The 144,179-nt window shown below is 38.1% G+C and overlaps 2 protein-coding genes and 1 non-coding gene across 5 annotated transcripts; 1 reads left to right on the top strand and 2 right to left on the bottom strand.

Annotated features, from left to right (window-relative positions):
- Positions 1 to 28,767: 28,767 nt before the first annotated feature.
- Positions 28,768 to 28,869, bottom strand: LOC123776560 (U6 spliceosomal RNA). Its single transcript, XR_006775391.2, has one exon. It is a non-coding gene; the product is annotated as a U6 spliceosomal RNA (small nuclear RNA).
- Positions 28,870 to 34,595: 5,726 nt separating this feature from the next.
- On the bottom strand, positions 34,596 to 95,537 carry C34H9orf85 (chromosome 34 C9orf85 homolog). Its single transcript, XM_045772484.2, has 4 exons — positions 95,322 to 95,537; positions 61,297 to 61,403; positions 36,813 to 36,926; positions 34,596 to 36,293 (listed from the first exon to the last, which is right to left on the bottom strand). Exons 1-4 carry the CDS (start codon positions 95,421 to 95,423, stop codon positions 36,146 to 36,148), a joined length of 471 nt encoding a protein of 156 aa, XP_045628440.1. The 5' UTR covers positions 95,424 to 95,537; the 3' UTR covers positions 34,596 to 36,145.
- Positions 95,538 to 95,902: 365 nt separating this feature from the next.
- ABHD17B (abhydrolase domain containing 17B, depalmitoylase) lies at positions 95,903 to 143,976 on the top strand. 3 transcript variants are annotated; one of them, XM_045772416.2, is made up of 5 exons: positions 95,903 to 96,511; positions 133,984 to 134,453; positions 137,787 to 137,966; positions 140,635 to 140,842; positions 143,556 to 143,976. In XM_045772416.2, exons 2-5 carry the CDS (start codon positions 133,987 to 133,989, stop codon positions 143,712 to 143,714), a joined length of 1,014 nt encoding a protein of 337 aa, XP_045628372.1. In that variant the 5' UTR covers positions 95,903 to 96,511; positions 133,984 to 133,986; the 3' UTR covers positions 143,715 to 143,976. The 3 variants fall into 3 exon arrangements, with proteins under 3 accessions (XP_045628372.1, XP_087714988.1, XP_087714987.1); XM_087858861.1 differs by lacking the exon at positions 95,903 to 96,511 and adding an exon at positions 96,592 to 96,730; XM_087858862.1 differs by lacking the exon at positions 143,556 to 143,976 and having other exon boundaries at positions 95,904 to 96,511; positions 140,635 to 142,184.
- The last annotated feature ends 203 nt before the right edge of the window (positions 143,977 to 144,179 follow it).

The following is a 144,179-nucleotide window of genomic DNA, read 5'->3' as shown; positions in this document are numbered from 1 at the left end:
CTTTAATTTCCTCTCAAACTCCCTTCACAGAATGTGCTATTTGTTATGAATCAAGGGTAGACAGACATTTGTTGAAAGCTTCAAGCAGGAAAAATAGAAGCCCAAAACAAAGATACAGAAAAGGAATCCACAGAAAACAGGTATAATGTACAAAGCAGAATAATATACTTTTTAGATATTATCATTATTTTCAGCAAGACAAGAGAATATATTTCATCCATAAAAACTAAACAGGGTGCTATGAAAAAGGAATCAAAAAATTTTAAAGTTCTTGAAAAATCAGAGTTCTTAAAAATTCAATAGAAGGGCTGGACTCAAAATTAAGTAAATCTCCCGGAGTGTAGAACTATAAAAGATAAAGAGACAGAATAAGGGAGAAAAGACAAAAGACCAAGAGAAAAAAATCAAAAATACCTATCAAGTAACTCACAGCAGTCACAGAAAAAGTGAACAGATAAAACAAAAGGAATAAAATAATCAAAAAACTGATATCCAAAAAAAAAAAAAAATACAGAACATAGTTTTCAGGTTGAAAGGGCTCACCTGATTTAAATAAATGAAAAGACCTCCAGCATATCGTAGTAAAATTTTGGAGGAACAACGTTAATTAAGGATTCTAACCATATTCAGAGAGGAAAAACAAAGGACGGGGAATCAAAAGGACACTGATTTCTCAACAGCTATAGTGAAAGGTATTAGGACAATTACTTAAAATGTTCAAGGAACTATGACTGCCAAATTTTATATCAAGTTACCAATCACGTGAGAGGGTAAAATAAAGGCACTTATAGACATGCAAGGGCTCCAAAACTTTACCTCACATGCCCCTCATTTAAGATGCCACTGTGGAGTGCACTTCACGAAGCAGAGGAGTTATAACAAAAATAATCACAACAGAGAAAGCAGCATGGGACACACAAAAGAGGGACCCTACCGAAGGAAGTCGCACAATGAGTGTCAGGCTGGATACCATCACTCTGGAATGCAATACTCAACCACAACCATATACTCCGTAAAACTCTTCCTCCTTAGAGAAATGAAGACTAAGATTGCTTACCACGAGGGGCGCCTGGGTGGCTTAGTCGTTAAGCATCTGCCTTCGGCTCAGGGCATGATCCGGGCATTCTGGGATCAAGCCCCACATCAGGCTCCTCCGCTGGGAGCCTGCTTCTTCCTCTCCCACTCCCCCTGCTTGTGTGCCTTCTCTCGCTGGCTGTCTCTCTCTCTCTGTCAAATAAATAAATAAAATCTTTAAAAAAAAAAAAAAAGATTGCTTACCATCAGAAGACTCCCTCACTAGGGAAATGTTAAAAGACATAAAAGACATTCTTAAAGATGGAAGATAATCACAAGAGACAGAAGTTAATAGGGGGAGGGATAAAGAAATTGGCTAACATGCTGGGGGGGGCATGCAACTCAGTTGGGGGGGCATGCAACTCTTGATCTAGGCATCCTGAGTTCAAGCCCCACAATGGGTCTAGGGATTACTTAAAAATATATTCTATCTCTCTCTCTCTATAAACACACACACACACACACACACACAAACATATATAATATACATATAAACATATAGAGACTGACTATATAAATCAGTAATAATGAAGTCTAATTTGAAGGCAAAACAAAAAAAGATAGAATTAAAACCCTGATAAAAATAGTATGTCAGGCAAAGTCCAAGGTCTTTGAATTTGGGAGAAAAGAGTAGAGATTTTTTTTTTTTAAGATTTTATTTATTTACTTGTCAGAGAGAGACAGAGAGCACAAGCAGGGGGAGCAGCAGGCAGAGGGAGAAGCAGGCTCCCTGCTGAGCAGGGAGCCCGATATGGGACTTGATTCCAGGACCCTGGGATCATGACCTGAGCCGAAGGCAGACACTTCACTGACTCTACCCAAGAGCAGAGATACTAACTTAGATTTTGTTAAGTATGAATATTAAGATTTTAAGGGTTAAAAGGAAATAATTAAACCTTCATACTATCTCGAAGAAAGAACTGCAATTAAGAGTAACCAAACAGCCCTAACCAGAAAGAATATTAACTGGGTACTAAGTGATATTAGCAAATAACAGTTAATGTTCTTAAGTATGATAATGGTTTGGGGCGCCGGAGTGGCTCAGTCAGTTAAGCGTCCAACTCTTGATTTTGGCTCAGGTCATGATCTCAGGGTCCTAAGACGGAGCCCCACACCAGACTCCACGCTCAACACAGAATCTGCTTGTCCCTCTCTCTTTGCTCCTCCCTGTGCTCACACGTGCACTCTATCTCATTCTCTAAAATAAATAAATAAATTTTTAAAAATCTTTAAAAAAGAAGTATGATGATGGTTTTATGAATATGTAGAAATGTCCTTATTTTAAGAGCTCTCTATTAAATTAATCAAAGTATAAATGTCATACTTTCTGCAATTTACTTTAAAATACATAAGAAAATATAAATATATGAAGCAATTATGGCAAAATATTAATATATGTTAAATATAGGAGATAGGTATTCATTAAACCAGTGCTTCTCACACTTAATATACAAATGAATCAACCAGAGATCTTGTTCAAATGCAGATTCTGATTCAGTAGGTCAGGGGTAGGGCCCTGCATTTCTAACAAGCTCTCAAGGGATGCCTGATGCTACTGGCTCATGAACCATATTTTGAGTAGTAAGATATTACAAAATTTTCTCTGCATATCTGACTGTTTGAAAAAATAATTAAGTCTACTCATTAAAGAAAAAGAAATGAGGGGTGCCTGGCTAGCTCAGTTGGTAGAGCATGCAATTCTTGATCTGGGGGTTGTGAGTTCAAGCCCCCACATTGAATGTGGAGATTACTTAAGAATAAAGTATTTTTTAAAAAAAGAAAAGAAACGAAAAAGAAATGAGTATGTAAATTGCAAAACAAAAGAAAGTAAGTTTTATTAAAAATTGTTTTAAACTATTTTTTTAAAAAGTAAAGTTATTTATTAAAAATAAATTCAGAAATGGGACACTGGGTGGCTCAGTTGGTTAAGCATCTAACTCTTGATTTTGGCTCAGGTCATGATCTCAGGGTCATGAGATCAAGCTCCGCATTGGGCTCCTTGCTGGGTGTGGAGCCTCCTTAAGATTCTCTCTCTTCTTCTTCCTCTGCCACCCCCCCCCCCCCCGCCCCGTGCACGTTCTCTCTTGCTCTCACTCTCTCAAAAAAAAAGTTCAAAAAATAAAATAAGTAAATTTGGAAGAAAGCAATAACGGAAAAAAGAGGGAATATAGAAAAATCAGGATGAGAAAGCAAAGGAAAAGGTAGAAATAAATCGAATATATCAGAAGTCACAAAAAGATATAAATGAATCCAATTTACCAGTTAAAAAACTGAGATTGGGGTGCCTGTGTGACTCAGTCAGTTAAGTATCCGATCTTGATCTCAGCTCAGGTCTTGATCTCAGGGTCATGAGTTCAAGCCCTGCACTGGGCGCCATGCTGGGTGTGGAGCCTACCAAATAAATAAATAAATAAATAAATAAATAAATAAATAAAACAAAACGAAAAACTGAGATTGTCAGACTGAAAAATTCAAAAATCCAATCCTATCCTTTACAGAAGAGAAAAACCTAAGACATAAGAACATAGAAAACTGATAGCAATAAAATTGAAAACTAGATATATGGATATATGGGCAAACACAAACAAAAATAAAACCTGTTGTAGCTACAGTAATATCCAAAAAATAGAATTTAAGGCAAAAAAAGTTATTAGGTTACAGAAGTTACTAGGTTGATAAAATTTTGAAGCATTGAATTGTGGTATTCTCATAAAATGGAATACCCTGAAAGCAGTGAAAAGGAATGAAACCAGGAAAAACACTAAGTTACGTAAAGACGTGTACAATATTATACCATTTTTATATAGTATAAAACCAGGCAAAATGATAATATATATGTTATTCATAATATAATAATGTAATATATAATATAATATATTTATACTTATGTATTATATTATACACACGCATGCATACTCTATATGCACACGTGTGTGTGTGTGCATGTGTGTATAATTTAAGGATGTGTCGACATAGGAAACAATTATAAAGAAGCATGAGGATGACAGAACATGAATTCAGAAAGTGGCTCCTTCTGGGTTGGGGTGTACCCAGCAACATCAACGGTACTAGAAGCATTTCATGTGTTAAACCACTTTGTGTATATTGCTGTTCATTATATTTTTAACATTTCATAATATTTTTTTCCAAAGATGACATCCTGTCTGAAATCCCGTTATAACTGTAGAAAGGAATATTTTTAAAAGAACCAATTTCTAACAGCTCCCAAGATAAAAGAAAAGGGGATACAGATAGTCAGACTAAAAACACTGGGGGGACCCAGAGTAATGAGAGGAGAGAAACCACAGCCCAAAACACAGCAGGCCAAGAAAAGAGCAGTCCTCTCTAAAGAAACTCGAAACTCACAATCATGACTTAAAGTACAGCGCAGTTACTAACACCCAGAAAATTCTCCTAAGGCAACTGTTGACCGGCTGATTTAATCAGTCAATTATGGGATCCAGTTGCTGTGATCATCACAGAATAACTGGACCAAACTGACCCTTCTCCCTTCCTCCCCCATTCCCTGAGCCCCTCCTCCCCACACTAAGCAGTGGCCAGCAATGGTTTTTAAGCCCAGCAGAAAAACCCACTGCTTTCTAACCCAAAGATATGCAAAATACTGGCTAAATCAAGCTTAGAGACATATTTTGTTTTTCGGGGTTTTGTTTTTTGTTCTGTTTAAGATTTCATTTCTTTATTTGAGAGAGTGTGTGTGAGAGAGAGAGCACAAGCAGGGGGAGCTGCAGAGGGAGAGGGAGAGGCAGACCCCCGCTGAGCAGGGAGCAAGGTGGGCTTGATTCCAGGACCCTAGGAACATGACCTGAGCCGAAGGTAGAGGCTTAACTGACTGAGCCACCCACGTGCCCCTAGAGACACATTTTGTTTGAACTCCAGAGCACTGAACTTACAGAAAACTTCTAAATAAAAATCAAGGTTTTCAGCTTTTTGTAAAAAACAAAGAACATTAAGGACCAGGCATGCTGCACTCCTCAGTCCTGTGACATCTGCTGGGCCTGAGTTTATGCTCTTCAGGGTCTGAGTTTCGAATAGTTTTGGTTCTTAGCCCACCTGGCTCCTGCTAGCATTTTCAGTGTTTTCTTTTGTCCTACGCCCACATTTCCCAGATTTTCCTGACTGCCGAACAGGTTTCCCAGGCCTTCCCTTGGAGATTTTGATTTGATGGGTGTTATGGGTTGAACTGTGTTCCCCAACACCTCCACAAATTCCTATGTTGGAGTCCTAACCCCTAGTCCCCCAGGATGTGACTTTATTTGGAGATAGGGTCCCTATAGAGGTAACCAAGTTAAAATGAAGTGATTAGGGTGGGCCCTAACCCAATAACTAGTATCCTTATGCAAAGGGAAATTTGGATACAGACACATGCATGGAGGGGAGATGATGTGAAGACTCAGAACACAATCATCTACAAGCAAAGGAGAAAGGCCTGGAACACATCCTCCCCCTACAGCTCTCGGAAGGAACCAATCCTGCCAACACCTTGACTTTGGACTTCTAGATGCCAGAACTATGAGACAATGCATTTCTGTTTAAGCCACCCAATCGTGGTACTTGTCCCGAGAGCCCTACAAATTAATATATTCAGCGGGTTTGGTACTGAGTCTGGAAATTCATATATTAAATGAATACAACAAACACAGCCACACATTGCAATTACGGGTGAAGCTTAAAAAGAACACTGATTCCTGGATCCCAACTCCAGAGATTCTGACCTAATTACTCTGCATTGGGGCATCAGCATCAGGGTTTGCTAAGTTTCCCTAGGTGCCGCAGTTGAGAACCATTAGTTAGGGAACACTGCTCTGTGATACCTGACTTAATATGAATATACCAGTCACATTCTATTTAACTTTTGTTTTTCATTTCTTAGTTTTCTCATCTGTAAATAATGTTGATTAGCTGCCATTTACTGTGGCCCTCTGATGTGCTAAACACTTTATCATTTACCTCATTTAACCAATAAACAGTCTATAAATTTGATCCCTGTTTACAGTTGAGCTAAATGATCCTAAGATTAAATGATCTAAAGTGGGGGCGCCTGGATAGCTCAGTCGGTTAAGTGTCCAACTCTTGATTTCAGCTCAGGTCATGATCTCAGGGTCGTGAGATTGAGCTCATGTTGGGCTCACGCTCAGTGGAGAGTCTGCTTGAGATTCTCTCTCTCCCCCTTCCTCTATTCCTCCCCACCCCACTCTGTTTCTAAAACAAATAAATAAATCTTTAAAAAGAATGATCTAAAGTGAACCCTTGGGGCACCTGGCTGGCTCAGTTAGGACAGCATGTGACTCTCAATCTTGAGGTCAAGAGTTTAAGTCCCATATTGGGTGTAGAAAGAAGAAGAAGAAAGGAAGGAAAGAAGGAAGGAAGGAAGGAAGGAAGGAAGGAAGGAAGGAAGGAAGGAAGGAAGGAAGGAAGGAAAAAGTAAAAACACAACTTGAAAAAAATTTAAAAATAAACCGATCCATTAGATTAAATTATCTGCTGATGGTCACACGGGCTCCTGAGGGGCAGTCTATGACCCAGTGTCTCTTTCCACTCTACTATTTAGCCTCCCAATAAAAGAGTTAAACGAAATGATCTCTAAGAATGCATCCAGTTCAAAAACTCTTTAATTTTAAGATTCTCGAAATTGTTTTACTAATACCTTTGTCGAAAGTGCCTGCAAGCCCCAGAACCTTCTAACTATAAATTAGTGAATAAGTTGGATTCTCTCTTTTTTAATTTTAATTTAAAAAAAATTTTTTTTAGGATTTTATTTTTTAAGTTATCCCTACACTCAATGTGGAGCTCAAACTCAGAATTCCCAGATCAAGAGTCACATGTTCTACTGATTAACCCAGCCAGACACCCCTCACTTTTTTCTTTTTAAGGCAGGAAATCATTACCAATTCACTTAAATCTATTTCAAAGATCATGAAAGGTGGGGTGCCAGAGTGGTTCGTTCAGTTAAGCATCTGACTCTTGATTTCAGCTCAGGTCATGGTCTCAGGGTTGTTAGATCAAGCCCCGTGTTGGGCTCCAGGTTGCCTGTGGAGCCTGTTTAGGATTCTCTCTCTCCCTCTGCTCCTCCCCTCATACTCGCTCTCACCTGCTCATGCTCTCTCTCTCTTAAAAAAACAAAAATCATGAAAAGTAAAACAATATTATAATATATAAAAGAGAGCCCTGGTCAGGTGAGATGACTAAGTGGAATCTCACGATGAGTTCCTCTTTTCCACATGTTTCATGAGACTCCATTTCCCCCACTGGCCTGAGATAAATTGCTTCCTGCCTCGTACACTGGTATTACCAAACTAATCTGCTTAAAGATGTTTTAAATTAAAACACGAATCATATGCCCTATCTTCCTCATAATTGCTACCATTCAGTTTCCAAAAGGATCATAGTACGTCTTTGCTGGTGAGTTCATCCATTCACTTTATTTCTCATTTATTGAGGGCCCACCACACGCCAGACACCATGCCAGGGACCTGCGGTACCATGGGGAACTGGACTCCTGCCCTCATGGAGCCTACAGTAAGTGGGAGACTATGGTCAACGATTAAGTCAGTAAATGAGTGAATTACAGATTTTGAAGAATGCTAGAAAAAGAAAGAAAACAGGATGATGAATGTAGGGTTTGTGGGGAAGGACATTTGATAAGGCGGTCAGGGAAGACCTCTCTGAGGAAGGGATATTTAAGCCGAAACCTGAAGATGAAGAGGGGGCTGGGTAGGCAAAGAGCTAGAGCACCGCGTCCTGTGCTGTCCCACGGCACGAGAGTCGTTAATACAAAGTTCCTAAAGTGGGGATGAGTTTAATGTGTTTGAGGGACAGCAAAGGCTGGTGTGGCTGAAACACCAGGAGTAAAGAGAGGGACCCTATCAGATGAGGTTGGGTTAACAACAGTAAGTAGGTTAAGTAGACAAGTCTTTCTTTGTCCCTTGTCAGACATCTACCCCATTTTCTCAAGTAGCCATCTGCCAGGAGGGCCAGACTGGGAGCTGTAAGATCGAGGCATCTGGGCCTTTGAGCTACCGGTGATCCTGACCCCCCCCCAGTTACAACGCATGGCTCTAGGAGACCACAAGCTCACAGAGACAACACTTTCCAGTATTTGGTTCTCCTATGGCCACTGTTTCTGAGCTCAAAAATATAATAATCTAATAAATCATTATACTATTTATAATGGGGATAAGCAATGAATGTTATTAGCACACCAACTTCTAGAGAAGATGAACCAAAAAATGGATACAACTACCAGGGGTTGGTTGTAAAACCTGCTTCTAAATTCCTTCTGGTTAAGTAGGCAGCTAGAAAACACTTGGCTGAATCATCCCTCTGGCTCACCTTTAAAATGCCCATGAAGACACAATTACAAAAAGACAGAAAGTCCCGACAGGACCTCAAAATAAAAACATCCATCATCAGGTAGGGCAGATCCCAATTTTCAGTAAATATCATGTGATTGAGAAACCATCCCTGGCTGGTTCAAGTTATGACCTCTGAAACTAAACTCCAGAGCCAAGAGAAGTAGAACAAAGACTCTACTGGAGATGGAGGGGTTGGCGGATATTAAAAATATTTAACAACCGGTAGCAAATGGTCACAGATCAATCAGCACAGGGGCCAGTGGCAAACCCCTGCTTTGTGTACAGGGGTATGAGCAGGAAGGAGGTAAATGTCAGACCAGCTTCCTCTATTCACACTTTCCCATCCACCATGGAGAGTCAGAGACCAACCAAGAGGTCACCCAAAACTATGGAACCTCTTCTGAGGCAGTTAGGGCCACTGCCACACCCCTAAACCCAACTATGACTCTCTCAATCTACATTCTCAATCTACAAATCCTAGAAATGCTACTTGGCCAGTGATGATATCTGATGCTGCTTGCAAGCTCAAGAGAGCTCAGGAAGCAAGTGTTGCTCCCTAGGCATTGTAATTTTTCAGGTTCTGGTCAAAACAAAATAAAACAAACAAACAACAAAAAAAAAAATCACAAGCTGATTCAGATTATCCGGGAAAAAAATTCTCCGTAAGTTAAGGGATGAGGTATTGGGTCCAAAAGAAGAGCCAGCCAGGGCGCCTGCCTGGCTCAGTTGGTAGATCCTGAGACTCTTGATCTGGGGATTGTAAATTTGAGCCTGGCATTGGGCGTAGAGATTTCTTTTTTTTTTTTTTAAAGATTTTATTTATTTATTTGACAGAGAGACAGCAAGAGAGGGAACACAAGCAGGGGGAGTGGGAGAGGGAGCCTGATGAGGGGCTTGATCCCAGGAACCTGGGATCATGACCTGAGCCGAAGGCAGACCCTTAACGGCTGAGCCACCCAGGCACCCCTGGAGGTAGAGATTTCTTAAAAATAAAATCTTTCGGGGGCGCCTGGGTGGCACAGCGGTTAAGCGTCTGCCTTCGGCTCAGGGCGTGATCCCGGCGTTACGGGATCGAGCCCCACATCAGGCTCCTCCGCTATGAGCCTGCTTCTTCCTCTCCCACTCCCCCTGCTTGTGTTCCCTCTCTCGCTGGCTATCTCTATCCTGTCGAATAAATAAATAAAATCTTTAAAAAAATAAAATAAAATAAAATAAAATCTTTCGAGGCACCTGGGTGGCTCAGTCACTAAGCGTCTGCCTTTGGCTCGGGTCATGATCCCACGGTCCTGGGATCAAGCCCTGCATCACGGTCCCCACTCAGCAGGGAGTCTGCTTCTCCCTCTGCCTGCTGCTCCCTCTGCCTGGTGCTCCCCCTACTTGAGTTCTCTCTCTGTCAAGTAAATAAATAAAATCTTCAAAAATAAAATAAAATAAAATCTTTCTTAAAAATAAGATCTTTTATTATAAAACAAGAACAAAAAATAAAAAAGAGCCAACCTTAATCTAAGAGGACTGAACTTGACCACCTGAGAAATACGTCTGGCTAAAGCTGAAACCAGACCCTGATGATGATCAGAGAGAAGTTCAAAGGCCCCCAAGTGTGGAGGAAAGATTGGAATCTGGAAATTAAGTTGGAACCATATCTTACACCTTACTCTAAGAAAATTTCAAGCGGATCAAAGATTTAAATGTAAAATAAGTTCTAAAAAGAAAACACATGGGAACTTTTTTATACCTTTGAAGCGAAGAAAACCTTACTAGCTATGTTTAGTAATCATTAAAAAAAATTGGCTAATTGGTAAACTTCACTACATTAAAAAAGCAAAGAAAAGCTTCTGCATGTGTGTGTGGTGGGTGGGGAGAGATTATAAGTAAAGTCAAAAAAACAAATGACACCGTCAACCATATTAGAAATAGATAAATGATAAATTACATCCTGAAAAAATCTTTACAATTAATATCACAGAAACAGAGCTAATCTCCCTAATATTTACAGAGCTCCTAGAAATTAAAAAAAAAAAAAAGCCCACTAACACACAGGTTTAAAAAAAAAAGGCAAAGAATACAAACAAACTATTCATAGAAAAGGAAGTACAAAAGACTGTAAATTAATGAAGAGTTGTGTAACCTCACTCATACTGAAAGAATTGCAAATTAAAACTATCCTGAGATACTATTTTTTTCCTCTATTAGGTTGGCAAAAATGCAAAAAAGTAACAGTAAGGCTATAGGAAGATGAACACTTAGATTGCTGGTAAGAGTTTAAATGGACACAACCCCAGGGGAGAGCTGCTTGTCACTATCAAGATTACTAATGCCAATTCCTTTCATCTAGCAATTCCATTTCTGGGCATTTATCCTGCACCTACAAGTACATACCTTTAAAATGACGTATGTATACAGAGCTATTCATTGTATTATTGTGACAGCAAAAGACTGGACCCAAACATCAATCACAGGAGACTATTATGATACATACAACTGCATATAATAGAATACTATGCAATTGCAAAGATCAATGGGGAATTATTCTTGAAGCCATTTGAAAATATCTCTAAGATAAACTGAGTGGGGGAGAAAGCATGATGCAGAACAATGTGTATTATATAATAATATATGATTACATATATGTTATGTATAATAATAATACAGTATCTCTTGTATATAAAAGGGAAAAGAACAAGAATCTACTACCTTTGTGGGCAAATAAAAAAGTTCTAGAAGAATGCCATGCTGGATATTCTTGATTTTGTTCCCCCACCTCTAATCTTCAACCTTCCCCCCAACTCTTGCCCAGCAGGCTGAATGTTACGCTTTAGGGATGCCCTGGGCTGGATTTGGCAAAAGGGAGGTGAAGCAGGAGAACGGAGGGCAGAAGAGTATGATGGATGCTATCTATTTTCCAGCCAAAGATACTGGTGGGCAGCACTTTGCTAAAATCCTTTCTAGTTCCAGTAACTGTTCCCTACTTTTGCACCTTGAGCCCTAGCAATCACATGTTTCCCCCACAATCTGCTTCTGCTAGTCCTGGCATGCCTGATCATTACTGGTTGGTCTTCCTTAACCATGCACAAAACTCTATACATAGTCCCTCCATCAGAACTTTCTCGGCTATCCCACTTGAGCTTGCCATCTATTTCGTGATGGATCCAAGACTGACACACATAATAAGCTGATGGATTTTAGAGATAAAATGGAGATTTTTTTTTCATTGTACATTGCTTTATACTTTTTGGTTTCTGAAACATACGAATCAATTGCATATTTAAAATTTTTAACATATGCCGTTTTAAACTTTTATTTTCAAATAATTATAGATTCACAGCAACTTGCAAAAATAGTAGAAACAACGGAGTCAAGGTCTCCTGTAGCCTTCATCCAGTCTTCCCTAGTAATTACATCTTATGTAACTATAGTATAATATAAGCAATAACAAAGTCAGGAAACGGACATTGGTACTATATAATGGCATAGTTCTTTTTTAAAAAAAGATTTATTTATCTGAGAGAGAGAGAGAACGCATGCGAGTGGGAGGGCAGAGGGACAGAGGGAGAAAATCTTTCAAGTACACTCCACACTGAGCGCAGAGCCCAAAGCAGGGCTCAGTCCCACGCCCCTGAGATCCATGACCTAAGCCAAAATCAAGTCGGCCACTCAACTGACTGAGCAACCCAGGTACCCCTACACTATACAATGGCACAGTTTTATGCCATTTTATCACGTGTGGATTCATGTAACCCTACTGTAATCAGGATACAAAGAGCGGAAACAGAGCAAGGGCAAAGAGATCAGCATAGACAGAACAGAAAGAATGAAGAAGGGGGAGAAGCAAGAGGATACTGAAATCAGGATACGAAGCTCTCCCTTATGCTACTCCTTCACCATCTCACCCACCATCTCCCCCCACAACATCCCTAACCCCTGATAGTCACTACTCTGTTTTCCATCTCTATAATTTTGTCATTTTAAGAATGTCATATCAATGGAATTGTATAACATGTGGCCTTTTAAGATTCACTTTTTTTCATTTAGCACAATGCCCCTGAGATCCATTAAGTTGTTGTACAAACAGTATGTTCCTTTTTTACTGTGGAGTAGTGTTTCATGGTATCAATGTACCACATGTTTATTTAATCATTCCCTTATCAAGGGACGTTTTGATTGTTTGCAGTTTGAGGCTATGACAAATAAAACTTCTAGGGATGTTTGTGTACAGAGTTTTGTGTGGACATGAATTTTCATTTCTCTGGGATAAATGCCCAGGTATATGATTATAACTCATACACTAAGTGAGTGTTTAGTACTTTAAGAAACTATTTTCCAGAGTGGGTATCATTTACCTTCCCACCAGCAATGTGTGAAAGATCCAGTTTCTCCTAAGCATTGCCAGCATTTAGTATTGTCACTACGTTCTATTTTAGCTGTTATAACAGATGCATGGTGGTATCCTACTGGGGTTTTCATTTGCATTTCCCTAATGGCTAATGATGTTGAACGTCCTTTCCTGTGCTTATTTGCCATCCAAATATCCTCTTCAGTGAAATGTCTCTCCATGTCCTTTGCCCATTTTTTAAAAGATTTTATTTTTAAGTAATCTCTCCACCCAATGTGGGGCTTGAACTAACAACCCAGAGATCAAGAGTCACAGGCTCTACCAACTGAGCCAGCCAGGCATCCCCCCCTTTGCCCATTTTCTAACTAGATTGTTTGAACATATACTTGTAAAAAGTTTATGGATTTACACTGGACATGCAAGTTTATTTTGTAAGCATGAAAGAAGTATAGGAAGGCTATTTCATGACATTGTAGCTGTTAAAATGCAGATGCAGGAGACAGAATGATGATGAAGCTAAGACAAATACTGAAGAAGTAATGTCAAGGGTGAACACAAAAGGGAGGAAGGAAGAGGGGAAAGACGAGGGGAATGAGGGGCCATGGAGAGAGGAAGAAAGGAAGAGTGGAAACAGAGCAAGGGCAAAGAGATCAGGATAGACACAACAGAAAGAATCAAGAAGGGGGAGAAGCAAGAGATATTGTTGCTTCTAAGTACACTCTAGGGTAGACAGCAACTCCAAGACAAATGGGCAAGGTTGTCCAAAAAGAAATTTTTGGGGGGAGCCTGGCTGGCTCAGTCAGAACAGGATGCAACTTTTGATCTTGGGGTCATGAGGTTAAGCTCCACATTGGCTGTAGGGATTACCTAAATAAATAAATAAAAAGTTGTTGGTATACAATTGAATTGTAACCTACAAAGTGATGAAGACTTCAACTCCCTTTAAACTAAATCTAAGCTGACTGCTAGTGGTGGGGTTGAAAGAGAACTGAGAGTCAAGGGATATAATCTTTAAGATTTTATTTGTTTATTTATTTATTTATTTATTTATTTATTTATTTATTTATTTATTTATGAGAGAGCGAGCAAAGGGAGGAGCAGAGGGAGGGGGAGAGAAACTCAAGCAGACTCGGCACTGAGCATGGAGCCCGACACAGCCCTCGATCTCATGACCCCTAGATCATGACCCAAGCTGACAACAAGAGTTGGTCACTCAACTGACTGAGCCACCCAGGCACCCCGGGATATGATGTGACAAAGCTCTGACAAGCTCTTTCACCTGTGGATTGGAAAATCGTCTGCCTCTCCTATCTCTTGGGGCCTATATCCTATAAAACACTAACTAGAAAATACTTTTGCACCTGAAAGATCTTACAAATAAAAACTGTTATTGCTAACATTATTACGATTTTGTGTTCTTCACATTACAGTTAAATTCAAATACTCTATAAATGGAACTGTAACGTACATAAGCTGTAGGACCCCAGAGAACGAGGTGGGTTGAGGGACACAAGAGAGGCTCGAGTTAATGACCTGGGAGTCCATGAGGCAGTACTCCCTTCAGTGAGAGCCACCTCTCAACCTCTTTCTTCCTGTCACGGCAATAAGAGGAAGCCTGGGCTCATTCAGCAGTTGCCAGGATGGGAAATTCCCGAAGTGCTGTCTCATATTCAACTCTCTCTTGTCAATCCCAGTTAGACCGAAATTCAAAGGAACTCTCCTCTTCCCGAAGCCACCACCCTGATCAAAATCCTTATCAGTACATTCCGGAATTTCTGCATCAGCCTCTAACTCAGCAGAACATCAGTATTTCCCCTCAACTGCTCTTCCTGATCGCGCCATCTCAGTCAAGGACAAGGTTATCCTTTCGGTGTAAACTTTTCAGTTTCCAAACTTTGAGGTCATTCCTGAATCCTCCTACTCATATCCAGGACCACACTGTGACATCATGGGCCCCCAGGCACTTGGCCTTCGTAGGTCTCTTTCTCCATCAGAAAAAATAGATATAACTGTATTAAATATATACATACACTTTAAAACTGCATGATTACAAAGATATGTATGTAGTCCAACCTGGATTCACTTTATATATTCTTTTCTTTTCATTTTGAGATAAATTAAAACTAAAACGTTTTCGTGGACTCCTGAATGTATCATGGGTCCCAGGCACTGTGCCTAATGTGTAATGGCTAAGTCAGTCCTGCTATTCGCTAAGATCCCCAGTCTATGGGACGAAACCCTAACTTTCTGTTCTGGAGTTCAGGGCCTTCAAAAATCTGACTGCTCACCAGTCCGAGTCTTTTTGACTCTGCTTTCCCCCACGAATGCTTTTGCTTGGTCAAGCTGGCTTGCCCACTCTTTCTTGAACAAAGCTGTTCCTTTCACCATTGTTGGAGTTGCTTCTCTCCTTTTGCAATCTCCTTCCCCAAATCTTTACTTTGATTTATATCTGTCATAGGAGGCCCACTTAACTCTGGCTTGAGAGAGAGAGACACCATGGTATAGGCAGAAGAACATGAAGCAGATTTGGATGGCCTTAGGCTCCTTTTCCTCTCTGAACTCCAGTTTCCTTTCTTCTAGGGGCGTCTGGCTGGCTCCCTCTCCTGCTTCTCCCTCTCCTCCCCGCTCATGCTCTCTGTAACTCTTTCTGTCTCTGTCTCTCAAATAGATGAATAAAATCTTTAAAAATTAAAAAATTTAAAAAAATAAAAAAGGATAATATCACCTCTCTTTTAGGACTGACATGAGGCTTACGTGAGAGGAAGTACAAAACAAAAAACAGAAATCCCTATAAAGATACCTGGCACACAGCACCCTTCCTTCCTTTCCCTTCTCACTTCTTCCTAACTGTGCAAGCTTTCAGTGATCTGAAAGTCCTCTACCAGATGCTTAATCAAACCCAGCCAATCTTTCTTCCCGGATTGGGTTATAAGCAGAAATATACAAAAACAAATAAACTTCATTGAACTGTAATAGGCATACTACAAACTGCATATATTTAAAATGTACAATTTGGCAGGGGCGCCTCGGTGGCGCAGTCGTTAAGTGTCTGCCTTTGGCTCAGGGCATGATCCCAGCATTCTGGGATCGAGCCCCACATCAGGCTCTTCTGCTGGGAGCCTGCTTCTTCCTCTCCCACTCCCTCTGCTTGTGTTCCCTCTCTCACTGGCTGTCTCTGTCAAATAAATAAATAAAATCTTTAAAAAAAAATGTACAATTTGGTGAGTGTAGACTTATATACAAACTCATGAAACAATCACCATGATCAAGATAACAGGCATAGCCATCACCACCAGAACTTTCCTTGTGCTGCTTTGTGACTGGTCCTCCCAAACCTCCCAGGTCCCCTCCTGTTCCAGGCAATCACTGATCTGCTTTCTGTCACTGTAGATTAGTTTGCATTTTCTAAAAACTGTATATAAATGAAATCATACAGCATGTACATTTTTATGTCACTCCTTCCATTTTGAGATTCATCTGTATCATTACATGTATCAATAGTTCCTTCCTTTTTAATGCTGAGTAGTATTCAATTGCATGGGAATACCACAGTTTGTCCTTACGCCTGTTGACAGACATTTTGTTTTTTTTCCCAGTGTTAGGCTCTTATAAATAAGGTCACCATGAACAACTGCGTGTGGACATACGCTTTCATTTCTCTTGTAAAGACTAGGAATGAAAAGATTGAGCCGTAGAGTAAGTATACATTTACCTTTTCAAGAAATTGCCAACGTGTTTTCCAAAGTGGTTGTCCCATTTTACATTCCCACCAACATGCGTGAGCATTCTAGTACTCCTCATCGTTGCCAACACTTGGTATGGTTAGTCTTTCTAATTTTAGCCGTGCTAGTGGATGTTTAATAAATACGTTATTTTAAAAGTTTATGGGTCAGTCATTTAGAACACAAAGGCAAGCGGATAGACAAGCTGAATTAGTGCTCATATTAGCTCTATGCCCCGATTTTTTTTTTTAATAGAAATCCTAAGCCTGAGTCTCCTAAACCCTGAGCATCAACTTTTAGACTTCTGAAGCTAAGTACTGAACCCTCTAAGCTGTGACTCCCTCTAAGGCCTGGTCTGATCAATAGAAGTGAAAGAGAAAATGAGAAGGCTAAGCCATTTAATTACTTATTTACTATTGGTTTTTTGGGGGGTTTTTTTAGTTCCTTATGTTTATTTTTTAAATTTTTTTAAAGTTTTAATTTTAATTCCAGTTAGTTAACATACAGTGTTATATTAGCTTCAGGTGTACAATATAGTAAATCAACACTTCCATATATCACCCTGTGCTCACGTTGTTTTAATGTTTTTTTCTTGTTTTATACAAATGTCCATATCAAAGGCTCGTGTTGGCTTTTGCTGTGGGCAGGTGGGGGTCTTGGCAGTGATGGAGGTCAAATGAAGGCAAGTCCATCCTGTTCACGTTACACCCAGTTCTGTCCCTGCCACTCTGGCCACTTTGTATGTAGGCAGGCTCACTGAGAAAGCATCAGAGTAACTGAAGAAAGAAATCAACTGGTATCCACAGTACAGGTTATTGTCAACTCATCTATTAAGAGCATCCTCTATGTCTGTTCTGAAACATCCCTTAACATACTTCTTCATTGCCTTCATGATACCAGTTTTCCTATATCGTTTTCCCGAAGTCCCCAACAAGCTGGACAATCTGTTTACTACTGTTCATGAATTACCTGAGATCTGAAGTCTCTTCTTTCACACAAAGTGACAACCAGATGTACTGTTCAAAGTTCTGCCACTGGCAGGATTTCCTTCCCCCATGATCTTTCAGGGCCACCCTCGAATGAAGCTGTATGCCAGAGGCTACAGATGCTAGCATATTAGACAGTAAACTAGGCCCATATCAAGTGGTCATCGAAATCTTCCCCGAGGCCATGTATATGCAGTGAGGAAGAGCAGTGAAACAGGGGACCAGGCAAGGTGGGAGGCTGAGTCATCCACTTGGCAGTCCACTTGGCCCTTGGATCTGCATGGGACTGACTGCATAGATCTTATTTCCACTTATAGTGGAATGCTGCTGCACATACACGGTTTTATGGTTAGTGGAGGCTCCCATCCATGTTGGGTAGTTGGGTCACACACATATATGATGGCCCATGGTAAGGCTTTCAGGCTCTACCACGCCACAGGAGCAAGCCAGAGCTGCTTTCAAACGGTAATAATTGCAGGTCATGTGTTTCCTACTGGGGATTGCCAGAGGTTCCATAAGACATTCTACTGGTCACAGATATACTGGGTGTCATTGGGTCTGCTGGGCTAAGGCTCGAGTGGCAGGCAACTTGCACCACAGCCTGCACCTGCTTCAGAATGCTTTCTTGCTCTGGATCCTACTCAAAAGTATCAGCTTCACAGCTTACTAGGTAAATGGGTTGGAACATCATGCTCAAGTGTGGCATACGCTGCTTCCAAAATCCAGAGAGCCAACCTACATTGTGCTTTTTGTAGTGGTGAGTGCAATGCAGCACCTTGTCTCTCACTTTAAAGAGACATGCCTCAGACTATTGCACTCGTCAAACCATCACACATGCAGCAGGCCCCTGAACTTTCATAGACTTTATCTCTGACCTACAGGCATAAATGTGACTTACTAAGGCATGTAGGATACTTGCTACTTCCTGTTCCCCAGTTCCATCAATGCAGTGGATCAGACTGATGCTATTGACTCTCAGGTTGATCAAAGTCCCTTTGGACTGTTTTACAACAGACAGCAGCAGAGTTCACAAGGCCTAGAGGCAAATCAGTAAAGGTATGTTGTTGCCTTGCCTTGCAAAGGCAAACAGCTTCAAAATGCTTCTCATTGTTATTAATGATGAGGATGGGAAAAAAGCATTTGCCAGGTCAATAGCTATCAATGGATACATAGGCCTATACTGATTTGTTTTAGTAATGATTCCGCAGCCATGGTTATGATTGGCATTACCATCTGTTTAACTTTGCAATAATATATAAGCATCTCCACGATCCATGTGACACTTATACTAGCCAAAGCAGCAAGGGGAATGGGGATGTAACAGAATCGTACCACTGCAGCTTCTAAGTGTTTGATGGTGGCAACAACCTCTAGAATTCCTCCAGGCACAGGGAATTGCTTTTGGTTTACCATCTTGAAGGGGAGAGTTTTCGCTTGACTTTTTCTATAATAGTAACCACAGTGTCATCTGCTCTGTGACTATAGGAGATGTGCTCTTTTCCTCCAAAAGCTTCACCCAGGCTTTCTGATTATCCACTTAAGTTGGAAGCTCACAGTTTCATTTCTCCTTTATCCTTTGTACACACTCTGGGATTGTCAAAAGAAGCCAGGCGGCTCCATGATCTATATAATCATTATTACCACCATAATGACTGAATGCCACAACTCCTTTATCTGTCCTCCTCCTCGGCTTCATCTCATGCCCACATGGTGATAATCTGAATAATCATTATGCTGCGATATACCAGGGATTATGTGTCCCATTTTCCACTGGCAAATAAGTCTATGCTCTTCAACCAGATGGGCAAACCAAACTCAGAATCCCATTCTAAATGTCTATTTTTGGGGGCCACTTGCGATAGCAATTTTTAGGTCAGTCAAGATCCCAGAAAGAAAAAGATGACATGCTAAAATTGGATAGTTTAGGGGTGCCTAGCTGGCTCAGTCCACAGAGCACGTGACTCTTGATCTCGGGGTCAGGAGTTCAAGCCCCACATTGGGTGTAAAGTTTACTTATAAATAAATAAATAAATAAATAAATACATAAATAAATAAATAAATAAATTTGGATAGTTTAAGGAGTGTTTTAAAAAAAGACTATTTAAGGGGCAGTTGGGTGGCTGGTTCAGTTGATTGGGTGTCTGCCTTAGCTCAGGTCATGATCCCAGATCCCTGGGATCAAGCCTCACATCAGGCTCCCTGCTCTCTCTCAAATAAATAAATAAAATCTTAAAATAAATAAATAATAAATAAAATAGAAAGAGACTGTTTACAAGGAACTGAGCAGGGTATAGGGAATCCACAAAGCATGGTATCCTAAGGCTAGAAAGAGCATGACATCATTATTACCTCTAGACTTTGAAGGAGTGTTAACAATGTCCTTCTGGAACTGGAAGAAAGAAAGGTCTGTATGCACAGAATCATCAGACTATCTTCTACTTATCCTCAGCCTGCCCATGGTGACCCCACAGGAAGGGAGGAGCCAGGGGGATAATCTGGACTCGTTTCAGGGATTCCCATTACATGACTCCAACTGGAAGCCAAAAGGCAAGGACACCCATGGATATAACCCACACAGTCAGCCTCCCACGGCATGGAACGGGGCAGCAGGATGGAGAGTGAATCTAGAGGAACAAGCGGAAGATGTCCTATGGTTTTAAAAAACTAACTTATTTGTGTTTATGTTTGGTCCCCCCATGTAGATTGTAAACCTCTTGGGGCAAAGACGCCTTATCCTTCCATGGATCCTCCCATAGCACTTGGGACAGTTTGGCATGACTGAATCAATGAAAGTACTTCAGTGTTCATAGCCATGCCAGAATATGCCCATAAACCAAGTTACAAAGCATGATTTTTAAAAAATTATGTGAAGGAAAAATCTGCCCTATGTATAGTACCCAATTCCAAAGTGACTGGTACACTGGGGAACAGAGCACAGCATTACAAAATGACTGGATCAGGTGAAACTCTGACAGCATTTAATATGCTCCCAGCTGAACAAAGATTTCAGCTCTCCTTGAATGATTTCATAGGTAGGCGTCAGCCAGTCCAGCCCCTGCTTTTGATTAGCATGGCTTCAGATGAAATCAGATCACCCAGCTTGTGGCTTTAAAGTAATAGCTGAGAAACAGATGGTAATTTCCCATCTATTATGCTAAGGTTCCCTTTCAATGGGTTTTTGTGCATTCTGCTCAGTGACTCTGATTTTCATTTCCCCAACACATTTTTCTTCCCTGAATGCCCTTCCAATATGCCTTGTTTTGACAGTCAATGGCTTAGTACAATTTGCAAGGATTTGTTTTTCTCTGCTATAGATTGATTCTTTTTATCTCACTTTGATTTGTTAGGAAGCATTTGACCTCCTATCAGTGACAGGAGAGGTGTAGAGGTCTTTTTCTGCAGATAATAAAGAAGAGGGAATTTTATTACATTGTATTACAGAATTTGAAGAGTAAGAAAGAAAGAGCAGAGGGTTGCCATAAGAAAATCAATCACCCAAGTGTATTGCTACAGAATGTGTGCCTGGACACATACCAATAGTCAAAACAAAGAAAGGTTTAAATATAGAAAGCATGTCACTACCTTCTCAACTTGGGGCCATACAGATTGTTATACACATTTTAACTTAATATCAACATGAAATGAAAGTGCTATGTTCATCTCTCATGACCATACTGAGTGATACTGGGCTAGAATGACAATTATTCCCCTTGAGGATTACACTTCAATTTTGTTAAGTCGTTATTATTGAGGAATAATATATATAAAATGCAATCTTAAGAGTACAGCTCAATATACATATATGTGCATATATGTACATAACCGTTAACAGATCAAAAAGTAGAACACTTCCAGCACTCTAAAAGGTTCCCTTCTGCTCACTTTTAGTCCTAGGATATCCACTAGGACTCCAAGGATATCCACTATTCTAACCTCTATCAACACAGATTAATTTTGCCTGCTTTTTTTTTTTTCATTCAAATTGAACCACACGGTATTTGCATTTTGTGTCCAGTTTATTTTTTGCTCACCGCTGTGAGATTCAGCAGTATCGCTGTGCACATCACTAGATTATTTGCTTTCACAGCTGAGGAATATTCTATTGTATGTACACACCACAATTTATTTATTCATTTTATCACTGATGGGCATTTCATTCCTTTGAACAAAACTCAACAAACTGCAAATAAATATTTAACAAATTGTACTCAGATATAAATCACAGAATCACCTCTTCCCAGAAACTAAGAGATACACTTTCCTCCTCTGTGCATATCCAGAGGCAGATTTGAAAATGCCTTTCGTTCTCTACGATAGCAACACCTAGTGGCCTAAGAAGGCTACAGTTCTGGAAGTGTGCATTTAGATTTGGAAGCAGTGCCTTTTAGTTGTAATAGTCCCCAGATAGCATCTAGATGTCCATTAAAACCACATAACAGTGTCTGGGCCCCACTAGAAATCATTTAAATCAGAATCTTTGGAGGTGAGAGCCCAGGACTGGTAAGTTACAAGGCTGTCTGGGCGATTTTAATGTGCAGCCAGGGCTGAGAACTACCAATCTAGAACAGTTTTTGCTGAACATCGTAATTCCCTGGAGGGCTTGTTCAAACACAGATTGCTGGACCCCACCCCGAGTGCTTTTCAGTGTATCTGGGTGGTGCCCCAAAATTTGCATCTCTAACAAGTTCCCAGGTGATGCTGATGCCGCTGGTCCTGGGACCACATGATGAGAACCAATAATCTAGACCAACTCTGTTATTTCACACAAGAAGAAACGTCAGGCCGGGCATTTGAAGTAATTTGCTGGAGTCGTAGAGTCAGTTAGGGACAAAGTTATAATTAGAATGGAGCCTCACAGTCACTTTTCCTCTCATCTGATAGAGGTATAATTGGGTATCTCTGAATGTTACATCATCTGAAGCTATGTTAAAAGACAGGCTACTTCCCTCCAACAAAAAACAAAATAAGGAGACGTTTAAGGGGTGCGTGAGAGTACCTCTTTTCCATACACCTATTTGCAAGAACTAAGGCATTCCGAGGAAGTGAGCAGATCACATACTACAGAACCAGGACTTGAGAAGACCAGCAGGGATGGCAGAGTCAGCTTGAACTCTGACCCCTGATCGGGAAAGGATGCTTCTGTCCTCTCACTCCTCCCCTCCTTTAACTGCCCCCTAAAGGCTGAGCTGCTTCAACCCAGATGGGCCATGTGGTCACAAGTCACCCGGTCAGGAGTCAGGAGACCTCTTGGCCAACAGTTTGTCTCTCCCACATCTCTCTCAGAGCACAAGATTAATCCGTCTTGCTGTATTTCCCTATGGCTCCTAAATCTCCCCCATATTTGCCCCTTACAAAAGAATGTTTCCAAATATGGCTGGCTTGTCCCTGCCACACCTCAGGTTTAGACAGCTGTGTGCCTAAGGATCCGTAGTACCAAGCTGTCGAGAGGGGTGAGCCCATCCTCCCAGCTGTGCTAAACACACTGTAATGACACCATGCACCCACAGCTTGGACATTGGCCTGCTGAGCCATTTTGGACCACTTTTCTGGCTCCCCGAACTATCTCAACATGGCAGGAGAGCTTTGTCTAAGGCGCTAGAAGATCAGTATTTTGAATATACATCACAGGTGATTCTAATGTGACCCAGGTCTTATTGAGGAAACATTAATCCCAGTTGCTGTTGTTTTGGGGGGTGAGATTTAATGGCATTATACAGCAAGCTTCATTGTCTACACTTTTGGGCAGTGGAAAAAGTATTTTCAGCTCAAGAGTCAAACAGGAATGGGGATGACTGGATGGTTCAGTCGGTAAAGCATGCGACTCTTGATCTCAGGGTTGTGAGTTCGAGCCCCACATTGGGCATAGAGGTTACTTAAAATATAAATAAAATCTTAAAAGAGAAGATTCAAGCAGGAACGAATTCATGCTACCAAATGAGGAGAAAAGAAATACATCAGCTAGACCCTACAGGTATAAGGCATTTGCATATAAGATATTTAAAAATGTGTTCTATAAAAAATAACTGATGCACACTCATTTTTGAATAAAAGCGTAAGTAAAGATGTAAAGACTCTGATGTGGAGCAAACAGCAGCCAGTCCAGTGGTGGAAGAGAGCAACCTTAAAAAAAAACAACAAAACCACAAAGAGGATCTAGACTGAACCAAAATGATTCCTGCAACTGCAATGTTTATATCAGCATTTTCTTAGGGAAGAACCAGAGGCTGATACGAGAATCCACACTGGCCTTTATGTTTTGCTGCATCTACAAGTTTTCACTGCTGAAGGTGGATCCACTTATTTTTTTCTTTCCTTTGTGAGGTCCTTCATTGAACCAACCCCTTCAACCATGTTTACTTACACACATGCACACACACATGCTTACACTCACTGAAATCCCACTTTCACGTAATGATCACAAAAGCCATTTCCTCACATTCTCAGGGGATGCCGCTCCCCACCTCTCCCCAGTTGTTCGGGACACACCCACAGTATACCCGCCGAAGAAGAAGAAATTCCTAACATAAAATTTCATACTATGTTACCTATTGAGGCAATGTGCTGGACTACATGCTCTCCACATGTCTTCCAAATCTAAAATTTTACTCCAACAACACTGTGTGCACAAGGTGGCTCTAAGACTTTCACAAATGATGCAGCACATAGCTGGGAGGGACTGCAGACAGTTTGCCAGGCTTCAGGACTCCAAACCTCCAAGGCTACCAGAGGGATTATGTCTGCACACTATTAATTACTTAATGTGAAGGCTATTTTTTAATTGAGATATATTTATCATATTACATATATATATATCAATAAAACAAGCCACAGACTGACAATAATATTTCCAAGTTATATCTAATAAAGGATTTATATATAAAAGATATACAAAGAAATCTTACAACGGAATGAAAAATAAGAAAACAACCCAATTTTTTTTAAGTAGACTCCACACCCAATGTGGGGCTTGAACTCACGACCTTGAGATCAAGAGTCACATGCTCTACTGACTGAGCCAGCTACGTGCTCCAACCCAATTTTTAAAATAGGCAAAATAGGGGTGCTTGGCTAGTTCAGTCAGTGGGGCATACGTCTCTTGATCTTGGGATCTTTGGGTTCAAGTCCCACACTGGGTATAGAGATTACTTTAAAAATAATGAAAAGTTAAAAAATTTAAAAAACAGGCAAAATATATGAATAAACATTTCACCAAAGACAATATACAACTGGCAGATAAGCACATGAAAAGACACTGAATCAGTATCATTAGTCATTAGGAACACACAAATTAAAACCACAGTAAAACTCGACACCTACTAGAATGGCAACAATCAAATGGATTGACAATTACACACGTTGATGAGGATGTGGAACCTCCCCCATGTGGGACCCTCTGCATGGATGGTAGGATTGCACAATGGGGTAGCTGCTTTGGAAAACAGTTTGGTAGTTCCCCAAAAATTAAACATAAATTTACTGTATGATCCAGAAAGCTCTCTCCTAGGTATGCAGGTACCCAAGAGAAATGAAAATATATGTTCACACGAAGACACACAAATGCTCACAACAGAATTATTCATAACAGCTGTAAAGTAGAATCGAATGAGTAAACAAAATTAGTATGTCCATACAATGGGGTGCTATTCAACAAAAAAAGAAGAGACAGAGAGAATGATGAACTCCTGATACATGTTACAACGTGGATATATGTAAAAAATGTTATGTTAAATGAAAGAAGCCAGACTTAACGACTACCTATTTTATGATTTCACTTATATGGAAGGTTCATAACAGGCAATTTTATAGACACAGAAAGGAGATTAGTTGCCTGAGGCTGGGGGCGGGAATGGGGAATGACTAAAACTGACCATGACAGATCTTTTTGAGGTGATGGTAATGTACTGAAACTGGATTGTGGTGATAATTGCACAACGCTGTAAATTTACCAAAGCATAAATCTGACACTTAAAATGGGTGAATTTTATGGTATGTAAATTATACCTCAAAAAAGCATTTAAAAAGTACGGAGACAAAATTATCACCACGTAGAAAAAACTTCCATAGAATTTTACAGAATTTACAGCACAATGAGGCTGATCGTTTTATCAGTGCTTCCCAACCATTCCGAGGCCACGAATCCCTTTTTAACAGCCAAAAACAGTGACAGCCTTATATATTCTAATTGAACCTTTAGTATAAATCAAGGAAATACAAATTTCAAGGATACTGTGAACTCAGTAATTTCAAGAATGCCGTGAGTTTGCATTAACTAATCACATCCACTATATATAAAACTAGTAGACAGACACACAAGACACGTTGTTATTCAGTCTACTGACGTGCTAAGTATACGTGTGGATTCATGGGCTTCATACGTAACGGTGGGATCAGCGGCCCCAGAGTTGAAACTCCCTCAAAATCTTTTGCCACCCAATGCAGCATTGAACAAAAAAAGCAAAAATCCATGGTGTGTGTAGCCCTCCCTGCAGTTGGTTTACGGCTGGGAAGAACACGACTGACTTTTGCACTATAGGCTTGACCCATGTGTGGGCAAAATGTACTTGACAAGTGGCTCACAGGAAAAGAGGAAGGTCGTATGACTGGAAAAATACAGAAAAGTTGACTGGTTGGATGCTTGTCCAAACAAATAAGGGAGCCATTTTGTGGATTCCTGTTTTGTCTCCAATCTATAACCCCCAGGGCCCATTTCCGTTCATCCAATGTGTCCCAACAGTTCTACAGTGCAAGCCCTGTATTAAACGATCGTGACCATGCAGAGACAGCACACCCCCATGCAGCTTCTCCTCTGGGATTTTCATTTTCTGTAGGATAGCCTCTCAGCTTTACCGACAGTGGCATGGCGGCATTAAGTACTTCTGGAACTACTGACTGAGGACTTCCCGTGTATAAATCAATCACTTCATAGGATCTGAGACGTACTGTTTTCATTGCCAAGAAATGGGTTCCAAAACAGTTTCCAAGTTATTTATAAGAAACACTTGTTTGTTTCAGTAAGTCTTGTTTTTGTCAGTGTCCACTGGCAGCCACTCATGCTGCACCTGCCTTGTTCAGCTGGAAGTCACAAGGGTTGAAAAGGCAAGAAAAGGAGAAACTTCTTTTTGAACAGTGTATAACTGTTCAGTTGCACTTCCAAATAGTATGTTCGGTATGCTTTTGGGTGACACATAGTAAATACACTATTCTTCCTGTGTTACCAGATGTTCTGGACACTCTGTGGGGTATTAATTCTATTTTTTTTCCCCGAATAACAATTGGACCTCTTGCTTTAGAGTACTTCACCAGGACACATACTGAGTATACCGTGTGAAAGTGTAAATAACATGGTTTAAAGGTCAGTTTATCTTGTGTTTCCTGACTGCGGACATGCTGTAATATCCTCTACTAAGGGACGTCACTTTCGTCCTTTAGGGGACCGTCTTTCCTAACCTCACCTGGTCCTGGCAGTTCCCTCAGAGCCAATTCATTTCCTATATTGGTCATTTAGGTCATTGTTCCCCATGTCACCATGATTTTTCAAGGAAAAAACTTTGTTACAGATTAAGGAAAATATTTTCCACAAATAAATTTGTAACTAGATTAAAGTAAAACGTGGAATAAATAAGGTCACATTCAATTACACAAAAACTTGCATTTGTAATGTAAACATGCAAATTTATAATTTAAATAAAAGTTCAGTGTCATAGAATATGCTTTTCTAATTAACTTTCTCCTCTTAATTCATTATGTAATTTGAAAATGGAAATTTTTTGATCATTTGATTTACTGAAGTTTCTGCGTTTTTCTGTGTGTGGTATTAATTACAGTTAGCATTATGCCATTACTCAGTTTTAACAAAGGAATGAAAGGCAGTTTGTAAAGTTGTTACTGTCAGAAATATTGTTTTCTGGGACACCTGGGTGGCTCAGTTGGTTAACCGTCTGCCTTCAGCTCAGGTCATGATTCCAGGGTCCTGGGATCGAGTCCCACATCAGGCTCCTTGCTCAGTGGGAAGCCTGCTTCTCCCTCTCCCCCCCACCTGCCGCTCCCCCTTGTTCTCTCTCACTGTCAAATAACTAAATAAAACCTTAAAAAAAAAAGGAATATTGTTTCTAAAGGTTGTTTATTGCACTCACATTTGTATATGTTGCCACTGAAGGGTCTATTCCTAACAAGTACTAAAAATAGCCAATAGCAGTTCTGACATTTCTTGTATAAATGCTTTTATTGGAGGGGTCTGCTTCTCCTCTTTCAGTGTTAAGAGAATTCTGTATCAAGGTTTTTTTTTTTCTAACCCAAGAATTTCCAGTTTACCTACTGCTCACCCCAACAGAGCCTCTTAGGATAATTTGAAAGAAAATCTCAAAACCAAGATTTATAATATTTATAAACATCATGAATGGAGCACCTACTATAGCCAAGAGCTTCATAGGTACTATACGTAACACTTGCAGAAATCTTACACTGTAGAAGTCACTATCCTCATTTTACAAACAGGTAAGGTATACAGAAGGTAACTTCACAAAAGTAAGGAAACTGGTCCAGAGTCACACAATGAGTAAGAGGCAGGGTTAGGATTTAAACATCCTTCTGCCTGGAGGTCACTCTACCTCCTGCTCTCCTGAAGTGAATATTTATGTTGCTTTATTTCAAGGCATGGTTTTGACAACAGTATGCTGTTAAATGCATTTAATTCAGAGTTATAGTTATTTTCAAATTCAGGTAACATTTACGTACAATAAACTAAACAAATCCTAAGTGTTCAATTTTATATTTCTTTTTTTTTTTTTTAAGATTTTATTTACTTATTTGAAAGAGAGTGAGCACGAGCAGGAAAAGGGGCAGAGGGAGAGGGAGAAGCAGGCTCCCCACCGAGCAGAGAGCCCGATGCGGGGCTCTATCCATGGACCCTGAGATAATGACCTGAGCCGAAGGCAGACGCTTAACCAACTGAGCCACCCAGAAGTCCCTGAATTTTATTTCTCTATACCCTAGTGTAATCATCACCTAGATCAAGATCAGGAGACTACTGCATTCCAGAAGGTTCTCTCATGCCCCTTCCTTGTCAACATCACACCCCCAAAAATCACTATCTTGATGTCTATCACAATGAATTAGTTTTGATTATTTTTGAACTTGTAAACAGAATCCTAAAATATGTAATCTCATTGTGTTTGGATTCTTTTGCTCATCATATCTGTGAGGTTCATCAATGGACAATATATACCTTTTAAAATGTTAATTCCAACTTAATGCTAATGTTGAGTTCAAATACTTTTTTTTTAAAATACCAATGCTTCACAAATTTGCACGTCATCCTTGTGCAAGGGTCATGTTAATCTTGTCTGTATCACTCCAATTTTATGTGCTGCCAAAACGAGCACGAGTTCAAAGACATTTAATTTAAAACAATGAAAAAACTTGGGGTGCCTGGCTGGCCTAGTCAGTAGAACATGTCACATTGATTTCGGGGTTGTAAATTCAAGCCCCACATTGGGTTTAGAGATTACTTAACACTAAAAAACAACAACAACAACAACAACAACTTAAAAAAACCACAAAAAATTTAATTTTAAGTAGTATTTAATAATAATTAAACATTTAATAATAAAATTTAATTTATATACTTCAAATTAATATTTTTAGAGGTTACAGAAACTTCTAAGCCAAATTTTGATAAAATATTATATCGCTGGGGTGGCTCAGTCGGTTAAACATCTGCCTTCAGCTCAGTTCATGATCCCAGGATCCTGGGATCAAGCCCCACATTGGGCTCCCTCCTCCTTCTCCCTCTCCCATTGCCCGCCGCTCCCCCTGCTTGTGCTCTCTCTCTTTCTCTATCAAATAAATAAATAAACAAAATATTTTTAAAAAGTTTATCTTTAAAAAAAATTATTGTATCACTTAGTCAACTTCTGAGTCAACAAACTTTTTTGAGAGTGAGCGCACAAGTGGGGGGAGGGGCAGAGGGAAAGGGAGAGAGAATCTCAAGCTCTCCACCGAGCACGAAGCCAGACTTGGGGCTTAATCTCACAGGCCTGAGATCACGACCTGAGCCAAAACCAAGAGTCAGACGCTTAACCGACTGAGCCACCCAAGCACTCCTTAAATCTTCCGTATTAGTACAAGTACCAACTATATACTTTATCATAATGCACATTTTTCCTTTGAAAGGAACCATTTTTAAGATTATAAAAATTTTTCATTTTTAAGATTATATAAAAATAAAAGGTGCAACTTCATGTGTAATTTTATGTAGTAATATCTCTTGAAAGCCTGGTACTTTAATTCCTTAAAAAAGTCTTATGTAAGAGATTTGGGAATGCATAATTATTTCCATCTGTATAATTATTGATGGAATTGTGGGACTCATTAATATAGAGCTGAGTATGTAATCCCATCATAGTCCCATGACTCCAAAAGGGTTGCCAGTAAAAACTGTGGAAAATGGTCTTGCAACATTCAATATTACACACAAATCGGAACATCATGAGTGACAAAATTCTACACCACAAGTTATATGGAGGGTATCTACAAACTTTGTATAATAAAAAAAATATGTAGCTTTAGAACAGGGCAATCATTCAGTATACAACTAATGTTACAGGGAAGGAAAAGACCCAGAAAGAGGGAAACAGGAAGTGATAAAGTTGTGTTCAAGGTAATGTTGTTACAAACTTAACTTAAGGGAAGAAAACATTTAGGAACATGGAATATGGGTAATTTTGCATATATGTGATTGAAATAATGCAGGCTTTGGAGCCATATAGACTTGGTTTGAATCTTAGGTTTATTACTTTTTTTTTAAAGATTATTTATTTATTTGACAGAGAGAGGTGAGAGAGCGCACAAGCAGGCAAAGTGGCAGGCAGAGAGAGAGGGAGAAGCAGGCTCCCCGCTGAGCAGGGAACCTGACATGGGGGGATCCCAGGACCCTGAGATCATGAGCTGAGCCAACGGCAGACACATAACCGACTGAGCCACCCAGGCGTCCCAGGTCTACTACTTATTATCTTTCTGTCTCTGGCAAGTTACTTAACCTCTGAGCTTAGTGCAGTCACCTGAAAACTGAAAAACAGTTACTCAGAACACTGTTGTTTATCTTACGTGATAAAAGAAAAACATTCGTACCAAGTACATGTGACAACTTTCTTTTTCTTCTAATAATTATTACTGTATTAAAAGATAATCACTGCCATTTACCTTCCCAATACAACTTACTGGATATATTCGGAACTGCTTGCAAACACCTATCTTCTATCCATTATGCAAGTAGGGCTCACGATAAAGTGACATGACCCGCTTAGAAAGATTACAGGTATTACGACTCAAATGTGTAAATGAACAGTCATGGAAGACAGTATTAAAAAAGCGATTTGAATTCAAGGGCATCAGCAATGAGCACTCTCCCCTGATGCCTGAGACCCAACGGTTCTTCAGAAAAAAAGCTCTGAACTGTCTAAAATAACGGAAGATGAAAGAAAGCATGGCAGAGGACTGACAGGCAGCAGAGTCCCAGAACAGTAATAGTATGGAAAATAGTGTGAGTTACTCTGTCAGCAACTCACATACTATTCTCATGCATACTAACCCTAATATGCAGAACGGGTTCTGGGTTCAGATGATTGTACAGGTTCAAAACCTAGACCTACTACTTCTCTGTTGTATGTCAAATTACTTAGCTTCATTTCTCATATGTTAACATGGATAATGATCGTTATCACTACACAGAGTCATGATGAACATTTGATGAGCTTCTCATGGAGAGGGTGTAGTTTTGAACAGTATCAGGATATATTCAGCACTTAATCAAGTGCCCCTTGCCCCCCAACACACCCGTTCTTGGTTCTCCTTCTGCTTCTCTGGTCATTCCTTACTCTCCAAAGCCGCACAAGCCCAGGGCACAACTCAAGAAGTCCTAGCAGAGAACAGCTGCTGAGAGGCTTAGAGCCAGGCAGAGATGTCAGAGGTCACACAGTGCTGGAGTCTGGCCTTAAGACCACAGGAAATACATGCCCAGGAATAAAGACAATATCTGAGGAGTAAGAGACAGGAATAAGGAACTCTAGAAATAAATGTGAAACTGCAACAGACACCCCAGCAAAGCCTAAACCCAAGTTCTGATAGGATGAAGTTGATGTGCAGTAATTTGTTTTTTAGAGGAACCCTCTATAATGTACCATTTACAATTTATAGCATATAATAAAAATTATTAGATGTGCAAAACAGGAGAAAGTGTCCAATAATCACGATAAAATAAGCAATAAAAGCAAACAAAAGTGAAAAAGGACTTCAAAATAACTGTGATAAATATGTCAAAGAGAAAAAGACGCACGAGATAGATAACATGGAATATTTCAACAGTTATAATCAATAAAAAAAAGAATCAAATGGACATTGGAGAACTGCAAAATCCAGTATCTGAAATCAGCAATTTATTAGCTGAGTTTAAAAGCACACTCAACACCTAATCCTATTTATCTAGAAGACAGAATTAATGAAGGCAAAGAAAGACCAATAGAAAACATACAAACTGGGACACCTGGCTGGCTCAGTCAGGAGAGTATGTGACTCTTGATCTTGGGGTCATGAGTTCAATCCCCACATTGGGCATAGAGCTTACGTTAAAAAAAGTAAAACAGGGGCGCCTGGGTGGCTTAATCAGTTAAGTGTCCAACTCTTGATTTCAGCTCAGGTCATGATCTCAAGGTAGTGAGATTGAGCCCTGCATAGGGCTCTGCACTGGACATGGAGCCTGCTTAAGATTCTCTCTCCCTCTCCCTCTCCCTCTGCGCTTCCCAACCTCTAAAATAAGTAAAACAAAATTTTTAAAATTTTTAAAAATTAAAAAAACACACAAACTGAAGCCCATAAAGGGAAAACAAATGGAAAAAAGAAAGCAGAGCATGAGAAAGACAAGGGACACAGTTAAAAAAAAAAAAAAAATCTAACAGTATGTATGAAGTGCTAGAAGGAGAGGAGAAAAGCAGTTGTTGAAGAAACAATGGCCAGCAATTCTCCAAGTCTGTTTAAGGACAGTGACCAACAGATTTGAAGCACTCAGAAAACCTTAAGTCACAAACAAGAATATCATAGTCAAAACGGCTGAAAACCAAAGATAAAGAAGAAACCTCCTAAAAGCAAGTTTTACACGATCTGGCCATCCATTACCTCCCCTGATGTCTTAGGACTCTCCAATTTAATCGTCCCTTTCCTTCCTTGCTGTTCCTTGAACACATACGGCAAAATTTTACAATGGTTCCTCTGCCTGGAACATTCTTCCCCAATGTGTCTCTCTGCGCCCCTCACTTAAAAAATTATAGCCCATTCCTCACCCACTTGAATACCCTCATCCCTATGCCATCCAAGCCCTTAGACACCCAATCACCCAAACATTCCTTATTTTTTCCTATAGCACTTTACCTTTAATATAATTTACTTCTTATGTTCAATGCTTATTATCTGCCTCTACCCACTAAAAAGTTATCTCTGAAAGGATAAGGATCTTTGTTTTGCTCATTGTTGTACCCCACGTATCTTGAACAGTGAGTGCCCTTGCACACATAGGTGCTCAATGATTATTTGTTGAATGAATGAATGAATGCTATTATTATATTGTTGTCATTATTATTCCAAGCCTTTGTAGTCACCAAATAAGTTCATGCCGTGTCCTCTAATACAGTTTTCCCTATTTACTTCTGGAACTGCTTTTGATATGTGATAGAATGGTATTGTAGTATAGGAGTTAAACAGCAGACTCTGGCACCAGATAGCATGGATCTGCAAGTAACAGAACTCCATATGTATATATATATATATATATACGTTCTGCATTCCCTAAACACATATATGGAATTTATATACATAAATTAAGTTAGGGTTAGGGTATTTATATATATATATAAATTAGGTTAAGGTTAGGGTAACCTAAATATAAATTTATATATATAAATATATATTATATATATATTTATATATATATTATATATAGTATGTATTTTTTAGTACATTATATATTTTACATACAACTTGTAGAATGTAGGAAAACAACTAAATTGCTGTCTTCATTACTAATTATTAATTCATTACCAATTAATATATAATCAAATAGTAACAGTAATATCAATTGTATAGTGTTCTTATAGGTTCTAAGCACTTCACATATTAATGCATTTAATCCTTCTATCAACGTCATGGAAACCAAGGCACACAAAGATTAATTTGTACCAAGACACAGTTTGTAAGTGACATAGCAGGATTTAGATTCATGTTGAGTTCCAATGAAAAGGAATTTTTAGATTAGACAAAATAATTTCTTTAAAAAAAATGAACTAAACATAATTAAATTTATGTCTGCTTAAAAAAAAGTTTCTTAGCACTAAAGACAGAAATACAGATATTAGGGTATGTCACTAGGTGATGCTCTTTGTTAAATTTCTCTCCTGAGAAGGTAATCTGAGGAGTTATGATTCATTCAGTTGGGAAAGTACTTGTACTAGGACTAATGATTTAGTTGGCTCTTTAACCACAACAGTTAACCTTGTCCAGAAAATAAGTCTATATGCAAAAAGGTAAGCCAAATTTATGGGAAACTTTCTGTAAGATTATAAGCTTAGAATATTGAGACTTCCCCAGCATGAACACAGTATCTCTCTCCATGTATTTTATATTTCTCCATTTATGTGTCCATTTTCCTTAATGTCTTGATAAGATTCTATATTTTTAAACAAAAAAAAAAACTGATTAAAACCGGATAGAGGGTTTGAATAGACATTTTTCCAAAGACAACATACGGATGGCCAAGAGACACACAAAAAGATGCTGGACTTCACTAATCATCAGGAAAATGCAAATCAAAACCACAATAAGAAATCATCTCATACCTTGTCAGAATGGCTACTCTCAAAAAGACAAAGAAATAGCAAGTACTGGTGAGGATGTGGAGAAAAGGGAACCTGTCTGCCCTGTTCATGGGAATGTCAGTTGGTGCAACCACTATGAGAAACAGTATGGAGGTTCTTCAAAAAGTTAAAAGTAGAAATACTATATGATTCAGTAATTCCACCACTGGGTATTACCCAAAGAAAATAAAAACGCTAATTCGAAAAGATATATGCAGCCCTATGTTTATTGCAGCATTACTTACAGTAGTCAAGATATGGAAGCAATCTAAGTGTCCATCCATAGATGAATGGATAAAAAGACGTGGTACATATATGTGTGTGTGTGTGTATATATATACACACATACAATACATATCGATTACAAAATTAATAAGACAAAGACATACATTGCACACTTACCAAACTGACAGAAATTTAAAGATCAAGTGTTAGAGAGGATACAGACCACTGGAACTCTTAATATATTGCTGTGGGGAAAGGAAACAACAACTCCTCTGTAAAGACAGCTTGGCGTTATACAGGAATCCTGCAGATGCACATGCATATAACTGGATGGCCTGTACCACTACTAGCTATGTATCTAATAGCAATGTGCACCAAGAAACAAGACGTGTGTACCAAGAAACACATGTAACAGTGCTCACAGCAGTATTCTTTACATGAGGAAAATTTTAAAATAACTCACACATCCCTCATCATTAGAGAGGATAAATGAATCGTGATATAAAGACAATGGAATAAAACACAATAATGTAATGTGAACAAATCGGAGCTCTTACAACTAACCATGCATCAATCTCACAAATAATGAAATAAAGAAGAGATACAAAATAACATGCATAGTATAAGTCTGCTCACACAAAGCTCAAAACCAACGTCTGTCACTTATTTGCAAATGGTTCAGCAAATAAAATATGTATTTATATCAATCTATTGAGTATAATGAAAACATAACAAATCACCTGTGAATCTAGATGAAGAATATACAAAGTTTCATTGTACTATTTTGCTGTTTTGTTTAGGTTTGAGATATTTCAAGATAAAAAGAAAAAAAAGGATTAAAAATCAGGCAAAGCTAATTTATATTGTTTAAAAGTAGTTTCTTCATCTGGATGACAGATGTATGACTTTTCTTTATAATTATATATTAATGTATTTTATACATTTTTTCTGTATGTATATTTTGCAAAAGAAGAAATGTAAAAAATGTGATCAGGTATGTAAAAATACTTTCAAGAAAAACTGCTACACACTTGTTAAACATTACTATAAAAAATAAATAACAAGCTTTTTGTAACAAGCAAGCTTATAAGTAAGGAGGCTTTGTTATGTGGGCCATTTACTTGAGCTAGATCTATAAAAAAGTACTTAATGAGGACCAATTTTTGAGGCTAGCACTGATTTTTCCACGCAATAGTTCTTACACAACCAACAATTCTGAATCTTGTTTAGTTTGATATTAGTTGGTATACTCTTCCAAATAATTCCCATGAACTGCACTATGATACCCTAATACTCATTCTGGCAGGTATTCTAGCATATGCTACTTAAAAATTTATTATAAGAAAACTCTGGATGAAAGTTTTATAATTTTCCAAGTATCGTGCATAATTTATATTGTCCATGTGTGAACTCTGCCTGTTTTCTATAGCTTTTTGCTATTTTGCTCATTAGGATTTCACAGTATTTTTGTGTAAAACTCTCAAAAGTCAAAAGTCGTCCAGAATTTCATGTTTTCAAGGTGACTTTTAATATATTAATCCACTTGATTGTCTTTTGTGTCGTCTAAATCAATATCAAAATCTAAGTCATCATCACTTTCTTCTTCATTTCTTCTGCAGCTTCTATGGTTGGAACGTAGATTACTTTCAGGAATTTCTGTCTTTTCTGGTTCCTTATTAAACCTGAAAATGAAAAAAAAGAACTTCTACTTATTTCTCAGGCTTTCGTTATTTAACTGTAGATTGAAAAGAACTTTATACTGTATTTCCTGATTAATAGGAGTCTAATAAAATAAGTATAGAGAAAAAGATCCTTGAAGACTAACTTCAGTCAAAATCCAACCAATAATAATACTGTTGTCAATAAAGTAGGCTCAAAGAAATTAATACATGATGTCCATTCAAGAAAAGTAGTTGCATAATGAGTAAATTCTTCTCTGATGAGTGACGAATGTGAACTTCATGGATAAATATTTTAATTTCCTAAAAATATAAAGTTTTATTTTTACTATAATGATAGAAAAATATAATGAATAATTAAGACATTTTCTTGTTAGGTGGAAAAAAAAAAAAAGAAGTCTAAATCAGTGTGATACACTGCACCTTAAGACTCTCAGAGCTACTGGATGTTTCCTCAAAAGAAAATTCACATATCGATTACTAAAAGACTAAATCCCAAACATTTAAAAAAAAAATACTCACGGAATAACAATGTCTTCTTTCTTTCCACATTTTGCACAAACTTCAAGTTCACAGGCACATGGTCTACATATTATGTGATAAGAATCCTTCACTGACTTTTGTAAACATTTAACACTAAAAGTGGGGGGGAAAAATCAAGCATTATTTTTTACTAATTGCATAAGATTTATCTGATGAAATAAAATAAACATAGGGCTGCTCTACTGACTGAGCCAGGCAGGCACCCCAGATTTATCTACTTTCTTAAAGCTTTTAAAAATGTCATTTGCAAATAGTGACAGTTTTACTTCTGCCTTTTCTATTTGGATGCCTTTTATTTCTTTTTCTTGCCTAATTACTCTGGCTACGATTTTTAGTACTATGCTGAATCAAAGTGGCAAGAATGGGCATCCTCATCGTGTTCTTGATCTTAGAGGAAACGCTTCTGGCTTTTCATTGCTGAGTTCAATGTTAGCTGTGGGTTTGTCATATATGGCCTTTATTATGTTGAGGTATATTTCCTCTATACTCTGTTTGTTGAGAGTTTTTATCATAAACAGATGTTGAATTTTTTTGTCTAATGCTTTTTCTGCTTCTACTGAGAGCTGAATTGGCTTGCTAATATTTTGTTAAGGAATTTGCATCTATGTGCCTCAGGGATACAGGCCAGCAATTTTCTTTTCTTCTGGCATCCTTGTCTGTTTCAGTATCTGGGTAATGTTGGCCTCATAAAATGAGTTTGGAAGTGTTCCCTTCTTTTCCTTATTTTGGAATAGTTTGAGAAGAATTGGTATTAATTCTTTAAATGTTGGCAGAATTCACCCATGAAACTGTCTGGTCCTGGACTTCTGTTTTGGGAGAAGTTTTTAATTATTAATTCAATCTTACTAGTACTTAGTCTGTTTAGATTTTCTATTTCTTTAAGTTTCAGTCTTGGTAGGTTGTATGTTTCTAGGAAATTCTCCATTTCTCTAATTTGCTGGCATACATTTGTTCATATAGTCTCTTAGGATCCTTTGTATTTCTGTGGTATCAGTTGTAACTTCTCTTTTACTTCCAATTTTATTTATTTGACTCTTCTTTTATACTTCGTGAGTCTAATGTAAGATTTGTCAATTCTGTTTATCTTTTCAAAGAACCAATTCTTAATTTCACTGATCTTTTCTACTGTCTTTTTAGTTTCTATTTCATTTTTTTCCCCTGCACTGATCTTTATTATTTCCTTCCTTCTACTAAGTTTAGGTTTCACTTGTTCTTTTTCTAGTTCCTTGAGATGTAAAATTAGATTAAGATTTTTCTTTTTCTTGATGTAAGAATTTATTGCTATGAACTTTCCTCATAACTACTTCTGCATCTTTTAAGTTATGGTGGGGTCTATTTCCATTTTCAGTTGTCTCAAGGTTTGTTTTTCTTTTTTAATTTCTCTTTTGATTTCTTCTTTCGCCCACTGGTTGTTCAGTAGCATGTTGTCTACTTTCCACAAATCAGTGAGTTTTCCACTTTGTACTTGTAATTTATTTCTACCTTTATAGCACTATGGTTGAAAAGATGCTTGATATGATTTCAGTCTTCTTAAGTTTTTAAAATTTGTTTTGTGGCCTAACATATGAACTATCCTGAAGAGTATTCCATGTGTAATTGAGAAGAAAATGTATTCTGTTGTTTTTGGATGGAATATTCTGTACATATTTGTATAATATTGTTAAAATGTCCACACTATCCAGAGTAATCTACAGATTCAATGCAATGCCCATCAAAATTCCAGTGACATTTCTCACAAAAACAGAACAATCCTAAAATCTATATGGAACCACAAAAGACCCCAAAGAGTCAAAGCAATCCTGAGAAAGAACAAAGCTGGAGGTGTCACACATCTTGATTTCAAACTATATTACAAAGCTGTAGTAATCAAAACAGTATGATATGGACATAAAAACAAATATATAGATCAATAGAACAGAACTGGTAGCCCCAAAATAAAAGCACATATATATGGTCAATTAATTTACAACAAAGGAGCCAAGAACAAACAATAGGGAAAGAACAGTCTCTTCAATAAATAGTGTTGGGAAAACTGGACAGCCACATGCAAAAGAATGAAACTGGACCCCTATCTTATACCATATACAAAATGTCACTCAAAATGGATTAAAGATTTGAATGTAAGACCTGAAATTATAAAATTCCTAGAAGAAAACAAGGGCAATAAGCTCCTTGACAGAGGTCTTACCAATAATTTTTTGGATTTAAGACTAAAAGTAAAGCAGAAAAATTGAGTAAGTGGCACTACATCAAACTAAAAAGCTTCTGTATAGCAAAGGAAACTATCAACAAAATGAAAAGGTAACCTACTAAACAGGAGAATATATTTACAAATCATATACAGTATATGAGAAGGGGTTAATATCCAAAATATAATGAACTCACACAACTCAACAGCCAAAACACAATCTGATTACAAATGGTAAAAGAATCTCAATAGATACTTTTCCAAAGAAGACATACAGATGGCCAATAGATATAAGAAAAAAATACACAACATCATTAATTACCAGGGAAATGCAAATCAAAGCCACAATGAGATATCCCCCCATACATGTTAGAATAGCTGTTATTAAAAGAAATAAGTGTTAGTATGGATGTGGAGAAAAGGGTACCCTTATGCATTGCTGGTGGTAATGTAAATTAGCGTAGCCACTATATAAAACAATATGAAGGTTTCCTTAAAAAACCGAAACTAGAAATGTCATATGATCTACTAACTCCACTTCTGGATATTTATCTTCAGAAAATAAAAACACTAACTTGGAAAGATACATGCACCCCCATATTAACTGCAGCATTATTTTCAATAGCCAAGAAATGGAAACAACCTACAGGCACCCGGCTGGCTGTCAGTAGAGCATGCAACTCTTGATCTTAGGATCATGAGTTTGAACCCCACATTGGGCACAGAGATTACTAAAAAAAAAAAGAAAAAAGAAAGAAAGAAACGGAAATAACCTATGATTCTATTGATGGATGAATGAATGAAGAAAATGTGGTAAAATATACAGTGGAATATTATTCAGACATAAAAAAGAAGGAAATCAAAAGGTACAAACGTCCAGTTACAAAATAAAGTCATGGGGAAGTAAAGTACAGCATGACAACTATAGTTAATATTAACTGTACTGCATATGTGAAAGTTGCCAAGAGAGCAAATCTTAAAAGTTCTCATCACAAGAAAAAACAAATTTTGTAACTATGTACGGTGACAGATGTTAACTAGACTTATTGTGGTGATCATTTTGCAATGTATACAAATATTGAATCATTATATTGTACAACTACAACTAATAAAATGTTATATGTCAATTATACCTGAATTTTAAAAAAATTTTAAACTTTTGTGTATCAAAGGACATTACTAATATAGGGAAAAAAAAAAAAGAAAACCTCACTGAATGGCAGAAAATATTTGCAAATACAGTAATAGATTTGTACCTAGACTACACAAAGAACTCTTGTAACTCAATAAAAATTCAAATAACTCCAAAATAAGCAAAGGATTTGAACAGACATTTTACCCAAAAAAAAGACATATAAATGGCCCATAAGCACATGAAAAGATGCTCAACATCACTAGACACCAGGGAAATGCAAATCAAAACTGCAATGACATACCACCTCACAGCACTAGAATGAACATTATAAAGAAGGACAATAACAAGCGTCAGTAAGAAAGAATGTGGAGAAGTTGGAGCCCTCATATTGCTGGTGGTAAGTAAAAAAGTATGGTCACTTTTGAAAACAATTTGGCAGGTTCTCAAAAGATTAGATATAGAGTTATCAAAAAACCCAGGAACCCCAATTCTTTGTCTCTACACACACACACACACACACACACACACACACACACACACACACACGTACACGAGAACTGAAAACATATATGCATATAAAAACTTGTCCATGAATGTTGACAGCAGCATTATTTGTTAATAGCCAAAAGAGTAAGATAATAGCCAAATGTCCAGCAGGTAATGAATTGATAAGATGTACAGCTCTACAATGGAGTATTTAGTAATAAAAAAGAATTAAGTACTGATAAATGTTACAACACACTTGAAAAAATTATGCTAAGTGAAAGAAGCCAGTGACAAAACACTGCATGTTACATGATTCTGCTTATGTGAAATGTCCAAAATACGTAAATCAATAGAGACAGAAAGCACAAGCGGGGTTGTTCAGGGGGAAATGGAGATTGACTACTAATGGGCATAGGGTTTCTTTCTGAGATGATGAAAATGTTAAATTGATTGTTGTGACAGTGACACAACTCTATGATGTACTAAAAACCACTGAATTATACAAGTCAAATGGATGAACTGTATACTATGTGAACTAAATCTTCATAAAGGTTTTTTAAAAAGTCAAACATAAATGGTAGAAGTAAGAAAAACCTGGAACAAAAGACACAAGATACCAGAAATCCATTTTTTTTATAATGATTTTTTATTATATTATGTTAGTCACCATACAGTACATCCCCAGTTTCCGATGTAAGGCTCGATGATTCATTAGTTGTGTATAACACCCAGTGCACCATGCAATACGTGCCCTCCTTACTACCCATCACCGGTCTATCCCATTCCCCCACCCCCCCTCCCCTCTGAAGTCCTCAGTTTGTTTCTCATAGTCCATAGTCTCTCATGTTTCATTCCCCCTTCTGATTACCCCCCCTTCTTTATCCCTTTCTTCCCCTACTGATCATCCTAGTTCTTATGTTCCATAGATGAGAGAAATCATATGATAGTTGTCTTTCTCTGCTTGACTTATTTCACTTAGCATTATCTCCTCCAGTGCCGTCCATGTTGTAGCAAATGTTGAGAACTCGTTCTTTCTGATAGCTGAGTAATATTCCATTGTATATATGGACCACAACTTCTTAATCCAGTCATCTGTTGAAGGGCATCTCGGCTCCTTCCACGATTTAGCTATTGTGGACATTGCTGCTATGAACATTGGGGTGCATATGGCCCTTCTCTTCACTACGTCTGTATCTTTGGGGTAAATACCCAGTAGTGCAATGGCTGGATCATAGGGTAGCTCAATTTTTAACTTTTTAAGGGACCTCCACACTGTTTTCCAGAGTGGCTGTACCAACTTGCATTCCCACCAACAATGTAGGAGGGATCCCCTTTCTCCACATCCTCTCCAGCAATTGTTGTTTCTTGCCTTGTCTATTTTTGCCATTCTAACTGGCGTAAGGTGGTATCTCAGTGTGGTTTTGATTTGAATTTCCTTGATGGCTAATGATTTTGAACATTTTTTCATGTGTCTGTTAGCCATTTGTATGTCTTCATTGGAAAAGTGTCTATTCATATCTTCTGCCCATTTTTTGATTTGTTTATTTGTTTCTCGTGTATTGAGTTTGAGAAGTTCTTTGTAGATCTTGGATACCAGTCCTTTATCTGTAGTGTCATTTGCAAATATATTCTCCCATTCCGTGGGCTGCCTCTTAGTTTTTCTGACTGTTTCCTTGGCTGTGCAGAAACTTTTAATCTTGATGAAGTCCCATAAATTCATTTTATCTTTTGTTTCTCTTGCCTTTGGGGATGTGTCATGAAAAAGGTTGCTTTGGCCGATGTCGTAGAGGTTGTTGCCTATGTTCTCCTCTAGAATTTTGATAGATTCCTGTCTCACATTGAGGTCTTTCATCCATTTGGAGTTTATTTTTGTGTATGGTGTGAGATAGTGGTCAAGTTTCATTCTTTTGCATGTAGCTGTCCAATTTTCCCAGCACCATTTATTGAAGAGACTGTCTTTTTCCCACCGGATGTTTTTTCCTGCTTTATCAAATATTAGTTGCCCAAAGAGCCGAGGGTCCACAGAAATCCATTTTAAACATAAACTTACAGATAGTTAAAAGTAGGACAAGGAGGGGGCGCCTGGGTGGCACAGTAGTTAAGCATCTGCCTTCGGCTCAGGGCCTGATCCCAGCGTTCTGGGATCGAGCCCCACATCAGGCTCCTCCGCTGGGAGCCTGCTTCTTTCCTCTCCCACTCCCCCTGCTTGTGTTCCCTCTCTCACTGGCTGTCTCTATCTCTGTCAAATAAATAAATAAAATCTTTAAAAAAAAAAAAAAGTAGGACAAGGAAAAAAAAAAAGTAGGACAAGGAAAAAAAACCATGCAAACACTAACCAACAGAAGCTGGAGTCACTGTATTATTATCAAAATACACTTCAAAGAAAATTTCCAGGTATAAAAGTGGTTATTACACAACAATAAAGGGATCAATCTTCTAAAAACACACAATAATCCTAAATGTTTATGCACCTAACAACAGGGTGTTAAAATAAATGAGGCAAAACTGTTGATAAAAAGAGAATTAGAAAAACCCACAAGTACAGTTAGGGACTTCAACACTTCTCTCTCCATAACTGATTGTACAAAAAAGTCAGTAAAGATACAGAACACCTGGTTGATAGAATGCTATCAAATTTATAGAACACTCCACCCAACAAGAGCAATATATTCTCTTCAAGTACACATGAAGCATTCTCCAAGATAGACCAAATCCTGAGCCATAAAACCAATCTCAACAAATTAAAAAAATTTTTAAACCTGAAATTTGTTATTTTACTGCAATGAAATTAATTAGAAATCCATAAAACAGAAAAATACCTAGAAAATGCCCTAATATCTAGAAAATAAACAAAACACTCCTAAATAACCTACAGGTCAAAGAGGAAATCACAAGGGAATTTAGTAAATATTTTGACTGGGGGCACCTAGGTGGTTCAGTGGGTTGGGCCTCCAACCCTTGATTTTGGCTCAGGTCATGATGGCAGGGTCCTGGGCCCGCAATGGGCTCCCCAATCAGTGAGCAGTCTGGGTTTCCCTCTCCCTTTGCTCCTCCCCCATCCTCATGAACATGCACTCTCTCTAAGAAATAAATAAATGAACCTTAAAAAAAAAAAAAAAAGAAAGAAAGAAAAGAAAAGACTTAAAAAATATTTTGACTGACCAACAATGAAAACACAGCATCAAAATTTATAGAACGGAGCTAAAAATGTTCCTGGGATATTTATATAATTAAATATTTATATTAAACAAGAAGAACTATCTAAACTTCTATTTTAAGAAAGCAAGGGGGGGAAAAGGAGTAAATTAAACTCAAAGCAAACAAAAGGAAGGAAGCAATATCAAAACTAAAATCAATGAAATTGAGGGTGTCTGGCTGGCTCAGTTGGTAGAGCATGTGACTCTTGATCTTGGGGTCATGAGTTTGAGCCCCACACGGGGGACAGAGTTTACTTAAAAAAAAAAAATTAACGAGAGGTGCCTGGGTGGCTCAGTCAGTTAAGCATCTGCCTTCGGCTCAGGTCATGATCCCAGGGTCCTGTGATCGAGTCCCATGTGGGGCTCCCTGCTCAGTGGGGAGTCTGCTTCTCCCTCTCCCTCCGCCTGCTGCTCTGCCTGCAGCTCTGCCTACTTGTGCCCTCTCTCTCTCTCTCTCTGTGTCAAATAAATAAATAAAATCTTTAAAAAAAATCAATGAAATTGGAAACAGAAAAATAGAGAAAATCAATAAAACCAAAAGCAGATTCTTTTAAAAAATTAATATAATTCAAACACAAAGCCGGATTGATGAAGATAAAAAAGAAAGGAGACAACTTACCAATATCAAGAATAAAAGAAGAGACAGCACTAGACAAATCCAACAGATATTAAAAGAATAATAAGGGAATTTTAGTAACAACTCTATGCCCATAAATCCAACAACATCGTTGAAATAAACACATTTCGGGGCACCTGCGTGGCTCAGTCAGTTAAGATCCGCCTTCAGCTCAGGTCATGATCCCAGGGTCCTGGGATTGAGCCCCTCGTCAGGCTCCCTGTTCAGTAGGGAGTCTGCTTCTTCCTCTCCCTCTGCCCTTCCAATCTCCCCTGCTCACACTCTCTTTCTTTCTCTCAAATAAATAAATACAGTCTTAAAAAAAAAAAATGCCTGAAAAGGTATACTATCAAAACTTGCTTAAGAAGAAATAGATAAACTAAAAATTCCTCTACACATTAAAGAAAAATTTAGTCATACTTGAAAACTCCAACCCCAAAATGGCTTCACTAGTGAATTCTACCAAATAAGAAACAGTACTAATTAAAAAGAAAAAAAGGAAGAACGCTAATTTTACACAAATCATTCCAGAAAACAGAAAATAAAATAGAAAGGAACAGTTCCCAACTCATTTGATAAGACCCTCATAGGACAAAACAAAGACAAAATTACAGACTGGTATTTCTAATGAACATAGATGTAAAAATCTAGGACAAAATGTTAGCAGATGAAATTTAACAATATATAAAAAGGATATACATCACAACCAAGAAGGCTTTATCCAAGGTCATGCAAGGCTAATTCAAAATTAAAATAAATGAGGGATGCTTGGGTGGTTCAGTCAGTTAAGCATCTGCCTTTGACTCAGGTCATGAGCCCAGCGTCCTAGGATCGAGCACCATATCAGTCTCCTTGCTCAGCAGGGAGCCTGTTTCTCCCTCTGCCTGCTCTGCCTGCTACTCCCCCTGCTTGTGCTCTCTCTCTGATAAATGTATAAATAAAATCTTAAAAAAAAGTTAATCAATTAAAATAATTCACCAAATTGATGTTTTAAGGAAGAAAAACCATTTATTGATTTCATCAGATGCAGAAAAAGCATTTAACAAAATTTAACACCTATTCACATGATAAAAACTCTCAGCAAACTATAAAGAAACTCCCTCAACCTGATAAAAAGCACCTACAGAGAAACTACAGCTAATATACTTACTGATGAAAGAATGAATACCTTCCCCATAAGATCAAGAACAGGGCAAGAATATAGGCCCTCATCATTCCTTTTCAAAAAACCTAACAGCGGTCCTAGGCAGTACAATAAAGGCAAAAAAGAAATACAATAGCATACAGATTGGAAAGCAAGAAATAAAACTGTCTTTATTTTTTTTTTTTAAATCATTGTCTATGTAGAAAATCCCAACGAATTTACAAAAACAGTATTAGAAATAAAAACTGAGGGGTACCTGGCTGGCTCTGTTCATAGAGCACACGACTCTCGATCTCGGGGGTTGTGAGTTCAAGCCCCACACTGGGTATAGAGGTTACTTAAAAATAAAATTTTAAAATAAATAAATAGGGACGCCTGGGTGGCTCAGTCAGTTGACTGTCTGCCTTCAGCTCAGGTCATGATCCCAGGACTCTGGAATGGAGTCCTGCATCAGGGTCCCTGCTCAGTGGGGAGCTTGCTTCTCCCTCTGCCTGCTTCTCCCCCTCCTTGTGCTTGCTCTCTCTCTCTCTGACAAATAAATAAATAATTCAACATTTAATTAATTAATTAAAAAGTGAGTTTATTGAAGTCATAGTATACACAGTCAGTAAACAAAAGTAAACTATATCTATGGTCTAGCAATGACCAATGTCTTTTTCTATAGAAACTGACAAACCAATTCTGAAAGTTATAAGAAAAAGCAAAAAAAGCTATAATAGTCAAAACAATTTTGAAGGAGAAAACAAGGCTGGAAGACTCATGATTGGTCTTGGTGAAAAGACAGACACATAAATCAATGGGATCGAATAGATTTCAGAAATAGATACATACATATATATCAATTGATTTTCAGCACAATGCAAAGTGAATTCAGTGGAGAAAAAACAGTTCTTTCGACAAATGATGCTGAAACAACTAGATATCCATAAAATTAACAGGAAATGGATCATAAGTCCAAATATAAAACCAAGAATTAAACAACATCTAAAAGAAAACACAGGAGAAAATATTTGTGACCCTAGGCCAGGCAAAGATTTCTTAGCTACAACAACAAAATCAAGAACAAAAATTCCTGATAAATCCTGATCTTCACCAAAATAAAAAATTATTCCACTTTGAAAGTATAGGGGACAAGGGCAGGCTGCCCCAAGATCGGCCACTTTGGCATAAACATTATGCTTAGTTAAAAGCAATCAAAACCCAGCAGATTCAGGAAAAGCCCTTTACTTCCCACATAATTGCTTGGTTATACCAGAAGACAGCTATTAACAGAGATACCACTTTACCTAGACATTCACCTACATAAAAGGGCAACCTGTGTTTTCTAAACATCTCCTCTCACCTTCCTGCTAATCCTCAGACTCCTACCCTTCTCCTTAACTCATATAAATCATGTTACCTATCTTTGGAATTTCTATGTCTCTGTGAATTCCCTGTATGTATGCTATTAAATTTGATTTTCTCCTGTTAATCTGTCTCATGTCAATTGGATTCTTAGTCCAGCTAGAGGAAATTCTCCCTCCCCAACAAAAGTCACTATTAAAAGAAAAAAAAAATATGTCAGAGGTTCACAGAAAATATTTGCAAAACAGATATCTGATAAAAGATTTGTACCCACAATATATATGGAACTTTCAAAACTCAGTAATAAGTAAACAAAGCAATTCAATAGAAACATGAGCTAAAATATATAAGGAAGACTTCACTAAAGAAGAAACAGATGCAAAATGAGCACATGAAAAGATGTTTAGTATCCCTGGTCATCAAACAAATCCAAATTAAAATTACAATGAGATATAGCTACTCACTTATAGCTAAAACAGGACAAAACAGGGGCCCCTGGGCGGCTCCCTTGGTTAAGCATCTGACTTTGGCTCAGATCATGATGCCAGGCTCTACATCAGGCTCTGTGCTGAGCGGGGAGTCTGCTTTGCCCTCTCCCTCTGTCTCTGCCCCCTCTCCAGTTCGTGCTCTCCCTCTCTCTCAAATAAATAAATAAAATCTTTAAAAATAAATTAGTAAATAATGCAATAAAATAAAACAGGACAAAACAAACAAAACAAAAAATCCTAGTGTTGAGGATGCAGAACATCTGGAACTCTCATACTGCTGGTAAGAATGCAAACGGTATAGCCATTTTAGAAAACAGTTCGATACTTTCTTATAAACATATCCCTAACATACAACCCAGCAATCTCAGTGCTACACACTTACTCAAGAGAAATAAAAACCCTGTACACGAATATATATGGAAGCACAGATAAAGGTGGTACCCAAGCACCTAACAAATAAATCTTAAAAAAAAAAAAAAAAAAGAATGGGTTGCCTGGTAGCTCAGTCAGTTTAAGCATCTGCCTTTGGCCCAGGTTATGATGCCAGGGTCCTGGGATCGAGCCCCGCATTGGGTTCCTTGCTCAGCCAGGAGCCCAATTCTCCCTCTCCCTCTCCCCCCCGCTCATGTTCTCTCTCACTCTCGCTCTCAATCTCGCTCTCTCTCAAATAGATACATAAAATCTTTAAAAAAAAAGATTGATCTGTTTAATTTAGAGGGGACAGGGGAGAGGGAGAAAGAGTCTCAAGCAGACTCCATGCTGAGCTGACAGGTGCTCGATCTCATAACCCTTAGATCACCACCTGAGCCAAAATCAAGAGTCAGCTGCTCAACCAACTGTGCCACTCAGGTGCCCTGGTTGCTACATTCTCAAAGGGTCTCATAACTGCTTGTATATCTCACCAATATTTAATATAAAACGAATGATAAACACCACAGAAATCTTGCAAAAGTAGTTTTACAAGTAGAAATTCAAAGAAGACATCTATGGTCTAATATTCCCTGCACATCCCCTCCCTCTTGAGCACTAAGTGTATAACCACCAGCTTCATATAGTAAAAGTGCAGCTCTTTCTGCCCATGGGTCCTATTCCCGTGCTACCTAAATAAACCTATTAAGCCGTACCATACAACGTCTCGAGAAGTCTTTCTTGGCCATTGCATTCGATAATCCTGCAACAGGTGGAGTGACTACAAAGTTTTGGGGTAATGGAACTGTCCTATATCTTAATTGTGGTATTAGTCTCACAACTGTATTAATTTCTCAAAACTTATAAAACTGTTGTTAAAAACATGAAAGCAGGCCCAAAATGGAGTTACTTATGCTAAGCACCAAGACGTAGTTAGTTCACTTTCAGCTCTGCCAGAAATGGAATCCTATACCAGTCAATCAGGCATCTCCTGGTCAGCACTAGTTAGTTGATCTGCCTAACAGACCCCTGTCAGTCCCTAGAGGAAAGCTGGCTGAAGTAACCAACCAGCTTTTTGTCTAGTATAATTTCCTTGTTCCCACTTCCTTTTGCCTTTCCTTTTGCATACCTCCTTGGAGCTCCTTTCTGTCTGCTAGACTGTATGGACTGGTTCATAAAGCAAAGAATAAAGCTAGTAAGATCATTAAGATTTACTCAGTTGAATTTTGTTTTTTAATACTGTACAGTAAAAAGGATGAATTTTACTGCACATAAATCATATCTTCAAGAGACCTGACTGACAAAAATCTTAGAATTAAAAAAAAAACTCAAAAAACTTCTCTGATATACAATTTAAGTGAAAATAATAATTAAAAATTTCTTATTAAATTATTTGGTATGTTTATATATTGGATTTCTAAAAAGTTTTACTTAATTACTCAGCAATAAAAAAAGCATTTAAAAAATGTATACCATTAGAACACACACAGAGAAAGTTCTAACAATCCATATAGATTAGGGGAAGCTTCAGGTTTTCTTTTGGTGTCAAATTTTTGAAAGTTTTAAAATAATTTTAAAGAAAGTCTGTCTTTGTTAGGTTCATCAAAGGCTTCAAGGAAATTAGAATGTTTTCATTTCTGTGAATGTGTTGTTTCATACCAGGGAGTCCTGGGGTAAACCAATCCTTAAGTATTCAAATTCCTAATTCAGGGATAAAACTGTATTTACAGAACTGTTAATGGTAAAATTTACATGTAAAATAGGCTTAAAAATGGGATATCCTGTTTTGGAATTTGGAGTTAAAAGATCCCAGAGTCTACATTCTCTAGCCCACTGAGTTCCCAAAACAATGACTCTTAACACTGACTCCAACACCTGAAGCTTATTAAGATGTAGATATCTGGGTTACAGCCATTATTTACATACTTGAAATCTTGGGGATGGGTCCCAAGAATCTGTTAAACTCTTCAAGAAATTCTTATGCACATTACCACTTGAAACTCTTGACCAGATCAAAGTAATACTTCCTAGTTATGGGGGTTTTCCAGTGTTCCTACTGCTGGTTGAGACTGTAATGGCCAATTCAAAGAAGAGAAGGAATTCTAGTGCTGAAAGCAATTATACTCTTTTCAAATTTAAGTTCACTCTGAAAAACAGCCAGGTTTATTAGGCTAGCAGTTCAGTGAATATAAATATACCTATCTTTTAAGGAGACACACAGATTTTTAAAATGTTTCCTTTTTATAAATGTGAAATATGTTTGTGAAAATGTAATATAAATTTATACACTTATACTTAACAAGCTTCCAGTTTCCCTCGCACATAAGTAGGACCTTTGTGTGCCTTCTCTTTCAAATCTCTTAATTCAGGCTTTATGTCTTCACTGGGAGTAGAATGAAAGAAGGTCTGAAAGTAATTGAATTTCTGCATTTTTTTTTCACCTCAAGGCTCAAAAAATCTTGATCTCAAGAATGGAATGATTTAGATATTATTTTAATGATAAGAACACACCTTCCAAGTTGTCATAAAATTTGTGAAATATCTTGAAACACCTTTTAAAGTGGCTGAAAATTATTTAATCACTCTTGAGTGATTTTTTCTTATAAAATACACAGTAAAGAAAAACTTTAAATTCACCTCAATATAAATTTTACCTATTTTCCCTTGAAATGGCTATATTTTTAATATTTTGAGTCCAACACTCAATGAACTTCAGAGATGTTAAAATAATCATGGTTTTGCCTTCTTTTTATTTCTCCATGAAATGTAATTCCCAAAAACAATCAAACAATCTTGACCATGCATAAACCACAACTAATCATTTCAGGGGAAACCATGGCCAAATAAAAACACAGGTCACTCCTATAAACCATGTTTACTGACAAAGGAGACAGTAGCACACTTCTTTAAAAATGATACCATATTTACTTCTTTATAATGAAAAACACAATAGGAAGAAAAAACTAATTAAAAGCTAAAATATGCTCACTACATATTTAAGGGTGAAAGTCAGGACAAAACTTGAAGTTTTCAATGGACCACTGTAAATACTAGTAAAGACTATTATCAAAATAGCACTGACACAGCAGACTGAGATTCTAGCACAGCTTTGACATGTTCTTCTCATATAACCTTTGAAAGTCACTTTCTTTGAGTCTCATTCTTCATAATGAGTACTGAAAGTGCTGGCCACTTAGCATGAACAAGGACAGGGGCACCAAACTGTACTAGTAATCACTGTATTTGTCACCTCCCAAAACTCAGTTTAAAAACTAAAAGAAAAACTCACAGACTTTCTAATGACATTGTTGTGATATTAACATGACTTTTATATTGTATAATAAAACATATCAACATTTAGAAGATCAGTATAACTCAGTGAACTAATATTTTCCAAGTGAGCAAATGTATGTTACAAAATCATGCATGGGTATGGGACACCAGTCTGGCTCATTGGGTAGAGCATGAAACTCTGGATAGGATTTCTACAATTACCTGGGAAAAGCTATTAAAATTTACTTTTACTCCTTTTAAAACTTTTTCCTTTTTCTTCTACTAGCCAGACACTAAAGAAATTTGTAAAAATGTATAACAATGTCACTTGTCTCACCAGTATTTTTGTTTCAAAAGTTACTTTTCACAAAAAGTTATTAATACTTAATGGGCATATGTTGCTTATATTCGTATTATTTATTACATAATTATTTTTAAAATGTCTGAGTTTTCATATGTAATACAATAAATATCAATAGATATAACCCATATAAATCCATGTAAGCCAAGCTTTCTCAGGTGCTCAGTAATTTTTAAGAGTTACGAAGGGATCCTGAAACAAAAGGTTTCAGAACCACTGATCTAGGCAATAAATACCAAGGGAAAAAGAACTGATCTTATATTTCTAGTACTTGCTACAAGTAAAAGGCAACTTCGCTGGCACTGTCTTAATTTCCTGGTTAAATTATTACACTTTAACCTTTACCATAATTCAGCTCCACTTGTAATACTCGTAATAGGCGATGACTAGGTGCTTTCGTAAACAATGAGCTATGGTACTCCACCCTTGTTGTACAAATAATAGAAACTCAACATCTCATCGACAGACTTCCATAAAGTCACACTTCCTGCAGTGACTCTAAGTAATCTGCTAACACCGAAAGATTCTGAAACCATACTAAGGAATTATATCACATGCTACTTAGAAATTGCTTTTAAGGAAACAGTATCTCTAAAGTCCAAGAATTTTGAGTAGAAAAAGCTACAATTCACTTCCTTGTGTCCCTAAACGACGCGTTTAAAAATAAGTGGAGAGATTGTACTACCTCTTCTCACCACAGATTTGATTAGAACAATTCTTAAAAGCGTACAAAATATTCACCTCTGACCAAGAGTAATTTAGAAAAAGAGAGAAAATGAAAATTACTGCACTTTAGGGCAGGCAATTTTAAATTAAAGCTTGTATATCAATCAATATTAATGTCAAAATGTAGGTTTCATGTACAGGTGAACAACGGATGACAGTAATGAAAACTTTCCACTTTTACATTTAAATATTAAGGACCAAGTTTCTGGGCAAGAATAAAGCCAGGGTTTACAGTCACCACATACTTCAGTATGACATGAAGAGCAACCTGTGAGCAAAACTCCACTCTAGGACATTTTAATACTCCTGGAATAAGGTTACACAACTCTCCTCCTATCACTGATTAACCATCAGAGTCTCAACCTATTATAAGAAATGCTGGGGTTGAAGAATATAACCAAAGAGGCCAAACTATATAGTTTATTATCACACACTGATAACATGGAGGGACTGATAACACTGTAGTATATAACAATGTTTACTTTTTTAAAGATGCTTATTATTTTAAGTAAACTCTACCCCAAGGTAGGACTTAAACTCACGACCCTAAAATTAGAGTTGCATGCTCTAAAGACTGAGCCAGCCAGGCACCCTTACTTTTTGTTTTGTTTTGTTTTGTTTTTTTGAGGTGTTTTTTTTGGGGGGGAGGACTTTAAGTAATCTCTATGACCACTGTGGGGCTCGAACTCACAACCCTGAGATCAAGTCACATTGCTATACCGATTGAGCCAGCCAGGCACCCCCGAACAAATGACAATCTATGTGGAACCCAAAGACAATATATATAGAGACACCTTGAGACGAACCACATTATCTATCAAAGGGAACATGGGATTCTTGTTCATTTTCCCTCCATCCCCTGGTGATTCACTCACAGGGCATCCTGCAAACATTGTTTTTTGTTTGTTTGTTTGTTTTTTAAGATTTTATTTATTTGACAGAGAGAGGGACAGCCAGCGAGAGAGGGAACACAGGCAGCGGGAGTGGGAGAGAAAGAAGCAGGCTCATAGTGGAGAAGCATGATGTGGGGCTCGATCCCAGAACACCAGGATCACACCCTGAGCCGAAGGCAGATGCTTAACGACTGAGCCACCCAGGCGCCCCCCTGCAAACATTGTTTACAGCACTCTTTTACCTTTAATTTCTATCTTTTCTAGATCTCTCTCTCCTGTTTTCATTTTATTAGTTCTCTGCAGTCTCCCCTTGGACCCTATGGGTCTCTTTCATCTTTTACTTATACCTGGCACTCCTCACAGTCTGCCCAAGAATTATTTGTGGGCCTATCTCTCCTAATAGATTGTAAACTCCTTGGTGTTGGACATTGATTGTGGTATCTTCTATAATATATAGCACAGTGTCTTGCATGTTGAAGATGCTGTTTGAAATAACTGCAGGGGCGCCTGGGTGGCACAGCGGTTAAGCGTCTGCCTTCAGCTCAGAGCGTGATCCCGGCATTATGGGATCGAGCCCCACATCAGGCTCCTCCACTATGAGCCTGCTTCTTCCTCTCCCACTCCCCCTGCTTGTGTTCCCTCTCTCGCTGGCTGTCTCTATCTCTGTCGAATAAATAAATAAAATCTTAAAAAAAAAAAAAAAGAAATAACTGCAAACACAGAATTTGAATTTGGCACATCAAATTCAATGTGGCAAATTCTATGTGACAGATACTTTCTACCCATGACAAGTATAGTCTCTTATAAAAGAAAAATATTGGGACACCTGGGTGGTTCAGTTGCTTAAGCGCCTGCCTTCAGCTCACACCTTGATCCTGGAGTGCCAGGATCAAGTCTTGTATCGGTCATCCTGCTCAGCGGGGAGTCTGCTTCTCCCTCTGACCTTCCCTCCCTTGTGCTCTCTCTTTCTCTCTCTCAAATACATAAATAAAATCTTTAAAAAAGGGGGGGGAATATTATTGAGTGAATAAGGTAAAAGTTAAGATTAGTTGAAATAATAAGTATCTTTAAAGTAAAATTCATTAACAAACTGACTATTCCTTTAATCTGTGAAGTGTTTATTCAGTAACAAAGTAGGAAAAGTGGATTATGATGTCACTTTTTGATTTTTCATTTGTGCTGATTTCATGACTTTTGAGAGTATTATTAGTACTGGGGTGCCTGGGTGGCTCAGTCGGTTAAATGTCTGCCTTCAGCTCAGGTCATGATCCCAGTGTCCGGGGATCAAGCCCCACATGGGGCTCCCTGCTCAGCGGGGAGCCTACTTCTCCTTCTCCAGCTCCCTGTGACTATGTTCCCTCTCTTGCTATTTCTGTTAAATAAACAAAATTAAAAAAAAAAAAAAAAAAGAAGATTAGTTCTTATTTTAGCTTTAAGTTTGTTAATGTCTTTACTGACAGGGTATAATAATAGTTTTTACTTAGAATTACCTTGTTTGTGATTTATAAAACCTAATATTCAGTTAATTATTAATATAATGTTAAACTTAATTTCCATTTTAAGAGAAACAGTTAAATTACTCATGACTTAGTAGTTATTTTGGATAATGGTTTTACTATTTTTTGTTGATGGCAAAAGTTATTTGAAATGTTTTTGAAAATATAATAGCTGGGCACCTGGGTGGCTCCATTGGTTAAGCATCTGCCTTTGGCTCAGGTCATGATCCCGGAGTCCTGGCCATCTAGCCTCACATTGGGCTCCCCAATGTGGAGACTGCTTCTCCCCCTTCCCTACCTCGTTTGTGCTCTCCCTCTCTCTTGCTCGCTCTCAAAAATAAACTTACAAAAAAAAAAAAAAAAAAAGAAAGAAAGAAAATATAATTATGTTTTAATTTCTTGGTGATTCTCAATAACATCATTATTAAAATAACATAAATATTTAAAAATAAAAATAACTGGGGCGCCTGGGTGGCACAGCGGTTAGGCGTCTGCCTTCGGCTCAGGGTGTGATCCGGCGTTATGGGATCGAGCCCCACATCAGGCTCCCCTGCTATGAGCCTGTTTCTTCCTCTCCCGCTCCCCCTGCTTGTGTTCCCTCTCTCGCTGGCTGTCGAATACATAAATAAAATCTTTACAAAATAAATAAATAAAATAACTGCAAACAAATGTTGATAAAGATATTGAGAGAGTGGAACCCTTGTGTACTGTTGGTGTGACTGGCAAAATGGTGCAATCACTATTAAAAAAGGTATGAAGATTCCTAAAATAATTAAAAACAAAACTACCATATGAGCCAGCAATCCCACTTCTGGGTATATATGCCAAAAAATTGAAAGCAGAGTCTTGAAGAGATATTTGCACAGCAATGCTCATAGCAGTATTCACAACAGCCAAGAGGTAGAAGCAACCTAAGTGTCCATCCACAGATGAGTGAAAACCAAAATGTAGTGTATGTGTCTGAGTGTATATATATTCAATGGAATATTATTCAGTCTTAAAAGGGAAGAGAATTCTGTAATATGCTATAACAATGAGCCTTGAGAACATTACACTAAGTGAAATAAGCCAGTCACAAAAGGACAAACACTGTTATGATTCCATTTATATGAAGTATTTAAAGTAGTCAAATTCAGGGGTACCTGGGTGACTCAGTCAGTTAAGCTTCCAAGTCTTGATCTCAGGGTCATGAGTTCAAGCCCCACACTGGAGCCTAGTGTGGAGCCTACTTTAAAAAAATAAAAATAAAGTAGCCAAATTCATAGCAACAGAAAGTAGAATGGTAGCTACCAGGAGCTGACAGAGTAGGGGGAGGGGAGTCACTGTTTAAGAGGCACAGAATTCAAACTTGCAAGATGACAATGTTTTGGAGATCTGTGCACAACAATGTGAATACACTTAACACTACTGAACTGTACACTTACAAATGGCTAAAATGGTAAATTGTATATAATTTGTTTTACACCATCACAAAAATATATAGATAATTTTTAAAGACAGGTGGCTCTATAAAAGATCATCTCGAGGGTCTTAGTTTGGCTAATTCGGTTAGAACAAAGTTTTGTAGTAAAGAAGGAGCAAGCGGATGGTTAGAGAGTCAAGCCAAATAGGGTGGCATGACCTGCTCAGGACCATCTCATCCTCCTCTATCTCATTTGCTCCCAGTCTGACTTTCTGTGTTCTCCCACAGTTTGGAGAACCTCATCCCCACTCCCACTCTCTCACACACTGTTGCAGACATACAAAGCAGAACTTCCCAGGAACAAAATTCCACTTAGCCTCCTGCTGCTGGAGACCCAACTCTTCCTGATAGGAGTCCTGGAAACTTTTATGTGAAATAAGCCTTTTTCACAATACTAGTTTATTCAAACTCTGGACCAAGGAATCTATTTGAGTAGAGGTGAGATAGAGAAGAATTTATTTAATACAATAAAGTATGAAGAGGTAAGGGCTTCAGTGGGTTGATAAATTTTAGAAAGTGCTAAATACCTACATGTGAAAACCAGGTGTGGTGACTTCCATTTAAAAGCAAAGTGCTTTAGGCATTAAGCACCTACAATGTCCTGAAACTGTTAGAACAGACATCCATACAGCAATGCTGACTGCAAGACATGTGACACCAGTTCTTGCCCTCCTCACTTAAAATGTTTTTTAGAATTAAATCCACTTTTAAGAAATTATATTTTTAAAGTAATCTCTACACCCAACATGGGGCTCAAACTCACAACCAAGATCAAGAGTTGCATGCTTCACCGACGGAGCCCCAAATGAAATCTACTTTTAATCAACATTCTTCTTGCAGCATTTAAGGTCTAGGCTCCCTTTTCCCCAACCAGGGCAGCTCTGTTTGGGCCTGCTGTATTCAGTGGATCCCCGGGTAAGCTTTTGTTTTATTTAAGAATTCGGGCTCCTGGCTGGCTCATTCTGTACAGCATGCAACTCTTCATCTCCAGGTGGTCAGTTCCAACACCCCATGTTGGGCATAGAGCTTAATAAAAAAAAATAAAAAAAAAAAAAAAAGAAGGAGAAGAAGAAGAAGAAAGGGAAGAAAGAAAAGAAAAAGAATTCTACAGCTGAGACTGAAAACCACTGGACTAAGATAGATGTCAAGTTTCAGTGGGACTTGGCCCTGTTAGTATCCATGTATTTTGTATACAGCAAGGTTTCTCAACCAAGACACTAGCAGCATGTTGGCTGGCTATGTCTTTGACATGAGGGCTGTCCTGTGCACGGTACGATGTTTCACAGCACCTGACCTTTACCCACTATATGCCAGTAGCATCCCTCCCAAATGCCCTAGTCAAGACCATCAAAATTATCTCCAGACACTGCCAAATATCCCCTGGGAGGCAAAATTCTCCCCTCCCAGTTGAGAACTGCTAATGCAGAGGACATATAGGTCCACTTCTAAGCTCAGACCCCAATTTGTTAGTGCTCTGTTGCTGTTTTATACCAGCTTCTCCTTTCTCTTCTACTACTATGGTGATGTTAAACATAAGCTAATACTATATTCTTGGTAAATTCTTTTTTACGAGTAGGAAGAGAAAAGAAGCAGTCTAGAGATTCTAAGACAAATATGGGTAATTGCTTATAACACTTCTAAATTCATAGTTGAAAAAGTTGCTTGGTTACTTGAAATACAAGGCCTAAGAAGTTTCTAGGTACTAGCTTAGACATTTCAATGCCTGAACGTAAAATCTATTTGTCTGGACATGTGTATTTAAAAAAAAAAAAAATGGGATGCCTGCCTGGCTCAGTTGGTAGAGCATGCAACTCTTGTTCCCAGGGTCTTAAGTTCAAGCCCCACGTTGGCATAGTGCGAGCTTACTTAATTAATTAATAAGCGGGGCTATATACGTGGTACTCATCAGTGGATAACTTTCATAAACAAGATGGGTGGCTATAAAAATTAATATAGCATCAGGCTCAGATAAAGGGACGAAAAAGACTTTTTGAATGAATAATACAACACTGAGAAATCATTGCAGGAGGAGGAAAACACGATTTTGGAATGGGATCAATTTGCATTTGAATCTTAACTCCATCTGCTTTACTTTCTGATCTTGGCTAAGATAATGTAATCCCGTCTGAGCCCAGAAAAAAGGAAAAAAAAAAAAAAGCCCCCTTTATTCCTTGTCTTGTATTGCTTGAGGAAGGGGATAATCTTTTAACCATCTGTATTTCCAGTATGGCTGGGAAATAATGTCGATAAAAGAATTTTAAGTAAAAAATGTGAGGACTCCATTCTTCTTTAAGAGCTATACAAATTATTTGACTTTTATTAAGACCTCTTGCTTTTCCAATAATTCAGCTCCATGCTCAAGGTTATTTACAGGATTTGTGAATGACTTTGGACTGACCAAGCATAGTAGTGAATGCTTTTAATTTATCTTTGGGTTTTTTTTTCAACAGTCAAAACCAGGGCCCTTTAAAATTGAGGTTTTATACAAAAAGATTTAGACTCATTCTGATCCACAATTCTTACATAGACAAGTCATCTTTAAGTCTAATAATGATTAGACCGTTTGGGTGTCCAGGAGATGTTAGTGGCACCAGAGCAGCCCTCCAACCAGGAATTAGCAGGTACTCATCTTCAGATCAAAAGACATAAGCCAAAATAAGCGGGAATCGGGCTACGGACTACCCTGCCCTCTGATTAAGTGGCCAGAGAAGAGCAGCTGTGAAAAGCTGAGCATTATCTTTATAAGCCTTTCACTATATTTCCATAGACTTGAAGATTTGAGTATTCAGTGATATTTAAAACTACCTAATATCAAAGGGTAGTACCAAGATCACATTGTTTACATAGCACTAATGCATGACCTCCCTTTTTATCCCCTTCCCTCTCAGGACCATGATCCCATCTCCCTCTAGCAAATGATAGTTTTCAGCTCTTCCAGCTTCAGTTAGGACATCTTTTCCAAAGAGTCTCTGGGAATGGTCCAGAGTTGTTTTCGGTAATTGGGAGAAAGTATCATAGAGAACATGATTTAAAAATCCTGTAGCGGGGCGCCTGGGTGGCACAGCGGTTAAGCGTCTGCCTTCGGTTCAGGGCGTGATCCCGGCGTTATGGGATCGAGCCCCACATCAGGCTCCTCTGCTATGAGCCTGCTTCTTCCTCTCCCACTCCCCCTGCTTGTGTTCCCTCTCTAGCTGGCTGTCTCTATCCTGTCGAATAAATAAATAAAAAATCTTTAAAAAAATAAAAAAAAATAAAAATCCTGTAGCATGTCACCTCCCTGAAAATGAATCATTTTCTCCGAATACAAACACGATACAATTTTTGCTTCCATGGTCAAAACAGACAACATGGAAGACTTTAGATGTCTAATTCTTTCTTGGGTCTAACATTTGGGATTAGATCTCAAGGGCAATGGAAATTTGCTAATCATCTGTGGTTTTTGATGATTTACAAGCCTAACAAATAAGATAAAAGAGCTTCAATTTTCCCAATTTCCAGAATATTACTTCATTCCAAAAGAAATGTCACCTATAAATAGCCCCTCCTCCTCTTACATTTTATGTTCTGTTGAACTTTTCCTTATGTACATCATTTGGCTACATAATCTGTGGCAAGAGACAGCTAGACAAGTAAAATAATACTCAACATTTTAATCAATGACTCAACAATTGAATCCAGGGTGCTGGAAAATTGATCTTTTCACAAAAGACACATCCAGTGTCAAAGAAAACTTCTCATATAAATCCTGACAAAGGACAAATTTAACTTCTAAGCATGATTAGCTTGAGTAAAACATTCAAAATTTCTTAACAAGTTATGGTACCATCAGCATCTTTCATCAACACACTTAAATCCCTTACAGTGTTGGTGAGTATTAATATGCAGAGAATGCAACGTGGATACGGTGAGTTATACTTTCTACGACACTCTCGATCACGGATTGGAGTTTGAAAGCTAAGGCTTTCCAAAATGCCTAATGTGCCAAGTGCTCAGTGTAATTTGAAATTCATGATATTCTCGGCCAGGCAGGTGAGGTCCTCAGTAACATGCTCAGACCTTGGTTTAACTAGCAGTTTCTTGGACTCTCAGGAATAATCATTTGTTCTAGATTAGCCTGGGCTTCTCTATTTCTAAAGATCTTCCTTTAGGCTTGAATGTCTTGTTATCTGTCATTGGGAATTTATACAATATTACATTTCCTTCATTTTGCACTCATTCTGAGCTATTCTGTGGCTAACCTCATCTGTCTTAGGGTGATGTGGAACAGCAGCTCCTGAGGTCCTCTCAGCCTTCATCTTCTTGACCCACCTGAAGTTTCTCAAAGAGCACTGGGTCACTGTACTACCCAGGTAGTGGCAACATTATCATGACCTTTCCTGACTCCAAGGACTTCAATGACTCCAAGACAGGATAGAGTTGCCGACCTTTGAGTCTAGGTGTCCACATCCAACCATTCTTTTTTTTTTTAAGAGTTTTTTTTTTTTTAATGTATTTATTTTGAGTCATTCCTACACCCAACATGGGGCTTGAACTCATGACTCCGAGATTGAGAGTCACATGCTTTTCTGACTGAGCAAGCCAGGAACCCAAAGTTATATCAAAATTTAGAGAGAAATCCCTTTTTTTAAAAAAGATATTTATTTTTTAAGAAGTCTCTGTACCCAACACGGGGCTCGAACTCACAACCTCAAGATCAAGAGTCTCATGATCCACCAACTGAGTCAGCTAGGTACCCCTAGAAAGCTACAAATAATATAATAGGCCTATAAACCAAAACTACATGGCTTATAGCACAGCCAGCTACAGAGAATACAGTAGAAAACACAATTAATTCATTCATGGAAATCTAGCCTTGGATAGTACCAACAGTTGCCAAACTTCCCTACTGCTAATTTGGGCCAGTGAGCATAAAACTCATCAGATTTGTTTAAAAGTATCTTCTTTTGGGAGGAAATGCTAAGGAACATTGCTCTCTTTTTCTCTCTCACTCATTCTCCCCACCCCACCCCCCAGCTCTCTATCTCTGACAAATAAATAAATAAAATCTTTAAAAAAAATGGGTGGGAAAGGATGAATCCATTTTATAGAAGGAATCAGCACGTTAGATCAAATTCTACATGGGAGAATGGGATTTTTCTCTCCATCTACGTTAGTATTCAGTGGGATACAATTTTGAGTATCGGGGAATGAAAGAATAAGCTATGATACATATATTATTGGTAAGATAATTAAGAAACATAACTCACCATTTTTTAGGCTTTGACAATGGTTTATATTTGCTGTATTTTACACGCCATTCAAGAACTTCTTTACAGCGCTGACAAACTCCATCATGAAGCTTTGCATTAATTTTCTTAAAAATAAACAGAAAAACAAAGTAAGAATTTCATCTGTGAGCCAGCATTGCAAACCCCAGGAAAAAGGCACATGAAAAATTTAAGTTTTTTTAAACAGTAACCTAAATTTAATCTGCATAACATTTTATGATACACTACGTATTTTTATGTGCATTACTCAAGTTGGTTCTTTACAAAGACAAAGATTCTTAAATAGGTGTAGCTCAGAATCATCCAGGAAATGTTTTAATCTCTTGGCAGGAGTATTTCAGAAAGCCCTCCCCATTGATTCTGATGTGTGCAAATGTTAAAACTCAAATTAGTACAGTCAGGATACGTGCGTTTTACTTACATAGGTTATAGCTCACTAATAATGTAATAATAAAGAAAACCTAATGCATATTTTAAGACTACTGTTTCCAACAATTCAAATCTTACCAATGAAGAAACGAGAAATTACACCGAGAAATTATAGTCCTAAATTATCAGTCTGTAGGGGAGAGCAGAGACCATGACACCTGAGAAAGGAGTGTCAGGGAGAAGTTGCTATAAGCACAAAAGTATTTAATTCTTCAATTTAATACTTTCATATTCTCATGTAAAGAAAAAACGTTTTGGAAAAGTTACCTTGCTAATCTGACTTCTTCAAAACAGAAAATAAATATGTGCATGGGAATACCTGCGGTGGGAAAAGGGCCATATTTATGGGGGGAAAATCACCCCATATTTACTATGATTTTCTTCTCAAAATGTGTTGGGAAATTAGGAGAATGAAAAAAATTTAAATGTGTCATGTGTTCTCCCCAATAGTTTTACATTCTATAACATATTCATGTGATTCAGGACCCAGACTATTTATTTTCACTATGTATGCTGAGAATTCTCCAACTTACTTTGGCTGTGGAAGCCTGGTCTTTGCCTATCGTTGGAATAATGAGTAAAGGGACATTTTATGTTTTCTTTGCTTCCCTTGTTTCCTTTTTTAATTTCTCAAGAGGAGAAAGAAAAGGATCACAAAAGATGCAGATTCTTTGGGAGGTTATCTGATGCTGAGTTAAAAGCACAATGTTTAAAGATCATTTGAAAAAAACCCGAAACTTTGGAAAAGTGCTTGATATTCTTTAAAGTTCTATACAAGAAGGTAAAATAATTTGACAAAACATTTACTCAAAGAGAAAATATTTCAAGGGTCTTTTCAAAAGCCACAAATTAAGCTGTGAATACATTATGTTTTATTTTACCTCTATGGTGAAAAACATATTCTGTTACTTAGTAATTGTGTATGGGTATTCCTTTCTCCCTGACCTAGACAGAGAGTCCCTGGAAAAATAAATTCTACGTGACACTATATTCCTTGTTTACTGCTAACTGTTGCCAGAAAGAAGGAAATCTGTGTCCAGTACCAAACTCCTCTTCTCATCAAACTTGATACATAATTATCCCACATAAGACTTGCTAAGAAATACCCAGAACTAAAATTCACACTTCATCATTTGTTCTCACTGCCCTCTGTTGCCTAGAATATCTTACAAAAAGCATTACTGGGGCACCTGAGTGGTTCAGTCGGCTAAGCACCTGCCTTCGGCTCAGGTCATGATTCCAAGGTGCTAGGATCGAGCCCCATGTCAGGCTCCCTGCTCAGGGAGCCTGCTTCTCCCTCTCCCTTTGCTGCTCCTCCTGCTTGTGCTCTCTCTCTCTCTCTTCCTCTCTGGCTCTCTCTCTCTCAAATAAATAAAATCTTTTAAAAAATTAAAATATACATAAAAAAACATTACTTATATTTTTCTAACTCTAACAGTAATGGAAACAAGCTAACAACTTGAACTATGATTATAATATGAACGTGATATCTTTCTTAATAGAATATTCTTAGAATGCAAAACATTTTGTTACTTGCAAATTTTATTATATGTAACACACTGTGCTTGTTAACTAGGAAGCGTTATTTGGTTTCTTGTTTGTTTCTGTATCCAATTTCTGACCAGTTCATCTTGATTTACAAAGCTGCACATAGCTTGGAAACTGGTTTCTTCAGGGCGGATCGGACAATAGAACAAAACAGGTCTTTGTGGAAACTTGTCCTGTGAGTGATGTGTGAAACAGTATAAATGGAGATGTTGTAGAAAGTTCACATCACTAACAGGCACTACTACAAAACTGAACTTGATTTTCATGTGTTAAGAAATGAATAAGAATAAGAATGAAAATGAATGGTACTTTCACTTAAAGAGAGTTGTAAAAAGAACTTTGTCTTACTGTATTTTGGCAAACTAGAAACAGTGAATTCCAGAGATGTGAGCAATGAAAGCTAAATCCTAGTTCTAGGAATCATTCTGCCAGGAGCAAAGAAGATGGCAATCTTACCTTACTCACACCTATGTTTACAACTAACCCTGTTTTAGCAATTAATTTTAGCATATTCCTCCTGGGAGAAATCACAGGTTATTAAGGTTAAGATTTAAGCACATCCAAATATAAAATCAAAACTTAGTTTTGTAAGTACAAAAGACTTTAAAGATCATTTTGTTTAAGAAGCTACTTTAAAGACCTTTAAAGGGAAAGAACTTCAGAGAAGGTTCCACTGAACTTAGGAATCGTAGCTAAAGAAGAAAACCTTATTTATAAATTGAACATTTTAAGTTAGAATAAACTTATGGTGTATCAAAAGACACTCTTACTTAATATATATGTAGACTCTTAGCCATCAATGATTCATACAACATATTTTATACTAAATGTTGTTATTCCTGCTGTAAACATTCTGTTGTCAGACAAGGCATCTTTTAAAATTTAATACAGCACTCTCAAGAAGAAATTAGATGAGGACTTTACCACCCAAGAGGCAAACTGCAAATATACTATCTGTATCAACAGTCTGATACTGAAAAATACTTTATAAAATATAAAGTATCCTGTAACAGAAAGAAAATACTATTACGGGGGAAAGGAATTTTAATACCACTCAAGAATAACTAATAATTTTTCATTAGGATTTTTCTATACATCATATTTCTTTCAGAAATGCTAATGCCAAACAATGGCATATTTTACTTCACTTCATTAATTGAAAAAAAAAAGAATTAAAAAACTAAATTAGAGTCAAGGAAAATGACAATTTTAACTGCTGCTGAAAATACATTTCCAAGAAATGGAATTATTCTTCCCCCTGCATTACCCCTTCCTCCAAAATAAGGTTTTGGTGCTAATACAGCTACAATAGTATTACTCCAGAAAATAGGGTTTTTATATCCTTTTTATATTTAAAAGCATATATTTTTTAAATTTTCTATTAATATCCCCTTATTCTAAATATGGCTAGAAGATAAAGGATCTCTAGATTTGGGAATAAGAATTTATATGATTAATAATAATAACATTAAAAATCTGTCTTTTGTTTTGTGACTTTCAAATCATAAACTATTTTGTTTTAAATCCTTCTAATATGGCCAGAACATGGTTGGGCATAAAATATCTTCAAAACCAATACAACCGGGACACCTGGATGGCTCGGTTGGTCGGTTAAGCATCTGCCTTTGGCTCAGGTCATGATCCCAGCGTCCTGGGATCAAGTCCCCTGTCTGACTCCCTGCTCAGCAAGGAGCCTGCTTCTCCCCCTGACTGCTGCTCCCCCTGCTTGTGCTCTCTCTCTCACTCTTTCTGACAAATAAACAAAATCTTTAAAAACAAAAACAAAATCAATCAATACAAAAACAAAACAAAAAATAGATGAGGGAATCATATTGAAGGGAAAATGAGGATAGGCAGGAAAAATGACGAAGGAGTCAGGATTGCAGCTGGGAAGTGCACTTGCTAGAAATGGACCATAAGTGAGATCCAAGCTTTCTAGCAGCCAGTAAAACATGAGCTCCACTCCACTACCCGATTCAATGCCTGTAACATGCCCAAAATCCAGTTTCTTAGAAGTAGTACATCTATTCTGGTTACTGAAACCCAAGTCTGGTCTTTCCCAAAAAGGACCCCATATGATACAGTAAGCCATGCTCTCAACAACACCCTTAAAATACAAAGCATTTCACAGAGTTGTTTTCTACCAGGGTTCTCCAAGTATCTGGTGTTACATAATGTCAAACGGTGTGCTTAAGAGTTATTCTCAGGGGTACAATGTAGGTACAGATGCCTGATATTAATAGGATCTACAGGAATGCACCACATATAATAAGGTCATCATAAGTAGTATTTCTCTTAACAGAATTCTAAAAACATCCACCTCTATTATGAAAAACTTCAAACATGCAGAAAGAAGTTAAAATGATACTAATGCATAGCCATATACACATTATCTAGAGACAAGTGTTAACATTTTTTAATCTGTTTTCTATGTGTGTCTACACTTAGTTGCAGGCATCAGGACCCTATACCTCTTAATCATATATATCCTAGAAATACTTTCTCCTAATTAACCACACCACTGTTACACTTCAGAAAAAATGAAAAATAACTCTCTAATGTCATTGGATGTAGCCAGTCTACATTGAAATTTCCTAACCTGCTCCCTGCCCTCTGTATCAGTATTCAAGTACTGTTCCGCTGTTCTTTCTCTTCTGTTCTACAAGGATTTCCCTTTTTTTTTAAGAGACAGAAAGCAAGGGGGAGGGGCAGAGGGAGAGAGAGCATCTTAAGCAGGATTCACACCCAGCACAGAGGCCAATGACACAAGACTCGATCTCACGACCCTGAGATCATGACCTGAGCCAAAATCAAGAGCCAGAACACTTAACCGACTGAGCCACCCAGGCTCAGGATCATGAGAAAGAGCTGCGCATCCAGCTCTGTGCTCTGTGCTGAGTCTGCATGAGATTCTTTATCTCCTTCTCCCTCTACCCCTTCCCTGACTTGCACTAAATAAATAAATAAATAAATAGATAGATAGATAGATAGATAGATATCTTTAAAAAAAAAGTTACCAGCTGGGGGTGCCTGGATGGCTCAGTCGGAAGGACATGCCACTCTTGATCCGAGGGTCATGACTTGGAGCCCCACATTGAGTGTAAAGATTATAAACATAAACTCAAAAAAATAATTTAAAAAATAAGAATAAAATGGTACCAGCTGAAGTGGGTTTTGAGGTACAACGCATATACTATATACACATACAATAAAATTAGCCCATTTTAGATGTATAGTTGTATGAATCTTTTTTTTTTTTAAAGATTTTATTTATTTATTTGACAGAGAAAGACAGCCAGCGAGAGAGAGAACACAAGCAGGGGGAGTGGGAGAGGAAGAAGCAGGCTCTTAGTGGAGGAGCCTGATGTGGAGCTCAAACCCAGAACGCTGGGATCACGCCCTAGGCCGAAGGCAGTTGCTTAACCACTGTGCTACCCAGGCGCCCCTACTTGTATGAATCTGATAGCCAAAATATAGAATATTTTCATTACTCTAAAAAGTTCCCTCATGGCCCTTTGTTGTCAATCCCTCTTACCAGTCCCCAGGCAATGCTGATTTTTTAATCTCCTATAGTTTTGCCTTTTTCAGAATGTCATATAAATGGAATATGGATAAAGTATACAGCTATTGGCAGAGCTCATTCCTTTTCACTGGTGAATGATACTCCATTATACAGATGTGCTACAGTAACATTTATTCATTCACAATTTGAAGCACATTCTGAGTTGTTTCCAGTTTTGGGTAGTAATATTTGCACACAAGTTTGTGTGTGGACACTTTTCATTTCTCTTAGGTTAATACCTAAGAATGGTATTGTTGGATTTTGTAACAATTTTCTTTTTTTTTTAAAGATTTTATTTATTTATTTGAGAAAGAGCACGTTCCCACACAAGCAGAGGGAGGGGCAGAGGAAGAGGGAGAGAGAATTTCAAGCAGACTATGCACTAAGCATGGAGCCCAATGCAGGGCTTGACTTCATGACCCTAAGATCATGACCTGAGCTGAAGTCAAGAGTAAGAAGCTTAACCAAGCTGTCCCTATGATAATTTTTTACTTAACACTTTAAAAAAAAAAAAAAGATTTATTTATTTATTTGAGAGAGAGAGAACATGAGCACAAGCAAGGAGTGGAGCAGAGGGAGAGAATCTCAAGCAGACTCCCTACTGAGTATGGAGCCAGATGCAGAGCTCCATCCCACAAACCCAAGACCATGACCTGAGCCAAAACCAAGAACTGGACACTCAGTCCACCTAGCCACCCAGGCACCCCTCTGCTAAACTCTATAAGAAACTAACACTTTGGGGCACCTGGATGGCTCAGTTGTTAAGCGTCTTCCTTCGGCTCAGATCACGATCCCAGGGTCCTGGGATCTAGCCCTGCTGTGCAGGGAGCCCACTTCTCTCTCTCCCACTCCCTCTGCTTGTGTTCCCTCTCTTGCTGTCTGTCAAATAAATAAATAAAATCTTAAAAAAAAAGAAAAAGAAAAGAAACTAACACTTTTTTGGGACACCTGGGTGGCTCAGTCGGTTTAGTGTCTGCTTTTGGCTCAGGTCATGATCCCAGGGTCCTGGGATCCAGCGGGCATCAGGCTCCCTGCTCAGCAGGGAACCTGCTTCTCTCTCTCCCTCTGCCCCTCCCCGTGCTTGTTGTGCTCTCTCTCTCTCAAATAAATAAATAAAATCTTAAAAAAAAAAAAACTAACACTTTTTCAAAGTGGCTGTACCATTTTGCATTCCCACTAATCATGTATAAAGATCCAGTTTTTCCACATCATTTCTAGTGTTTGAAATTGTAAATATTTTTTATTTTAGCCATTAGAATCAGTGTATAGTATTATCTCATTATGGTTTTAATTTGCATTTCCCTTAATAATTAATAATGCTGAACATCTTTTCATGTGTTTACTTGCCATCATGTATTTTCCTAAGTGTCTGTTCAAATCTTTCGCCTATTGTTTTCAATTAGGTTGTTCATTTTCTAATTATTGAGATATGAGGGTTCTGTACATATTCTTGATAATGTGCTTTACAAATATATTCTCCCAATCTGTGCTTTTATTTTCATTATCTTAACAGTGTTTTTCTAATAGAAGAATTTTTTAATTTCAATGAAGAACAACTAATTTTTCCTTTATAGAAAGAAGTGTAGAGCTTACTCAAATATTTTTCTTTTATAGACCTTGCATTTTGTATCAAATCAAAGAAGTCTTTGAAGAATCATGAAGATTTTTACCTATATTTTTGACCTGAAGTTCAGTAATTTTAGGTTTTATATTAAATCTATGCTCCATTTTGAATTAATTTTTGTACATGGTGCAAAACACCAGCAGAGGTTCATTTTAAATTAAATATGGATGTCCACGTTCCAGTACCCCTGCATTGCATTTGTATCCTTGTCAAAAATTAAGTATGTGTGAATCCATTTCTGGACTCAATATTCTATCACGTTAATCTATGTGTCTACTCTTTCACCTGTTACCACCTTGTCTTGATTAGTATTGCTTTAGGCTCTTGAAATTAGTACTGTCCTCCAACTCTGTTCTTTTTCAAAATTGTTTTGACTATTCTAGTTCCTTTGCTTTTCCATAAACATTTTGGAATCAGTTTGTTGATTTCAACAAAAAAGCTATGATTGTGATTAGGGTTACACTGAAACTATGAATAACATGGGGGGAGAACTGACATCTCAACAACACTGAATCTTCCAAACAATGAACACTGCATTCCTGAGATAAGCCCCACCTGTCTGTGATATATCGTATTTATTGGTGAATACAATATGCTAATATTTAGTTGGAAATTTTATGTCCAAATTCAACGAGAGATTTTGGTCCACAGTTGTTTCGGGTTTTCTCTTACAACGCCTTTCTCTGGCATTGGTGTCTAACTCAATTGCTAGAGAATTCATGTGCAAGGGTAAAAGGACTTAAAATAGGAATACCTTACATATCCTAGAAGAATAGAATATTAAAAATTTTGTAGAATAAGCTCAAATCCGGGGTGTCCGGGTGGCTCAATCAGTTAAGCGTCTGCCTTCTGCCTTCAGCTTGGGTCATGATCTCAGGTCCTGGGCTTGGGCCCTACATTGGGCTCCCTGCTCAGCAGGGAGTCTGCTTCTCCCTCTCTGCCTGCCTGCAGCTTGCTCTGCTTGTTCTCTCTCCCTCTTTCTCCCTCTGCCAAATAAATAAAATCTTTAAAAAAAAAAAAAAAGAGCTCCAATCCTATTTTTAAAGGTTTAAAAGAACATTTACATGTTTAAAAGTGTTTTTTGTCACGAACCTAGGAACGAAAATTACTGTAATTACACGGAACTGTCAAATAAATAAATATAATCTTAAAAAAATACTCCTGCTATAATCAACTGAATATCATATTTAGGCCACCACTAATATGTCATCCAGGATATTAATACTGAGTTCTACTGACTTCAAACTTTCAAACCTGCAAACTCTTTTTTTAGTGTGATAAAGAAGTAAACAGTTTACATTACTCTCAGAAATATTTTATTTGAATTAAGTCACTGAGTCTTTCCCTCAGTGTATTTTTATGTATTTTATTATTTCACAAAATGAGCTGGTCATTTAAGTAGCCTAGAAATACTTTTGAAGTACATCTGATAGTAAAACTGGTTTTACTGTCATTTAGGGAACAATATAAAACAAAAGTTACTTAGGCTTGCTTCTTTTTAGGAAATCATTTGTTCAATATAGCTAATTACAGATTAGCTGCCAACATTTACAATATTTCACAAAAAATTCAGAACAAGTCTCCTTTAAGTAAAAGAGTACCCTAGGGTTCGAAAATACTTGATATACATACACATACCAAATACATAAAAATTTGAGTTACCAATATTTGATTTTTTGCTATATAAAATTCTAATTAAAAGATACCTAAAGCATAGGGGAACCTGGATGGCTTAGTCAGAAGAGGGGGCAACTCTTGATCTTAGGATCATGAGTTTGAGCCCCATACTGGGTGTACAGATTACTAAAAAAAAGCAAATTAAAACACACACACACACACACACACACACTAAAAGAAAACCCCAAAACCAAAACAACAAAAAACAAAAGAAAAAGAAAGGAGAAAAAAACAAAAAACAGAGGCACTGGGTGGCTCAGTAGATTGAGTTTCTGACTCTTGATTTCAGCTCAGGTCATGATCTCAGGGTGGGGCTCCACGCTGGGCATGGAGTCCGCTTGGGATTCTCTCCCTCCCTCTGTCCCTCCCTCCCCTCATGCACACACATTTACACTCTCTCTCTCAAAAAACCAAACCAAAACCAAAACCAAACCAAACAAAAAGATATCTAAAGCATAAAGTGGGGTATATTTCTACCATAAGCTAAAGTAATTAATTTTCTTCCCCAAAGTCTACTCCATCTTCCTCCTATTCACTCTGTATTAATCATGTCCTTAAAGAATCAAAACCAAACTGAAAGAAGTGAAAATATACATGAGAAATACTCAAACTGGTCGTCTTACTCAATAAATTTACAACATAAACTTTTTATTGTCAAGAAATAATATTTGAGTCCCTCTCCCACTTTTTTTGTTACTGCTGGATCTCTAACGAGTGACATCTGTGAAAATAAACAATTGCATTTTCATCCAAACACTGAATATAAAATGAGCCTGAATCATCCCAAACAGAGGACTATTCTCTCAATAAGTGGGTAGAGCTATTGTCCGTTGGAATTATACAGAGAGGGCCTGTGTACAAACTACCCAAACTACCTACTGATATATTTCAGCAGCCAAGCAAACTACCCAGATTTTCACTGACAAACTTAATGCAAACAGACACTTAAGTGGAGTCACACCTGCCTACAGGCAGAAACATGCTGTTGCAATATCTTCTGGCAGTAGAGAAACCTATTTAAAAAAGCATTTTATCCCAAAGTGTATTTACTCATTTACTCTAAGAAAAATTAAAGTATAGTGCTCTGCATTTTAACAAGCAAATAGTTCTAAAAGATACTAAAAACCAAAACTGCATTGTTAAACTGATCAATCACATCTGCATTTTTTTTAAAGATTTTATTTACTTACTTGAGAGAGAGAGCACGAGCAGGGGGGAGGGGCAGAGGGAGAGGGAGAAGCAGACTCCCTACTGGGCAGGGAGCCCGATGAGGGACTTGATCCCAGGATCCTGAGATCATGACCTGTGCCAAAGGCAGATCCTTAACTTACTGAGCCACCCAGGCGCCCCTCAATCACAGCTTTAAAAAGGTGTAGGCAGTTGCAACAAAGAGTACTCTGTACGAAGATTTTTAATTCTGTCCATTTTGTTCTAAAAGGCACAATTAGGGAGGATATGTTATGAATGTTAAAAAAATATTTTTATGGAAGGTCCCACAATGCAATGGTAAAAACAAATGATAAGTAGAACATTAGAAGGAATAATCTCCTGACAGCAAGAGAGATTCTGCCTTCTAATTAAAACATGGGCACTTAATATTTTAAGATAATGTGATGCCAATTATCTTTGAGCCATCTTCATTATTAAGTATGGGACACTTTTAGTAAATAAGTAACCCAAGAACAACATCTCTAAATAGAAATAAATAGCTTTACTATCAGAGGAGTTCTATGGGAAGTTTAAGTCTCTTCTTCCTCAAAATTTTGCCATAAATGATCAAAATGTCAATGGTTTTATCTAAAAATAATTTTTGTCTTTCCTGAAAAAAGACCTTACAAAGTAGGATCGTATCCCCAACTCCATCTGCTCCTTCTCAAGATCCTCTGCTGAGGCTTCTTCCTCTGCTTACCCCTTAAAAAAATCCATTCCCCAATATTTACTTAGTCATCCATTCGTGCATTCACTCACTCACTCATTCTGTCTGTCTCTTCAACCAAGGTGCCTGCTCAATGCTTCTTTCTTTTCACATTATGTATTTAATCTTGGTCACATGAATCTGTAACCACAGCCTCAACAAGGAACTCAATGAAGAATATAAATCAAAATTATCTCCCCAGTCCTACTGTCTCTCTGCAGGTCCTGATACATCAGACTGCGTGTTCGACATTCACTTTCCTCCTCATGCAAATCCTTGAAACATCTCAAATTCATGGACTAAACAGCAATCACTATTTTAGCAATAAAATCTCCTCTGTTCCAAACTTCGTCTTTAGAAGGTCTTCTTGTAGGCATAGGTACAAAAATCTCAGGTCACCCTTGACTTCTCGCTCTTTTACCAAAATGCCAATACTGACAAAATCATTTTTTCCACAATGTCCCCAACCATGTCTTCTACCTTCTATCCCCCCACTTCCTTATAGCATGTCCTTATTTCTGATCTGCATTACTAAGTAGCATCCCAAATGAAGATGGACTGGGGAGTGAGGAAGATAGAGAATGGGAGACCAAGCCATCAACACTTACATTTTAATGGACATCTCTCCATAACTCTCCTCTAGTCAGAAACCTACACTCTTTAAGGCACTCCTCAGACTGATATTCAGAACTGTCTGCAGTTTGATCCCTACTTTTCTTTCTTGTCCTATCTCCTGATTTTTCTCCCTGTGCAGCTAAGCACTCCTAAGTAAACCAATCTGGTAGTACAGAAACTGCAATGTGCCTCGTCCTGTCTTTGCTTTGCCCGCACTGTATCTCCTTTTGCTCAGTATTTGCATGCTAAAGTTTAATTTTTCATTCACATTCCAGCTCTGTTTTCCAAGCAATCACCCCAGATCCACTGTAGTGTCTTCCACCTCACTCAATTCAGAAGATGTACACACTTACAGTGACTGGGCCATATTAGATACTAGAGATGCAGGATTTAAAAAAGAGCGAGGTAAGGTAAGCAGGCAAATGAAGACAGTTTTGACATTGGGGAAATGGGTTTGGGATCATCCTCTACCTAACAAAGTCCAGTAGCCAGGGCAGACCTTGCAGAAGCATGAGAAAGCATATGGCCCTTCTGGGAAACTGCAAACAGGAACAGCTGAACAATAGGGTGTGATGAGAGGGAGAGGAATGAGCTAAACTGTAAGAGAAATTGCAGGCAGGCTACCTAAAGAATTTTGACTCTTAAATAGGGAAGGGACCTGATTGGATAGGATCCTAAGGCGTAATTAAAGGCAAGACTAGAGGGAAGTATGGAGATCAGTACGGAAGTTGCTACAGTAACCTAGAATTATATACTAAAACACTAAATTTGGCTGTGGTAGTGGGGATAGAGAGATGGACACAGGCTTGGGAGGCAATAAAGATACAGAAATGATCTGGATTCAGTAAAGAGAACAGATGACTACAAGAGAGTTGGAGCAAAGCCAAGACTCCAGGGGAAGAGTGACTTTTAAGTCAGTTCTCAAACTCCAGGGTACGTAAGACCCAACTGGAAAGCATAGTAAAAAATCATATTTCCAGGGGCGCCCAGCTGGCTCAGTCAGAAGAGCCTGTGGCTCTAGATCTCGGGGTTGTGAGTTTGAGCCCCACGTTGGGAGTAGAGATTACTAAAAATAAATAAACTTGAATAAATAATTATTTAAATTAAATTAAAAGCAAATCAGATTTCCAGGCCCCACTCCCTGAGATCGTGATTTTATAACTCAGGAGCTTCTGCTGCACAGATTATGCCTTGAGAACCTGTGGTTGAAGGATAGGGGAATACTCTGGAGCAAGAAGGAACTCAGACAGGGTGCGCTTCTGGAAAAACAACCCCTCCCACCTTCCCAAGGTAGACCTAAATGTGCAAACAGAGAGAGTATGATCCTTGGAAAGCTAGTCACATAGACTAGAGTATCAAATATGGGGGAAGGTAATTACCAGAATAGTCTCAGGTGTGGTTTGAGACCATGTACGTTGGAATCGCCTGTGAGGCTTGTTAAGAATGATGATTCCTGGGGCGCCTGGGTGGCACAGCGGTTAAGCGTCTGCCTTCGGCTCAGGGCGTGATCCCGGCGTTATGGGATCGAGCCCCACATCAGGCTCCTCTGCTATGAGCCTGCTTCTTCCTCTCCCACTTCCCCTGCTTGTGTTCCCTCTCTCGCTGGCTGTCTCTATCTCTGTCAAATAAATAAATAAAATCTTAAAAAAAAAAAAAAAAAGAATGATGATTCCTGGACTCAACCCAAGAACTACTGATAGAGAATTTCTGGCAACTGGGACTCTGCATCTTACACAAGCTTTCTGGATGACCCTTAAGCATGCCAAAGTTTAAGAACCACTGTCACAGGCAGACATTTCTAGAAAGAACAGTATATTCCCTACCTCACCTCTGCTACTGGAAGTACTACTACAAGGGAAGTGATATACTTTCCTTAGAAAGAAAGTTATGATTATTACAGTTGAAACGCCATTAGAGTCAGTAAGAAATGATGATGATAACAAATGACATTTATATAGTGTCTTCTGCTCAAAACTCCCTATTTACAGTAAAGTATATCACTTCCTCACAATTACGTTGGGGGATAAATAGTATTATTCCTACTTTATAGATGAAGAAGCAAACCCAGACAGGTTTAATAATCTACCTGCAATTGCACAGAATAATACAACCAGGACTCAAGACCAAGCCTCTGACTCCAAATACCATATTCTGCCCCAGTATTCCATACTGGCTCTTTTAGGAACTAAATCTCAGTCTGATTCCTACTTTCACCATTCAGAGTATCACTTCATTGGGAAGATGCACTCTGATTTCCAACCAAGTGAATGAAAGAAATATTTGAAACATAGCCTCCTTGTTTCCTAGAATAATGTGTCAAATATCTGAGTCACCACAATGACCTCAGAACTGACAGGAAAAGCTATGTTAGAGACATAAATCAGGAATCCAGAAGAGCTGTTATTTAAGAAGCTTCTCCAAAATTTTATATCAAAAGACATCACCCCAAAATGTAATTTAGCCTCGATTGTCACCCATGTAAAACATCCCTTAATTCAGACGTGGTTCACAATGATAGAGCACCATACAGAAACTGTTTTCTACCCCGACTTCCTCATAGTCAGGAAAAATAGAATTTATATCAGTTGTTTCTAAGCTTTATTCCTAGTCATGGAATTTAAGCCAAATCTAAACACGCTGAAAATTAGGAAATTATTTCTTCTTCTTTGTTTCCCTGTTTTTCTTTTCCAGTTTTATTGAGAAATAATTGACAAACATCACTGTGTAAGTTTAAGGCATAAGGCATGATGGTTTGGTTAACATATATTGTGAAATAATTACCACAGGAGGTTCCACTACTATCCATCTTCTCATTTAGATATAATAAAAAGAAGAAGAAAGGGGGAAAAAATCATCCCTAGTTTTAACCCTGCCTTAGTCATAGAATCAAATGGCAGACCAAATCTCAAATAGGGAATCTAAAATTAAAGACATGCTGGGAAATTAGGCTATTTCTAGATCAGTGATTCTCAACGTTCCCTTCTGCCTCTACTGTTCACATCCCCACGTTACTCTTATCATCAAATACAGGAAATGTCCTTTAAAAAAAAAACTAAGCAATCTCTACACCCAACATGGGGCTCAAACTCACGACCCTGAGATCAAGGGTCACATGCTCTTCCGACTGAGCCAGCCAGGTGCCCCAATACAGGAAATGTCTTTTTTTAAATAAAGATTTTATTTATTTATTTATTTGAGAGAGAACACACAAGCAAGGAGAAGGGGAGAGGGAAAAGAGACTCTGAATTGAGCAGGGAGCCTGACACAGGGCTCCATCCCAGGACCCTGGGATCCTGACCTGAGCTGAAGGCAGACACTTAACTGAGTGAGCCACCAAGGCGCCCCAGGAAATATCTTAATTAACAAGACTAATGAGTATTTGGGGAAGGACAGGGAAGAGAGATCCTGAGATACTGTCTCCCAACACAGAATGTCTCTATCAAAATTAAAGTAAAGTTTCTATCTTCCCAAGAGACCTTCTACTGTACTTAGCATTTAACTCTCTGCCTGGTTGTTTACAGTTCCTAGTCAATATTCTTTTGCTTATTCAAGTCCGTGAGTGATTTAACATGCAATGGACATGTCTGTACTTTGTTCAGGTGTCTGGACAAAAGCACACTTAGGTAAGTGTTATTTGTTTACACGGTTTATTATAAAACAGGTATTTTTGGTGTTCACTATAAAAATAATACCAAACTAATTTTTACACATAAGACTGCTATCGTAAATCTATAAACCGCATGTCTAATCCTTTATAAAAATTCTCTCTGCTGCTATTCTTAGAACATTCCTGTGGCTAGGGCAGGCATAATTATCTTCATTTTGCAGATGAGAAACCTGAGGCTCAGAGAATGAAGAGATTTGCTTGAGGTCACACAATTAATCAGAAGCAGCAGAGGCAGAACCCATAAAAAGATGCCTTTTTGTTTAGGGCATTCTACTAAAGTTACAAGTAGAAAGTGTTCCCCTACAGCTTTCAAGGTTTTCTAAATAGTAAAAGAAAAAAAAAATTGCAGAGTATACATTTCAATTTGTACTCTGTTTGGACTCAAATTCTAACACTGGTATCTTGTTTTGCAAAGAGGGCGAAACATGCCGGCTTATTTGTAAGGTAAGCTTGCAGTATTACACATTATTTGTTTAAAAAACACAAAATGAAATTCCAAAGTTAAGGAAAACTCATTTAGGAAAGAAAACATTATCTCTCCTAGGCAATGTTCTAAAAGAGGAGGATTTACTTTCTACCACGCTCCTCAGAGATTTTCAATGCACTAAGACCTACACAATAAGGATAACTAAGTGGTGAGCCAAATGGACTAACTATGTACAATTGGAATGCAAAAAGCCTATTCAAGCAGCAATTGTGTAGTGTCATGAGGCAACACACGTTTTTATAAGCACTCATTAAAAGTTAGTCACAATTTGAGATCTTGTCCAACCGGTATGGTATGCCCCAAGTTAGTGATCTTAAATGAGACAAAAATGACCGATCATTGTTTAACGTGTATTAAACAAAACAGGATGATATTCATTTCCTCTTAACAGCATATTTTAGGATTTTATGGATTAACTCTTTCAAGCACAATAACTGGTGATATCCACAAACCAAGTGATTTTACCTTTTAAAATAAATCTATATTGTAAATCATTTACTTGGGGGCAGATATATGAGGACAATTACCATATTGAAGCTAGTTAAGTTCTTCAAAGATAGTCACCTTGTTCTGGTCACACTAATATGTCATAACAATGACCAGTATATGCTGATAATTGATTCAGGAGCTAAGTCACTTAAGGAAAATACTAGGTTTGTGCCATGATTCATTCTGTTTAGAGCTCAGTATTCACTTATGATTTACCTAATTTGAGTGGAGAACATTTTCTCATTCTTAAAAGGAAAACAAAGATGTTTTTGATGACAAGAATATAAAAAGCTACAGGATAAAATTAAGGTATATCCTGAATGAAGGATGCAAATCACCTGTAACAAAACACTACTACATTTCTACAGATTTTTAAAAATCTCAGTTTGTCCTTTAATGCTTCTCATTTTCTTCTCACATCATCCCCGTGTAAAAGCAAGAAGGTGGTATTGTTATTTATTGTTATCCTAATGTACAGAGTCGATATAACTTACCTATGGTTATAGAGTGACTCAGTGGCCACACCAAGAGTCTGAAGAGTCTATGGTGCTGCCCTGACTCCAAGCTTAGGACTTCTTCCAACATGTCAAACTATAAAATGTGTCATGGATTAGAATTCAATACAGCATGCATTATGATTCTCTCTCTGCTGCCTATAGGAACAATCCAAAAAAGTATGAGCTTGTATGTACTCAGCACTATGCCAAGCATCTCAAGGATTCAGAAGATTTATGATGTACAGTCCCTTCCATACGATGCTTAAAATTCGGGTGCAGAGACAAAAATGACGGGCATGAAGTAAATCTCAAGAGTAAGCAATATTTGTTAGAGTTAAAATGGTGTTTAAAGTAAGAGATCAACTGGCTGGCATCTTCCAACTGAACTTCTGGAAAGACTAGGATTGACGGGGAGTCACTATAGATCCAGTGCTAACTGGTAGCCTTGCAGATTTAAAAACACTATTCTAGCCCCAACCCAATGAGACCAAGTGAGGGAGTCACGTATCTGCTACTTAAAACAAATCTGCAAAGGTGTCACAGAGTATTGCATTTTAGGTCTACAAAGACCATTTATCGGGGCGCCTGGGTGGCGCAGTCGTTAAGCCTCTGCCTTCAGCTCAGGGCGTCACCCCGGCGTTCTGGGATCGAGCCCCACATCAGGCTCCTCTGCTTCTTCCTCTCACACTCCCCCTGCTGTGCTCCCTCTCTAACTGGCTGTCTCTCTGTCAAATAAATAAATAAAATCTTTAAAAAAAAAAAGACCATTTATCTTAAGTAAGTTCTCAAAAGGTATCAGATTAAAAAAAAAAAAAAATCAGGGCACCCGGATGGCTCTGTTGGTCAAGCATCAGACTCATGATTTCGGCTCAGGTCGTGATCTGGGGATCGTAGGATCAGGCCCACAGAGGGCTCTCTGCACTTAGTGTGGAGTCTGATTGACCATCTCCGCACCCCCCCACCCCCACCACTTGTGCACGGACTCGCGCGTGCGCTCTCTCTCTCTCTCTCTCTCAAATAAATAAATAAGGTATCAGTTCAAAGTCTAAGGTCTTAATTTAAAGCAACAGTAACCCATCTTCCTTCTTTGTATTTCTACCACTCATGTATTAAATGTGCTTCAGTCACAAGCAGAAGCAGGAGAGACTATGTGCAGATATGCACCACAGGCCATTGGGTTTCAGCGTTTCCTGAAATGTGTATGACTTGATAATGGAATATTAAGTCAGCTAGAGAATAAGATGTTCAAATATCTGCTTCTACAGAGGGGAGAAATCTCATTTTATTTTTTTTAAGATTTTATTTTTTAAATAATCTCTACACTCAGCATGGGGCTTAGAACTCACAACCCAGGGGTGCCTGGGTGGCTCAGTCATTAAGCATCTGCCTTTGGCTCAGGGCAAGATCCTGGCGTTCTGGGATGGAGCCCCAGATCAGGCTCCTCCACTGGGAGCCTGCTTCTTCCTCTCCCATTCCCCCTGCTTGTGTTCCCTCTCTCGCTGGCTGTCTCTATCTCTGTCAAATGAATAAATAAAACCTCTAAAAAAAAAAAAAAAAAAAAAAAAAAGAACTCACGACCCCGAGCTCAAGAGTCGCATGCTCTACCAGCTGAACTAGCCAGGTGTTCCCAAATCCCACATTTTCAATGCCAGATTATATGAAAAAATAACAGGCACTCAAGAGTTTACGACTTTGATAGGGATACCGGATTTTTCTTCTCGGGCTCCTCCACCTCCCCAAACAAGATAAGATCTTTATTTAGCTTGCTTTTATTCTTACTTCCCAGGTTTGTTTGAAATCGGCAATTCTGGTATAGATTTTGTCTTCTAGAAAACTTAACTCTTCCATTATGTGATTCACAAATGTTACAAAAGCATTAACTTTCACCACCATCCAACCAATGGTTATTTAAGGTTAACTCAGTTTTACTGGGTTCTTAGTTCACCATTATTTCTCCTACCACATATCTTTTTATGTTCTGGAATACATCCTTAAGTACATATGTATGTTTTTGTGGGTTTTTTAAAAATTTATTTATTTATTTGAGAGAGAAGGAGAGAGCATGAGCAGGGAGGAGGAGCAGAGGGAGCAGCAGGCTCCCAGCTAACCAGGGAGCCGGGATGCAAGGCTCAATACCAGGACCCTGGGATCATGATCTGAGCCGAAGGCAGATGCTTAACCGACTGAGCCACCCAAGCGCCCCTATACCTATGTTTTTGACAAAATTTTACTCTGGATGATTCTTTAGTCCTAACAGCTGACTCAGAGCTTAACTTTATTACGAAATCTAAATTTAAAATACTTCCCTTACAGCATTTTGTAGATCTTGCCCTATTTTTTTTTTTTTTACAAGTGGCAGATAAGAAATCTGATACCTACAAAATCATAGTTGCTTTATGGGTAACCTCTTTTTTCCCTCTCTCTAGAAGCTAGCAGGAATTTCTTTCTGTCACAGAGTTCAAAACTTTCACCAAGATATGTCTAGAACCCTTCTATCTGAAGGCTTAAGATTTTCTTCAAGTTTGAGAAATTTGTGGGGTTTTTCCCTTACTTTTTTATCATTCCTTCCTCACCCTCCTTGTCTTCCAGATTTCCTTTAGAAACATAGTGGCTTTCCTACCTCGATTTTCTGTATCACAAATTTCATCTCATATTTTTTATCACTTTGGTCTTTCAGACTAGGTTTAGGATGAATCCACTGGCTTGATCTCCCAAATCACTAAATTACTCTTTATCCCTGACACAGTGCTATTTACCCATCCTATTAAGATCACATTTCTGAAAACACAGTTGTAGTTTTTAAGAAATGTCATAAGTTTCTTTCTTTTTTAACAGCAGTCTTCGTTTTATGGATTTGAAAGTTTTGAATGCTTAAGGATGGATACCAATTACACTTTTTTAAAGTTCTCTTCTGTGTTTTACGTTACCTCTGTTAACTGGGCATGGGAAGTAGGGTTTCCAGTCGTGCATCACGTGGTTTTGATTTTCCTAAAAAGTTTAGTGCTTCTTAGTAGTCTGCTCATATATATAAATGAGGGCATAGCTCTGTACTGTACAATATGATAACCACTATCCATATCTAGCTATTTCAATTGAATTAAAATTAAATTAAAATTTGATTCCTTATTTGTACTGTCCACATTTCAATACTCAATATGTACATGTGACTAGTGGCTACCATATTGGAGAGCACTAATATAGCACATTTCCATCATCATAGAAAGTTCTTCCAACAGTGCTGGTATAGAATAACCAGTATCAGATATGGGATGGGTTACTAAAGCAGAATTGAAGATCGCTATTGCTCTGGAAATGAATTCAGGTATTAATTATATAATCCCTGGCTCTGGCTAACAGGATGAAAATTAACAGCTTGATAGCTTTTGCTTTAGTATGCACAAGAAGTATATTACTTCCACGTAAAATTGTTCCTTGTTAAGCTCTGGGACCAAAAATGATCAGGAATGTTGCTCTGTTTTGTGTTTCACAGCATCTCCCCATCTTAGAGAGCTTTCTTCTGATTTTATCTGGAGAATAAATGCTGGAGAAAGTCACCTGATGCAAAGGATTGGTACAGATCTTGTGAATTCTGATACTGGCATTATTCTAGTTTACTAAAATTCCTGACTTCAATCTGTATTGTATTGCAGATTAATAAATTGTTTGGTTGCATAAGTCTAACCCTATCTACTTTACATTTTAATTTTCCTTAATGTTCTTTTCTGCTTGAAAAGTTTTCTAAAACTATAGTTTTGTTTTATAGTTTTCTTCCGTCATTTCACTGAAATTTGGGGGAAATGGAAAGATAAATGCATGTTTTCAGTCAGTCATTTTGAATTAGAGCCTTAGTAAAATTTGACTGAGTTTTCTAACTTGGTAGCAAAAATGCCTTAATAAAGGTGGCTCAGAGAATCACTAAGATTTGAGTTAACTACCACAGTAAACCAGGGAATTTTTTAATTTAAGTGTGCTAGGAAACAGCTGTCTGTGGAAACACCCTATGAGAGTCAAAGGACTGCCCATGGTTCATTAAGAGTTTAAATTAAAGCAAAAGTATCACATATCACAAAAGTAACCATACTATTTTTTTACATGTATAGATAATAGATCACAACTTATTCCACAGGACTATTCTAACTCTATTAAAAACTAGATCTCGTGGAGTGCCTGGGTGGCCCAGTCAGTTAAGCAGATGGCTTCGGCTCAGGTCACAATCTCAGGGTCCCTCAGTGCTCAGCGGGGAGTCTGCTTGAGGACTCTCTCTCTCCCTCTCCCTTAGCCAATCCCCCTGCTCACACTCTCTCTCTCTCTGAAAAAAATAAATAAATCTTAAAAAACAACAACAACAACAACAACTAGACCTAGCATTATGTATAAGCATTCAAGTTTATGGGAAATACGATATCATATTACTCTAGCATTATGTCCTATAAGCATTCAAGTTTATGGGAAATATGATATCATATTACTCTAATGTCCTGTGATAAAGGTTAATGATGTAATACATTCACATATACAAGTATATGCCATGATGTCAAATATATTACTCAAACTGATGACTTCAGTGACATGAGTAATTTCAAAACAAACAAATCAGCCACCTAGTAAGACAGGGATGAGCATTTAATAATATATAAATCTTCACAGAACAACAAAGCATTTAAAATAATCACCAGCTTAGCTTAGTAGTTCACAGCCATGATGCTGTAAATGCCGTATAACACCAAATGACCTTCAAAACCAGACCTGATTAATATAAAGGTACAACAGAATTCTGCTGATAATCCGTCACTGAAAATTATTGCACATACATAACTCCATCACCTATAAGAAATACGTCCTTGTTAAGGAGACAAGACTCTGACAAAGCAAAAACAAATGAAAGTATGTCATACAATTTAGTTTCAAAAGGACAATGTGAATAATAAATTTTAGAATGTAAACACAACTATTCCAACTAGAAATGAACTTGATGAAATATCCAAGAAAATGTCTACCAGGAAGATCTAAAAATATCATTCAACCTCATGAATAAACAGATAAACTGGAAGAGAATTAGGATTGAGGTTGAAATAATCAGCTCCGAAGCTATGGAAAAGTTCAAATATACTCCTGCTATTCTGAGAAGCCAAAAATCCAACAGAGACCAAATTAATCATAGCTGGAAAACAAAATCACAACAATTTCTTTCAGCCCAAAAAAGTATTACATGAAGTTTTTATTGTATATTTAAAGAGTTGAGATGATCCGTCAGGATGCTACACCCACTAATACTATCTCTGAAAAGAGAGGATGGTCATTCAGGTTACCTATGGCCCTCTCTCCTTCGCTTCCAAAAGCTGTGACTTCAAAGTTATTTTAAAATATTTCACATGCATCAAGATAATGGTTAAATTTGAGGAGGAGAGTAGTAATGACTAACTGAGACAAGTAGCATTCTCTTGATCTGTGTATTGGTTACACAACTATGTTCACTTTGTGAAAATTCACTGAACTCTATTAGTTCAGAGTTCTTGCACTTTTCTGTATGTATGTTATACTTTAACAGAAGTTTATTAAGTAAAAATTCTCCATATTTGCCTTTTTCCGCTTTTTAAAGTAGCTACTAGTGTGAGATTCCTGAATGAAAGATTCATAACCCACTCATCTTTTTGCTGATGCTTGGTACATAGTAGAGGTTTAATAAAGACAGGTAAATTGACACAAATCAATTAATTGTACAATGTTGATAAGAATTACTTGATTTCCACTCTTTCAACCCACATCACAGAACTACTTGCTATTGGTCCATGAGTTGTTAAAAAAATGCTTGAGTCCCTGTCCTCTGAGAGAAAGATGGTATTTGTATACATATGTGTGAGAGAAAGGCAAAGAAGCCAGGACATAAATGCTAATATCTAATACGACACGCACCATATGTGTGGTGAGGACAATAAATGCCATAGGGAAGGAGGGAGACATTCCAGTGGGATTAACCAGGAAGGGAATAACTGAAGGAGTAGCATGTGAGCATGATAAACATCTTAGTAAGATGAAGGAATGGACTAGCATTTACAGAATGCTTAACACTGCATGCCAGGTACCATGTGAGCATTTTCACAAACCTTACTCAATCTTTACAATACAGCTAAGCCCACTAAGACCCTGACAGACTGAACAATGTGTGTAAGATCACACAGTCAGTAAATAGCATAGAATGTGACCTAAACTTTTGACTCCAAGATCAATGTCTTTCTGCTACACCATGCTGCCACTGTCCTGAACAAGAGCTTGAGATTTTTGGCCAAAAATCCAAAAGCTCACACATGAAATCTGACAAAAACTGACAAGGAATTTTTTCCTACCCAATGTACCCAAAATATTTTTATTCTTCAAAGTTACCTGACCAAAACCAAACCAAAACAGACCACATTTACTTACAAGAATGATGGTCTAAATTGACAGTACTGAAACTAATTCATAGCTTGAGATCAATCCATTCAGTTATTCTCTTTGGTAAAAAGATTTTAGTCAACCACAGGCTTCTAATTGATAGGCTTATCAATTTAAGAGACGCTTTCATTCTTATGCTTTTGCCACCACATAATGTAATATGTTCATTTTGGCAATATGCATAAATACCTGTTTATAATCTTGTTTTGGAAAAAGACCTTCACAGACTCATAGCCTCTTCTTGCCCTTCTCTCTTCATTTTAAGAGGACCTTTACTCATTCATTCAAACATTACTGAGGAGCCTTCAATGTGTCAGGAACTCTTCCCTCAATAATGACTAAGAGAACACTTGTTTTCCAAAGATTATTTAATGGAACAATAATTTTACCTGATCTTTTGTTTTGTTTCCAGATTAAACTCCTTCAACTTCTTGACCCACAACCTACAAATTGATCAGTACTCATTCTCCCTTTCTGCTTTATTCCATTCTTCTATCTCATTCCATTTTAACTTTTCCTTGACCCTTCATCCCCAAGCTGTACTATCTCCCTGAGGATAATACTGTATCAATTATTTCCTTTCCCTCCCTTCCTTTATTTTATTATTTTTTTTAAGATTTTATTTACTTATTTGACAGAGATAGAGACAGCCAGCGAGAGAGGGAACACAAGCAGGGGGGAGTGGGAGAGGAAGGAGCAGGCTCCCAGCGGAGGAGCCTGATGTGGGGCTCGATCCCATAACGCCGGGATCACGCCCTGAGCCGAAGGCAGACGCTTAATGACTGCGCCACCCAGGCGCCCCTCCCTCCCTTCGTTTAGGAAGGAGTATAGTACTACCCTGTACTACCCTTGTCACAGCATTTAAGACATTGTTATAATTATTTATTTACTTCATTCAACCCACCAGCTACTTACTGAATACTTCCTATGTACCAACCCCTGATCTACCACTGGTCTAGGTATTGAGGATATAAAAATATATATTTTCCCTGGTGAAAATCATATTCCAGCGTGGACTATAAATAAGACAAACAAATAAATAAATAATATGCCAGAATGTAATGAAGTTATACAAATTAAAATAATTTAACAGTTCATAGTTTTGCTGATAAATTGAAACACAGCGGGGAAAAAATAAAGAATGTGAGAGAAGGTCAAAAATCAAGGATGAGGGGCGCCTGGGTGGCTCAGTCGTTAAGCGTCTGCCTCTGGCTCAGGGCGTGATCCCGGAGTCCTGGGATTGAGCCCCACATCAGGCTCCTCTGCTGGGAGCCTGCTTCTTCCTCTCCCACTCCCCCTGCCTGTGTTCCCTCTCTGGCTGGCTGTCTCTCTCTCTCAAATAAATAAATAAAATCTTTTAAAAAATAAAATAAAATAAAATAAAATTACCTCTTTAAAAAAATCAAGGATGATTCTTATATTTTTGGTGTGAGGAACTGGGTAAATGATGGAGCTGTTTACAGAGCTGGGGAATACTGGAGGAAAAGGTTTGAGAGAGAAAGACTGAGAGTTCTTTCTCTGCCATGTTAAACTTGAGATGCGTTTTTGATATTCAAGAATAGAGGTCAAGTAGGTAGCTAAATATACCACTCTGCAGCTCAGGACAGAGGCTGGCCTGGAGCTCCAGATGTGGAAGGTATCAGCATATAGATGGTATTTAATGCCATGGACTGAGCTGAATGAATAAATTATTTTAGAATTCAGATGAGTGTTCAAGAGGCAATGGTACTAAGTGATTGAGAAAGATGAGGACAGAGCATTATTAACCAAGGATTTGGCAATAAAGACATCAATGACTTGACAAGAGGGATTCTAGTGGAATGAGTACAAAAACTGTTTGGACAGGGATGAAAGCTATGGGATGTAAAGAAGTTGAGAACCAGGAGCTTTTCCATAGAGAGGAAGAAAGCAACAGGGTGAAGCTAGAAAAAAATATGGGTTCCACCTAAGGAGGGTTTTTTTTTTTTTTCTTAAATTGAAATAACCCATTGGAGACGGAAAGACTGATGATGCAGGACAACCTGGACAACAGAGGAGCCCTAAGCCTTTAAGTCCTTAGGTACACAATAGAGAGTAAGCCCCAGGGTGCAAGTGGAGGCCAAGTGGGAAGGACAAGTATTTCATCCACCGTCACAGGAAGGCAGAATATATGGGTACAGATGCAGATGATGGTGGAATAATAGAAAACTGGTTTGAAGCAGGGGTTCCATCAGGCAAGTACCAAAGAGGGAAAGAAGGATAAGGCTGCTGAGGTATAGGCAAGAAGAAAAAGGTATATTGATAGAAAGGAACTCCGAGCTAGATAAGGAAGGGAAAAGGGACATGAGTGGGATGCAGTAAAAAGCAGAAAGGTTAATGGACAGGAGTACCTAAGGAAGTTAAAAAATATATTTGAGGCATAAGCAAACTAGGTAAGTAGATGGTGATCCATTTTTCTAAAAAGTTTGTAAATGGAGCAGTTACCAGCACTCAGAAAGTGTAAGGTTTGAACATGGGAGTAGGTTTCTAATGGGGGTGGGGAGAGGTCTAAAAGCTGAGAGATCAGATGTTGGATTATCCACGGGAATGTAGCAATCACTAGGTATGATGACAGGAACTGTGGAAAGGCAGTGAGCCAGGTACTGATGAGGAGGTATAACGAGGAGGCAATGACAGATCCAGAAAGGATAAGTCTGATGTTATCAAAAGAGGTGGGAGTTTTGAGCAAGAAAAAAAAAAGGGCTGAAGCAGCAAACGGGAGAAAGAGTTCTAAATGGGAGGTGGGGCTGGGGCTGCAAATGTGGGGTGAACAAATATCACTTAAGGACTACAAGGAAACAGAGTTCGGGGGAACAGTCAGGTAGGGCAAGAAAGTGAAAGCAACTGTGTTCAACACTATGTCTCTATTTGATTACAATAAACTATTGATTCCAGGAGGCCGACTGGAAGGGATGGAGGGGGGGCACTGAAAGGTTGGAAGACTGCGCCAGGTGAGGATATGCACAAGCCAAATGAGGATAAATTTCCCAGTAGTAACAGCTAACCTGGGAATCTCAGACTCTAAAAAATCAACCAAAACACCTTTCCGAAGCTTCATAAGAGTAGCTCAGGATCTTTCCAGTAAGTTTTCTTTCTGTTCAAATTAGCAACTGAAGAATCCTAATGATTCTTACCTTCATGTAGAGGGCCTTGCTCACCTCGGAGAAGTTCAGAAAAAGAGTGTTTATTTAATTCATTCAATACATTTAAGCGCTATTTGGCCTGGAGTGATAAGGAAAATCTCAGAAAGGAATCTCAGGCATGTTGGCTATTCCTTTATCCCCTTCTCATTTCATTTCTTCCTTTCACAAAAGTCAATAGTGAAAAAAAGGAGCAACCACAATTGAGAATGGAGTGAGCTGGCAATGGGGCTGTTCTGAGGACAAGCAGGATTCTCTGCACACTTGCCCGTAACCTCACAGTAACACCTGTGCAGGTGTGGAAAGAGTCCGACGGCTTAAAATAACAAATACCACAACAGCCTCTAACTGTTAGCCCTGAGGTTCTTTGTCCAACTGCACACCACTCCCTACTACAGTGTTTCTCTAAACAGAAAAACGACCCACTTCGGGGACAGTTAATATAAATTATGACTTTCTCTCTCTCAGATGAACTAATTTACCTGGATGAAGAATTTGAGAATACTTTTTCTAACGGTGTATATTTAACTTTATGAAGAAACAAGTGTTGACAATATAATGATAAAACTTCATAATCCAATGGTGAATACTATCCCCTAACACAATACATCAAATCAAGACAAATTAATTTCAGTTGTCATGTACATAAAATGAAATGTCTAAAATATATGATTGATGTAGAAAAAAGCCAATTATATTGTTATAGGCCTCATTTTAAGAAACATGCAGAATCACTTCATTGGCTTCGAGGGGAAGCACCATGGGAACGTAGATAATATGGAATATCCCAAGCATGTATAGAATTATTTTTGTGTGAAAGGGAAAGAAAATAAAAGGTAAATAAGAAGAAGACAACACTTCTAAATATTGAAAATACCACAAAGGAAAAGTAAAGAGTGTCATTAGCAGTACGACTTTTACTGAGTATGATTCTTACGTGTATCCTAATGCCCAGCACACCATAGACTGTCACCTTGTCAAATGAAAAAGCATGCTGAATTTAGTGATAAATCAACTGGGGGCAGGACTGATGTAACATAAATCCATTTAATAGACAGCATTGGTGAAATCTATCAAAGAACATTTCTCGATTTGGAAACAGATCAAAGGGAGTCCCAGGTAGCCTCTAGAGTCCCAGAGAAGGTTAGCTAGAAACTACAGTGGATTCTTTATCTGCCCAACTGCAGATTTGTTCAATGACTACCCACTTGTTTTACTCTTCGTTGTTGATACCAATTGATTGAGAAACAACATTTATTCCCATGACTAGCGCTTCATCACTCACAAGGAAATTACTCACACCAGGGATTATCTGAACCAATCTGAGACTGTTCCCTAAAGTGCAATAGCTCTGGGCTAGGGGAGATAGAACAAAGATCCCATACCACTTGATTCTAAGCTATCTGGACAAAGTGAGCTTTACCAATAGCAGGATATCCTTTTCCACAGCAAGGTCTTATTCATTATTTATTCATTTATTGATTATTTATTGATATACTAAATTACTATGATTCTATCCTGGAGTGAAACTAGGAAAAAATGAGACCCAGGCTCAGTAACCTTATGCACAAAATCCACTTTGTAATGCTCATCTGTACTTTTCTTACAGAAAAACAAACTCAAGTGTCATGACTAGTGTTTATATATAAAGGGAAAATGTTAAAATGCAATTATTAGAATTATTTTGACTTGGAGTTAGCTAAGATATTCAATATATTAGAAGGTCAACTTGTATGTTTTCTTTCTGGAAAAGTTAATAAAATTGTTTTCTTTTTTAAAAAGACTAATTACAAGTAGTATTCTATACCTTCCCCAAACAAAAAGCAAACAAACAAAAGTAAAATTTCATGACACTTGAGTGGTTAATCAGTTGTTTTGCTATAATACCTATTTTTATTTTAATTTTTTTCACTTTTTTTAAAAGATTTTACTTATTTGAGAGAGAGAGAGAGAGAAAGAGAGACAGTGACAGAGATAGCAAGAGGGAGCACAAGCGGGAAGGAGAGGGAGAAACAGGCTCCTGCTGAGGAGGGAGCCTGACATGGGGCCTGGACCCTGGTATCATGACCTGAGCTGAAGGCAGATGCTTAACTAACTGAGCCACCCAGGCACCCCTATAATATCTATTTTTAATTGGGGTAAAATTTCCGTTGATGTCACTCACAGATTGTTGTTTCAAAGATTTATTTATTTACTTGAGAGAGAGAACATGAACGCAAATCATGTGGGAGGGACAGAGGGAATCTTTCTAGCAGACTCCGCATTGAGCACGGAACCTGATGCGGGACTCAATCTCACAACCCACGAGATCATGACCTAAACTGAAACCAAGAATCAGGCACTTAACTGAGCCACCCAGACATCCCTCAAGCACAGATTTTAACTCACAATTCAATGAGTTCTAATAAATGTATTCACTCTCGTGATCTTCATGTTTCCATCATTCCAGAAAGTATTCCTGAGCCTCTTCTACTCAATCCCCCCACCATCAAAGTCAACCACTGCTCTGATTTCTATAGACGGAAGAAATAACTGGTTCCTTTCCTTCCACACGATGTTTCTGAGATTAGTCTGCAATATGCACAATACATGCAAACAATGCATATATCAGTAGCTTATTTTTTTCTAATAGCAGAGTAGTATCCCATTGTATGATTGACACAATCTGCTTATCTATTCTCTGGTTGGTAGATATTTGAGTGTTTGTGGGGTTTTGGTTTGTTTGGTTTTTTTTCCAGTTTTTGGTTATTGTGAATAAAGTTGCTTGTAAACACAGAATCCTGTTCTGCTGTAAATGTAATTGTGTCACCTTAAACTTAAGACAGCTTTCTGCCTAACCGGAAGCTGAGGGATCTGACTGTATAAGCATCACAGTAAGTGAGTGAAAGGAGCCCCACTTCTGCCACAGAGCCCTGGCTGAATAGATGGGACCCACTCCAACGAGCCCACATCTGTGATGTGTGACACTATAGGCAGCCACACCTTGTGAGGAGAGACTCTTTCTCTGGAACATTTCAAACAGGTAGTGTTTAAGGGCAGTGGTAATAAAGTGCATATCTGTTCTGACCCTAATGTGGTGTCATGCTGCTTCTATTACACACAAAAAAGCAGTATTAAAATACAACATTGGAAAATAAATAAAACAAAGCAACACAGAGACACACAATCAACAACACTGGGGCACTTGGCTGGAGCATCTGACTCTTGATCTCAGAGTAGTGAGTTGGAGCCCCACACTGGGCATAGAGGTTACTTAAAAACAATAATAACTTCAACACACATACACAAAAAAGGGGTTTTGATTTACTTGTCCTTTGAGGTCTCCTAGCACAGACATCACCTAATCAATGGCTAACCATGCGCTAGTTATGTAACTTGGGTAGGTACATCATTTACCCTAAGTTCTAACTTCCCATTATTCAGAATAAGATAATTAAAGCATCTATCTTAGGTTCATTTTTTTTTAAAAGATTTTATTTATTCATTTGAGAGAGAGAGAAAGAGCGGGAGCATGCCTGCATGAGCAGAAGCAAGGGGCAGGGGGAGGGAGGGAGAGAGGGGGAGGGCGGGCAAGAGAGAGAGAGAGAGAGAGAGAGAGAGAATCCCAGGCAGACTCTGTACCAAGTGCAGACCTGACACAGGGCTTAATCCCAAGACCCCGAAATCATGACCTGAACTGAAATCAAGAGTTGGGTGCTCAACCGACTGTACCACCGCGGCGCCCCTTAGGGTTATTTTGAAGATCAAAATTAGATGATGTATATCAAGTATGCGTAGTGGCTAACACACTTAAGAATACAAATACTAGGGGCGCCTGGGTGGCACAGCGGTTAAGCGTCTGCCTTCGGCTCAGGGCGTGATCCCGGCGTTCTGGGATCGAGTCCCACATCAGGCTCCTCCGCTATGAGCCTGCTTCTTCCTCTCCCACTCCTCCTGCCTGTGTTCCCTCTCTCGCTGGCTGTCTCTATCTCTGTCGAATAAATAAATAAAATCTTTAAAAAAAAAAAAAAAAAAAAGAATACAAATACTAGCTATTGCTAACAAAACTTTATTTCCAAAACGATTTAGAGATCATAGCCTCAATTTTTTTTTAAGATTTTATTATTTATTTGAGAGACAGAGAGAGCACAAACAGGGGGAGCAGCAGGCAGAGGGAGAAGCAGCCTCCCTGTTGAGCAAGGAGCCCAATGCAGGGCTCCATCCCAGGGCCCTGGGATCATGACCTGAGCTGAAGGCAGACACTTAACTGACTAAGCCACCCAGGCACCCCTAGCCTCAGATTTTCCTTTTCTTTTTCCATTTAATTTCCCCAAATGAGTGTGTTTCTCCCAAAATTAGTTCAAATTCAGTAGACATTATGTAAACCAAAGGGCTCCATAACCAATCAAGTTTTAGTTAAATAATTTTTTTAAACTGCAAAACTTCTCAATGTTGTATGCCAAAGTACACTATGAACCCTAAAAGTGAGACCCAGAATGTACTATTTTCAAAGTAACTAAACCATGAAACTGACTCCTGCCTTATCGAGAAGATATAATCCTGGGGCACTTTGGGAAATGCTAATAAAAACCACACTAACTACATATATAAAACAAATAGTATTCTTAAGAAAAAGGATCTATGGTCTTCCCATTTCATTTAGTTAAATGCTCTCCATCCTTTAGACCTCAGGGAAGTCTTCTTTAAGCCTCTAAACTTAAACAAGACTTCCTGCTAGGGCCACAGGACCTCGGGTTCCTGGGATTGAGTCCCACATCACACAGGGCTCCCTGCCCTTGGGAAGCCTGTTTCTTCCTCTCCCTCTACCTGCTGCTCCCCCTGCTTGTGCTTTCTTTCTCTTTCTGTTAAATGAATAAATGAAAAATCTAAAAAAAAAAAAAAAAAAAAAAAGCTTCCTGTTTGATACTCTCAGGTTTCCTTAGACTCTTCCTTCATCGCCCTTACTGTGATTTCTATCAACATACTTGAAAAATTATTTGATTACTATTTTCATCTCGCCCACAAAACTATATTACACTCAACTCTATAACTCTAGCATCTAGCACAATATCTGGTGCCAGATAATAGATGTGGAACAGATATGTGAATCCAAGAATTTTACTGCAGCTTTGCCATAGCAAAAAACTGAAAACAATCCAAGCATTTACTAACAGGAAAGTAAGGTATTCTACATTTATATTATATTAGACAGCCATTAAAAAGAATGAGCTTAATCTTTGTATTCTGACATATCCACTTTAATTGAATGAGAAAGAAAAAAATGTACCTTATTACATGTATACTATATCGTGCATAGACACCTAAAAACATGCAAATTGTTAACAAAAAAAATTGTGAACAGTTTAAGTACATTTGAAGAGGAATAGGACTGGGAAAAGGTACTTGCACTTTCATACTTTATACATTTCTCTATTTTCAATATTCTCCAAGAAGTATACAATTCTTTTTAATTAACTCCTTTGAGCAACTCCAAGTCTATATAAATTACCACATGCTTTAGGCTCAGCTCATATTTGTATGACTATTTCTCAAAGATATCTTTGTAATGATCCCTATAGCAATCTTGAGAGGTAAATAAGACAAGAGATAGTAGTAGCCCTGTATTGTAAATTAAAAACTAGAGGTAAACTGCCTAACATAACAAACAAAATAAACAACAGAACTGAGGCTAAAACGTGGATCATTTTTCTTAGTCCAGTGTTCTTTTCAATACACATCACTGCCTTTCCAGAAAAGGAAACATGGCAGTCTTGATACAAACAACACTTTAGAACCAAACGACTACAAGAGATTTAAACCTATTCCCATCTCAACACTGCGGACCAATGGCCATAGAGGCCTCTTTTAAACAACCCCAGTGAAACAGAGGTTACAAAATCCTACTGCATGCTTCTATTAGACAACTCCCTTATATTCAACTGAAATCTCTCCTAACTTTAACCTTTTGGTTCAAGTTTAGCCACTTGGCTACAGAATAAGCTTCTCTCTTCTTCTGGAATATATTCAAACATATGAAGACAGCTATCACCCGTGTCCTTTTGAGAATGGGTGCTTTACTTAGACAAACTTCCCAATAAAACATCTATCGTTACCCAACTGGTTAGCAGAAAAGGGAAACTATCATGCAGGACTCCTACAAACTCATGAGGTACAAACAGGCAATTGTCACTACAGTCCTTTTAGGAGACTTAGAGAACCATGCACTCTCACCACTCCTTTGTTGGATGGCACTGAATCAAACAGTTTTCTGGTATAAAGCATAGGAATGAAGATGGGGTCAGATGTTTCTGACAAAATCTTGGCTTTAGATAGCTGCACATAGCTGGTTCAAGAATTCACTATGAACAGAGCTAATTATTACTCCTCCATTAGAAAGATGAAGAATCAACCTAATCTTTCCTCAGCAAAATATTTCTTGCTGTTTTGGTCAGATTCTCCAATAACAAAACACCTGCTCATTCTACCAATGGACAAATGAGGCTTCCTCGCGATTTAAAAGAGGCAAAGAAATTGATGATAAAAGTTATAAAATGAAACTTAGTGACTGAATTTGAGACTTATGAAAAGATTTAAGAGGGTAATAACATGTTTGTTAGAGAACACCAAGAAAATGAACAATGAAAAGTACAAGTAGAAGTTCAAGAAGTCTTATACTTACGAGATAAATAAGCTACATTATAGCTAAATACTTATTAAAACTGCTTTTTACCATCTGATGAAAACGAATCAGAATTAAATGCTTGTGCAAAAGCTCAGAACAGAAATACAGGACAAGTCAGACATCTATTTGGAATAGCACAGCTTTTTATCCTGGTCTACCTATTAACGAGCACAAACTTGGGAAAGTCTTCCCAAATGCTGCTGCAGGTTTTCTTTCTGAACATGAACCTAAGTAAGGGAAAGGAGAGGTCCCCTGAGCACCCAATTGAAAATATCCCTCCTTACTCTTCCTCACTGAGCTATCTTGCACTTCATTAGAGTTTATCATAATTTGTAATTATATCTTTGTGCTTGCTTGTTGTCCAATGACCCAGAAGACTATTAGCTCCTTGAAGGCAGAGTCAACTCTTTTAACACTTCAAACACAGGAACATAGGGTTTATGTACATGGAGGGTGCTCATTAAACATCTGGAAGGTAAGTAAGTGAAGACAGAGAAAAAGAAAAGGAGATCACAGATTACCATAAACAGTTTACTTTGCTTTCTTACTCAACGTTGAGAAATTAATCACTTAATGGACACTTATTATGATCCAGACCAATGCGTACATTTAGTTTAGCCTCACAACAAAAATCTGAATTTTCACAGCAAAAGTCTGAATTTTTTTACAGGTCACAGAAACCCTACTAAAGAAGTAAATGACTTACAACCAGCAAAACAAGCGTTTTTTTTTCCCCAAACCTAGCTTTTTTACATTTCCCAAATAATTTGACCCTCAAAACAATATTACAAAAGAGACAATTATGTTGGTGAGGACACTGGGGCTAAGAGGTCTTAATCCTTCACATCTTCCTACAAACCTATGGGCTTGTAGCTGCCACAAAGTAACAGTGGCTGCATAAACTTGGTGCAAACTTTGAGAGACATTCGTGCCATAATCCTCGTTTCCTACTGCAAATATGTGATACACGACTCAATTCTTCATTTGCATTCCAGGTTTGATGAGGGCCCCGTTCACTCTCTGTAATTGGTTAAGTGTTGACCGCCAAATATATTTATGAGGAGATAACACGTCCAGGTCAAAGAAAGGGCGTGGGAATATCATTTTAGAAAAGGTTGCACTGCAGCCAAAACTAACTCTGGGCTGCTGTCCACAATCGCTCTCTCCCAACTCATTTCCTCTCTCCCCTGCACTGAACCATTCCTTCCTAGAGTCAGATTTGGTGCAACAGGCAGGTTCCTACCTTGGTCTGAACACTCTTATCAAACTTGTCATTTTTGAAGCTAAACGTATTCTGGTGCCTCTGAGGCCTGGAACGAGCCACGTTCCCTTTCTGGGAGCTCATCGTGGAAACCACAATCACCTCGCGCTGGTACAAGGAAGACGCGAGGAAGACCAAGACGCCAGGAACTACCCCCACGGAGTCCACGCTTGTGTCACTGACCCGGAAGGAACTTATCCAGCCTTTCCGCCCCCGCCCCCGTCAGCCCACGTGACTCATGGCGGAGGTCAAAGGACTCCCTCAGGTCTATCAAAACCCTCAAGGTTCTTCCACGCTGCTCTGTCTCCACCCATCCCCCTCCGCGCAACCTCTCTCGAACCAGGCGTCTAAATCCCGCTTCCTTCGAAGCGAGAATTCCCCCATTGGTCCGAACGTGGCAGTCCATCAAGGCGGAGAGGCGGGGAACCTTTGCTTTTATTGGTTCTTCTTTTCCGCAATCCCCGCCTCCTGCCGACCCAGCTCAGCCGCTCCTGGCGCCCGACTCCGTTAGGCGGCTTGTGATTGGTTGAAGTCCGGCTAAGCTGTGCTGCGTCCCTCCCCCGGCCCGCTCGCAGGCTGGAGCCCGGGTCAGCTTGGTATCTTCCTCCAGTCAGTGACCAACTCCTGCTTTAGCTTGGGTTCTGCTCGCCCCCTGGGGTCCCTTCCAGCCTTCCTCCCGCCACCAGAGCTAGCCCCGCGGTGGCAGGCTGAGGAGGAGCAAAGAAAGGAGGATTAAAGAGAAGAAAGACCTGGCTGGGTCTAGGTTGTGTCTGCAGTGCCAGAAAGGGAGGTGGTGGCGGCGGCGGCGGCTGCGACCACGGCCGCGCGGGACGTGAGGCCCGAGAGCAGCCGACGGCGGCGGCCGCTCCAGAGCCGCGCTCCGGGGCCGTTAGTCAGCAGAACGCGAGCCCGTGTGGAGAAGCAGGGCAGGCGCGAGGCGAGGCTCGAGAGCGCGAGCCGGCCCCCTCGGGCGCCGCCGTCCTTCCTCGTCCCGGCGCCGGGGGCTGCAGCCCTCGTCCCCCCTCCTCGGCCGCGCCCGCCCGCAGGCCGGGAGAGTCCGGCGGCGGCGGCGGCAGCAACGTGGGTCGCACCTTGTGGAGAACAGCGCGTTGGCAGAGGCTCTCTCCCGGCCCTTTCTTCCCGACACCTTGGCCGCGGCCCCTCAGGTGCAGGTGCGTGGAGCCGCGGCGGGCCGGGCTCGGGGAGGGGGCGCTAGGCCCGGAGCCGCAGCGCGGGAGGGACGAACCCGGGCCGGGAGGGGGGAGGGGAACGGGAGGCGTCTTTGTTGTTGGCGACCGGGATCCCTCTCGGCGGCGGCGAAAGACGGGGAAGCCGCTTCGGATCAGGTCTCGTTTTGAGAGGCTTCTCTGGTGGTTCCATGAAGGGGAGAGGTAGGAGAGTCCCTGCGGTCCAAGAGGCTGCGGGAGTCTGGGGGCGGGAGAGAGACGGAAAGCCGGACTGGGAACGGTCTTAGGTCCTCCTTGCGGAGAAGGGTCTCGTTTCACTTGTTTGGCTTTTTCTCCCCATGGACAGAAAGATGGGGTCAGCTTCACATTTTCCTCCCTGGCTCCCTGTGAGGTTGGCGATGTCCGAAAGCTTTCTCCTGAATGTCCTCGTGTGTGCCAGCCTCGATCTGAAATCGAATCGGCCCCGTTGTCATGATTTGTGTTCCCGGCGGGCGATCTTAGGGTTCTTTCTCTCTGGGTGGCTTAACTTGAATCGTTAAGATTCGAACTTTCTTTTCGAACCCTAGATTGGGCTCCTCGGTAATTGCTTCTGCGTTAGAAAGCAAGAGGTTTTGTTTGGAATTTTTTTTAACTCTGAAACGAAAGTTCTGTCGAGTTTGAGTGTACCGTTGTGAAGGGCCACCCCCTCCCTCCACAAAAGAAAAGTGGGTTTAACCCCGGCTTTTTGTTTAAAAAGAAAGTTCAGAGCTTTGATCCTTGGGGAGATTTCTGCCAGGGCCAGAGCAGTTCTGTTTTTTTAAAACGGTGCTTTGATACAAGTCTACGTGAGGTGATTTGATAAGCAAAAAGATGAATAACGGAATAGAGAGAGGGTGACCTTTAAATTTTGGCTGTTTATGGAAAGATGTTTTCTGTTTAATATATTTCGTAATATATATGCATATAATACTTCATCCGCAAGATGATTCTTTGATTTTTTTTTTTTAAGGCTCCAATAAATAAGAATTTTGGAGATCTTGTGTCAGCATTTGGAATTGCCTAACGAGTCTTAGTAAAAAGTCAGGTACATGTTGTAATAGCGTGTATCCGTCTACATTAACAGGAAAACTTGAAATAAAATGAACTTTTTTCCATAGTTTGTCTCTTCATATGTTGATGGCATAAACTCACTTGTGTAATAAATCTAATATCTAATCATAACCAATATTTTAATAATCGTAATTACTAGTGTTCTTACTTGGGACTGCCCAACTCTTTCCTTGGTTAATTTTTTTTGTGAGAGTAGAGGTGGTTTAAAGAACAGGGGAGATAGCCATGTTTCAACTTATAAAAAAAAATAAAATCCCTGTTGTACACTAATTACTATATTATTTGAGTTCTGTGAGGAAATGAACAGCACTCTCACCCATATTTTGACCTCTCTTTTCTCCTACTCTAGTATTAATAAGGTTAATTGGGAAGGATAGGATTAGATTTTTAGCAGGCTAGGCAGTTTTAATTTTGTCCCTTGCTATGCAGGACTGTGGTTGGTAAGTGGCTTGTTTTGAGTATCTTTGCGCGTTTTGAAATATGTATGAAATGATATCTGACAAAGAATTTCTATTTCCCGTGACAATTATCATAAAACATCATGGCAAAATAATGTTTTTGATAATGAACATAGAAGAACTAGGCAGTTAGTGTCTGTTCCAAGTTCTGTCCCTGAATTGGTCTACAGCTACATGCAACCTGAGTCAGTTTCTCCGTCTGTAATGTAGGGCCAATAAAATGTGCCACCTGCTCATTTTATAGAAAGGGCAGTGAGAACCAACAGTTAACTTTATGTGACATTGATTTAGTTTATTAATAAGAGTACTTTTCAGTGCAGTTCTCTTATTTTGGTATTATGAATTTCAATTCCTTGGTGAAGAATAAGCCTAAATAAATACAGTTATAATAGGGAGAATGCCTATCCTGTGTGCCATCATCTAAGAATTGATAACTCAGAATTACTTCCGTGTTAAGATTGGTGTACTATCCTTAGAATCAGTAATGATGAGAAAATACGGAGTGACGAATTGGCTTGGTTGGTTGATTTACTGGTAGATTTAATTCTAGCATATGGAAGATTTTGTTCTTGATTCTCAGAAATTACTTCACATATATATTGCCCTATATTATGCCCCTCAAACCTAGCCTTGTGAGTTGGGGAGGAAAAGTGATGTTTTATGACATTTTACAGATAAAGCCCAGAGAAGTTAATTCTTTGAATTACCTAAAGCTACATAATTTGTAGGAAGCAGAACTGAGACTTGAACCTGGATTTTCTGACTTCTAGTCCTGAATCCTTTGCTTTGGAGCATTGTTTTCCAAACAACTGTTTGGACACAACAGTTTTTGCCAATTCAGATGAAATGAGAATACAGCAATCCCAAGTATTGGCAACATACAATATAATGAATATTCATGCACCAATTACTCAGCTGAAGAAATACAACTACAAAACAAAATGAAGCTTCCTTTGTACTTCGAAAACCCCTCTTAAATCCTACCTCCTCCCCCCCAACCACTAACCGGAAATTAGAATGCGTCTTTCCTAACCATTTGTTTATACTTAACACTATATAGTTTTTCTTTAATTATTTTAAGACTGTTTAAATATGTTTGTATCTGCAGCCTGCTTTCTAAACTCAGTTTACCAAGATTATTTATGTTTATTCAGGTAATTCTAGTTTATTTTTTACTGAGATAATGGTATGTGTTCCATTATGTGACTCTCAGATTCCTGTTGATCATTTTAGTTTTTTCCAATTGCTTATTAAACACTGTAGGTAGTATTCTTGTATATGTTTACTTAGGTATATGTGCAAAAGTTCCTCTAGGGCAGTGGTTCTTGAGCCTATATCCCATTTTTATAGATATATTTTATAACTTATCTGCCCTAAAATGAAAATCAAAATCAGCTTACATTCATTTGAAATTTAATGAACTTACAAACTTATTATAAAGTAATGCTTTTACTAAAATATAAGAATTTATAACAGTGTTGTGTATTTCATTGTGTAGATGCTCAGACCAAACCACACTCTAATCTTGCTATCAACTATTACAGTAGACTAGTAAAATCAGGATTCTGGGAGCTTGTTAGAAATCAGAACCTCAGGACCTACCCTACTGACTCATGCTGAATTGTAAGAAGAATCCCAGGTGATTTGTGTACACATTAAATAAAATCCAAGAAGCACTGCTGGAAAAAGCAGTAGTCAGATACTTTGCACCAATGTTTTTACTATCACCATGAATAGAGTAAGCTACTGATGCAAATTATTTTTTTTTAAGAATTTATTTATTTATTAGAGAGTGTGCGCGCGCAAGTTTGGGGGGGATGCAGAAGGAGAAGGAGAAGCAGAATTTGTACTGAGGTGGGAGCCTGACTTGGGAATCCCAGGATCCTGAGATCATGACCTGAGCCAAAGGCAGACGCTTAACCCACTGAGCCACCCAGGCGCCCCTACTGATGCAAATTAAAACAAGTGTGTTGAATTGGCTGTTGAAATACCGATGGTGGCACTGTTGTTGATAAATGTATTTCTGAAATAATGAGCTGTTTCCAGTACAGTTTGGACGAATATAAAAATGTAGTCTTCTCTCTTTACACAGTGGTTGCATTCTTTAAAATCTTTATCTATATTAAAGCAATACAAATAGACTTTGTGTTAAGTCCTGTTTATAAATAATCTGACCTTATTTCCCCCACCTCCTCCTCGTTCCCTTAAATGAGCAACCAGCAGAATATCCCAAAGTCACGAGACAGGGGGCAGCATTATTACCAGTATGTACCGGGTGCCTGGCATCCCTGGAAGCTGTTCAGTAGTGCCCCCATTTGTTAAACCAACTAAAAAGCCATCTTTGAGAAGATTGCCCTGGGATGTAAATCTAATGGTAGAGTACTAGAACAAAGGGTATGTATGAGCAGCTTCTTTAACTTTATTGGATAGCCACCAGTTTTCTCTCAAGTGTTTCTGCCAGTAATGGATGTTGGGATGTAGTAATGGATGAGGGGATGAGGGGATGAGGGGATCTATTTTCCCACCTTTCAAATACTTTATTAGACCTCTTGTGGTTTGCCATGCTGAGGAATATGTAAAGTGTGGTAACTCTTCAGAATTTTCATTTGCATGTCCCCAGTTAGCCCTGTAATTGAGAACACTTTATTGGGGGGGGGCATTCATGTTCCTTTTCTATGAATTGCTTTTTTTTTTTTAATGGGATTATCTTACTGATTGTAAATGCTTTTTATGTATTCTGGATAACTATGCTTGGTAGCCTCTACAAATATCTTCTTGTCTTTTTTTTTTTTTTTTAAGATTTTATTTATTTATTTGACAGAGAGAGACAGCCAGCGATAAGAGGGAACACAAGCAGGGGGAGTGGGAGAGGAAGAGGCAGTCTCCCAACAGAGGAGCCCAATGTGGGGCTCAATCCAGGACTCCAGGATCACGCCCTGAGACGCTTTTAACGACTGAGCCACTCAGGCGCCCCTATCTTCTAGTCTTTAGCATGTCTTTTCTCTTTAAATATGGCATCTTTTTATGACTTAACGTTCTTAATTTTAAAGTCAAATATATATTTTTTTCTTTTTTTCTTTTTTTTAAGTAATCTCTACCCTCAGGAGTTGAAAGCTCTACTGACCGAGCTAGCCAGGTGCTCCTAGTCATATGTATTTTTTGATTGTGCTTTTTCTTTTTAAAGGAGGTCTTTTTTTCCTGAGTTTGTACAGATTCTGATAAAACTTTTTAAGGTACTACTTTTTTATGTTTAGATATTAAATTCACATGGGACTATTTTTATATAATGAAGTATATGTGAATCTAAATTTATTAATAAAATCACTACCCTCCATAGTGAAATGATGTTTTTATGTTGCTGTGTTCTGATGGAATTAGTGATAGTAGATTGTATTTAGTTTTTAATATTCCTTTGTGGCAAAATGAAAATTTGGCAACTCTGTCATTCAACTTTTTAGAATTTAACTGATTTTTGAAATTCCTAAGTTTTGGGAACCATTGCTTTAGGGTACTTTAATTCCCGTGCTTGTTCTGTGTCATAAATTCAGCCTCTAAAGCATCACTGAAAGTGAGCAGGCGCTACTGATCTTTCGTGTCACTTGGCATCCTTCACATTCAGTTTGTTTTACATGTGTCCTCAAGACTTTTTATTCTGGCTACAGTTTTTTTAAATGGTTATTATGACCCTAATTTTTATTTTTTTTTATTTTTTTATTTTTTTTAGATTTTTTTTTTTTATTTATTTATTCGACAGAGATGGAGACAGCCAGCAAGAGAGGGAACAAAAGCAGGGGGAGTGGGAGAGGAAGAAGCAGGCTCATAGCGGAGGAGCCTGATGTGGGGCTCGATCCCACAACGCCGGGATCACGCCCTGAGCCGAAGGCAGACGCTTAGGCGCAGACGCTTAACTGCTGTGCTACCCAGGCGCCCCTATGACCCTAATTTTTAAACTAAATTTTAGACTAAATTAAAATATTACCTTGATGTTAATCTGTCTCAGAAATAGGTCCTGTTTTTGTTTCCCCTAGAAATAAAAATGAGAATGGTTACACAAGTTCTTTATGCATACAGTTAAAGGTGAAAAGTGGTTAAGGAAAATTGGGTCAGTATCTATTGTGTGTCAGATACTATTTTAGATTTTGGGGGGTACATCTGTAAACAATAAGCAAAGATCCCTAGCTTCCTAGGGCTCACCACCTAGCAGAGGACCACAGGCAGTATGCAAAATTTAAAAAATACCTAATATTTAGAAAGTGATTAATACTTCTAAAGAAAAAGTAGTGAAGGCTAGTAGGGGGTAATCAAAGGAGGCGGTTTGACCTAGCAAATAGTGTAGTTAGGGTAACTTCACTGAGAAGGGGAGAATGAGCATCGAAAACACTAGCCATGCAAGTATTAGCAAAATCTTGGAAGAGTTGACAGTATAGTCTTAAGTTAAACGTGTATCCCTGGCTGTCCCACTTAATAAGTTGTGTGAAGTTGGACAAATTAACTGAGTTAAACCTGAAGCTTTGATTTTCTCATGTATTAAAGGATGATAACCTAAGAAAAGTATTATTAAGATTAAAGGAGATAACAAGTGAAAACACCCACCTCCTACCCCCACCTAGTTCTCACATGGCACTCTGTATTTTCATAGCATTTATCACAGTGTAATTATCTGTGTCACCAGTATCCTACCTCTTCTGAAATACTAATGAAAAGAACTAGTCAGGGTTATATTTTATTAACATATATTCATTTGTAAACTATCTTTAACCCTTTTTTTAATGTGAAAATCCTCTCAGATTTGTTGAGAAAGTGTTTTGTATTTAAGGTGTCTTTGTGCTAGAGCTTCAAAATGTATTACAGGCATTACCTCATTGATCACCACACCATCTTTGTGATGGAGGCAGTGGATATGTATCATCTTGCGCTTGGAATAAATTGAAGCTGCTAAATGGTATAAAGTGACACAGAAAGTCAAGGAGAGTTTGGATGAAATCTGATTACATTTGGTTGTATTTTTCCTTGTGCTCCTTTTTTCTTTTTTCTGCAATACTGCTAAAATTGACTCTTTAAAGTATAAAAGCAAAAACATGTAGCTTATGTAACATTGTTAGATTGTGTGGCCTTTGGAAAACCATTATAACAAAACAGTATTACAGTTACAAATTTATTTTCCATTTTCCCCCATGAAGCTTTGCATAGTATCTAAGGAGGTAGTATTAGAATTGGCAATAGAGTTAGAGGTCTTCACTTTTAAAAATACATACTACTAAAGAAATTCAAATGTTATGGTTGTCTTGGATTATTAAACATTTATTTTTAAGATGCAGTCGCATTAAAAGAATAGGATTAAGAAAATAAGTATGCTTAGTGTAGGTCAGGGTGAAGAAGAGAGAGGGTTGAAATAACCTCATTAACTTGGTGTAAGCAAAACTGCATTGTAACCTCAACAAACCCAAAGTAGAGCAAGAGTGCCTCCAGGAACAAAAACAGAAGACATTATCATTTTATCAATTGCAGTAAACTTGTTTGGCTTCTGAATTTAGATTGTTCTTAAATTTGTTTTTAAAATTAAGATCAGTTGAAATAATCCCTCTAATAAACTTTTCCCAAACATGCCATCCACTAACTGTGACCTAGATATTTTTTTACTTTCTAGCTTAGCCATCCCCAACCTCAAAAAAAAAAATTCTTTGCACATCAGTTATTACCAAGAAAATAATGCCTTTCGGTAACTGGTTTTGGCAAACTTAGAACTGAAACACTACGGGTTAAATTTTGTTTGCAGCTTTTTAAAAGACCTTAACGACACTTGTATTAATAAAGATTGTAGGGCAGTAAAGTTAGTAAGAGTGAGGGGAACTTTTTAAAATTATACATTAAGGACATTCAGATACAATCCTCTAGGGTAGTTGTTCTCAATTTTTTTTATTAGAATTCCTAAGACATTTTGCTTCGTGATTTGATACAAAAGAAATTTCATTGAAGAGATTAAATCTGTCAGCATGAGCATTCTTCAGAGGAGATTTTTCCCCCCCCTAGAGAAAGAAGTAAAACTTAGAGGGCTTAAAAAACAGTAAACATTTATTGCTAGAGGAGGTGATTGAGTTGGGGGGGATTTAACCAGTGGAGAGGAACAGTATGCACAAAGGCATAGAGGGAAGAAAGAGTAGATCTCTCATTGAGGAATAGTATGTTCAGTAGAATGAATGAATAAGGAAGTGCTCAGAAATTAAAGGCTGGAGACTGGGAAGCAAAGAGGGTGAGGAGATCATCATGTATGACATACTAAAGTATTTAATTTATTCAGGAGGACTGTAAGGCCCATTGAAAGAGTTAAACAGGAAAGTGACATCACCTGGCTGCAGGGTAGAGTGTGGATTAGAAGAACAGAGATAGATATTATTGGTTTTATAATGTTAAATAAAAAGTGATTGAGCCAAGATGTGGCTGAAGGAGTGGAGAGAGATAAATAGGAGACAGGCCTTGATTGAGAGGAATGAAGAGAGGAAAAGGGAGCTGAGAGGGAATACAGATGGAGATAGGGTCTGTAGCTTAGGGGAGAAGTCTGTGCTAGAAATTTTTTAGATTTAGGCCTCGTTAGTGTGTAAGAGGTAGTTAAAGCCATGGGTACAGGTGAGATAAGACTGGAAAACAAAAGACCAAAGTAGTAGTTAAACCCATGGGTTTGGGTGAGTTAAAAGAGGAAGACAAAAGGCCAATCTGTAAAAGTAATAACCTTTAAAGAGATCACCAGAAAAACCAAGATTGGAAGTTAGTTTCAAGAAGGAAAGGACAGGACAGTGGTGTCTAATGCCACAAAGTGGTGGTGTAAATTGAAGACAGAGAAGTGCCCCATGCACTTTGAAAAAAAAAATTTTTTTTTTAAGATTTTATTTATCAGTGCTCGAGAGAGCAGGCATGAGGGGGGGTTGAGGGGCAGAGGGAGAAGCAGACTCCCAGTGGAGTGGAGAGCCTGACCCAGGGCTTGATCCCAGGATTCTGGGATCATGACCTGAGCTAAAAGCAGATATTTAACCAATTGGGCCACCCAGGTGCCCCTGCACATTGAAGTTTTAAGAGGTTATTGGTAATCTTAAATGGGTCAACAGTTTTATAGATACTAGAGCACAATTCATTTGGGACCTATTGTGGAAGAGTGGGAAGTAAGAATAAAAAGGTTGGATTCTGAAGGACACTCAGAGATGGTAATTAGACTCTAGATATAGATATACCCACTTTTTTTTTTTAAAGAGGAGAATCTTGAATATGTTTATAAACAGAAGATATGATCCAGGAGAGCAGGAGAGGCTGTGAGGATATGGGAAACAGGACAATTGATTAGGCAGGGTCTCTGAAGATGCTAGAGGCATTGGAACAACCTAGAGTGTGTCGGAGGGATTGGTCATGAGGGAGTGAGATTTCAAAGGAGTGAAAAGGCAATCAGGAGTCAATGAATTGATTTCTAGGGTTCAGAAAGAGATCATCAAATACGTGCCTGCCTGTTCCAAGTAAAAGAACATCTTTTTCTGAATCTAGTATGCCAGGAATTTAGACGTCGCCTCATTTAATGTTCCTAGCAACTCCGCAAAGTTTACAGACACGAAAAATTGAAGCTCAGAGAAGTTAGTTGTCTAAAACCACGCAACTAGAAGGTAACTCAGCTGTGATTTTATTGCATTTATGTCTAGTTCCAGAGCTTAGTACTATAACTTTATTTTTAAGGGCGAAATTCCCCAAAAGGAAAAACAGTAAGAGGCTTCTAATTTAAGTTTTGCCTGGTGAAATTACTTAAAATTTTTTAAACGTATTGCCTATTACAATTTTTAAAATTTTTTACATGTTTTCTTTTTCACAAAAAAGTGTATTTTAACAAAAATAGAAAGGACATAATGTCCAAACAAACAGAGGGCAAACCTTTGAAATCATTAAGCCCACTACTCTTGTCCGTAGCTTTTCTCATTTTCCCAGAGAATAACTTTATCAATGACCAGTACGAGTCCTCAAACCACCCTTTCCTGAAGACTATGAAAAGATAATTTTATACACAAAATATAGGACATTGTTATTTCAGTTGTTATAACTAAACATTTATGTTTAAAAAAAACCTATATATTATATTTTCCTCCCTTGGTAGAAACTCTTTCATATTTTGTTTTGCCGCAAATTGATTTCTAAGGGTTCTCATTACCAAACTTACAAGAAGTTAATAAAATGACTGATAAATGGAAGCAACTCTGAGAAATATATAGCATTAATTCCTGAGCTATTTCCTTTTGTTCAACTTATTAGATACTTGTGGATTTTATTATGGTTTATTTTTTCAATTGCTGAAAGCCATTGTAAATCCAAATGTTTCTCTTATCTTATTTTTAAGTAATCTCTACACCCAATGTGGGGCATGAATTTACAACCCTAAGATAAAGAGTTGCATGCTCCACAGATCAAGCTAGCCAGATGTGTTTAGAAATAGGAAATCAAATTGCTCTAACATTATACCGTTGCTTACTACCTTACCTTGTCCCTGTTTGGGAGTATTCTCCTGTGGCATAAACTTAACTTCCTTATAGAAATGTAAATATTGGGGGCACCTGGGTGGTACAGCGGTTAAGCGTCTGCCGTCGGCTCAGGGCTTGATCCCGGCATTATGGGATCGAGCCTCACATCAGGCTCCTCCGCTATGAGCCTGCTTCTTCCTCTCCCACTCCCCCTGCTTGTGTTCCCTCTCTCTCTGGCTGTCTCTATCTCTGTCGAATAAATAAATAAAATCTTAAAAAAAAAAAGAAATGTAAATATTGCCTAATCAGCTATAACAGCACATCTTTAATCAAAATGTGTAACTTCTTTTTTTTAAAGATTTTACTCATTTGCTAGAGAAAGAGAGAACAAGCAGGGGAGGGGCAGGCAGAGAGAGAGGGCCAGGCAGGCTCCCCACTGAGCAGGGAGCCCAGTGCAACTCAAGGCTCCATCCCAGGACCCTGAGATCATGACCTGAGCCCAATGCAGTAACCAACTGCGCCACCCAGGTGCCCCTGTGTGACTCATTTTTTAGGGTTCCTACCAAAGTGAAAAACAGAGCTAGGCTCCATGTTCTTTAAGTCTGAAGTTCCGCGTCTTACTTTGATGGTACTGGAAAGCAATGAGAGTAATACAGAAAAAAAAACCCAAAGTTCGGAGGCTTACAGCTGCCATTATTGCCAACATTCTCCTCCCCTAAGTCCTGAGGGTATGGAGATGGTTAGCAAGACATTTGCTGATACTCCCTGATGTTGATGCTAGCTGGAGAAGGGAAGAACTTCTTAGCATCTGAGTATCCCAGTCACTGGATAGTCTACTTTTTTTTTTTTTTTTAAGATTTTATTCATTTATTTGACAGAGATAGAGACAGCCAGCGAGAGAGGGAACACAAGCAGGGGGAGTGGGAGAGGAAGAAGCAGGCTCATAGCGGAGGAGCCTGATGTGAGGCTCAATCCCAGAACGCCGGGATCACGCCCCGAGCCAAAGGCAGATGCCCAACGACTGAGCCACCCAGGCGCCCCTGGATAGTCTACTTTTGAGTGGGGATCGTCTCCACCACCTGAGGTCTTAGCAGCTGCCATTGACTACCCTAACTAGATGGCAAGGCAAGTCACCTTCAGAGACAAATTTGATTCTTTTAAGGTGTGTTAGGGCATTTGATTGCTACCTTATCACCTAAAGACAGATGCTGCACCTGGTGACTACAGGAGCAAATCATTTATTTCAGATGCCTGAACCATTTTCATAGGGTCCTGGGTGCTGCACTCAGCTTGGGACTGCTTGAGTTCTCCCCCTCTGCCCTTCCTCCCTCCTCTCTTTTGCTCTTAATAAATAAATAAATCTTTAAATGTCTGAACCACTTTAAAATGAATGCTTCAAGATGTAAATCCTTCTCATTAGTACACATTTTATCCCAAAGGAAGCCCTCAAACATAAGAGAATGGTCAATTTTTGCCAGTAGGAAAAATTATCTCTTCAAAATAATTCATAAGTACTAGGCTCTTTAAAATGGCCTCCCAAATTAATCATTTGGGAAACATTTCAACTTTTTTTCTTTTTGGCTAACCATCAACTAACCCTTTAAATAAAGGATTTTCCAACCTTGTCAAAGGACACTCATGATGTAACTTGATAAATAAAAATACAGTATTATCGCTTTATAATCAGGAAATTGATTTGCTGTTTTGCGGTTAATGGGAATTAACCAGATAAAACATTTAATCAGTAATTTGTACATGTATACCGGGCTTATTGGTCTTTATTTAAGTGCCTGTCAAGGATTTTAAATCTGTCAGAAGGTGTTTTTTTAATGCATAGAATGCAGAGTAAATAGAAATATAATTTGTTATATTCAACCTCAAAAGGTTGAAGCCATAAATTAAACATTAGTGTTTTGAATCCCAGTTCAAAACAACAAAACAAAATCTATTTTGATTATATTTAGCATTATCTCAGCTTATATTCTGTCAGTTCTTTAGGTATAACTGTAGGTTCTTATTTTCTTACTCTCATTTAGATTGTTATTAATCAGGTACTTCCTAGACAGTGCTAAGGAAAACACATGGTCAGTGACCACATAGTAAAGACTTAAGTATTTTTCAAGTCCGCTCACAGGTGAATATGTGGCAAGGATCACAATTGTCAACTGTAAAGGAAAAGAGCTGGGAGCTATAAAAAAGAATAACCTAATTTAGGGGTGCCTGGGTGGCTCAGTCGGTTAAGTGGTTAAGCGTCTGTCTTCAGCTGAGGTCATGGTCCTGGGATCAGCCCCCACGTGGGGCTCCGTGGGGAGCCTGCTTCCCCTCCTACTTCTCCCTCTCCCACTCTCCCTGCTTGTGCTCTCTTGCTTTCTCTCTCTCTCACTCACTCTCTCAAATAAAGAAAATCTTAAAAAAAAAAAAAAAAAGAATAACCTAATTTAGATACGAGGTTCACGGATCTCTCTGAAAAGGGGGCATTTGAGATTGAAATAATGAGAAGTCAGGGAGTGTGCAAACCCTTCATGCTTTTAAGGAGATGGAAGATGGGGAGGGAGACTGTAGTCATAAGTAATGAAAGGAGAGCATATCAAGATAAATTTGGAAAGGTAAGCAAAGGCCGGATCCTGCAAGGCCTTTAAGGACTTGTGGAGAAGTTAGATTATTCTAAGTACAGAGGGAAGCTGTAGAGGAGTTCTTAAGCAGGTTATCACCTAGTAGGCTGTGTGGAACATATGAGTGGGAGAAATTCATACGTATTTTCCATTTGTTTGTTTATTCACACGTTTTTGAGTCCCTTCTGTTGTCTTAACTCTACATAACCCTGGTCAGTCCTTTCATTCGTAAAAGCTGGGAGCTACAATAAAAGCATAGAAAAGTAACTTAAGTAAATCAAGAGAATTGTATATGTTTTCATCTGTAATTAAGGATGATGGAAAGTAAATGACTTCTCAGTTGAACTCTTGTATTTATACTTTAAGATACGGAGGTCAATGTAAACTTCCTGCTATTTAATACTGTTTTGACTTGTATTAGTAATGCTCCCACAGATTTCCTTTTTTCTTTAGAAATGTCATATTTAGAAACTATTTTCAGGGGCACCTGGGTGGCTCAGTTGTTAAGTGTCTGCCTTCGGTTCAGGTCATGATCCCAGAGTCCTGGGATCGAGCCCCGCATCAGGCTCCCTGCTCAGCGGGAACCTGCTTCTCTCTCTCCCACTCCCCCTGCATGTGTTCCCTCTCTTGCTGTCTCTCTGTCAAATAAATAAAATCTTAAAAAAAAAAAAACAACTATTTTTATATTTTTGGTGTTCTTAATAGAATGTACAGATTTCTCTTTCTGTAGGAGCAAGGAGAGGAAGAGAACTATATCTAGTTGTATAAAGAAAAATAATGTGAATGTAGGATATGATGCCCAAAAACATCCAGGCAGATAAAAAGGAGGATTCAGTATAATAAAATATTCTTGCTGGAAAAGCTCCAGCTCTTGTATTTCAGTCTTCTCACATTAAAATTGAGGCACTTAGGGGCATAAAAGTTCATTTTAAATAAAACGATAACTAGAAACATAGTACTATAAGACGTTCTTTAGTAACCCAATTAATGGCATTTGGAAGGATGAAAGGACTATCCGTCTTAATGCTTGCTTTCTCCCTCCCAAACAAGTATTTATAACAGAGGTACACTATATGTATAGACTACCAAAAACTAGCCTATCAGGTTCTTCTCAAATCAGATAACAAAGATTTGCCCCACTGTTTGTCCAAGCCACTGTTCCCCTTCTCTCCATCCCACTCTTCTCCAGTTGCATTATTTGGCATGAAGATTCAGAAATGATGTTCTCTATCAGTTTTGAGTAAAAGACTTCACAGACCTAGTCTAGAAATTCTCTAAAAGAAAGCAAAAAAAAGTCTGCGACGTTCACTTTGTACTTGCCTTTTTAAGAGGAGAATATAAGGCAAAATTTTTGTTAACTCAAACATCCAATAAATCAAGATTATCTTTATTTTGCAGAGTAGAAAGTTACATATTACTGATGTAGAGAAACAGTTACTTTTAAAGGTAGTCAGGTGTTGATATTTAACTGAAGGATGTGGTTTACACATTTTGCAATATGATAACCATTTGTTGATTTTCTACTTTCTTAATAGTGTGTTTGACCTACCTCCATGTAGTAGGTTGAAATATGCGCCTGTCTGAGGCTTGTTTTTAAAAATCTTAATTTGAAATCTAAAAATTTAAATAAATTCTTCATCAGTACAGTAGTTAACAAGTTACTGTGCTCTACTTAAGTCACCGGTACATAGGCTTTTATGCAGTTGCCTAAATGACCATATCATTCTAACACATGTGTAAGAACTACAGTGGTTTCTGTACATTGTTGAACATTTATCTAATCCTTCCCTGTCCCAATTTTTTCCCTATCTTTCTACCATGCACCCTTTGCTTTAGTTCTTACTATTATACTTTTACCTGTATCATTGTCCCAGCCTAGAGAGTTTTCCCTCTGCTTTTGTAAGTCACATCCTAGTGTAAAGTTCTACATCCACAAAGTTTTTTCTAATTATTGATACCTACTTTTGTCTGATTTCTGAAGCTTAAAATCTACCCCACATGATATAGCACTGAATTTTTATAAGATGAAAAGACCCTGTACAGCATTTATTAATAATAAATTGTATATTCATTCATTATAATACATATAAAATATTGGCTACCAATTTTTTTTTAAAGATTTTATTTATTTATTTGACAGAGAGAGGGAACACAAGCAGGGGGAATGGGAGAGGGAGAAGTAGGCTTCTCGCTGAGCAGGGAGCCGGATGCGGGACTCGATCCCAGAAAGCTGGGATCACAACCTGAGCCAAAGGCAGACGTTTAACGACTGATACTGGCTGGCTACCAATTTACAAAAAGAGCACCTGAATTTAGAATTCAAAAAGACTTGAATGAACAAGAGACCAGTTACCTTATGTTTTCAAATGAGGAGACACTCAGCAGTTAAGTGATTTGTTCACAGTCTGGAAGAATTTAAACTGAGTCCTAATTTATTAAATATGTTGTTTTCTTTAATTTGGCATTTAAACCTTTTTTTTTTTGAAATACTTATTCTAGTTTGTGTTATGTACTCCTTAAGAAAATGTGTGCAAAAGGTAAAACTTTCATGTTTGAAGAAACATTGACAAAATGATTATTTCTTGGGATAGGAAAGGTATTAAGCACAAGTGACAGTGACAACTGTGTTGTTTGCACATTTTCTAGGAGTAGTGGTAATTTCTTCACATTTTTACTTACTGCTGAGTATAGCTAAGGAAAAGCAACTTTGGCAAGCAGAGAAATGGAAGTGGTGGAGATGGCCAGACTGTTGGTAGACAAACTGAAGGCCATATTAGTAAGAATTGACTGACTTGTTACACAATCTGTAAAGAGAGGCAGTGATCTTGTTAAGGAATATAATACTTATATTGGGACTGCATAAGTTCCATATTCCCCCCATATCCCTATAAAAAGGCCCTGTGTATTATATATATGTGTGGAGGAATATACTCATATGCTGCTTATCATGTAGTTCTATGGTTCTGTTTTCCACATGGTTGATAAAGGTACCTTTTTCAAAATTATTTGTAGGAACGTTGAAATTGTACCCTGATCTACTCTGAAGCCATGTGGTTTGGTTTTGTTTCTTTTATGTTGAAACAGATTTATATCTGCCCCACTTCTCTCTACTGCTTTATTAAATAAGTGGTAGGGTAACACTGACTTAATTTAAATAACTGAAATCTCACTCCTTCACCAAGTAAACGTTCTTAAGAGGTTATATCTCAGAACTGGCCTAGTGGAAAAGCCTATTTTGAGAATTAACGTTTAATTCGTATATGCAGATTTGACCACTTCCATTTTCAGTCTATCCTATAAAGACAGCAGAATGTCGTAATAACGAGGAAGGCAATTGAAATTTCTTTTCTTTCAAAAAGGGAGTCTTTGAAGAAAATGTTAAAGTAGAAGGTAAAAGCTAAAGAAACCAAGGGAAAAGGTAACTGTCAGAGAAAGGAAAAGTTAGACTCCGGGGGCGCCTGGGTGGCTCAGTCAGTTAAGCATCTGCCTTTAGTTCAGGTCATAATCCCAGGGGTTTGGGATTGAGTCTTACATCCTGCTCTTTGCTCATCAGGGAGCCTGCTTCTCCCTCTCCCTGCCTGCTACTCCCCCTGCTTGTGCGTTCAGGCGCTCTGTCCCCATCTCTCTGACAGATAAATAAAATCTTCAAAAAGGTGGGAGGATGAAACCTGATACGTTGTTAAATTTAGACAGTAGTCAGTGTTTATACTTTTATATGTTATTCTGATTTTTAAAATACGTTTATTGTTGACATTTCTTTCTCACTTTTGTGACAAAAGGCTCATGATTTTATCCAGCTCTTGTACATTGTTATAGTCTTGGTTTTATGTCTTAAGTAATTTCTCGCTAGATGATTTCATATCTCATGTGTAACAAGTTTACAAGAAGTTACATGGAGCAGTTAAAGCCCTCTAAGGCAACTGTTAACTAATTTTATAACTTACTGGAGCTGCTGTTTATAGAGAGAAAGAGAGCTGCAGTTTTTCTTAGATTAATCTTTAGGTAAGAAGGGCAAATTAGGGGCGCCTGGGTGGCACAGCGGTTAAGCGTCTGCCTTCGGCTCAGGGCGTGATCCCGGCAATCTGGCATCGAGCCCCACATCAGGCTCCTCCACTATGAGCCTGCTTCTTCCTCTCCCACTCCCCCTGCTTTTGTTCCCTCTCTCGCTGGTTGTCTCTATCTCTGTCAAATAAATAAATAAAATCTTTAAAAAAAAAAAAGGGGCAAATCAATCTATTAGCATTAATTGGCACTTAAAATTATTTCTACTTATAAATTTATGTGTCTCTTAGGAAACACCTAAAAGTTTTCTTACTATTCCCTACTTCTTTGTGGAAGTCTACTAGTAGACAGTCCGAAGCCTTATTTTATTCTAAAATGTTTTCCATATAATCAGCCCCAGTGCTGCTGGAAGAGATACATACAACATTTCTAACCTAATTCAACTTCAGCTCAGAAAAGGCACCCATTTTGACCAACATGAAAAATGTATACATGGACTTGATCAGTTTTCTCTATTGTAGTTTTCGCTTTATTCTTGCCATTTGCCTTTTATTTTTGTTTTTTTTTTAATAGGCTTTAATTCATTTATTTTTCTTCTATAAAACATGTGGTGGCCACAGCAGGAGCCTGAGTCCTTTATATGAAGACTCTGGTGTGGGTCATTACAAGATGGTCAGTGAATTCCTTTTTTTTTTTTTTTCTACTTTTTTTTTCTTTTTTTTAAGATTTTATCATTTGAGGTTGCAGAAAGAGCCCAAGCAGGGGGAGAGGCAGAGGGAGAAGCAGACTCCCTGCTGAGCCAAGAGCCCAATGTAGGGCTCAGTCCCAGGACCTGGACATCATGACCTGAACTGAAGGCAGACACCCAACCATCTGAACCCCCCCAGGCACCCCAGTTAGTGAATTCCTGATAGGGAGACTTGGTGAATGCAGTCTGTTTCCAGAGTCAGGGTGAGCTAGCTGTAGGTCTTGGGAATGGCATCAAAAGTGGCCTTGGTGAAGTTGCCCATGGTGGCAGTGCAGTCCCTGGCTGAGGTATAGCAGTCGTCCATACTGGCCACCATCAGTAGCTTCTTGGGCATAGGAGCTGAGGCAATGCCAGTACCCCTGGGGTCAGGTGAGGCACACCAGTGCAGAGGCTCAGCAGCCGGTCACCTTGCAAGGGACAGTGTGGGGCTTGCTGATCTTGTTACCCAAGTAGCCTTGCCACACAGGTCGATGGAAAGCTTGTCTGGAATCATGGCCCCATGATGGCAGTGGCGACCTCTTTGGACCACTGCACACCCAGACTGCTGTGTCCATAGTCCTCTCCGATGGCAACAAATGCCTTGAACCTGGTCCACTGGCCAGCACAGATCTGCTTTTGTACCAGCATAGTCTTAAAAAACCATATCCTTGAGGGATGCCCTCAGGAAAAAATCGGTGATCTCAGATTCCTTGATGGGCAGGGGAGTAGAAGTAGATATCTTCCAGGACTTGATCTTCATGTCCTTCACTAGGCGGCCCAGGTTGGTGATGGGGACCCACTCCTTGTCCTTGGCCTTGCCTCTGCAAGCTCTGCAGTCTTGGCAGCTCGGACCACCGCTGCCACCCTAACCCCGGATGCTGCTGCAGAAACCACCATTGCAGCCTCCTGTTCCAGGGCCCTTCCACCGTTTGTTTTTTTTTTTTCGGAGAAGGATATTTGCCTTTTAAAAGGTGGGGAGAGAATGATAGTCTTTTGTCCTGAGGAAGGGGTTTGCATATGTCTTTTAGGAGAAGAGAAACATATATATTTCTTCAGTTGATATTAGTATGGTAATTTTAGTACCTTTTTATAGATCTTCTGTGAAAAGCTGGCAGCCTTACGCTAAAGCTCTAGCATCTCATTATATTCACAGACTAAAATTCTAACGCTCTCCTTTTCCCAGTATCTGTAAATCTGGGGGATTTTTTAAAAAGATTTTATTTATATGAGAGACAGAGTGAGCAAGAGAACAGGGCCAGAGGGAGAAGCAGGTCCCCCTGCTGAGCAGGGAGCCCCAAGTGGGACCTGAGCCACCCAGGCGCCCCTGTAAATTTATTTTTTAGAAGTACAATGTCTTAACCAAGTTCTCTGGAACCTCCACCAGGTAGGTGACAGAACTAGGGATAGTCCTTAATGCACAGATAAAGGCTTATCCCCAAACCAAGAATAAGAAGTCTGCTATTAGAGTTGTAATCTGGTTTGTGTGCAGTACGTTCTAAAGTACAGAGTAGTCTAGATCTGAGAATATTAACCATATAGAAGTGAATTTTGGGACAGAATTAGTGTTCACAGAATCAGAGTTAGAGGTAGGTTAACATCCAGGTCGTTTTCTCTTGTGACAGAAAAAACTCAGTGCAACATTGAGTATAATCCATTTTTACCACAAATCAGATAGGTGCAGAAGGGATGAGTTCTTACAGCTTTTCAAATACCTGTACAAAAATTAAAATGCTGTAGTTTTTCTAGATTGGGTGTGTGGTAAGACTTGAGAAACATAAAATGAATATGTTACAGAAATCTTAACTTGAGAACTTCCAGATTTTTGAGATTGTTTTCAGGTCACTTTGTTAGTAAATGTTTTGGATCCTTCTTCGAAAAACTTCGCATATAGTTTGAGGGGCCATAGGACCAAAGATATTCTTAATAGTGGTGGTATTTCAGGTAATTTTCAGGTTTGACTCCAAGCTGATAACACACTGATTTTGTATGGAATTGATTAAATAGTACCTAGCTCCGAACCTCCAGATAAGGGTTTGTCCAATGTCAGGTCTGAGATCAATATATCACAATATGTTAACCTGATACATTGCCATTTAGGGTAGAATAAGAAATAATAAGAAGCAATTTGTTAGGCGTTCAAATATTGACCAGGTGGTATAATAGAGGCTGAAGGACTTGATACAGTCTTCAGATTGCCCAGACTGCAAAAGTAATGTAGCACTTTTCTACCTACAGATCAGTATTGGCTTACAGCAAAAATACTTCAAGTTCCTAAAACAAAACTATGTATTTCAATTTTTCAAAAAATTTAAACATTAACCTGCAGTTCTCTAAACATAAAAAGTTTTAGACATTTTATATTTGTAGGACTCTGAATCATCACTAAAAAATTCAATTTCCACTGTACATATTATTAAAAGGTATCTTCTGAAAGTATGGAAATGTATATGAAGGGCCCAGCAACTCCTGTTTTCAAGAAGCTAGACTTCCTGGGCTTAAAAATGTTTCTTCTTTATTGTATAATTAACCAACTGAACTATTTTGTAAGTTACCAACTCTTTATTAACCCCAAGGAAGTTGTCTGTCATTATTATTTTGAACCTTACCATAGATACATCTTTTATTGCATATACTTAACATTCAAGTATGCCTAATTCTAGCAATGGCTGCCATACAGAAGTAACTCAGAAGCCCATGTTAGCTGAGCTTAAGTCTGTAAAACTAAACAAATCAAATAGTATTATCACAACTTTTCACATGGAAGAATCTAAAGTTGCAGGCTTGAAATTTTGATAAGTTATGAAAGCCAAGCTACTGTTTATTTACAAAAATACAATTCTATATAGCTAGGTCTTGCGAAGCCTTCATAAATATTAACCTTATTTGATCCTCATAACATCCCTGTAAAATAGAGCCATTATCATCCCCCTGGCCCAATTTACGGGAGAAGAAACAGAGACGTTTAAATTTCCCGAGATGACAAATACAGTAAAGGCAGGATTCATACTTAGCATTTTGGGTCCAGAGTTCATGGAGTTCATTGTGGAGTTAAATTAGTTTGGGAGATGGGACGCCTGGGTGGCTTAGTCAGTTAAATGTTGGACTTGATTTTAGCTCAGGTCATGATCTCAGGTCATGGGATTGTTGGGCTCCCCACCCAGCATGGGGCCAGCTTGGGATTCTCACTCCCCCCCCCCCCCATGCACACAAGGCTGTGTGCATGTGCACTCGTTGTCTCTCAATAAGTGTGTGAGAATGGAGAATGAGGTGTTTTGCTATGGTGTGAGTGTAGAGAGTATGATGAGAGTCCAGTGGAAGAAGAAAAAATAAGGATGAAAGGCTTCCCTTTTCATATACCAAAAAAAAAAAAAAAAGCAAAAACTTTAAAAATGTAAGACTGGATGAAGAAAAGGTGAGATAGTTGTTCGGAATGAGGGAGTATGTATCTGAGGAAAGAAGAAGGAGGTGGTTTTGGCCACCAGATGGCAAAAAATAAGCAAAATCTGAACTGATGTCTATATATTCACAGCTTTGCTGTTCGCTTGTGAAGCTGAAGTCATTTTTAAAAAGGCAAATTTTATTACATAGAAATGATGTATTTCAGTGGCTTCAAATGTGGAAAGATTGTAGGAAGTTCTTGGATATATGCTTCAATATTATCAATTTCTATTTTAAAAAGTTTGTCTGAAATGGACCACCAAACTGTTCTCAAAGGTGACATAGGTTTGAGGTAACACCTATACTACCAGTCCTTGGGGATTTGTCGTTTGGGTTATCTTTGATATGTTAATGAATGTAAGTGATATTCCCATGGGATGCTGATGACATGGCACTGAATCTAGAACTCAGTTTGGGAAGAACTGAAATCTTTTTGTGTGTTTGTATTCCTGAACACGATATTCCTATTTACATCTTTTTTAAAAGTTCTGTTTTCTAGTTCTTTGTTGATGTATAGAAATGCAGTATGTTTTTGTGTACTGACTTTGTACATGACATCTTTGTAAATTCTTATTCTTTATTGCTTTTTCTTCCCGTACTGCATGGGCCAGGATCCCAGCACACTGTCCATGACCATGTAAGCTCAAGGTCTTAATGGTGAAACAGTGACAGTATTCTTTTTTGAAGTATAATTTTTCCTACAGAATTTTCATAGATGTCCTTTAGAGATTAAGGAAATTTCCTTCTTCTACTAGTTTTCTAAGAGCCTTAATGGAATAAATTCCACAAAACCAACCTGGCATTCGTGGAACAATCCTAATTCGGTGATGATATAAAATATCTTCATGCTTGCTAGACTCACTTTGCTCATAGTTGCGTAGAATTTTTTCATTTACATTTATGATTGAGAATGACCTTTCATTGTCTGCTTTCATACTTCTTGCCAGATGTTTTCTTATATGTTAACCTCATATTATTTAGTTGGGGAGTATTGTCTTTGTACTAAAAAGAATAGTCATATTTACTTATAGTGAGTAATTAGATTTACTATCATTTTTTACCTAAAGATTTTTTTTATGCTCTCCATTGTCTCTTGCTATTCTTTCCCTCTGTTTTAACTCTTTTTAAAAATGCTTGTGGTCAGTTATACTTCCATAAAGCATTTTTTAAAAAGCAAAAACTTTTCTGTAGTAGCTGTCCTAATAAAATAAAAAATGAATGATACCTCACAAAACAATGCTGCCTACTGCACAGATACTGGTAACGTAATGAGGCATAATTAAGCAATGCCTGATCTATAGTAGACTTTGGAGTTTATAGATTTACTATTGCATGTCAACTACTAGAGGACAGGTGAAGATGTCTGTCCTTGCAGTGATGTGTAATGGGAATACTACCTATTTCAGAGGTAGTTGCTTTGAGAACAAAGTAAAATAAGCAAGACCTAACACATCCGAAATTCAGACTGAGAGGTTGTGGCAAAAAAGAGTTAAGAGCTGAGGTCCTGTCAGTCATTAGTAACAGAATTCTATCTCCAAGCCTTCAATGTGGAGTTGAATGATTTTCTTCTGAAAGCTTGGCAGGCTCCCTGGGGTATGTGCTAGCATGGAAATGGAGGTAGAATTGGTGTTAGTGGTACATAATCCACATGGAATTTGAGCCAGTTTGGAGCCCTTGGATATTATTCAGCCTTTAAAGGGAAGGAAATTCTAATACATGCTACAGCATGATAAACTTGAAGATACTATACCGAGTGGAACAATCCAATCTCAAAAAGACAAATAATATATAATTCCACTTTTAGAGGTGCCTAAAGTAGCTAAATTCATAGAGACAAAAGTAGAATAGTGATTGCCAGAGGCTAGGGGAAGGAAGGAATGAGGAGTCATTGATATTTGAGTATAGAGTTCCAGGTGGGAAAGATGAAAGTTCCAGAGAAGACTGGTGGTGATGATTGCACAACAGTGTAAATGTACTAAATGCCACAGAATTATACACTTAAAGATGCTTAAAATGATAAACGTTATATGTATTTTGCCACAGTTTTTAAAACTAAGCATTGTTTCCCTACAGTGGCCAGGAGATAAAAAGAAATCATTTTTTTAAGAGAATTTTTTTTAAGGTTTTATTTATTTATTTGAGAGACAGTGAGAGAGGGAACACAAGCAGGGGGAGTGGGAGAGGGAGAAGCATGCTTCCTACTGAACAGAGCAGGGAGCCCAATGCTGAGCTCAATTCCAGGACCCTGGGATCATGATCTGAGCCAAAGGCAGGTGCTTAACCAACTGAGCCACCCAGATGCCCCAGAAATCATTCATTTTGGAAAGTAGGGCTGTGAGAAACAGGAATCTCTCACCCCCTCACAAAACACCTGCACTCTCCTCCACTTTATTACCTGCCCCCCCCATTACAACTTACTAACTATACCTTGCCTAATAAAAGTTAATGCGCTTGTTGAAGTGCTTTGTTTTTAGTGTGGGGGGGGGGAGCTTTGAGAATCTCTGAAGATTTGCTTTTTTCTTTCTTTTTTTTTTTTTAAAGATTATTTATGTATTTATTTGACGAGACAGGCAGCGAGAGAGGGAACACAAGCAGGGGGAGTGGGAGAGGAAGAAGCAGGCTTCCAGCGGAGGAGCCTGATGTGGGGCTCCATCCCAGGACTCCAGGATCACGCCCTGAGCCGAAGCCAGACGCTTAACGACTGGGCCACCCAAGCACCCCTCTGAAGTTTTTCAAAGTATAAATTTCTTTATTCTTTTACATGCTGTAGAATATTGAGTGAATCAGAAGCCTATGAGAATTTAAAAGCATCTTAGTCATAAAGTTGCAGAACTAGAAGAAACCTTAATATCTAGTTCAAATTTCTAATTTTATAGAAAAGGAACATTATGTATAAAGAGACTGACTTTCCTAAAGTCACCAACTTTTTAGTAAACCTAGAAGCAAAAGCCAGGTCACATAATTCTTAGCTTAGTTGTTCTGACCTACCCTATACTCAGTGGAAGAATTTACTTGTTAGAAGTCCTAATTGCATTACTAGATCAAATAGTTAAAGCTGTACATGTTCTTGAGTATTTGTAAAGTATCTTCTGTTTCCACTGAACATGATAAACAAAAGACACTTCTTTGTGTCATAGACAGAGTTGGATGGTTGTGTCTGTAAGGTGTATGTGAGAGTTGAGATTTGAGTCTGATTCTCAGAGACATAGTCTGTTTCCAGAAATCCTCTTTATTTTACTGGTAAATATGAACAGTCATTGAAGAAGCATTCCTATAACATGAAAATCCAAGGTGAACAGAGGAACAAACATCCAAAAAAAAAAAAAAAACCACAGCTGGACAAAACAGCAAAAATTTGCCTTCGTTAGTATTCTAAGAGATTTGGGAGGATATTGTTCCCATGAAACTAAAACGGAGTCCAAGTGTTAAAAGTGATTCTAGGCATTCCTGGGTGTCTCAGTTGGTTAAGCGGCTGACTCGTGATTTTGGCTCAGGTCATGATCTCATGGTTGTGGGATTGAGCACCCCTTGTCGGTTCCATGCTCAGTGTGGAGTCAGCTTCAGATTTTTTCTCCTCCTACTCTCCCTCCCCATCTGTCCCTCCCCACTCACACACATGCTTTCTCTCTCTCTAAATAAATAACATCTTTCAAAAATAAAAATAAAAGTGATTCTGCACTCTAGAACGCCAATGTAATGATCTGTAAGATAAAATACAAGAAATTTCCTAGAGCATAGAGCTGAAAGAGATGGGGAAAAGGAGAGAAGTTTATAGGTATAATGCATAATCTTAGAATTCGTGATGAAACAGAGAAGGTGGAGAGGAAATTTAAAAAGAAGAAAAAGAAAAATTCTCTGAGCTGAAGGAAGTCCTGGGGCTTTTGGTCAAAGGACCTGTTAAATACAAATAGAATAGATATAAAATAACACACATGTTGATTTCAGAGCCGAAGATAAAGGAAAATCTCATAAATTTTTTGTGGGAAAGAGATGGGAATCACTGCAAAAAACAGGTATTAGACATCACCATGGGATGGGATGCTAGAAGATGTGGGTGAATGATTTAAATTTTGAGGGAAAGTTTTAAAAACAACCTATAATTCCGAAGCATCCCTGGTTTGTCCTAGGTATGAAACCAAAATAAGAACTTCTTGAAAGTGTGTGTAAAAAGGTGGTTTACATCACGAAGTCCTGGAGAAGGAGGAAGGGCAAAAGTGCTTGGAGATAATATTCCAGCAAAATTAGACAAAGAAATCCCACCTTTAAAAGGTTAAAAGATGAAATTAAGAATCAACAAAGCTTTGTGATGAAACATTAAATCCTGGGTATGCAGACAACTGGGCTGTAAACCAGCCCGGAACATAATTGTTTTAGATTAAAACAGAGCTCACTGGGGTCTAAGAATGCCTTCAGAAATCAACGTGAATTCTGTTGCACAAATTCTAAGAATAAAAACTTAGAATGTGTTATATGAGATTTAAAAAGCTTGTGGGGGACGCCTGGGTGGCACAGCGGTTAAGCGTCTGCCTTCGGCTCAGGGCATGATTCCGGCGTTCTGGGATCGAGCCCCACATCAGGCTCCTCCGCTATGAGCCTGCTTCTTCCTCTCCCATTCCCCCTGCTTGTGTTCCCTCTCTCGCTGGCTGTCTCTCTCTCTGTTGAGTAAATGAATAGAATCTTTAAAAAAAAAAAAAATTCTCTCTTTAAAAAAGAAAAAAAAAGCTTGTGGATTTTCTGAAAATTAAGAGACCCTAGAAAAATAAGTCACTTCAGAAGTCCAAATAAGAAGGAAGCTGAAATGAAAAATAAGGCTATTTTTGAGTAATTATCAGAGTGTAAGCACCTTTACAGTTGGAATTAAGTGACGTGAAATGACTACATATTCTCTGGGGTTTATCACACTGGATGACAGTGAATAATCCTGTAAATACTTTTGTTGTTACTCAGTTTTTAAAAATCAACCTAACGAGAAAACACAGGAAAATTTAGTAATTGTAAAACAGACTGCTGTAAAACTTAGGTATGTGATTACATGGGGAGCCAGTAGAAACTTTTTCAAGTTGATGGGACAAGAAATGAAGATTCAAGTATAATTAAAGTTATTAAAATAACCAATGAAAGCTAAAAATAACAAACCAGAATGAGCAGAGGAGGGAGAAAATAGGATAAATTCTCTGAATCTTTTATAATAAGGATACATTGTAATAAAAGATAAATATGAGTACAGTAGTAAACACCCAAACTAAAAACAAATGACCCAGAGTTGTAACTTCTGGATTTTAGTTCAGTTTGGGTTTGAGCTGGAATTAGGAGATTTCTTGTTTTATTGTTTTTATTGAATTCATAAAAGCATGTGGTTTAAAAGCCAAATAATTCAGCAGTTTGTTAAGAAAATAGGCTGCCCCAGGTCCCAGTTCTGTCTTTCTGATCTATCTCTTCCCAGGGGCAGTTCCCCTATTTTCGAAGGATTCTTTTTTTTTTTTTTTTTTTAATGATTTTATTTATTTGTTTGAGAGAGAACATGCATGTCCAAGCAGGGGAAGTTCTGTCAGCTGGAGGGGGCAAGAAAGAATCCAAGCAAGACTCCACGCTGAACAAAGAGCCTGATACGGGGCTCAATCCCAGGACCCTGAAATCATGAGCTGAGCCTAAATAAAGATTCCGACACTTAACCAACTAAGCCACTCAGGTGCCCCTGAAGGATTCTTTTTGATGTTTACCTCTATCTTTTTTTTTTTTTAAGATTTTATTTATTTATTTGATAGAGAACAGCCAGTGAGAGAGGGACCACAAGCAGGGGGAGTGGGAGAGGAAGAAGAAGGCTCCTAGCAGAGCAGGGAGCCCGATGCGGGGCTTGATCCCAGATCACGCCCTGGGCCTAACCGTCTAACGACTGAGCCACCCAGGTGTCCCTCGAATTTTTTTTTTTTTTAATTTTTAAGAAATTCAAATTGAGATACCAGTAATGCGAGTTCTCTTTTTTGAAAAAGATTGTGTTCATCATTAGAGTCAGCAATAATCCTTAAACTTTCTGAAACTCATGACTACTTCATTTAGATCCTACTGTGCCATAGATGGGTATTATATGTTGTGGAATGCATTGAATAGGTGTTCATCTGAGAAGTTTCCCAGGAAAAGATTTTACTTCTTATAAATGGAGGAGAGAATAATGTGTATTCATGCAGTGTCTCTCCTGATGTACTATGGCAGCTTTTTTTTTTTTTTTAAGATTTTATTTATTTATTTGACAGAGAGAGAGGCACAGCCAGCGAGAGACGGAACACAGGCAGTGGGAGTGGGAGAGGAAGAAGCAGGCTCCCAGCAGAGGAGCCTGATGTGGGGCTCAATCCCAGGACTCTGGGATCACGCCCTGAGCGAAAGGCAGACGCTTAACGACTGAGCCACCCAGGCACACCTATGGCAGCTTTTTTGTGATCTTTGAGGATAAGTATGTTTTGGAAAGTCTTTCAGGAGCAGTGCCAAAAAACTATGATTAAGGGAGGAAAACGTGTGCCTCTTCATGTTTTAGTTTATGCTCAGCAATGTAGACAGGTGTGACTTTGAAAGGTAAGCTATAATTCACTTCCCAGTCACCAAAAGTTTATAGGAGTCTGTAATATTGACATCAGTAAAAATCAACAACCTGTCCTACTTAATCATGAGGAAGGCTTGATTTGCTTTTTATAGCTTTGCTTAAGTGTATCATAAGGACTGTAAGTGTTAATATAGATTTTATTTATTAGAGAAAGAGAGCAAGAGAGAGAACACAAGCAGGGGAAGAGGGAGAAGCAGATTCCCTGATGAGCAGGGACCCCAACGTGGGGCCTGATCGCAGGACCCCGAGTCATGACCTGAGCTGAAGGCAGACCCTTAACCGACTGAGCCACCCAGGCACCCCTGTTTTTATGGTTTCTTATGGGTTGCTTGCAGCTCCAGCACATGGAGAACCTTTCAAGAATCTTTATCCATTTGACAGGTCAAAAGCATGCATTAAAATGTATAGTTGTCCTAATTGATTTGCTTTGCTCATTTTTAATCAAATGGATTTTACATTAGAATTGGGTTAAATGCAAAGAATACCAGAACACTAATTCAGAGGGATATGTGCACCCCAATGTTTATAGCAGCCTTATCTACAGTACAGTAGCCAAATTAAGGAAATAGCCCAAGTGTCTCTCAACTGATGAATGGATAAAGATGTATGTACAATGGAATACTACTCAGCCATGATAAAGAATGGAGTTAGAGAGTATAATACTAAGTGAAAAAGATGATTTCACTTATATGTGGAATTTAAGAAGCAAAACAAACGAGGAAAGGGGAAAAAAAGGAGAGGGGGGCAAACCAAGAAACAGATTCTTACTACAGGTAACAAACTGATAATTATGGGGGGATGTTGGTGATGGGTGAAATAGGTGATGGGGATTTAAGGAGAGTGTTGCAGTGAGCACCAGGTGTTACATGGAAGTGTTGAATCTCTGTTGTACACCTAAAACTAATAGTATACTATATGTTAACTGAAATTTTAATAAAAAGGGGTGCCTTGGTAGCTCAGTAAGTGTCCACCTCTTGATGCAGCTCACATCATGATCTGAGAGTTGTGAGATCAAGCCCCACATCAGGTTCCACACTGGGCATGGAACCTGCTTAATATTCTGTCTCTCTCCCATCCCCCCTCCACCCCCATTAAGTGTTCTCTCTCTCTTAAAAACTAAAAAAGAGTTAAGTTAGATGTTGTAGTGTTTTTGTCAAAATACATTCTTCTAAAACCATATCGTGTAGGTAATCTCATGTGGTTCTGTGTCATTTGCAGTGTTGAGTAAGAAGATATATACAAATTGCCTATATATACCAGGAAGGAAAGAGCTCCAGCATTTAAAGCTAGTATGCATAGGAAGTATAAAAAGTCTTGTTCTGGATTGCCTAGGTTTGAAAGGTTCTAGTTCGGCACTGTCCAGTAGAACTTTCCACAGTGATGGAAATGTTCATTCTACACTATGCAGTTTGGTAGGCACTAGTCATATGTGGCTATTGTGGCTGAGGAACTGAATATTTAATTTTAATTAATTTAAATTTCAGTAACTGTATGTAAAGTCTCCTGTATTAGTGTAGTATTAAGAAACTGAGTGAAAACATGAATACAGAAATAGACATTGACCTATGTGAGGACTTCTGGTCCAAATTAGTTTGTTTGGCACAGCTTATAGGCTCTCCAACTTCCTCACTTCTGATCTTCTGATCCTTACTGCTGAACTTTTTTTTTTTTTTAACTAAAAAATTAGGTTCATAACCAAACGCTAGGATTGAGACTTTTTTTAAACTTAAGACTTTTCCTTTTTATTCATCTTTTTTATTTAAATTCAGTTAATTAACATACATTATTTGTTTCAGGGGTACAGGTCTGTGACTCATCAGTTCATATATAATACACAGTGCTCATTACAACACATACCCTCTCCAATATCCATCACCCTATTACCTCATCCCCTCACCCCCCTCCCCTCCAGCAACCCTCAAGTTTATTTCCTAAGAGTTCCAATGCTAGGATTGAGACTTTTGATAACTCCGGTAGATGCTTGTCATCTTCACCTCAACTATTCTTGTGTGTCTACCCCAGCTCTTCCCATCAGTGGGAAAGGAATCTTTGACAGTGCTGGTAAGTTTTCCCTAGTTAGGAAACTCCTCTAAACTTTTTTTTTTTTTTTTTTAAGATTTTATTTATTTATTTGACAGAGAAGCAGCGAGAGAGGGAGAAGCAGGTTTCCCACTGAGCAGGGAGCATGACGCAGGGCTCCATCCCAGAATGCTGGGATCATGACCTGAGCTGAAGGCAGATGCTTAACAACTGAGCCACCCAGGCACCCCTCCTCTAAACTTTTCTAAACTCACAGTTATTAAGGCATCTGTTCAATTTGCCAATAAAACCACGTTTCGTGGGTGTTTTTGGGTGACTCATTGGCCTAGTTACTCTCTCAGTATTTCTCAAATCTCGCTAATATTTTTTTTTTAAGATTAATTTATTAGAGCCAAGCGGGAGCAGGGGGAGGAGGGGCAGAGGGGGAAGCAGATTCCCCACTGAGCAGGGAGCCCACATGAGGCTGGATCCCAGGACCCTGGGATACCACCCCAGCAGAAGGCAGATGCTTAACTGACTAAGCCACCCAGGTACCCCAAGAATCTTACTAGTATTTCAAAAGTATTTCAAAACTCTTACCTAAAAAAGTAACTGACATGATTGATTTTCAAAGAAAATAGTTTTGCCAAAATTTCTCTTTTCAGTTTGAAATATAAAAAATAGAGTACTTCAAATACATTTTTCCTCGGGGCGCCTGGGTGGTACAGTTGGTTAAGCGTGGACTCTTGGTTTCAGTTCAGGTCGTGATCTCAAGTCCCGCTTCAGACTCCATGCTCAGTGCTGAGTTGGCTTGAGTTTCTCTCTCCCTCTGCCCTTCACCCCCATGCACATGCATGCTCTCTCTCTCTAAAATAATGAATCTTTAAAAATATGTTTTTTTCTTAAGGTTTTAAGTATCTGTTCCCATGTTAGCATAGCCCTTGTGGGGTGTCTTCAGAGTTGAGTTTTCTGAGCAGTGTCACCCCATCAAACCCTGTGATACCAGACGGTGAAGTGCCTTTGCTGCTGAGTGCTGTATATAATGGTCCAAAAGAAGAAGGAAATACAACCTACCCCCAAAAGAAAAAAGTTTTAACAAGCTACATTTCTGCATAAGGCATATACAAATAAGATAGAAAATGTGTTTTAAAAATACACTAACCACCTGGTTTCTAAATTACACTTATTTTGATTGTAAGTTATAATCTTACAATTAAGACCGTTTGGATGCTGTCTTAACTGAAAAAGGAGCATGCTGCCAGACTCCTTTAAAGCTGAATGAATGGGGGTGCCTGGGTGGCTTAGTCTGTTAAGTGTCTACCTTTGGCTCAGGTCATGATCTCGGTCCTAGGATGGGGTCCTAGGATGGAGCCCCACGTCGGGCTCCCTGCTCAGCAGGGGGCTGCCTCTCCTCCCTCTGTGCTAGCTTGCTCTCAAGTAAATAAATAATATCTTTTAAAAAAAAGGTGAATGAATATTCTGCTTCTTCGTATGCACTAAACTCTAATGTATATGGCTGTCTAAACAGCATAACAATCATGGTTTCACATGTAATTTTGGTAAATGCTGCTACAGATTACTCACTTGGTACCCTTAAAAAATATTGAAGTAAGTTTAATTTTCCTTACTTTGGTATTGATAACACCCCTAGGGCTACTGAGCTATTATATTATTGACCACCTTTGCATAGTACTGTTCTGGTGATTTCCTTTGGCTCAGTCTTTGGGGGATATGTTGCACTTATGGCTCTATTGAACAGAATTGACCTAACATCTAATCCCTCCCCCATCCCCCGCTTTTTCATATTTGAGTATCTTCTTTGCCATCACTTCTGCCTTAGTCTATTCTGATCTTTCCTACCTCCTGCTGTTAATAATTAAATGTCCACTTCGTTTGTCTGTTTCTGGTGTTAGCCAGGCTCTGCTGTAAATCTAATTTTTAAATTTCTTCTCTCTAAAAAAAATCAGGCCTTAATTTTTATAACCAAAGGTAAAATCAAAAGTGGGTTTGTTTGGGAGCACCTGGATGGCTCAGTCAGTCAAGCATCTGACTCTTGATTTTGTCTAGGTCATGATCTCAGGGTCATGGGATAGAGCCCCCATCGGGCTCCATGCTTAGCAGGGGAATCTACCTGAGATTCTTTCTCCCCCCTCTGCCCCTCTCCCCCCCCCCATAAATAAATAAATAAATAAATCTTATTAAAAAGTGGGTTTGTTCTTTTTTAATGGTGGCAAATGGACTGGTCTTTACATTTTGTGCAGATTTCTCATTTTCAATTATTTTTCATTTTTGAAGGCTCAGAGATTTGTTTATTAAAAAAATAATTATCTCTAGGAGGTGTTGCTGTTACTCTGAATCATTGAGACTTCCAGAAATCTGATTGTTAAATAGATGTGCCTTCAACTAATTGGATGCAGTTGGAAATTTTCTAAGTGACATGATAAATCCTGACTTCCATAAAACAGAATATGTAATAATACTTTCCCAGATTCATCCATGGATGAAGCCAAATTCAAAGTAATTCATTTTCAACTTCGGAATGTAGTTCTTAACCTGACTCCTAGTATATCAAAATTGAGTGGTTTATTATATACCTACCTATGCTCTAAATTGGATAAGACTTTAAATCAGATCCTGTTTAGGATATAGTTGTCAAAATATCACTCAAAATGAAGAGGTAAGCATTTTTAAAATGTTTTCTCTAAAAAGTCTTAAGTACTAGTTCTGTTCATTACAACATCTCAAACTCTAAAAGGATCAGTTGTCCTTTTTAGATGGTGGTGATGTGCATCCATTTGCATTACCAAGAAGCTGTTACAAGGAGATCAGAGGGAAAATTTTTTTCACCAAACTGTTACTACATCAGGAATTGACAGGAGTCATTTCAATAATTTCTTCTGTCAAAAGAGAGGAAGGACATAACAGTAGGTCGTTCTATTTGGAGACATTTTTTAACCTTAGTCTTCCTGTTTTGCTGAGAGGGGACTTAGATGTTCATCTTTTTTTCCTTTGTCATTGAGCAGGAAAAAGTTATCAGGAGAAACAGGTTCTTAAATTAATAAATTCATTACAATTTTAGGAAATTTTTCCTGCTATAAGTGAAGTAACTTTAAGAGTCTCCTGCCAAAAGGAAAACCTTAATTTTCACAATGGACCATCTGTTTAACATTCAGTTGACCTTTTATTTTGTGACGTGATTTTGAGAGGGTAAGATTTACTCTTCTGTAGATACTGTCCTATTCTGTGCTTCATAGCACACTGAATGATTTGGGTAACTTGCTATGTTTTTCCCACCTGCACCCCTCAACCCCAGATTAAGTTCATAGGTTTTTATTATACTGCTTGTATTTTGCTCCCATACAAAAAACCTTAAGTAATTATCACAAAACATTTTCTTTAAAAAAATAGGATTTAGTAAACCTTTTTTCTCTCTTTGTGGAAGTCTCTCAGGTGCAGAGAATTGAGTTAATCTTAATAATTTACGAACTCATTCACTCAAAAATATTAGAAACCCTATAATGTGTCAGGTGTTCTGCTTGGCACGAAAGGCCCAGTGGTAAGCAACCAGATAACGATTTTTTAAAATTTTATTTTAAAGGTGTGTTTATTTTAGAAGAAGTGAAAGAGAACGAGCAGGGGGAGGGGCAGAGGGAAAGGAACAGAGAATCTCAAGCAGACTGCTGAGCACAGAGCCAGTGTCGAACTCTTGGTTTTTCACGACCCTGAGATCATGACCTGAGCCAAAACCAAGAGTCAGACACTTAACTGACTGAGCCACCAGGCACCCCAGCCAAATGTGATTTTTGCCCTATGGCACTCATAGTCTAGTTTGTGGCACATTGTCATCATCAGTCTATGAACATAAGCCCTACTCTTGTTTTATTTATTTATTTTTTCTTTCCTTCAACCTCTTTTCCTCTTCCCCCTCCACAAGCATCCGCTCAGATACTTAGTCTTTAAATATATAACATTTATATGTGTGGTTTTAATTTACATTAATGGTAGTATAGATCTCAATTTATTCCTTTTTCTCACCCAGTACTGTATTTTTAAGCTCTAGCCAGCAGACTGCGTAATACTCCATTATCTGCATCCAAAACATTTACTTACTCATTTCCTGGTGATGAAATCTGTGTTGCTTCCTATACCCTGGTACAAATAATGCTGCAGTGATCAAGCACCCTTGTGACACAGTTCCTTAAGGATTTCTGCAAGTATTTCTTTGGAGTACTTACCAAGTGGAATGCTGGGTCATAGGTAGACAGAATGGCTTAAGCAGTTCACAGAAAGGTTTCTGTTTTCTCCTATTCTTACCAGTACTTCATATTACTCAGTTTTCTTTTATTTGTCTTAAAGCTTTAAAGTGGTATTTCTTGCATTTCTCTGATAGTTGGTGAGAGTGGCCTTTCTTAACATACTTGATAGCCTTTTTATCCTGTAAATTGCCTATTAATATTTTTTGCCCATTTGTTCTCCTGAGTTACCTTTATTTTTCTTGCTTTTGTAGAAGTTCTCATATTTAAGATATTAACTCTGATAATTTTAGATGAAAATCATTATTCCAAAAGCATTTTTCACTGAATAGAAATCTCTATTTGAAGGAAATTAAATCTGCCAGTATTTTAGCTCTCAGATTTTTTTTTTTAAGTTTTATTAGTTTTGCCTTTTAGATCTGTTAATCCATGTGGAGTTTGTGTTCTGCATACATAATGAGAGGTAGGGCTCCAACTACTTTTTGCCTATGTAAATACGTGAATTTTTCCAGCATGTCCTAAAGAATTCACCCTTTTTTTTTTTTTTTTTACCACTTTAAGAAACCACCTTTGTCATATGAGATTTTCATTTCTACATAGGTCTGTTTATAAGCTCTGTATTCTGTTACAGTTAGGTCTGTTTCTGTGTCAGCACTAGTCTGTCTTTACTATTATTTTGGCTTTGTGTGTAGTCTCTCAATAACTGGGAGAGAAAACTCTCAGCTACCCTGCAAATACATACATACATTAGTTCTTTCTTTGCAAAATTACCTTAACTTTTCATAGACTTGGGGGGGGGGAGAGCGGGGTGAAGATGGTAAAAAGCTTTATTTTTTTTTAAGGATTTTATTGTCAAGTAATCTGTATACCCAATGTGACAGGGCTTGAATTTACAACCCTGAGATCAGGAGTTCCGTGTTATACCAACTGAACCAGCTAGGCACTGCAGTAAACAGCTTTTTAAGATGTAATTCTCAGGGCACATGGGTGGCTCAGTCGGTTAAGGGTCTGACTCTTATTTTCAGGGTCTTGAGTTCAAGTCTTGCATTGGGCTCCATGCTGTGCACAGGGCCTACATTAAAAAATAAAGATGTCATTCACATACTATACAATCTGCTTACTTAAAATGTGCAGATCAGTGTTTTTTAATATATTAATAAAGTTCTGCAACCACTACTTAAAAAAAATTTTAGAGCATTTTCATTACCCCCAAAAGAAACCCCATACTCTAGCCATTGCTCTCCAATCCTCCCATTTTCCATAGCCCTAGACTTGGCTCTAATGATTTTTGTGACTGCCTTTCACTTGGTATAAGTTTTTCAAGATTCATCAGTCTTCTGTGGGTACTCTTTCCACAAAACAGTGCTTACGAGTTCAGGCTTCAGAGTCATTCTGCCACACATATCAGTTCTGTCACTTAACCAAGCTCTGTGATCTCCCAGCAGAGGAGCTTGATGTGGGGCTCGATCCCATAACGCCAGGATCACGCTCTGAACCGAAGGCAGACGCTTAACCGCTGTGCCACCCAGGCACCCCAGCCAGATTTATTTTTAAGTTACTTTATTATCATATATGAAAGTCTTCATGTTCAAGAGGTAAATTATAGGAACAAACAGCTATGTACAGCTTCCTTATTATCAACCAAGCATTTAATAGACTCTTGAGGGTCAGCAGTTGCTGGTTGTAAGGTAATTGGAAGCAAGAAATAGCTGTAGACAGATTATTAAACAGATAGCATTGATAATACTGTACCTTATATCTCATCTTTTTTTTCTAGGTCATCTCCTTCTTATTGTAAACTGACCCTTTGAACTTTCTTTCCTGCCATCCTCTTCACTGGGCCTTCCTATATCTTCATGACCAGGATAATAAATTTGTAGCCACATCCTATAGTAGACATCACTAATTTATGACATGTTCTTTGCCTTCCAAGCCTTGCATATGCCCTTAGAATCCTCAGTACAATACTTCACGGAGCCAGAGTTACCACTAAAGGTGACACCTCATTGTCATTTCTGTTTTATCACACCCTTTTCCAACTAGACTATGACATTAACTTATTCATGCTATATTTTTTTGAAGGTTGAAAAGGAATTAAGGTAGAATAGCAAGTAGAGGTGTTTATTAATATCCAAGATCCTGCCCTTCTCTTACCCTGAAAGCCTGTTATATCACTCCTATCTTTGTTTCTCTAGCTGGTGTTTCTCCTTCTTTCTACCTAATTAGTTTACACTGGGAAATTAGTACATGTCTGTTGAGCATATGGACTAGATTTTGGGAAATCAATATATTTGTATTGAGCATATGAACAAGATTTTGATTCTGTAGTGAGTGAAAAGGGCATTTCTTTCTTTACAAATACTCTCACTTCTTGAGTCTCCTGAGGTGGTTTCTTCTCATATATAATTACATTTGGTATAATGGTATGATGTACATTTTTTTCCAGTCTTCCTGTTTAGATTTTTTTTGTAGAACATTAGGTGCCACCAAATCTCTAGAAAGTGTTTTGAATGCCTTCTTCCTGGACTAAGCAATCTGTCACCTACTGCTAAAAAGAGGAATTTGGGAAAGGACAAGATAAAAAGAAATGCTGGTGGGGCAAACAAGTATGACTGTATTTTTGTTCCTGACTTAATATCAACTAAGTACTTTAAAAATACTAATGAAAAAGACAGGAGAGTGGACCATCCTTAAGTGCGCCATCTGTATGGCCATTTCCTGTAGTGATGTCCTGACTACATCATTGTATTTGTTCTTCACAACCAGGCATTGACCTCATCTACTTAAGAAGACAATGAGGGTTACAAAGGTAAACAATTTGCTCGAGGAGAAACAGCTTGGAGTGGAATCCCAACTCTACCACTTACTAGCTATCTGACTTCAAACCTTGTAACTCACTTCTTCCCATCCAACCATATAGGAAATTTTAGCAGATTTTATCTTTTTTTTTTTTTTTTTTGGTAGCCTTTATATTGTAGTCTTTTTAATTTGGGCAATAATTACATACAGACATATATTTTATGTTTTATAGGTATTTGAGCCACTGGCACAATGACTAAAATGATAGGCTTCTGAGATAAATATTTGTTTTCTGAGCCTTTGAGGCAGTGTAGCCCAGGGATATAGGACAGTGGCTGAGCCTGTTGTCAAATCCTGGCTCCACTGCTGCCTCACACTGTGCACATTTCTTTTCTCAGATCAACCAGGGTTGTTTTGAGGATTAAATGTGGTAATACACGTAGAATACTAAATGTGGTAATACACATAGAATACCTAGCACAATGCCTGACAAATAGCAAGCACTTCATTTAATGAAAATGAGCAATGTATATGGTATCATTATATATTTACTATATCATGTTAAATACCTAGCTTCTCCACGACATTCTGAGAATTTCACTGACTTAACCCAGAAATTACTCACAACTCTAAAAATACTTCATACCTCCTATGCTGTTATCTGTGGAGCAATAACAAATATTACCTCTCCTCTTCATATTAGTTTTCATATTTGGTTAAATATTATAATATATAATCACTGTTACTTGAAACATGATTTAATGGGTGTCTCCTGGTCAGGAATATTTGCCTCACCAGAGGACTTAAATTATTTCCGGAACGATGCCAAAAATCTGGGCAAAGGATACTTGAAATAATAGCAGTAGACACTGAATACCAGTAGAATTTACCAGTACCTTTGTTTTAACCTTCTGTTGTATGAAAATGCACAATCCATATTCAAAAATTAAAACATTTGCTATCTTCTTTTCTTTTTCAGAAGATGAATAATCTTTCATTTAGTGAGCTATGTTGCCTCTTCTGCTGTCCACCTTGCCCTGGGAAAATTGCTTCAAAATTAGCATTTTTGCCACCTGATCCTACTTACACATTGATGTGTGATGAAAGTGGAAGTCGCTGGACTTTACATCTGTCAGAACGAGCAGACTGGCAATATTCTTCTAGAGAAAAAGATGCTATTGAGTGTTTCATGACTAGAACCAGTAAAGGCAACAGAATTGCCTGCATGTTTGTGCGTTGTTCACCCAATGCCAAATATACTTTACTCTTCTCACATGGAAATGCTGTTGATCTCGGTCAGATGAGCAGCTTTTACATAGGACTGGGATCACGGATTAATTGTAATATATTCTCATATGATTATTCTGGATATGGCGCAAGTTCTGGGAAACCAACAGAGAAGAACCTCTATGCAGATATCGAAGCTGCTTGGCTTGCTCTTAGGACAAGGTAAATCATGACTGGGAATTATTTTACACATTTAATATGATGGTTAACTAAAATTTTCTTACATAAAAAAAGTAATTTTTATAACTCGTGTTTTAGAAGTACTAAGTAGAGGTCATATTTGCCAATATATACCTATTAAGAATTAAGCTCTTAGATTGTAATTTTAAATTTTTATAAAATAGCATGATTTTTAAGACAGATCTCATTTATGTCTGTTAGTGTGTGTGTGTGTGTGTGATTTTCTTTAAAATTTAAGCCAGTGACAAATAGTTGGTTTTATAAACCTGTGGAGTGTGATATAAAAATGTTTAATCAAAGTTGGAACATTTCAAGGGAATGAAAGATAACATGACTTAGCTAATCATTTACTTACTCTATCATTAAGGGTATAAGAGGCTGGGTTCTTTTTGTTAAAATGATAAGCCAGGGTTTGCATTATTTTATGTAAAAATCTTTTAGAAGTATGACTTACAGATATTTTATTGGAATTATTTTTAAAGTATTCATTCTGTAAAAGTGAGATTCTTTGCTTTGCATTCTGGACTAATAAAATTTGGAGAGCTCTCACGCAGAAAAAAAAAAAAGGTAATTTTATTATAAATGATTTAAGCAAATTCTCTTACCATGTCAGTTATTCTTTGGTTGTAACAGTACATTGAGAACTCGAAATTGCTTTCATCTTTCCTAGTCACCAATATTGAAAAATATTGCAGTTTTGTAGATTTCAGGGTTTTTTCCCATCAGATGGTTTTCATGTACAATAAATAAATATATCTTAGTTATTCCTCATATTATCCACTGATAAGCTGCCTGACTTCCAAAGTATTTTAGACTAAAGCTAAAGGATTTAAAGAAAATTCATCATTCCTAATTTAATGTTTAAATACTAATGGTTTCAGTTAGAACCTCCACAATTTTGTTAGTTGGCATAACTTTTTTTTAGAAAATACCTTTAGAAATGTTTACTCCTATAAGATAATATAATCAAACTATATTCGCATAGCCAAGTTTCATGTAAAGGGGATTCTTAAATCACCTGAAATGATGTGAAAATGTACCTGATGAGTTAGGAAAGATGGTAAGTAGTATAAGAAGTAGGTAATGAGTTGTGGGGGGGAGGGAATGGTAGAAATTTGTAAACTAAAACTGCCTTAAATGATGAGTCAAAATCTGCTCCAGGTATAATGATGTCAGTCCCCTCAGTCCTGCAAACAAAAATAAATGAGTTCCTACTTTCCAGACTCAGCCAATTGAATATAGTATAGTACCTGTTAGGAAAATATGATAATAAATATTTTTAATGGCAGATTTATTGAGATGCAGCTCACTCTTTTAAAGTATAACTTCAGTGGATTAGAACGGTTTTTAAGGGGCACCTGGGTGGCACAGCGGTTAAGCGTCTGCCTTCGGCTCAGGGCGTGATCCCGGCATTATGGGATCGAGCCCCACATCAGGCTCCTCCGCTATGAGCCTGCTTCTTCCTCTCCCACTCCCCCTGCTTGTGTTCCCTCTCTTGCTGGCTGTCTCTGTCTCTGTCAAGTAAATAAATAAAATCTTTAAAAAAAAAAAAAAAAACAGTTTTTAAGGATGCTAAGGTATAGCAGATAGCCTTCATTATTAATGCTTCTCAATAACATGAAAAGATAACTTTATTTAGCCAAAACATACTAGTGTCCAGTGTTCTAGGTGTATGTTAAAAAGAAAAAAAACGCTCTTGTAAAGTGGTTAACTTTTTCCTATTTTTTACCTTGTCTGATATCAGTTCAAAGGAAACATTATAAAATAATTCCTAGTCTTGATTTAATTCATCTTTTTAAACATAGTTGATGACCATACATACTTGATGAATGAGGAACAAGGGCAGAGTAGAAGAATTTCTAAATAGTATAACAGTCTTTGGGCTCATTATCTATGTGCTATAATGAAGAAGTCACTGGACTGGGAGTCAGGGTACCTGGGTTCTAATTATAGGCTTGCGGCTGACTTACTCTGACTTTGAACATCTGCTTCGTAAGCAGCTGAACTAGATTAGATGGTCTTTAAAGTCCTTTCTGAGTTGTACTATTCTGAAATTCTGTTATTGCTTTGAGTTCTCTGATGCTAAATTGGCAGCTGCTTCTACTCTGGAGCCTTGCCATTGCTAACATTAGCCTAAAACCCATAGTTGCCACCAACAGTGCTGCTATTCAGCTAACAGCAACCATACAGCCTCAAGAGTTAACGCTGATGCTGCAAATGTTCATTTTCATAACTTCAGTCAGGTCTTTGTAAAGAAAAAGGCTTTTCCAAGTTTACTTATAGAGTCAGTCTGGAGTAGATGGAGCCCAACCTCTGAGGCGTATCTAAATGCTTATGTAGGACTGATTGGAAGAAATTATGGGGAAGTATGTCATTACTTGGATAGTTCAAAGAGCCCTGGGACCCTGGAAAGGGCCAGAGGAAGCACATGGGGTTTGTCTTGCTATTTTTTCACGTTTAGATAGTTGGAAAGCTCCATTACCTTTTCAAAAGACCAGATGCTGTTGTGCAGATTGCCCTTAGCATCCAGAAGTGACTGCTCTCAGACTTCTAAAGTGGAAAAGCATATTTGATCTTATACCATAGACAAGTAATAGTGCTTGGAACGTAGATTATATCTGATACATTTGAGGCAATGAGTTGACCAGTTTAGATGTACAGCATTTTTAAACGGTATAAGGCAGTACTCGAGATTTTAGCATGAAGTTTGTTCATAATTGAGTCATAAGGCATTTGAAATTCTCTTTTATATGTTTGTTTTACCAATCATTAGTCTATAGTAAAGGCACCTTTCAAGAAAAATTGTAATTTGCTTTCAGCTAAATATTTTTTTATTCATTCCATACAGTAACCATATGTAGTAGCACTTTTCATCACTATGACCAACTTCAAAAAATAAAATGAGCCATTTTTGATGTCTAAACAAAGAACTTTAGTTATACTGAATGGAAAATAGACAGTTAATGTCTATTAAACATCAGTGTGTTAAAATATTAGTGATGTGATATGTTAAGGATTTAGTCAACCATATGCCACATTGAATTGCATAAATGATTTAATGAAAAGTTTGAAATTTTAAAAGACCTCAGCAGTTATTTTCCAAAAGAGGAAACAGATGAAATAAGTTAAGAATATAGATAATATTATAGCAGTAAATATCATAATGATGACTAAGAAACATATTTTAAATATAAGTTTGACATTGTCTCATTTTAAGTCATTCTATTATAAGATTAAGTCCTTAGAAAATGATTGCATATTTTATGCCAGTCCAACTCTCCCCCCCTTTTTTTTTTTTAATTTCTGAATTTGTAGATACGGCATTCGCCCTGAAAATGTGATTATATATGGCCAAAGTATAGGGACAGTACCATCTGTGGATCTTGCTGCTCGGTATGAGAGTGCTGCTGTTATTCTTCATTCTCCTTTGACTTCGGGAATGCGAGTTGCTTTTCCTGATACCAAGAAGACCTACTGTTTTGATGCATTCCCAAAGTAAGTATCAATATTCAAAATTGTTTAATTCAAAGAAACTTGAAGAGCATTTTTTTTCATCACTTAAGGTATTCATAATACAATTCATTCAGCCATGAACTTCTATTTCACATATATTACAGAAATTGTTGAAAATAAATTTTTGAAAAGGGGTGGTGGCAGGAGCCCAGTCAGGAGGCTGAAATATTTGAGCGATAGTAATCCTGATGAAAAGAGCTGAGGGCCTTATACCCAGAGTGTGGCAGAGTGGCACTAATTAGTAGTATTAGAGATAAGAGAATGAATTCGAGAAATGAAATTGACAGAACTGTCAGAGTGAATAGAGGATGATAAACAAAAGAGCCTGAATGTAATTCCCAGGGTTCTAACTTGAGCTGTTAATGAATAATGGTACCTTTCAATGAGACAATACTAGACGAGAGGAAGAGTAAAGGGAAAATGAGACATGTGCATGAAAAGTAGTGAATGGCGTTTAATGATAGCTGATTTATAAAAGAAGTGAACTGCAAAAAAGTTCTGTCTTAAATTAACTTGAATAAATATTGCCACCACAAAGTCTGCAGACACAGTTTTATTCAAATTTGAAGGGAGGACTACTACTCCTCAAGACAAGATGAAAGTTCCTCTAGCTCCTCTTCATAATTGGAAAAAACTGCTGGCCCGTTTTTTTCAAAGGGAGAAGGCAAGAAGTGGGAAGCTGGCAAATTTCAGTCTGTCGTCTTTTCCCCAATTGGCAGCTATACAAAGAATTTTTTGTGAATGATAGATGAGCCAAAGGCCAGAGTCATCACTTGCTTTTTTATAAAACAAGGGTCATTTCAAAAGCAAATTTTTTCATTATTAGCCAGTAAGGGATCACTTTTCTAGGGAAGCTGATGGTGAGAGCATATGATTAGGCTGTGGGGGGTTTTTTGTTTTTACATAAATTTGGGGTTTTTGTTTTAGATAATGGTATATTGGAAGATATGTGCATTATACTGCTTCTGTGAAAAATAAAAATGATAGAGGGAGTATTTGGGGAATGCTTTATCTCTGTCCAGCTCCCTCTTTCATTTCTGCTACACCAACAAAGAGAGTAACCGCAAACTGTTTGAAAGAGAATATAAATTTGTTATAATTCCTTTACTATTGAACATTTGATACCAAATAATATACCAAAGCATTTTTCCTTACCAAGTGCAGCCTTGAATTATTTCATAGATTTCCTTTTTCAAGATTGTATCCTCATTTTATAACACCTTTCTCTCTTTGGGAAGTTGTTTTTTTTTTAAGCATTAAAATTTGTAAGGTCTCTTTGTATAGTTTATATCTCCTTCAAGTTGCCTTTTTTTTTTTTTAAAAAAAGATTTTATTTTATTTATTTGACAGAGATAGAGACAGCCAGCGAGAGAGGGAACACAAGCAGGGGGAGTGGGAGAGGAAGAAGCAGGCTCACAACGAAAGAGCCTGATGTGGGGCTCGATCCCAGAACGCCGGGATCACACCCTGAGCTGAAGGCAGACGCTTAACCTCTGTGCCACCCAGGCGCCCCCTCAAGTTGCCTTTTTAAAATTGTTTTGATCTCTCTCTAATATTTAAAGTATTCTCTGATGTCTGATGATAATTCTTGGTTGTCTCTTCATACGTAAGAATGAGGAACTAAAGAGCTGATCTGAAGCAGGTGGTTGAGTCTTGCTGAGAGTGAGCTTCACTATACAGTGATCTGGTCAAATCAGTTACTTGGGGATCCCACACTGTGTCACTATTTCTGTCTTTTAAGGTGTATATAGTCTCCAACAAGGAGTCTTTCTAAAACTTCTCCCTGGAGGATTGAAGGCCTGGCTGCCAGCATTCTGGGAACCCAGTACAGAAAATGGGTTCATAGCAGCAGTGTGTGTGTTTACACATACATGTTTACTTCTTGCCTTAAACTGTGCCTCACAAGTCCCTGGTCCACAAAACCTTCAGTTTTGGGTAGAGTACAGCTACCAATCTACAAAAAGAAGGGGAAAACACCTGGAGAGGGACATGTTTGTTAAACGGACTTCAAACAAATTCTATAGACTCCTGTCACCTGCCTTCATCGCCATGTCAGTTCCTAGCCTTCTGGATTATCCATGATATAAATTGGATTGTTTCTTTACTTTACTGTCTATTCCCTTAAAATTGGCTTTTCCCCCACACTGTTAATCTGTTATCCCACTCATTTATCTGCTTTCCAGCTCCAAAATTTTGTTTTATTATATTCTCCCTATTTTTGTGAGTTGATACCCCAAAACAAAAAACACTTTGCTGTCATTTTAGTAGATTAAGAGGGAGAAAAAAACAGGAGTGCCCAGAGGTATAAAATTAGCACATACTTAAATAGTTCTTAGTTTCCTCCTCTCCTTCCAACCTACGTTTCTCTAAACATTGTAGAAAGGTGCATGCAGTAGGTTGCTGGTAACCATTGAAAGATTCCCTCAAAACAGAAGTGCATGAAGTTAGCTTCCTTGGGCAATCTTAAGATAAGAAGTATGTAAAGTGACTTTTAAATCTTACTTGAAATCCAAGAGGCATCCATTTTTTCTGGGTTGATTCAAAGACCGTTCTGGTATTTGAATGATCTGTTGGGATGTTGCAAGAAAACTTGTCATACGTTCCTTTTCATAGCTAATTCATTGACTTTCTCTCCCCTCTTTTCTTACAGCATTGACAAAATCTCTAAGATAACCTCTCCAGTATTAATAATTCATGGGACTGAAGATGAAGTCATTGACTTTTCACATGGCCTCGCACTGTTTGAGCGCTGCCAAAGACCTGTGGAGCCTCTGTGGGTTGAAGGGGCAGGTCACAATGATGTGGAACTTTATGGACAGTACCTTGAAAGGTTGAAACAGTTTGTGTCACAGGAACTGGTAAATTTGTAAAATATTCTGTAAATTTGCATACTGGGTTTTTTTTTTTTTCTTGCTGAACTGCACTCTTTGGTAAATAACATAAAACCTGAAGGTTTTGTTTGCAAATCATGTCAGTTGCCTTCATAAATGTACAGGTAATGATTTGTTAACAGACTTAATGAAGGTTTTTATTACCAGAACTAGAAACTGGAAATAACAGTATCATGCAGTCAGGCTGTGTAATTTATATTTTTTCTGTGAATTTTTTTTTAAACATCAAAATGAGTACTGTATGAAATTTTAATTCTATAAAATCAAATGCTGTAAAAGTATTGCCAAATGCTTTTGCATATCAGAAACAAATTTATAGATATTTTTAAAACATCTCAATGTACTAAATCTTATCCAGGTATACAAATGTAATATTCTTTCAATAAAAAGCTGTATATCTAAAATGATTCAAGTACTCATAGTAGAATAAACTGTATGAAAACGTGCAAGTTCACTAGAGATAGCCTAAACCCTGTTGTACAGGGATTGAGGTTTAAACAGTTACTTTATTGTAAAATGCATTGAATTTTCTGTATTTCCTGGTTATCATACATTTTCTCCTTTAAAAAAATGATGTAAGTCTTAATTTTTATGCCATCTATTAATTTACCAACTAGTTACCTTGTAAATGAGAAGTCATGATAGCACTGAATTTTAACTAGTTCTGATTTATAGGTTTGGTACTGTGAGGCAACTACTTAAAATTCTCATTTTTGTTACTTAAAAGGCATTTAGAGCTTTAAGAATGATTTTGTACGCAATGTTGTTTTAAATTTTGACTAATCTCATAGAATTGCAGTACTCTTCATTATAAGAAAATCTGAGAGTCCATTAGATGTTCTTCAAGACCACAAACAGGCTGGCTATTTGGTCATTTTTCACCTTGGCTATTTTTAATAGGATCTATTGTTTTAGATTACTATCTGAGAATTTCATGGATTCACTCCTGGATACAGGAGATAAGAGAACATTTAATTCATAACTTTTATATTAACCAATGTAGTAAAAAACAAAGCTCACACACAAAAACTAAGTTGCCTTTCCTTGAATGAATCCTGCCTGAATAAAACAACGAAAGAAAAATAAAAATAAAATTAACGGTATGTAGTCTAATTTGTAAATGAATGAATATTGAAATAATACACACTGTGGATATATTTTAAGGCCTTATGTAGTTTTAATTGTTCTGCTTGTTCTGTGGTTATGTCTAAGACTATAGTATATGATTCTCTTCAAAGTATATCAAGTATTGTGAATGCTTTGGTTCAGATGTGTCAAATTAACAGTAAAACAACAAATATACCACCCAGCTGTGCTTGTTTGCCTTCTTCCATGCTTCCCATCCCTTACCATAAAACTGAAAACATTTACCATTCACCTTTATAGAACATAGTTGTGTAGTTTTCTCAATTTTATCATCACTTCTTTTTTTGGAGAGGTTTCTTCTCAAGATTATTTTGGAGCCTGTACAATTCCTTTTTTTGTACAACCTATACCCCAGAGTTTAGCTATATGTTTTCTTTGATTACTTGTTAAATTTAAAATATTGATCATACTAATTCAGTATTCATTCATTCAACAAATATTTATTGAATGTCTAAATCATGTAATACTCTATGCCAGATAAAGGTAGACATTGACCATGTCTTCATAGACTTCACAGTGTAGTGTAACCAAGGACACAGACACCTTATTGCACAAGTATTACTATTTGGATAAGGGCTGAGGGAGATTTGTAGCTTATTATAACAGGTAAATGGTACTTCATGGAGGGGAACGTTGGGAGAAGGGCAAGGAAGAGTTTCACAAAGAAGTTAGATTTGATACGAACTTTGAAGGATGACTAAACCTCGTGGCCAAGGGAAATAATTGCTGGCTGAAGGGAATAGTATGTGGAAGCCTAGAGGAAGGACAGTGCTTTTGAAGCATAAAATGCCTGGCCAGAAGTCAAGGGGGAACAGATGGCATGAAGTTGAGGCTGGCAAATTATTTAGGGGCACAATCTTACCTGGTGTCATAGACCCTGATTATTATCCTAGATAAATAGAATGCCATCGATAGGAATATGAAATTGCATTTACTAAGAGTTTATAGATGAAAAAAAAAACTGGATATTTTTAGTTTGCTAGAAATAACGTGAGCCTGTTATACTTGGCTGTAATTTTAGGGTGCAGAAAAATTCATCATGGGGTGATAATCTCATACAAAGGGCTAGTCAAACCACATTTGTAAATACTAATTTCATTTCAGGATACAGTGAAAGGATATTCACAAATTAGAGTAAATCCTGGGATGTTTTACCAAGTTGGAAAGAGTCCCACAAACTAAAACCCAAAGACCAACTGGAGAATTACGTAACTAAGGAATGATAGCTGTGTTCAAGTATTTGAGAGGCATGTGTTCAAGTATTTGAGAGGTATTTGACTCAGTACAACTAGGTGAAAGTTTCAAAATGGCAGGTTAGAGCTCAGTGTAAGAAAGAACCAAGCTGTTATTTGTCTATGACAGGGATTGCCTCCTTAGGGTTGAAGAGGATCTTATCACTGGGGAGAAGCTGAATAACATCTAACACAGTGCTGTAGAAGAAGTTGCAGATTTAAATGTGAAGTTGAACTAGATGGGCTATGTAATGACCCCTTTAAGATTTTATATTCCATTTAGATTTCTCCTACCTTTTCAGAGCATTGCCTGCCCTGCGGTATCCAGAAGACAGTATCATGTAGAAGAATTGGCAAGCAGATCTGGGTTCTCTTCTCACCTGACATCAATTAGATCTGTGGCCTTGCCAAGTCACTTTTCTGGACCAGTTTCCTCACTGGAAATGAAGAGATGGAACTGACGGACTGATACAATCCCTTATGTTTCTAATGTAGTGAAAATCTCAACCCCATTCATCTGTAACAACTCATATCAATTTTTAACCTGGGCTAGAGTAGCCTCAGGTAACTTGCTTGGATACTTGTCTTTTGTGCATCCCAACATGGTGTAATTTGGATGGTAGCCCTAACCCTGGGGAAGTGGTTGGCAGTGTACGTAGCTCCTGCCGTGTCTTCAAGTACGTAAAGCAGAATAAGAACTTCAATAAATTGGTTTATAATCTACATTTCTAGATTTTCTGCCTTACTCAAATTTACCACTTCTGTGTCCTACCTAAGAACGTATTGCAGTAGTTTTTCTTGGTGATTTCTATAAATATATAGGTATTGCTCACATTAAGAAAGCTTGAAAAGCGAAAATAAATTTTAAAAATTGCAAACTGACCTCAATTGTCCTTTAAATAGAATGTTCTTGGTGCATTTAGACA

This window comes from Ursus americanus, chromosome 34 (genome assembly GCF_024610735.1).
Source record: "Ursus americanus isolate L20-20 chromosome 34, mUrsAme1.1.p, whole genome shotgun sequence".
Taxonomy (NCBI): Eukaryota; Metazoa; Chordata; class Mammalia; order Carnivora; family Ursidae; genus Ursus; species Ursus americanus.
This window is presented reverse-complemented; position numbering and strand designations above follow the sequence as displayed.

Bases quoted from the DNA above. Each gene is read 5' to 3' on its own strand.
- C34H9orf85 (XM_045772484.2), bottom strand. From the start codon at position 95,423: ATGAGCTCCCAGAAAGGGAACGTGGCTCGTTCCAGGCCTCAGAGGCAC. The intron at 61,404-95,321 runs GTAGGAACCTGC...TTTATTTTTAAG, and splicing joins ATAAGAGTGTTCAGACCAAG to AAAATTAATGCAAAGCTTCA. The intron at 36,927-61,296 runs GTGAGTTATGTT...CCCCACTTTTAG, and splicing joins TTGTCAAAGCCTAAAAAATG to TGTTAAATGTTTACAAAAGT.
- ABHD17B (XM_045772416.2), top strand. From the start codon at position 133,987: ATGAATAATCTTTCATTTAGTGAGCTATGTTGCCTCTTCTGCTGTCCA. The intron at 137,967-140,634 runs GTAAGTATCAAT...CTTTTCTTACAG, and splicing joins TGTTTTGATGCATTCCCAAA to CATTGACAAAATCTCTAAGA. The intron at 140,843-143,555 runs GTAAATTTGTAA...CTACCTTTTCAG, and splicing joins AGTTTGTGTCACAGGAACTG to AGCATTGCCTGCCCTGCGGT.